The 142661-nt window shown below is 33.1% G+C and overlaps 5 protein-coding genes across 10 annotated transcripts; 2 read left to right on the forward strand and 3 right to left on the reverse strand.

Annotated features, from left to right (window-relative positions):
- Positions 1–735: 735 nt before the first annotated feature.
- On the reverse strand, positions 736–23157 carry LOC115876972 (transmembrane and ubiquitin-like domain-containing protein 1). The gene is made up of 7 exons (XM_030893020.1): positions 22987–23157; positions 22773–22932; positions 13820–13978; positions 13437–13763; positions 8366–8594; positions 4316–4642; positions 736–1008 (listed from the first exon to the last, which is right to left on the reverse strand). Exons 2-7 carry the CDS (start codon positions 22867–22869, stop codon positions 861–863), a joined length of 1287 nt encoding a protein of 428 aa, XP_030748880.1. The 5' UTR covers positions 22870–22932; positions 22987–23157; the 3' UTR covers positions 736–860.
- Positions 23158–23531: 374 nt separating this feature from the next.
- Positions 23532–92940, forward strand: LOC115876973 (cytosolic purine 5'-nucleotidase). Of its 5 annotated transcripts, none has more exons than XM_030893023.1 (13): positions 23532–23654; positions 23712–24075; positions 30921–31078; positions 62798–62871; positions 68126–68243; positions 77577–77672; positions 77983–78187; positions 83193–83411; positions 85877–86090; positions 86157–86340; positions 86652–86799; positions 86857–87042; positions 92759–92940. In XM_030893023.1, exons 3-13 carry the CDS (start codon positions 30933–30935, stop codon positions 92888–92890), a joined length of 1722 nt encoding a protein of 573 aa, XP_030748883.1. In that variant the 5' UTR covers positions 23532–23654; positions 23712–24075; positions 30921–30932; the 3' UTR covers positions 92891–92940. The 5 variants fall into 5 exon arrangements, with proteins under 5 accessions (XP_030748883.1, XP_030748885.1, XP_030748882.1 ...); XM_030893025.1 differs by lacking the exon at positions 30921–31078 and having other exon boundaries at positions 23534–23654; positions 23712–23772; positions 23825–24075; XM_030893022.1 differs by having other exon boundaries at positions 23632–23772; positions 23825–24075.
- A 10751-nt stretch (positions 92941–103691) lies between these two features.
- LOC115876974 (ribonuclease 3) lies at positions 103692–130404 on the reverse strand. The gene is made up of 10 exons (XM_030893027.1): positions 130044–130404; positions 129879–129984; positions 127639–129817; positions 127399–127576; positions 111439–111670; positions 106816–107112; positions 106600–106761; positions 106356–106516; positions 106150–106295; positions 103692–105015 (listed from the first exon to the last, which is right to left on the reverse strand). Exons 1-10 carry the CDS (start codon positions 130292–130294, stop codon positions 104507–104509), a joined length of 4221 nt encoding a protein of 1406 aa, XP_030748887.1. The 5' UTR covers positions 130295–130404; the 3' UTR covers positions 103692–104506.
- A 4882-nt stretch (positions 130405–135286) lies between these two features.
- Positions 135287–137468, forward strand: LOC115876975 (methionine aminopeptidase 1). Of its 2 annotated transcripts, none has more exons than XM_030893028.1 (4): positions 135287–135543; positions 135928–136146; positions 136445–136963; positions 137051–137468. In XM_030893028.1, exons 1-4 carry the CDS (start codon positions 135384–135386, stop codon positions 137281–137283), a joined length of 1131 nt encoding a protein of 376 aa, XP_030748888.1. In that variant the 5' UTR covers positions 135287–135383; the 3' UTR covers positions 137284–137468. The 2 variants fall into 2 exon arrangements, with proteins under 2 accessions (XP_030748888.1, XP_030748889.1); XM_030893029.1 differs by lacking the exon at positions 135287–135543 and adding an exon at positions 135556–135638.
- Positions 137469–137491: 23 nt separating this feature from the next.
- LOC115876976 (peptidyl-prolyl cis-trans isomerase E) lies at positions 137492–138675 on the reverse strand. The gene has a single exon (XM_030893030.1). It carries the CDS (start codon positions 138662–138664, stop codon positions 137639–137641), a length of 1026 nt encoding a protein of 341 aa, XP_030748890.1. The 5' UTR covers positions 138665–138675; the 3' UTR covers positions 137492–137638.
- Between the last annotated feature and the right edge of the window lie 3986 nt (positions 138676–142661).

The raw sequence follows: 142661 nt of genomic DNA on the forward strand, positions 1-142661 counted from the left end.
AAGTGAATTTCATAAATGATCGGTTTACTACACGTATGTATATCATATAGTCACTTACTAGCGAAAAGTTGTTCCATTATTTCACTCGATTTTTGCCGAGATCTACCGCACGCTACACAACCAACTATTTTAGAGTCTTTTTCGATAAATCGCGATAGTGTCACTGTTAATTTAAGTTCTGCCACAATTTCCATCTAGATTTACTACCTTTATCCAACTATCAGTAGTAGAATAAATAATAAATAACATAAAATAAGCTCGGTAAAGACTGACAAATCCACAAAATTTCAAATCAAATTCAAATGTGTCAAATGAATCGTCAAAAAGAACTGTCAAGGATCCCCACCCTAGAGTGCTTTTTCCGCCCACCATGCATGAATATATGGATAGCATTATGCTCCTTCCTTAGTCTTCTTATTCAAAGGATTGCTCCGATTTTATTTACCGAACGGCTCAGATTTACTTCCCCTACATCTGGATGTCATAAACGATCGATCCGAGCAGTCGGACGTGAAATACCGAACGCTAAATGCTAATGCTATAAAAATCAATTCCTTCCCGCAATTTTTGTTTTTGTGATATCATGTGGTTTGCAGTTAGCAGTTCAATTACTAGTGTTTCATAATGGCATATTTTTACTAGTGTTGATGCGTTTTTGGAGATATTGTGGATATATCTGTCAACAATTAAATTTTTGAAATAAAATAATGGATAATTGGAAATAAAATTCTGACAGACGGCTTATAATTTATACTTAATTTTTATTTATTCTCTAAAGCGTACATCACGTTAAATATAAATAAAATTGGTATGTAATTAACAATGTTAGTGCAGTTATGTAGTCTCAAATTATTCACGCTTTACACTATTCGTATCCTTGTATGAGTAGGATTAACTATTTGGTCATTATCAGGAAAATAAGTTCCAATTAAGACAATGGAAAAGATACCTGTGATTATTAGTAAACCTACTGATGCTGTAACTGTATAAAGATGAGCGTAAACATACCTAAAAAATAAATATTAATAGAGATTATAACTTAAAAATTAGTCAATTCTGTTTTGACCATATCAAAAATATACCCAACGCTAAACAATTTACGATACACGTCATAGCTTTCAAAGGTATCGTTGCTAGGTTTTAAGCTTGATTTTCATGCATCCGTTGTCCGACGATACGTTGATACGATACTAATTTTATTGGTAGAATTTAAAGCCTTTGATTGGTTAGAAAATAACGCAGTTTTTAAATTTATGGCATTTTCATGCCTCCTTTTATCGGATATACGTTGGTAATATTTTATATTTTCGTTTCCATAACGATTTTGCTATTTTACTTATATTTTTATTAAGGTTACATTAAATTTGTCAAAAGTGTCAAAACGTCCGTTATCGTATGAACGGGTCCGTTGACGGGCTGAAGTAAAATATTTGGATGAAAAGTAGCGAGAAAACGCTATGACCAATCAGAGCACCGTCGGACCATAGTATCAACGTATAACGGATGCATGAAAATCAAGCTTTACACGTCCAACCATTTGGAACGAATATTTAAATGTGTGTGCACTGAGACAACATTCTAATTTAAGTAATAAAATAATAATACCATGGACAGCTAAGTCAATCATCAAATAAAAAGCCTAACATTAACATTAAAAAAAATTATTTGTTTTAATATGAAAAAAAAAAATTTATTTGTTCTAAATTTTCAATAATAATCAGAATGAAGTAAGTTTAAAATACAGTATTATCATATCAAGATTTTGTAAAAATGTAATGTTATCCTGGCAACTGTCAATTATATCCACTGCTTGATGACGTATACGAAAATTGATATGAATTGAATTTACATATTTTACTTTAAAAAAAAATCGTTATGTTTGAAGCTTTGTAGTTAACTTCCATATCAAGTAAATATAATTAGGCAGACTGATAGTAAAATCGAACATTTATCTTGCTCTAGTTTAGTTGCTTTTAAATTTGACAAATAATGATAATTGGATATCACTGTCTGGCGGATTTTTGTAAAATAAAATCTTGAATTTTGCAAAATGAAAAAACAGTAGTCAAAGGATATGTGACAGTGGCATTTGTTTTCTGTAATTTTAATTCAAAAGCGGATTGATTTTTTCTGTCATTATTTGAATGTTGTCTGTTATACATACTCTTGCTAGATATATTTTACACAGTATATTATACAGGGTGGAGCCTCTCATACGACGCGGAAGATCCGAGGAAATATGCTCACAAAATGAAATTTTCAAATAATAAAGATCTACTGACGTGAACTCATAAAAATTAAAATATCTCGGCAAATCTTTGTCTAAGGGGTAGGCAACCTTGATAATATTTTGAAGATATATGAATTCCTCATTGAACACTGAAATAATATACTGGGCGTTCCATTTAAAATAAAGGAGTAACTTGCTTTTAAAAGTGACTAATTTTGTCTCATCCTGTATAACTTTTCTGGTCAAATTTTAATTTATTTTAACATACAATGATTATTGTAATTGAAGATCAGGCTTTACAGGGTATATTAAAAAATAGGCAGCTATTATTGAAATTTAAAATTTACTCTTTATTTTCACATAATGTGAACTATGTCAAAATCATTACATTTCAGGCATATATTTTTATAAAAAAAATGCTTTCAATTAACCTACATATGCTCGAAAAATGTCATTTCGATATGAGAGGCGCCACCCTGAAGATATAGGAAGCAAACAACGACTGAAATGATTGGCAATACTATGTAAAGAATTTGCGTTTTAAGGTTAGTGATTGATACACATAATAAAACAAGTTATTATTTGAAAAATTTTAGGGTGCCCTCTTACTGGTAAATATATGTTAATCTGTGTTGAAATATATTTTATTATTTAATGGATACCTCCTAACAAGTATGTATGTGTTTTGTAATAAAACTAGTTTATGAATGAAACTAGTACACCTAACTAAACGTAATACAGGTAACCTAACCTATATTTTATAACAGACTTATTCGATAATTAAATTAGAAAACCTTCAGACTAAATCTATGTATTTCTCATCTCGTTTTGATTAGTTTCATATTATTATGGAAAAAGATTTTAAACATCATCAAAAAATTAATCATATTATTTAATTTTTTTTTGGAACACTAGTAATACGAGCCGATAAATATTCGAATTTCTTAAAGTTAATGCTAACCTAACGAGTAAAATCATAATATCCAACTATTTCCACATTGTTGATATCCCTATATATTTTCTTGCTGGAGAGATTTTATACCGTATGATATACATATGGTAATCGCAAAACAATTTCCGATGCACGTGATCAAGTTTGAGTGACAAGCGATGGCGACAGCGCTGCCAGATTGTGATGGATTTATGAGATGAATCTTAATTTAAAATTGACAAACAACATATTTATTATATCATTTTTTTTAAAGTTTAAAGAGCTCTACGTTTTATTCCTAATTTAATAACTAATATTTTAGTGATTAAGTGATTTATTTGTTTTATAGCTTATTTTACTTATTACATATTGGCAAAAACTAGTTCATTATGAAGATTATTATAAGCGTTATTATGGGTTATTTATTTATTGTTGTACATCTTACAACTCCATAAGTGGTAATAACAAGAGGGTGCTATTAATGCACAAACTAATAATCACAGAATTTAATAAAAACTAACTTTGAAAGTGGCATAATGGGCTTATCAATCAAACTTACTTCTCTGACTGCAGTCAAGGGTAATAAAGGAGCTTTATTGTCACGTTCTCATTCAAAATAGTTTATCAGGGAAGCTAGAAGCTCTTTGCTTCGACTGTTTAAATGCTTCGGCATATTTTCAACACAATTTCAAAAAATTCAATACAAAAACTCGAAAATTTAGTTCTTAAAAGAACTGTTTGTGTTTAAAAGTGCAATTTAAAAAAACTACGAAAACGGCAAAAAACGAGAATTCCTCACAACACAGATTCAACAACAACACGATATTATACAACAACGATCGACACTAGGATAATTGTCAAATAATAAAGAACAACATTGCTGAACACGGCGCAATCTGACTAACATAGCGATAATAAAATTCAGTTTAAACAAATTTTTGTAGCTTTAATTTAATTAAAATATCTGTTACAATCAATTGCTCTATAAAGTAAAATGAAGAGCTGCTCGCTATCTTAAATTATACTACAAATTTAAAAATTTTTGCCAAAAATTCATTTACTCAGGTTTATAGACTTTAGTGTCAATGTCGATATGATTGATGACGTGCATCGGAAAATGTTTTGCGATTACAATACATAAACAATTTAAATACCTGAAATACCATGCAGCTAATAGCATAAAACTAATCAAGGCAAACAAAAAGTTTCCCAGATCCCAATCAATTCCTTGATTATTATTGTTGTTGATATTTGTAACTATAGTAAATGAATGGCCTCTAAGAAGTTCCGGATTCTGGCCAATGTTCCCTTGGATTAGTTCATCGCTTATCGACGGCCTCTTCTGATGTATTAGGCAATGAACGACACAATTATTGAAAAGACCGCAGTTTTGTAAACTTTGACGATCTTCCTTTAAAACTTGGCCATTAAATATTAAACGTACAATCTTATTTGAATTTAGCTCAGTTTCAAAATGCCTCCTGCAATAAAAAAATAAGGTTATTTTTATTAGCAAAGGGAGTAAACGGACCTGTTTTTGAGTTGGTTTATACTTGGATAAGGGCAAAAACCGTCAATGTGACAAAAGTGATTTTTACAGAGAAAACTGATTTAATGATGCCGAATACCAAGAGAGTCTAGAGAATGCCGTAACGTCATCTGATCCTGTCTGTTTTGACAGTATTTGTCTTTGATGGAACAGAAGAACTAAGTAATGCCTAGCCTAGTTACAAAAGCAGCTGTGGCTCCATTGGTAAGGCGGTCGCTTCCGGGTCGAGATTCGAGATGTACCAGGTTTGAATCCATCAAATATAGATTTTTTATTATATTTTGACAGGCTGTTTTGATTGGCGTTGGTTAATATCTGGGGTTCATTTTTTTGTTTATTAGATTATTGCCTATCCCTGCAATGTGTTGGAGTTGAAGCCGAGTTAGAGGCAACTAGATAACCGGTCCATATATACTTCACATATATTCGTCTGATAGGCAGACACTGGCGCAACAGCGCAACTCCAAATATCGATTAGCCGTTACTCTGAGGATTAGATAATAATTGTCGAACGGGAGCGCAAACGAAAGCCGTACGAAGTTGGACGGAGCCGTGCGAATGAACAGCTGGTGCTAGCGTCTAGTCTCACAGGCTAGCGTCTAGTCTTTTATTGGTCTAGTTATCCGATCGATAATTCAAAATCCAGGCTTGCGCACTACGCTTGAGCAGAGCTAGCTGAGCGATTATGCCTTCAGAAGCGAATTCCTTCAGAAGATTTATATACCCATTTCACCGGCTTGGCTTCACAGAATGCAGGTTGGAGTCATGCGAAGGCTGGAGCTGACTCCTGAAAAGACCTGTATTTGCAGACTGACCGGCACAGCAAAACTGGTAGGGGCTTTGGAGGTCAACATTCTGGGAGTGCAAGTGCCAATTAAGGATTAATATTAAATACCTGGGCGTCTGGCTAGACAAAAATGGCACCTTTGTCTACCGCACTCAGACAAAGGCAAAGAACGTAGCGGAGAGTGCAAGTGCTCTAACAAGGCTCACGCCGCGCGATGGTGGCGCCGGCGATTGGGATGCAGGATGCTCGCAACTGCACAGGTGTCTACCGTGCTGTATGCTGCACCAGCATGGGCCGAAACCGCTCTAAAGTTGGCAAAGAATGTTGACACTCTAAACCGGGCACAGAGGACAGTGCTCCTGTATGTAAGCAGGGCAAACAGGACAGTGTCCACAGAAGCACTACAAGTGCTCGCTGGGATAATGCCTCTGGACCTGCAAGCTAGATACAGGAGCGAATCTTACGGGCTAGAGAAAGGTGCTATCAAGGCAAATAAAGAAAAATTCCTGGAGCTGTGGAACAGAAGATGGCAAAGCAGCGATCGGGGCGGCTGGGCTCGGCGCTGGATACCAGACCTGAGACCATGGCTACGAAGAGACCATGGGAGACTGACCTACTGCTTGGTGCAGTTTCTGAGTGGACATGGTACGTTTGCTGCCTACAGGCATCGCATCGGAAAAGCTGCCTCTCCCCACTGCGGAGCTAGTGGCGATGTAGAGGATGCCGGGCACGTACTACTGGAATGCGACCGACATGCGGCACTGAGAACTGACACGGAAGCCATCACAGGACCTCTGACTGAGGAAAGCCTCATCACGGTTATGCTGCGTGACGAGCATTGCTGAAAGGCTGTTGACCAGCTGTGTCTCGATATTCTTATTGAAGTGGACGACGTAGTGGCCGCAAGACGTGTTAGATCTGTGTAAATTGTCCTGCACGGGCTCCTGTTAGTGATAATCAATTCTGTGATAATCAAGATTAAGATTAAGAACTAGAGCGATTCAGTGTCGACGGAGTGACGATTAAAGGTAGGAGTGGATGCTTCCGTATGCCTCACGGCGATCGACATCCACACCTCGCATTTTCGCATCGAACCCCACACTTCGGCGGTAAATCGCTTCCCCTCTTCTCTAACAAAAAAAAAAGGTTGGAGTCATGCAGGTCAAATTTAGCTGGGATCAGATAAAGTTACGGTAATTTATAAACGCTTGTCTGAATACCATGTTAAAGATACAAAAAAATATTGCTGTATGCGTTATTATTTGGATATCGTTTGTTATATTCAATTACATTTTAGCATGTGTTTAGGACTTGGTATTCTCAACAGATTAAGTTGATTACTTAAAAAATTCCTATAAAATGGAAATCATCAATTTCTCCCCTTACCCTTCACTTAATCTTTACTAATTATAAAGTTCGACACAAAGTGACTTTTGGTATAGATTTTGATACAGAACAGATATATGTTAGTATACGAGGTGCATCTCAAAAGTAGCTCACCCCTATAACTTTTATATTTTTTTCGGATGAAAAAACGAGATTTGGTATGTTAGTATATGACATAAATTAGGATTGATTGGTGTATTCAATTGTTTTTGGTCACTTCCTTTTTCACCGGAAATGACTACAACTTTTGATTTTTAAATAGCAGCTTCGGTGTTTTTTTACTTTATTCGATAGAAAATGACATTCTGAATAGAATGTCATATCATATGTCAACTTTTGACATTCTCGCTTAATAAAAAATTGTATTTTATAATTCAATCTAGAGTACCATGGCTATGTTAAAAACAATAATTCTTCATCAAGGAGCCTTGGAAAAATATATTTGATGGTCTAATGTTTTTAGTGTCTTATCCTGGCCAGTTAGAAAATGCTCAAATCGTATTTTTATCATATCTCAATTTATTCAAATAGAACCAGGGTGGCTCATTAGCATATTTGGAAAAAGCATTTTTTTACGAATAATTTGGTACCATACACTTGGTATTTCAAGTCAAATTTTCGTTACGAACCGCAAGTTATAATTTCAAATAAACCATATGCGAAAATGTCAAAAGTTGACATATGATATGTCATTCTATCCAGAGTGACATTTTCTATCGAATAAAGTAAAAAAATTCCGGGGTGCCATTTAAAAATCAAAAGTTGTAGTCATTTCCGGTGAAACCGGAAGTGACCGAAAACAATTGAATACGTCAATCAATCCTAATTTATGTCATACCAAATTATAGTATCATACCAAATTTCTTTTCTTTAACTAAAAAAATAAAAAAGTTATAGGGGTGAGCCACTTTTGAGTCGCACTCGGTATATGTAGTCTAGAGAATATGATACATAAATAAGTTTAAAATTGTGTGTGCACTATGTGCGCATACTTGAAGTGAAACTTCTTACCAACAGCCATTAATTGAAAGATTTGAAGGACATGTTTGAAAAAGTGTAATTTGAAATGTTGAAAAAGTAATAAATAAACTGCTTCACTTTCACAATATTTGTATTAAAATGATAAAATTAGTACTGTATAATAATTACAATGTATAGTCTATAGTACCTATAATTAATAAAAAAAATTGATTCACTTTTTTTTCACAAAAATTTGTACTAATATAAATATTTTTGTTAAACACACGTGGAGTCGTAGACTCTCCTTACCACGTTTTGTCTCGCGCTAGCTTGTGTGTCACGGCCTTGAATTTCTACTCCCAGCGCGTGTAACGAAGTTTCACACAAAAATGGTGCGCGTGACTGATTAATGAATGAATGTTAGGATAATCAACACTACTGTATTCCGAAGTGTTTAGCTGCACAAAATGATAAAAGGTATATGCATTTAAAAAAAAAAACAATGTTAAACCTAAAACTTACACTTTGAAATCGCCGAGCGGTTCGTGCAATCTTCCATCCACGATTCTTATATCATCGTTTATGTACTTCAGCTTAATTGTTATGTTTGACGGATCTGCATCTTTATTACATCCAGACTGAGAATTACTATTTAAAACGGTTTTTACTTCCTTATCGTCTTTACATTCTCCTTCTTTTATATCAGAATGAGTAACTGTTTTTCTACCTTCCAACTGGATATTGCTTGTTGCTACTCGTACATGAAAAATAAATAAATATAGTACAATTTTAAGCAACATGGTGATAGATGTGTAAGATTTCATATTACAGCAGTGAATTTATTGTACAAATATTGGTACATGGAAAAATCCAATAAAATATTGCTGTATGCTAGAGCTGTATGCTATTGTAGTATGTAAGAGCCACAGGTCCTGTGGCTCTTAAAAAACACAAAAAATTATTTTATATTTTAGAAAGTTTGGCGCAGAATTTTGAATACCCTGTATGATTTAAGATTACGATATTTATACCAAAGTTAAATCTAGACCGTCTAAAGTAAATACCTCATATACTTTTGATTTCAGGACAGTTCTTGTATTTGTAATAATTTTTTAAGAAAGGCTGAAAATATATAATATTTTTCTTTATTTATTAATATCTCTGAAACTAACGAAATATATTTACTCATATCTTAGGATTATGTAAAGTGACCTGAAAGGAAGCCAAAAATATAATAATATACTGGATGCTACATTTAAAAAAATCATCCCAATCTACTGATAATTTTTTGGGCCACCCTGTAGAAGTTAAAATTTTTCCTGAAATACATTCTATTATAGTACATACGAGTACTTTAGGTTTGCACTTAAACAAAATTCCCAAGTTTTTTATTCTAGGGGCTTATGCCCGACGCACTATTGCCGGACCCTGTACAGGGTGGCTCGAATTCGACCTTCATCATTGGGATTTCGGAAACCGTAAGAGATACAGGATCGGTTAAATGGAGGCAAAGTTGCGCAATTTGATGCTAAATAAAATGCCGTATTGCATTTTTATTTTTTATTTTTTTTTGCATAAAATATTCTGATGATGGAATTTTCTGTACGAAACGCCGGCAAATATCAAAGTGACTATATATAGTGTTTAAGGAGTGATGACATGATTTAATAAAATTGAAAAAAAAGTCAGGTCCGTATTTAAAAAAATTAAGTTGATGATGGTCGCCAGAAGCCGAAACGTCAGTCAATATTTAATCACACAGAGTTATAGAGCAGAAAAAGTGGCAATGAAAATGTGTTTTTCATTTTAAGTTATCTTAACAAATAAAGCCAGGAAACAATAGAAAACAAAATTAAAAATTCCGTTTTTTTTCGAATATATTCGGAAGTATTCGGAATTTTTCAAAATACAATACGACATTTTATTGAGCATCAAATTGGGCACCTTTGCCTCCATTTAACCGATCCTGTATCTCTTACGGTTTCCGAAATCCCAATGATGAGCGTTGAATTCGAGCCACCCTGTACAACAGATTAATATAAATGTTATATTTAGAATTAATTAAAAAAAGCATTTCAGCTACTTTATTTACTTAAATTTTAACATAGGTGTGTTAAAGATTATTCTTCAATTACATAATTACAAATTTACAAATAAATTATCTGGAATCATTAGACCAGTTAATGTTGCTTTTAAAATTGAAATAAATGGAGAGTTACAACAAAACTGTTATAATAATAATTTAGCTTTCTGGTCATAAAAGTTAAAAATAAGAAAAAAAAACGGATAAAACGTTAAATGGTAATTATCCAAAAATAATTTATTGCGCATCAAAAATAATTTATTGCATATCAGGTATTAAAATAATACATGACATTACTTTATAGTACCAGTAAGTTTTTGCTTTTCTTTCCTTCTAAACTTGTTTTTCGAATTTAGGCTGGAAAACTGGGGAGGACTTGACATTATTCTTCAACATTGACGTACTCTTTTGACATAGTGACTCTGTCGTTATTTACAACATGCGCACAACCCTTCCATAGGTGTAAGTTCATTTCAAGTACCTAGCTTAGGACTAGATGTTATTAAATGTTCCCGAGCTAGGCATGTTCGGTCTTCCGGTATACTGGTATCAGGACCGGTACTTTTGAAATATTCCGGTACCTATCGGTATTGTCTTTTTCAAAACCGGTATATACCGGTTTCGGTACGGGTACCGGAAGATAGATTTTGGTACCGGTACCGGCAGACGGGTTTCAATCGGTACAGAAAAATAGATTCATGATAATATGAAAATTAAAAAACCTGTATAAAACGATTTCGGTACCGGTTTTTGTACAAAGCTGATTGTGTTCTTCTACTCTAGGTCCGTATGATTGAAAAAAAACTGCGTCAGCGATGGCTATGAAATGAAGATAGCTGTCATTTTATATGTAAAATTATGTGGGAAATGTAATCGATATTTATTATGCTGGTGATGCCAACTGGACGCCGTTTTTTTCGATCATTCGGTATAATACGGTCAGGAACATGCAATGTAATTGATTTTGATGTATATTTAAGGTATTGCTAGTCTAGTTTGGTCCAGTAAACTAGTCTTCTTTTTTAGTACATCTAAAATTCAAGTAAAGCATCTTACTCATGGATCACTCATCATCTATATTATATAAATTAAAATGTCCGTAAAACTCAGGCCGACATTCAATAGCGTCTACACTGTTATTTAAAATATGTAAAATAGCATCTTATTTCCGCTCCATTTATATCTCCAAGAACAGCAGTTTCCAGTACTTATTTTTTGCATTTTTCATAAGTAAAGAGAACGTTGGACAAGAAATCAAGAATATGCCGGAAATTTGAACATAAACAATGAGAATCTTAAGTTTGAACTAACTTAAGATACTATATAGTTGCAACGGTAACGGATAGATTTACGGTATATTACGAGAAATCTAATTTATCCCTCAAAATACCGTATTTATTTAACGTTCTCTCTAAAGTTCTCGTGCCTGTAACTTTCTTTTTTCCTTTTTTAATGCGATATCATGAGGTATATGCTCAATGACACAACAAACAGAACAATTATTTCGGTCTTTCCGATATTCCGGTTCATCCGGTTCAACCGGGCTTTCGGTCTTCCGGTCCAACCGATATACTGGTTTAGTATCGGTCCTACCGATCTAATTGTTGGAACCGGTATACCGGTTGTAGGACCGGTACTTCGTGATTCCGGATACCGGTACTGAAATTTTAGGACCGAACATCGCTATTCCGAGCTACATCTGACATTCTCCATTATTGGACGATCCCGTACGGAGCGTAGACGATCTCTATTTAAATATAAATGTTTATATATATATTTGGTTTTGATAGTAAACTAATTTTAAAGCATCTACAACATTAAACATGTATGACAACTCACCATTTGTACCATACATCACATATTATCTTTATTTCAGTAGTAGAGAATTTTTAAAACACTTCATTTTTTCTAATTTATTTAAGACCAAGATAATAATATTACTTATACTGGGTTGACAAGAGAAAGATCTTGGGTCGGCGTTGTATATATTTTCTTCAAACTTAAGTTGACCAATAAATATATTTGTAAAACATATCTGTTTGCAAATTTGAATCAGTATTGTGTATGAGAAATACAGGGGCGCTGTTATAGGTATATGGAAACGGTCGATTATTAGGTAAAATATAGGAGGTACCGCAAAAAGTTAAATACAAAAGTTATAGGATTTTTAAATATCTATTAGCGAGTAATAAATTTAAGTATACAGGGTCGGTCATAAAGTCGTGTCACATAAAAGTTTCATTTTTTAAATAAAACCCCCTGTATATTATTGCATATTTCAATTCTTCCTTCAATTCTAAGCAAAAATCGAAATACACATAATGTACCTCAAACCAACCGTTTCCGAGTTATTGACTTTATTGAAAATATTACATAAACAATTTGATTTAATTAATTTCGATATGTTCAATTTCATTTAACGATGCCATTCTGCCGAAACTGTGATACTGTTGTAATGAGTTTTTAAATGCCTATTAGCTACTAGTAAATTTAAGTATACAGAGTCGGTCATAAAGTTGTGGCATATGAAAATTTATTTTTTTAAATGAAACCCCCTGTATATTATTGCATATTTCAATTCTTCCTTCAATTTTAAGCAATAATCGTAATACACAATGTACATAAATTGAAGAATTGAAATGTTAAATGAAAATTTTGTAATTTCCAGACTTGATATAATCTCATTTTATACATCTATAAATGCTAACTTGAGAACTAATGTCAAATATTATTAAGTATCACAGTTTTGGCAGAATGGCATCGTCAAATGAAACTGAACATATCGAAATTAATTAAATCAAATTATTTAAGTGATATTTTCAAAAGTCAATAACTCGGAAACGATTGGTTTCAGGTACATTGTGTGTATTACAATTTTTGCTTAGAATTGAAGGAAGCATTGAAATATGTAATAATATACAGGGGGGTTCTATTTAAAAAAAATAAAACTTTTATGTGTCATGACTTTATGACCGCTAATAGATATTTAAAAATCCTATAACTTTTGTAAAATAAAGATTTAAGTCAACGTCTCCTTTTTCCTGCCAGGACTAATCCGGACGGGACCTACTTTGTTTACGCGGAATCCGAACCGCGGTTCTCGGCCATATCATGGCAATGGCTAACCGACTTGGCAAGTGTCTAAATCAACTCTTACTCACGAGATATCCGATCTCTTCCGGCCTCGAACCGGCGTGAATGAGCAGTGTGTGTCAATAGATTTTACACTTTTGCCTTTATTGGACAACAGCACGATACAGAGTTTCGAATCGGTCACCCGTCCATCCACTAGTATCGCCTTGCGTCGCTTAACTTCGGTGTTCTAATGGGAACCGGTGTTTCGACGTAGCTGGGCAGTTGCCCTATAACTTTTGTATTTAACTTTTTGCGAGACCTCCTATATTTTACCTAATAATCGACCGTTTTCATACATAACAGCGATCCTGTATATGAAATGTATTGGCAAATATTAAGTACTTAATTAGTAATTAAGGTAATAATATGACCTACCTGAATCCTCATTACTAGTTGTTGCAGTATTTTCAAAATGAGCAAGTCTTCTTTGTCTTACAGTGTTTTGTGTATCAGCATCCATTGTTTCAATTATATTTCTCTCTTCAAATTCCTGTATATTCTCCAAGTTGTTGTTTTCGGTGGTTGACTCTTCAAAATTTTCTATGTCTGTACTTTCTTCTGTCGTTTGTGAGTTATTAGAATTATTTGCCACTTCGTTAGGTTTTGGTTGAGTTTGTAACGGTTCTGACAAGTTACTGCTTGATTCAGATGATTCTGATTGCTCCTCAATTTGGCTTGATGTTGTGCTAGTTGAGGTTGATCCTATAGAAATATGCAAACATAAATAACAAATGTAATATCAACTTATAATCCATTACCTTCGGATATAGTTACTGTTTCCGTATGATTACTTAATCTTCTAGAAAATCTAATGCCTCTTAAAAAAGATCTAGCTGCACGACTTCTACGGTCTAATAAGAGAACTGTTCTATAAAGTCTTTGATCAGTAATACTTGTGGACCACCAAGCGATGTATACTAAAATAATTAAATATTCGCTATAAGCAATTTCATAATTATACGAGATGTCTCCAATATCCTTGAACACAGAAATACTACGTATTTTTTGAATTTGGACACCATTTATTTAAAAATATATTTTTTTCTTGTGCCCGTTAGAGGGCATCAATTAAAAATAAACTCAAAAGTTAATAAATTTAGAATTTATGAAACTTGTCAAAAATTATTTGTTACACTGACATAATATTCCACATTTTCGCCAACCGTATGATCGAAAAAAAACCGCGTCCAGTTGGCTTGGAAATGACGATCAATTACATTTCCCATATAATTTTACATATAAAATGACAGCTCTTCATTTCACAGCCATTGCTGACGCCGTTTTTATTTGATCATACGGTAGATGATTGGTAGATACCATATATTTTATGCCCCTACTTGATGCGATCAAAAGTATTTTTGTACGTTAGCTTCGGAAAAAGGACTCTCGACAACTAACCGAGGTGGCGTTTTTTACAAGCGACAAAATATATAATAACTAAAGGTTGGTCGCCCTCTATACCGCGGACGCGGCGCAGCGCCATATAGAAATTTCTTATGTCTGCTTGCTATGTAGTTAAACGGACCAACGCACACTAGAGCGCGCAGCGCCGAAGCGCGCCGCGGAATTTCCGTCTAGAAGTCGGAAGACTTCTCTAGCAACTTTTTTCCGTCTCCCGCATTTCGACGCGTTGCAGTGTGCGTACTCGCGACTCGGCAACGGAAATAATTTTGCATCTCGAGTCTCTTCAGTTGGCTATTTGACTGGGAACTAGTGATACGTATCAATGGTAGAATTGTATTTTTTAATTAAGCAAACAAATTTTCATAAAGGAATATTATATGTTTTTAGTCTTTCCTCACTAGAGGCGGATGGATGATATTTTTCTATCAAAGATTTTATATTACTGAGGGGTGTAGAAGCAAAACCGGCAATCTCCATTTTTTGACAAAAGTGACAATCTCCAATTTCTAATTACCTAAATATATAAAAAAGATTAGGGTTTTTTCTTCACATAACTAATATACACATCAGAATAAATAAGAATTATCAAAAGTCGTCAGTATAAGCGATTCATTATTGCATTAGTAGTATTCGATACAGTCTCTTCTGAAAAAATATGATTAGTAGACATAGCCGGTGTTTTGCTTTTAAAACACTCAATTGAGGAGTTCGTAAAGTGTTTCCTTTATATTTTGTAATACTGAAAAAAAATGCTCTTGTCTTTTATTAAATCTGCTTGTCGTTTATTAAATCAGGAAAAAGATAGAAAAATTCTCCAAACTTCTTTTTTTTTGTTAATTTTCAAATTTTGAGTCCAAACTTTCCTTTTCTTCTTCACCTGCTCTTCCTCTTCATCTGTTAGAAGAGCACAAAAAATACTGGCATTATACTTTTTATGAAAAAGTTTAATGCCAGTGGCGTAGCTAGACCCCTGCTAATACCAGTACTCGCGGGAGGAGGGTCCTCTAATAAAAAGAGCCCCGGTCGACCAGCTAAAAATTGAGGTACATATTGGGGCCAGGAACCCAATACCGAGAGTTGCGCTAGAGCTCAAAATTTCTAATCACGCCACTGTTTGATACTAGTGATTGGAAGAACCGATTAATTTCAATAATCGAATACTCGAGTATCAAGCGATTGCAATAACCGAGTGATCAGTCGAGCGATATATACGAGTGATCACTCGTATTTAAAAATACGGTTTTCATCCGTCGCATGTTGTAAGTACTCGTTAACGCCCAGCGCCAAGCAGTAAGTTGCGTGCGCAGGGCACATATTCTTTCGGTAACGAACGGCAAGTAGTAAGCAGCGAGCGATTCGCTTGATTTAATTTATTTCGAAGCATTGTCGATGTGGGTCGTAAAATTTTGTCCCTCAGATACGCAACGGATAAATATACCAAGTGCGTCTCAAAAGTGGCTCACCCCCTATAACTTTTTTATTTTTTCAGATGAAACAACGAGATTTGGTATGTTAGTATATGACATAAATTAGAATTGATTGACATATTCAATTGTTTTCGGTCACTTCCGGTTTTACCGGAAATGACTACAATTTATGATTTTTAAATGGCACCCTAGGTATTTTTTAACTTTATTCGGTAGAAAATAATATATCACATGTCAACTTTTGACATTTTCGCATATGGTTTATTTGAAATTGTAATATGCGGTTCATAACGACAATTTGACTCGAAGTACCAAGTGTGTGGTACCAAATTATTCGTAAAAAAAATATTTTTCGAATTATGCTAATGAGCCACCCTCGTTCCATTTGAAAAAAATTGAGATATGATCAAAAATACGATTTGGGCGTATTTTAAACGGCCAGGACAAGACACTAGAACATTAGACGATCAAATTAATTTTTCCAAAGCTCCTTGATTAAAAATTAGTGTTTTTAACACAGACATGGCACTCTAGATTGAGATTTAAAATACAATTTGTTTTTGAGCGAATATGTCAAAAGTTGACATATAATACGTCATTCTATTTAGAATGTCATTTTCTATCGAATAAAGTAAAAAAATTGAGGGTGCCATTTAAAAATCAAAAATTGTAGTAATTTCCGGTGAAACAGGATATGACTGAAAACAATTGAATACGTCAATCAATCCTAATTTATGTCATATACTAACATACCAAATCTCATTTTTTTATCTAAAAAAATAGAAAAGTTATAGTGGTGAGCCACTTTTAAGACGCACCCGGTATATACGTCGTGTAATTTTGCTACCTGCAATGTATGTAGAAATTCGCTCGGCTTTTTATCGAGTACGTCACATTAAAATCGGATTTCAATTTATTTCATTCTAGGATCACTTGCGTTCGTCGCGTGGTACTCGTCACTTGCATCGCTCGTTCATAATCGAGCGATGTCAGTTATTTCAATAATCGAGTATTCGAGCGAATTTTCGCTCGAGTTATCCCATCACTATTTGATACCCTCTAACGGACAAAGCACTTTCGTATAGAAGTAAATTGTGTTCAATTAACGTAATTTGATTCATGACACTTTTAATGATAAATGCCTACTATTCAAAGAGCGAAAGTCAGATCGTGTCTTAGACAAGGAAAGAGAGGGGACAGGTAACACGGCAGCTGAAAGTGAGGCAAGTTGTCACCACGCGAAATTCTCCAATGGCGTAGCATCAGAAATTAGCTTGTACCTAGACGGTACAAAATATTTATTAAAACGTAAACTAATATATCTAATATATAATCTATATAATCGTTCATTTTTTTCTCTATATAATCGTTCATTTTTGAGTAATGCATATACAATTTTGTATTTTATAGTCTCACCTTTATAATATTAGAATATCTAAGTCGATAATGCAAAATTTATTTAACAGTCACAGTGGACTGATTATCAAGACAATTATTTATTTATTAACGTGTGAATAATGTATAATTAAATAAAAAATAATGTAATAACATATGCTTTAAACGTGTATATACATATATACTGTATGATCGAAAAAAAAGGCGTCTTGTTTGTTTGGAAATGACAATTTCACAAATGAATATTAAAAATTACATTATTCATTGAATCCATAAGCAAGTGTGAAGGGAATTGACTAGATTCATTATTATACCGTATAATCGAAAGAAAAACGACGTCCAGTTCGCTTGTAAATTACGATCGATGATATTCCCCATATAATTCTACATATAAAATGATATAAAAACTATACAAAACGACATCGAAAAAAGACGGCGTCAGCGATAGCTATGAAATCGTCGGTCGTCATTTACAAGCCCACTGGACGTCGTTTTTTTTTTCGACAATACGGTATAATAATGAATCTAGCCATTCCCCTTCACACTTGCGTACGGATTCAATGAATAATGTAATTTTTAATATTTGTTACCTTCAATCATAAGAATATCCTAATTTTCCACAAAAAAAATAAACAAAGCTTTGTGTTATTTTATTTATTTTTAAATTTATATTAATTACTCACTGAGACTATTATTATACACCTAAATTAGCAAATTTTTTGAAAGAATATTTAAAAAAATATATGTAGTAACAAGTAGCCCACCACAAGTTTGTCCACCCCCAGCAAATCTTGGCAGGTAAATTTAAGTTTTATATAACAACTATACATATAGATTTTTTATCACTAGAATTTTTAATTTTTTTATAGTTTACAATTATTTTACATATTTGATAACAATACTTTATACATTTTTTTACATGTAAAATATATAAAAAAATGTTTATTGCAGAAATTGTATTTCTCTGATTACAATTTCCTACGCCACTGGAGAAATCCATGCTGAGTAGCATTATTTATAGTATCAAACATTAATTATAATAAAGGATATTGAGAATACTACTTGGAATTATTAAAAATAGTTTGGTTTGGATGTGGTACAAAACATATTAAAAGCATTTTACATATTTTTACTGCTATAATGAAAAAATGTACATTTTATGACCACATAACAAAAGTTGTGTATCGATTTTTACCTGTGAAATGTAATTCCAGCCACTTTTTTCTCGCTTCGGCCTTTGCAGCCATACGCTGAACATCTCACCATACTAAACAATACAGTTTATAAATTTAAAACAAAACAGTTGTCACAAAAAACATAAAAATTCGCTCGGTGTCACCTCGAAATCTTGTCACCAAAGTATGGCCGCCGATAGAACTTTGGCCTCACTAACCGATCACGGGAGAATATCATATAAGTATTACTTTTTACAAATATACTCAGCCTAATCTCCAAAAAGTGAAGCCCAAACAGTGAAAGAACAATATGGAATTCTACATAAGTCTATTTCACCCGGATATTCATTTAACTGAGCATGCCTCACCTGAAGAAGTTTTCATTGGTCGATGTTTTTAAAGGGAAGTGGTTGACTGACATTTCCCCTAACCTTCAATTTTATTTATATTTTTATTATTTATAACACATTATCATGGAGTTGGAAAAATATCAAAAATAGTTGGAAACAATAAACTAAACAAAATCACTCTTTTACGCGCACAAATAAAAAGTAATCCAAACAGAACTAAAACAACAATCAATCGGAGTTTGGCGCAATCGCAGTTCAATCCATATCCGGGTGAAATAGACTTATGCAGTTTTAATATGGAGCTGGGTTATGTTGTCTTTTTCTTACGGCACAGAAATTGCACACGGCGTTAAATAGGGAACCCTGAGTATATTTGTAAAAAGTAATACGTATATGGAGAATATGCGTGTTAGCCGTCCCCTCTCTTTCCTTGTCTAAGGATCGTGTCATATTTTCAAAAAAAAAACACAATCTTTTTATTAAATATCGACTTTAATTATAGGAAGTGTTTAATAAAATAAAAAGATTAAAGAAAACCTTGTTCGATTGTAATACAAAATACAGGGTGTTAGGTTAGGTTAGGTTACCATTTAAAATAGTGGAGAAAAATAATACAACATTCAGTTTTGACTAGCCCTGTATACCGGGTGCGTCTCAAAAGTGGCTCACTTCTATAACTTTTTAATTTTTTCAGATAAAAAATTGAGCTTTGGTATGTTAGTACATGACATAAATTAGGATTGATTGACGTATTCAATGGGCTCTTTCACTATATTTTGGAACTCGCCTCTACATATATAAAATGCTAATGTTTATCTGTGTCGTCTCTACTGAAGTAACGACTTGCTCTAGAAAGTTACTTTTTTTACTAAAAGATAGCTAATTGGCTCTTCTAAAAACTGTCGTCGCCGGATTTTTTGTTTTTCATTTAATTAAAAAAAAATAAAAAGTATCTCACTTTCTCACTCTCACTTTCGAACAACTTGAAGTCGTTCTTAAGAAAATAAATAAACCTTGGCTAAAAAAAAATATTTGCCGGTCATTTCAGCCTCGTCTCAGTGTTGTTTTAATTGTAAAATGTGAACGTGTATTTGGATTAATTTTAATTGTATTTGTAAGTTATGACGACCTTTTTATTATTTGTTATTTATTTAGGTACTTTCTTGTTAGGTCTGATGATGCTCGTATATGAGCGAAACACGTGTAACAGTTTAACATTGTATAAACGTTGAGACCGAGACTTTGAGTCTTTTTTCTACTTTTTTAATATGTAGATGTAGATTACACTAATTTATAATTATTATCACTTATTATAATTTAATTGTAATTGTACGCTGGTAATAAGTTATATTGTATTATTATTATTATTTGGGTAATGGTAGCTGACAATATAAAATTATTTATAGAAATATACAGGGTGATTCAAACTCATATCACTAATGAAGGGTTCACGGGAAAAACACGATAAGCTCCATTTTACTAATTTTACAGGAGAGCACTGGACGGCTGGCGGTTATCAGGTTCTACACAACAACACTACTATAAAATATTTTTAATTAGAGTGGCCACAACTAAAAAAAAAGCCAGCAGTGCGATTCTGTAAACATATTTCCTGTCTAGTGACTCATCAATCATATGTATAAAAACAACATAGGCTAGGCAAGAAATTTCTTGCTAAGGAGCTTACAAAATCCCACTGCAGGAGTCGACTCGTAGACAGCAATATCTATAGGCAGACAGTGCCACACAAAATAATTGGAAATATTATTTTATAGCGTTTTAATAAAAATATCTAAGCTCGCTCATGGGTCACTGAATCTTCCAATCGCAAGCAAGGGCGGTAGCTAAAAATCCTTGTATTTCAAAAACTACTTTACAAATCCACTAAGCGAATTTACAATACACAACTTTAGTTTAAAAACAAACAGAAAAAGTATAAATTAAAAAAAACTTTGATATGGTTATTATGGCTGCAGAACAGTTGGTTAAGAACGAGACAACTCGTGGTTGGCGTCTGGGATTAGAGTTAACTCTAGGAAGTTAACTCGTGCTTGGCACTCAACATATTAATAAGTAATAAAATTTAAATGTTGCAAAACCTACCTATAAAAATGCTAAATAAGGAATTAAGAATTACATCAATCATAATTAAGGCAGATCCCAAACAAGTAGTGATATGTCGGTATTTGAGTAACGCGATTTTGGAGCGGTATTTTTTTGCAACGTCGTGTCGCGCTCCACAACCAATCAGGAACCTATTACTGAAGAACGACGATCATAATGACGACAAAATTATAAATTATTTATAATTTACAAATAAATGATTTATAATCGCTCTTGAAGTTAGCTTGAACCGTAGTAACCGCATAGCGACGTGTTTAGCTCCAGCCGTCGCGATTTCGTCAACAGTAGTATCTGGCACTGGTATGTACGTAGCGTCGCGCGTGTTCGCTCCAGCCGTCGCGCTCCTAGAGCCGTAGTTCCGCCTGACCGCAGAAGTAACTGGTAGCTGCTGTAACTGATTATCGACGCTCGACCTCGGCGGCGACGTAACTTTGCTCCGGCCGTCGCGCTCCTAGAGCCGTAGTTCCTCTGTCGCGAACAGAAGTAACTGGTCCCTGCTGTAACTGGCTATCGACGCTCGACCTCGGAGGCGACGTACTTCGTTCCAGCAGTCGCTGGAGCGCTTCTAGTGTTTCGGTTTTGCCTGTCGCGATTTGGTCGGTTACTATTGGCGTTGGTGCTACCGTTGCTACGTTACTTTCGAAATAGTGATTTTTGGTATGTACTAGGCATTGTATAAAATAGCGTTGTTTGAGAGATGAAATGCAAAAGCAAATAAAATAAAATAAACATATTTTATTTGCTTTTATACATTTATATAAGTTTTATTGTTTATATCTATTTTTAAGGTTAGGTTAGGCCAATAAACAATTTTTTTGACAGTGTTGGACTTTGTTCTTGATTTTAACATTAAATGTATTATAATGCATTACACATAAATATGAGCCGTTGATTTTATTTAAACGAAGATTGATGGAAAATAACAAGAAATGTCATCGTTTTTCTAAAAATGAGATAAATTGGCTATACACAATTATAAACTCGATATTTGGAAAATGAGTGGCGGATAAAAGTTACATTAATCTACAAATATAGATAAGTTAGATATATTTTTAGCGAGGACCGCGACACTTTGGAAGTGGAACGTCGTTACAAAATCGCGGTATTTTGTCGCGGTATTTTTCTGAAACGGTCGCTATTGTAACGCGACTCATGTGGAACCAGTATTCCAATCACAACAAACAAGGAATAAATTTTGCAACATTTTGAAATCCACAAATAAGTGTACTAGAATAGTTTTATAGGGCATAAACCAAGGCAATTATTTATATAATATATATATTCCAATCAGCTGCTAAAACTAAATAAATAGATAGCAATAGCCGAGTTCGGAATGGTTAAAAGTGTACACTTCTTGCACTATGGACTGTTACATTTGATTCAAAATAAGTTTGGTGTACACTTTTTATTGTATTTGATAATGCTATGGAGTTTGTACTGTGTAAACACCATATGCTCCATAAGAAACTATGGTGGACTTTGTACGACACTGGTGGTTGAACCATACTTACACTGACTAAAACATACACAACACTATAATGTACCATATCGCTATTCCGAATTACCCTAATTAATATTTGTTTCCCATTTGTAGAACTTTCTTTAGTGTGAATTACAAAATCACAAAAAAATGCCTTTAGATAATACTGGAACAATAATAACTTACCATTAATACATTACACTAACTTCAATGATACACTGAACAAAATAACATAGGTTTGTAGATAAATGCTTACATATGTTTGAAAAGTCCCAACTTTTTGGGTCTTATAATTTATACATATAAAAATGATATTTAAATTATCTATTTTATTTATAAAATAAAATAATAATTACCTATGATTATACTGAAAACTGCTATACAAATGTGGGTTATTACGTCTTCAACACCTTCAATTAATGACCATAGGCGAGAGATACTGATTAATGTCATTGTTTCATAAAAACACAAGTTTTGTTTATAATTACGCACTTCTTAAATTTTGACTTTTGAATTCTAAAAAAACAATAATACTGACAGCTAAATTATTTTTCCATTTGAAGCTCTCACCTTCTAATACTACGGACTATTAAAATCTCTATAAATACAAATATTTTAGAGCTACTTATTTAGTCACATTTATTTATATGTTATTCTGGTTACACATTAGAGAAAACTCGATGAACTACTTAAAAAATCATAAAAAATTTTGACATTTGAGCATTTGACATCAGCTGGTCCACTGAATTTGACATTTGACGTATACACAAAATGTCAATCATACATGTCAATTTGGGTCATATATAAAAGTGCCATTTTCAGAGATATGGACCGACATGAACCTACTGACCCAACTGCTGACCTACATCCATAAAATAATTAACTAGAGCCTACATCCTTCCATCAGACCACAGATAACACATAATCGTTATCTGTGATCAGATCTACAAACAGCTACAAAGGATCTACATCTCTGGTTATTTTATATGATCAAAAATGTCAATACTGTCATAGATAAATTGATGAAAAGTCAAAAAATATCGATATATCAGATTTCGATATTTGTATTTAGTCCCTATTTCAGGTAAAATTTATAGCCTATTCCAGATTCCAGAGATCTCAGGCCTATTCTCTGGATTTTTATATTCGATATGTCTTTGGATATGTACATATGTGTCAAATATAATTGGCAACTGTAGCTCTGTGGTCTCATTTGTTAACAAACAATTTTATAAACTGTAATTGAAAATTTGATGATTTGCTGGAATTTATTTTATTGTTATATTATATTCTAGATTACGTGCGCTAATAATTAAGCAAATAGGAAAATTCCATTCTTCAAGGTGTTTTTCATAAGTATAAGTGGTTTATATTTTTAAAAATCTGAGTCATAAATTGAACATTCTAGTCTTGCTTCGAACTCCAGCCTCGTCTAGCCTGGAATGCGATTGAGAAAAGTTATTCTTGGAACTTGAACTTATTTTTAAAATTCGTGCTGAGTGTATGGTTTAACGTTACCTTAATAAATTGTCTTTATAGATAAATATAAAATCAAATATCTACAGACAGGAGCATAACCTATTACCAGATTACTATGGATAATTGTACGGAAAACAAAGAAATTACAGGCAAAAAATGGTATAGGAAAGCAACTCAAAGGTAAGAAGTGATTGCCGCATGTTTTGTCACACCTATATACTTTTGACAATTATATCTGTATATTAAACCTATCCTATTCCGATCTATAAAGCTGCGCCTTTAAATAAGTAAAAATAGTTCAATACAAACTAACACTATTCCCAAATGTTTCTTTTCATACTTAATTCAAAGTGATATTTGTGGATATAATCAACTAAAAAATTTCGTTTTTATTCAATGTTTGGAAAAATACATTTTTCCAAACTAACAACTTATTTTGAATATACCTAGAGTACCTACCTATTATTTTTAGATTATAGATTTTGTGTAATACAGAAAATTATAATAAAAGAAATTTAAACTAAACAAAGATAACAGATAACATCTTATTTATGTGTTAAAAAAGATCTAACAACCATCTAGGTAATTATTTTGACTGGTTCTTTCATATATTTTGTTTATGTATACCTACATATTAGTACAGTCCAGTTTTTATTACTCTATGATTTCGATTTAGATACACTACATAAAAGTCTTTTGCATAAAATTTAATTCTAGAAGATGAAGACAAATATCTTTTGCCACTTAAAAGTTTCCTTTTGACTCAGTTTATGGTCTTTTGTATACGAATCATTATAAATTGCAAAGCTAAAATGATGAATACTTATTTAACAAGAGTTCAGCTAAAACAGCAATTATTGTGCTGTTATAGATTTGGTTAACCACCCAATTAGAATGGTAAACCTTTATTAGTAAAAAGCTTATTAAAGCACAAAACTGCTGTAGATGTATACATCCTCAGATGCCTATAACTACAGCTTTCCTATAAACTAGGTGGGGATTTTGTTGAGCAACTATACCTAAATACATATATATATATATATATATATATATATATATATATATATATATATATATATATATATATATATATATATATATATATATATATATGGAAGCTTCAAGCATTTTACATTTCAACTGTGAGTATTTATTACACCTCACATTTTGTGATCATAAGGATTGATATATATATATATATATATATATATATATATAAAGATTTTCCCCACGAAAAAAAAAAAAAAAAAAAATATATATATATATATATATATATATATATATATATATATTTATATGGAAGCTTCAAGCATTTTACATTTCAACTGTGAGTATTTATTACACCTCACATTTTGTGGTCATAAGGATTGTTAAACTTCAGAAATTGTAAATTTTATAACTTAAAATACAAATTAAATCTCAAGCGCCTATAGACTTTAAAACATAGTTGTGTGTTGTGTACCTTTTGGGGAGTAGTGTAAGGGGAAAAATTGTAACACTACAATTGTAGCACCTAACACCGTGCTTTGACCGAAAAAATGGCCCCAAATGTCCCAAATATCAGTTTTTCGCAAATATCTGCCAAAATAGGCAATTTACAAAATTTTTCTTGGAATAAAAAATGAAGCTTAGGTAAAACCTACAAAAATGGTCCTTAGCAGTTTCGAGATATTCCGGCTCGAAGATCCCAATCTTCCAATTTACAAAAAGGACCCAGTATTCCATTTGGCGATCATGAATGATCATCTATATGCCATATTTCGGCCAATACCTAATGCATCCAGAGAAAACCCGTTCCTTGACCCTTTAGGGCCGTTTTTAACCGTTTTCCTGGAACTTTACAAAAAAAAGTGTCAGGACCTTTTTTGTAACGGAAGATTCATTTTTTATTCCAAGAAAAAAATAGTAAATTGCATATTTTGGCAAATATTTGCAAAATAATGATTTTTGGGCCATTTGGGGCCACTTTTTCGACGATCGTACACAAACCGTCTAAAAAATCAAGGTGTCCTTATTTATTTACCCTTAATTTGCTATAAACATTGTATTACACAATGTATTAAAGTAAGCATAATGACAATTATAAAATTAATTGAGAAGAATAAAATATCAAGAAATATATTATTTATTAAAATTGAAAAAAAAACATTCTTAAATATCTAAATACGGACAGATCTGGATTTGATCTGACTTATTGATTTTAATCAGTAGATAATCAGTACTCATACACTGCTATAGCATCTACCACACTTACTCTTACACTCTTACATTATTTTTGAATGGAAAATTTGGTTGTAGACGAGGTTGTAGATTACCTAAAGGAGCCACCGCGTTATCAGTGACACAGTTGCATTGCGATCACCTCTTGCCTGCGATTGGAGATTTTTCGGTGATTCATGAGCGTTGAGCATGTACGTACTTTTATTCTAAAGCCGGGTCTAGACCAAGCAAAGAAAACAGCGACAAGACAGAAACATGCATGTTTTACGACAAATCCAATACATTTATGCGACATTTTTGTCTCATTTTTGTTTTATTTCCAAATTCGGAGACTTTTGAATGTCCCGTCTCGAGTCGGTAACGTTCAAAGAGTCTCTGTTTTGTCGTGTATTTTACGACAAGTTGTCAGCGCAGTGTGGATGTCGTGCATTGCCAAAAGTAGGAAACCTATAAAATCACACAAATTTAGTACTGTGGAGTGCTCTTACCTCGTACTGGTAATATATGATCATTAGTATATGGCGGAGTGCTCCATCTTTATAAAAAAAATGTCGGAAGAGAGAAAGTGGAACACGGAAAATGCCTGCAAACTAATAGGGCTTTATAGAGCGCATTTATTATTATGGGAGGGTAAAAACAAGGACTACAAAAATTGTTACCTACAAGAGAGCTGGTGCATTAGAGGATATTTATTTAGCATTAAATATAAACTCGGTTGATGATGTTAAGAAGAAAATAAAAAATATTAATAGCTATATAGTGTACGAGAGAAATAAAAACAAAAACATTTGGTGTTTCTTTTTGCAACATGGGATGACGAGTCAAACACAACACTACTGAGTAAAAACAAGGACTACAAAAATTGTTACCTACAAGAGAGCTGGTGCATTAGAGGATATTTATTTAGCATTAAATATAAACTCGGTTGATGATGTTAAGAAGAAAATAAAAAATATTAATAGCTATATAGTGTACGAGAGAAATAAAAACAAAAACATTTGGTGTTTCTTTTTGCAACATGGGATGACGAGTCAAACACAACACTACTGACCAGGGCCATGTAAGTGAAATATTAAAAATGGTTCCAGCAAAAGTTTCCCAATTACGACGGGTGATGGCGCTGATCATCAAAATTTTTGTACAGGGATTTTGCTTACCGACAATACAACGTGAGCTATAGTGATGGGATCACTCGAGCGAAAATTCGCTCAGAAAAGTGGCTCACCCCTATTACATTTTATTTTTTTAGATAAAAAAATGAGATTTGGTATGTTAGTATATGACATAAATTAGGATTGATTGACGTATTCAATTGTTTTCTGTCACTTCCTGTTTCACCGGAAATGATTACAATTTTTTATTTTTAAATGGTACCCTCGGTATTTTTTTACTTTATTCAATAGAAAATGACATTCTAAATAGAATAACGTATCATATGTCAACTTTTGACATATTCGCTTAAAAACAAATTGTATTTTAAATTTCAATCTAGAGTGCCATGGCTGTGTTAAAAACACTAATTTTTAATCAAGGAGCCTTGGAAAAATAGATTTGATCGTCTAATGTCTTTAGTGTCTTGCCCTGGCCGGTTAAAAGATGCCCAAATCGTATTTTTGATCATATCACAATTTTTTTCAAATGGAACGAGGGTGGATCATTAGCATATTTCGAAAAAGAATTTTTTTACGATTAATTTGATACCACACACTTGGTACTTCGAGTCAAATTGTCGTTATGAACCGCATGTTACAATTTCAAATAAACCATATGCGAAAATGTCAAAAGTTGACATGTGATATGTCATTCTATTCAGAGTGTCATTTTCTACCGAATAAAGTAAAAAAATACCGAGGGTGCGATTAAAAAATCAAAAGTTGCAGTCATTTCCGATGAAACCGGAAGTGATCGAAAACAACTGAATATGTCAATCAATCCTAATTTATGTCATATACTAACTTACCAAATCTCGTTGTTTTATCTGAAAAAATTAAAAAGTTATAGGGGTGGTCCACTTTTGAGACGCACCCGGTATATTTATCCGTTGCGTATCTGAGAGACAAAATTTTACGACCTACATCGACAATGCGAAATAAACTAAATCAGGCGATCAAGCGAATCGCTCGCCGCTTACTACTTGCCGTTCATTACCGAAAGAATATGTGCCCTGCGCACGCAGCTAACTGCTTGGCGCTTGGCGTTAACGAGTACTTACAACATGCGACGGACAAAAACCCGTATTTTTAAATATGAGCGATATTTCGCTCGAGTGATCACTCGGTTATTGCAATCGCTTGATACTCGAGTACTCGATTATTGAAATTAGTCGGTTTTTCTCATCACTAGTGAGCTACGACGGGACCAGGACCAATCAGAACGATCAGTCTTTCTTGGACATTTGCCGTGGAAGTGTGTGTTAATTTCTGTTGTGATAAGTGTGGTTGTGTTTACAGTTTGATTTTTCGGTTTTGAAGGATATTATGTTAAAAAAAAATAAGGATATTATGTTAAAATTAATTTTGAAGTATTGTATCACCTGTTTTTATGTAATAGTACTTTTTTAGTTCTATGATCTGATATGTTATGATTTGTTAATGTTTGTTTAACAATGTTATACCAAAGAGGTTATACTTAATATATCAATTTGCATAGCATAACTTTTTAATCAATAAACTTTATAGATTTTCAGATTATTTAATTCCTTTTGTTTCCGTTTGTAATTTTATTTTTAAGACATATTATGTGATTGTTTCACATAATATGTTTTAAAAATAAAATTGCAAATAGCGAATAAAAATAATTAAAATAAAAAAGTGTATTTTACAATTCCCGCCTGTTTCGCCCGGCCCCGCACCCCTTTAGCTATCCTGTAAATGTCAGCTACAACGAGAGATGGCGCTACGAAAATGGAACCGATTTATTTCAAGGAACTTGGGCTTCTTTTTCGTTAGTATATTCTGTGCTACTGACTGCTAGTAATATAATAATATCTTCTTCCTGGTGGAAAGGCCACATGATTAATAAAACTGATTACTGAAATAAAACGCATATACTGAACTTTGTTACACTTTTGTCCTAGCGGTATAGACACTTTGTCTTAAATTTGTCTTGTCGGAATTTCTCTTTTTTGTCGCAGATTTGTTTTGTTTTTGTCTCAAAATCGTGTTCACTTTCTGTCGCCTTGGTCTGGACCCGGCATAAGATAATAAAATATTTCTAAATTATATCGTGCGATACTGTCTAACGCGGACGAGGTGTTTACTGGCATAAAATGGCCTAAGGAAATATATATTATATTTCAGAAATCTGCCTAAGGCTGAGCTCGATCCTTTCGTGTTAAACCACACCTAAAATTCCAAACACACATGCTTTAATTAAGGCTTGATTAAGGTTTGCAGAAATTGTGCATTTGCCCTAAAATAGCGATCAATTTGTTACAAAACCATATAAATTATATATCACTGTAATCTAGGGTTGCCAACCGTCCTCTATTCCAGAGGACAGTCCTCTTTTTGATCGTATTGTCCTCTTTTCTTTCACGTATTGAAAAAATTCTCTTTTTTGCATACCAAACTCAAACAAAAAATATTCGTCTATTGCCAAAATGTTTCATAAAATTGTTAATTTGGCAACAGTATGTCTCTCGCTACTCCCACTCGTTTTTACAGAAAAAAAATATTTATGTACAAGAAGTATTTGTGAAAGCGATGCATCAATAGCTTTTTTATGTTTACTTACTGTTAGCTTATATTTAATAAATTTTGAGTATAAATATTTTTGGGAAAGTAAGAAAGAGCATCAACCGCATAACGTTAACATAATTTTTGGGTAAATTCTTGACAACATTTGGAAGAGGTTTCAAAAAATGTTTCGCCTGCGGCGCTTTTCTGCCCTCTCATCCTCTATTTTTTTTTTATTTTAAAAATTGGTAACCCTACTGTAATCAAAAAACTTCAATCTATTTCCGTATTGTAACGGAATTTTAAATTATGTCTTTATTTTCGAGAAAATTTAGTCCAAACAAGGAATATTTTGTTGATGTTTGACCATCAAAATCTTAAAAATAAAGAAGTTGTCTAAAAATGTGCTACAATACGGATATAGTATAATCCTTTATCTTTAATTTTCTTCTTCATTTGTGTAAAAATACCTAGCCAGTTTTACATAAAACGTTAAATGCCGAACGCTTATTTTGCTACTTTTTCGGACTAGTGAAATCGACTCTTAAAAGAAAAACATAATCCTCGGAAGAATATATTCTTATATCAGTCTCGCACGAAGTTTGCTACCATTTAGTTAACTAAATGATTAGTTTAAACTAATGTTTAAATTTTGGATTATTCTTAAGTTTTACTGGAAAGTCTAGAATTGGACCTCAGTTATAGTTTTCACGTTTTAACAAGAATTTAAAATAGAAAAAAGGTTATTCTTTTGCCTTAAAAACAAGAACGCACAATACAGTTTGTACTACATTTTGTCTTACTTTGTTCGTTTGCATATCGAACGTAAAAAGAAACAAAAAATACTTTTTTGGCATTTTGTGACTATATTTCTGGAAAAATAATCAATATGTTAAGATTGTGGGCACAGATATCGTTTACTATCTAGATAAGTAATGACGTTAGTTCTTTACATTTCTACTTTCTGTTTATATACTTATCGGTCCACAATTATTTTTCTATCTCTTTCGACAGAGCTAATCTTCTTCGTTGGTGGCATCATAAAGGTCATTTAAGTCTGACGTATTGTTGTTTTAGTTCAATAACTATAAGCACACAGCGATTATTTTAACATTAGTATTTTATTAGCTGTTCGAAGAAATGAAGGAACCTAAGAATTGTTTATGTCAAAAATTAGACTTATTAAACGTTGCCACTACGAAGGTGACGAGAGACAGGGCAAATAGCACTGCCGAAATGGAGTACTTTACTAGAGGCCGTTCTTCGGACAGAATTGTAGCTCACAGGTAAATTTAAATCATATTGCTATAATAATTTCTTTAATAGAAAATTGTATCATAATAATACCATACGATCGAAAAAAAAACAGTGTCGAAGACGGCTGGAGAATGACAATCGATGATATATTTTTTTGGAAATAGATTTGTGTGTCTGGAAACGTTCTATCCTTTTTTAATAATTCTAATATTAGTAGAGATGAGCAAAACTGCGATTCTCCAATCACTTGAGATATGATTAAAAATACGATTTGGACATCTTTTAACTAACTGGCCAGGACAAGACGCGAAAAACAATAGACGATCAAATCTATTTTTCCAAGACATCTTGATTAAAATTAGTGTTTTTAACACAGCCATGACATTCTAGATTAAAATTTAAAATACGATTTTTTAAGGGAAAATGTCAAAAGATGCCATTCTATTCAAAGTGTCATTTTATATCGAATAAAGTAAAAAAATACCGAGGGTGTGATTTAAAAATCAAAAGTTGTAGTCATTTCCGGTGAAACAGGAAGTGACTAAAACAATTGAATACGTCAGTTAATCCTAATTTATGTCTTATGGCGCATTCTCACGACTCGTGTACTTGACAAATATTTGTAATTGGTATACACGGTGCGTCGGGCATCGACACAGAATTTCTAAGTTATTTATTATAGGAGCTACGCCGCATTCCCACCAGACCCTGTCTACCAAAAAAAAAAATACTTGCCAATAAAAAGTACACGAGTCGTCAGAACGCACCATTATACTAACATACCAAATCTCGTTTTTTTTTATCAGAACAAATAAAAAAGTGGGTCTGTTTCACTTTAGGGCTGTCAAAATTAACAAATTTTCTATAAAATAAAGTGGATATTCTGCTTTTGTAGACTAAAATAATCAGCTTGAGGTAAAGAAAAATATACGATTTTTTTTGTAAAATAAACGAGAAAAATTTTCTAACCTCAAAAATATTTTTGCGCTTCTTCATAGCTTTTCGTGCAATATTTTACGCCCAATTTCGGCAGTATTAGTTTCGTTTGCTGTTGTTATGTAGTTTCATTGCTCTATTTAACCCAAACTCTACATTTACCATAATATACATTTATTACAAACAAATAAAGAAAATCAATGAATATCAAAAAAACAAATATAAATAAGTAAAAACCAACCAACTCCACCAAATAACCAGCCTAATAACTAAATCAATCCAACCAAAAAGAGTGAAACCAATGCAATTAAATCACGCTATAAGCGTGTTTTAATAGCTATGGCAATATTGCAAAGGTAATTTGTAATAAAATGAAAAACTACATTATAAAAAAAAACAAACAATTTATTTAAATTAATTTATTCAAAAAGTATATCTTTCAGTTATATGTGTAATTATTTTATTAAAACAATCTTCTAGTTCTTCTCATACCACATAAAATGATCGATATGCTCCTGTAGCATACCAGACTGCAGTACATGTAACCTTGGGCGAAAGCCTTTCAATCTCAACCAGTAGCCTTCTACGTAATTTGTATTAGCGCCTGTTTCTAGATAGACACAATTTCTTGTGTGGTTTACCGTTTTATCTGTTACGGTGAAACTCCACGTAATGTATTTAGACTTCTGTAAGCCACATACGCATCGGTCCAAATTTCACTTCCTGGTAATATGTATTTTTCAATTTGTATCAGGATTGACTGTCTTGTACGGTCTTGTAAAAAAACTACAACGCCTCTCTTCGCTGTCACATATGCCTAACACCCACTTTTATGGCACAATTCTGCCAACTTCGTAGTATGGGTACTCTTGTCTATTTGTATAATACGCCCAACACCACCAAATTTGTATTCTTCGGGATCATTTAACAGTTTCCATGATGCGATGTCGCGAAAACACCTGTACTGCTGTAGTACCGTTCCTGGCCGTTTATTCAATAAGGATGCTGTCACTTTTAGTGGTGTTGTTAAACAGCTCCAGTGGTACATCATTTGTGAGAAAAATGATTTTAACTGTAACTCACTTTGCACCTATTGCATCTGAATACATGTCCCAATGGATCGCCTTCTTTTCTCTGTAGAGCACAATAATTTCTGCAGTTTCTTTTCGGACATCTATAGTTGAACCTATTCAGCCCAGCTCATTGTAGATCAGCCAATATAACATCATCTGGTCGTTGGAAGAAAATTACCAAGTCCTCTATACTTCTAATATCCATTATCGACTTAATAAATTTACTTTTAGAGCACTATACAACCGAATACTCCAAACGTTCAAACAGAAATAAAACTGCAGGCGTAGCGTCAATTTTAATTCGTCCATATTCCCGGTATGGGCGTGCGCGTTAGAGCAACAAGACTCCATCGGTCGAGGTCAGTCAATTACTTCCATTCGCGCAGATGTGCAGCTCTGAACTGTTCAAAAACGCGATACTCTCAGGGTGCATCTACATGAACCTAGAAAAAACGGATCGGCGTATTGACGTAACGACCTTGAAACGATTTCCAGTAGTTCTATTGGCTGAAATTTTTGACAGATGAATTTTTCAGCCAATAGAATTACTGGAAATCGTTTCAAGGTTATTACGCCGATCCGCTTTTTCTAGGATAATGTGGATGCACCTTCAGAACTATTCCGCGCCATATGGAGGCACCAGGCTGTCGCGCACAGCTCCTTTCAGAACCGTTCTCGAGTAACCCAGGGCGTAAAGCTTTGGAAACTTGAAATTCGCGAATGGAAGACAGCAAATCGGAACGTAAATATCGAACACCCGACATTACTCCGCCGCCTCCACGTCGAAAATAGTACCCATTTGTGTTATTTGTTTTATAAAACTGTTTTAAGAAATCGAATATTCCTCACCTAGTTCTTTCACAAATATCTTTTACTTTGTTTTGGTAACAAAATTTTTATTTTAAATGCAATCCTCGCGACAGCCCTAAAGTGAATCGTCCATATATATATTAACTAACGTATATTGACTCCAAACTGCATTCTGTGAAGCCGAGCCGGTGAAATGGGTATATAAATCTTCGCTCAGTTAGTGAAGCACAAGCGTTGTGCGCAAGCGTGAATTTTTAATTATCGATCGGATAACTAAACCAATCAGAGCATAAGCTGTTCATTCGTACATCTTCGTACGGCTTACGTTCGCGCTTCGTTCGCGATGCGAACACAAAGACAGTCGAATAATAAATGAGGCACTGTGATGAGGCACAGAAATGAGGATCGTGTTTGCGCTCCCGTTCGACCACGCGTTCCACAAGGCCAAGCTAAAACTAATCGATATTCGGAATTTTGGAGTTGCGCTATTGCGCCAGCGTTTTTCTAACAGACGAACTTAGGTTCCTGTAACTAGCGATGGGAACTATCGATTGAATTAGACTATCGAATGGTTACTGAATGAATGATTTCAACTATCGAATGGTTTTATTCGAATAAAATCATTCATTCATTTGTATACTAAAGCATATGTGACAACCTCGCCGTGCGACTAAATGGTTATCGTTGAGCCACGACTATCGAATGTTTTTGATAAATGAAATTTAGTATTCGTTTGATTTTTGTGTGCGTCAGTGCATTATTAGTTCTTCCAAATTTTTATAACTTCGCCTTATAAATACTGTGCTATTTTTGCGTTTATTAAAATATTTAAAATACTAAAATAGTAGTTTTTTTAATTGACGATTGTGTGCGTGTGCAGGTGGTCAAAATTTTTCCGAAAGTTTGTGTGATTTTCCGTAGCCCGATCTTTCAATTATTTAATTTTATATGGTATATGGTCTATTTTTTAATGGGAAATTTTGAGAAGTAGCAATTTTTAAGAGAGATGAGATGAACTTACAATTAATTTTAAAAATACATATTTGTATTTTAGATGTTTTAATAATATGAATTAGTTGAACTTAATAATTATATTAATTAATGTGGTTAAGTAAATGGTTATCGAACTCAGACTATGGGGTGAGAAAATTAAATTAAAAGTTTTACACGTGCCAATTTAAAAAAAAGTTAACGATGTTTGTATTTTGTTTATGCTAATTCTCTTACATGTAGTTTTTTGCGAAGAAATATTTCATTTATTTTTTAGTAAGTAAATACCAGTAAAAGTAAATATTATTATTATTAAATAGTAATATAAAGTACCGAATATAAATAATTTTGATTTCTAATTTTTATTTATATTTTCCTTGCATTACACTGCACGCTTAGAAAATTAATAAATGTTTATATTTCATGATTTTAAAATTTGTTGTTAATATAACAAATTAGTTCTGTAATTATTATTATTTAATAAACCAACGTTGCCACAAAAAATTGAGAGACTATATTATTTTTAAATAGGATCTAATATAAATAATTTTGACATCAAATTTGTTGTTTATATTTTGCTACTACTTAAAAAAAATGTTTATATTAAATGATTTCAAATTTTGTTGTTAATAGGTATAACAAATTATTACTGTTATTATTATTTATTAAACCAGTCTTTGCTTAAACACATTAAAAATAATTTTCCTACATCCAAAATAACAAGTATTATTGCAGTGTAACAACAGAATATTAATAAAAAAATATAAAATATATAGACATACTATCCCTAACTAACTAAAGCCAAACAATAATATTCTTTGCTAATATCAATTAATACCGAGACTAATACCAATATATGGCAACAGCGCCCTTCATAATGTATTTTCTCTGTAAATACTAGCACCTCAATAAAAAAAATAATGTGTCCTTATCTTTATCTGACTCCACAAAAAATCAAAGATGCCGGCTTCTTTCATAGCATTGCCACCGACCGGGTTTTTCGGAAAGAAACCTACGTCGCCGGGCGACAACTAAAATCCAGTTAATATTTTATTATAATCGATCCTGACGAATAAATGAATTTTCTAAATGAATGAATTTTATAAATGAATGGTTTTTGCTGCCGAATTACTAGAATACAATATTTCAAGGCAGATGACGCATTTATTCGATAATTTTTATTCGAATAGTTTTCAACGAATGTTTTTTTACTAGCTATCGAGTTATTCGAATGAATTGCAACTATCGAATGTTTCGATAGTATTCATTCGATAGTTCCCACTACTACCTGTAACATGGACCGGTTATCTAGTTGTCTCTAACTCGGCTTCAACTCCAACACATTGCAGGGATAGGCGATGATCCGTATAGATTTGATATGTATATGGAATCGTCACTAAAACTTATACGGGTGAACCACTCTTGAGAGACACCCTGTATGTTATTGATTGTGGCCCTAGGAAATAATACCTTCTCTATAAATAAATACTATCAGAGACAAAATACAATCGCAATTTACTATAAAATGTTACTATTGTAACATTGTTGCGAATGTAATTTTGTGGTCTATTGACCACAAAATTACATTCGCAACAATCTAGCAAATCGCAACTCCTAAAAATTCAAACTCGCAGATAGAAATCACTATCTCAGTTTACAAAATCACAATCGCAGTAAAATTGCAACAAAATCGCAACAAAGTATCAAATCGCAGCTATAGTAATACTGGTTGCCTAAATTGTAACTCGAAAATAGAAGAAATAGCAATCGCAGTTTCCTATGAAAGCCAATCGCAGGTTGCCATTGCGATTTTAAAATCGCTGCGATTGAATCGCCATTTGCGATTTCTTGCTCATCTCTAATAATTAATAATAGTTAATTTTGACAAATTTTATGCCACTTTTTAATAAATAACGTCTACAGATTGACCTCCCCAAAATTATCATCCATTTTTATTCCCCAGCCGTCTTTGACGCCGTTTTTGTTCGATCATTACAGTATAACTAATCTTTATTTCAAAATTTTGTTGGTTATCGAATAACTTTATTATTTGTATACAGTATAGATCGCGATCGCATCAAAACTGATATTTTTTTTATTAAGAATCCATTAAGTGGCCGGCCAGGGCCAGCAGTGGCAAGCAGTCGTGTGTAGATCTGCTGTGCGAGTGGTACTGGGTTCGATCTCCATGCCAGTATTTTTTATTTAGTTGCTTGATTTATTTCAATAAAAATATTTATGTATATAAGTTGAGCGACCAGTGAGCCGCTACTTTAAGGAAGGCAATGGCAATCGCGCGACCTTTATTATATTTGCTTAGGAAGCTAAAATAGTGCTGTTGGGATTCGCCGATAGTAGGTCTCGTCATAGGGTCCCGTGTACTTGTGTAACACTAATGACACACATCACAAGTACATGTCAGAGGTCGCCAACGCTCGGTATAGAGCATGGCGGAGCTCTAGTCGCAAAAGGGGGACGCTTAACACGCTAACACGCGTTACTCGCTTTCTGTGTGGTTGTTTCTGTTTTACCAGCGTCTCTTGTAAAATAATTAATATATTTCGCGATGAACAATGAGAGCTTGTTCATTCGCCTCTTATTCGCCCTAATTTGAATTTTGTGTGACAGCCCAGTCTATTTTTAATTTTGACACTATCCGATCTTGTCCATATCCTTCGATAAAATTATAACCGAAAATCAAAGGAAACAAATATTTAAGTTAATGTCTCCTTTTTGCCGACTAACGGACTCAATCACATTAGTAATAATAGGTACTACCAAATACGTTTAAATAAAATATACGGAGGGCACCGCTTAAATTCCTGTCCCGATATTGAAGGATGGCTATAGAATTTCAATGCATTTCCTACATAAGTCTATCCTTGTGTTGTAGGAGGTTTGACTAAACAAGGATGAACTTATGTCCTGAAACCATTCAGACTCGATTTTCTGTCCTTCAATACTGGGACGTAAATCCTCTCATTGCTCTTATGGGGAGGCCGTCGTATATTTTATTTAAACGTTTTTGGTACTACTTTTGTAGTAATATTTAATGACTCGCAACTAAATACAATCCTGTATTTATTTACTACTTTTTATCAAAAATAATTTTGAAAGTATGTAAAGTTTATCTAATGTTATGTTTAATTTACAAAAAAGAAAAAAATATATTTCACAATATTCTATTGTATTATGTAGACTGTGATAAGTACGGGATCTTTTATTTTTAATTTGAAAATTTTAACTACAAACTTTTGCCAGCAGATTATAAGTAGTTTGCGCAATTTTTATTGTGACAAAAATGGAAAACACGAAAAGCGTTCTGCTCCAAAAATAAACCACCGTTTTTTCTGAAGCGATGGACAATAATTGATTTGAACTGACACAAAGCGAAAATCGGCAGTATTTTAACATACCGTATTTGTCAAAGCGGCCGTACTAATCGTTGGCAAAAACGGCCGTCACATTATGGCTGCTCTTTTGTGGTACCGCTTTGTATGAAACCGAGGATTATCTCATTGAACACGAGATTATCTCATTGAACACGCATTTCCAAATTTCGAATATTAGCAACACCAGCAGATGATCAATACTATTTTTTTTGTAAAATAATTATATTGACTTTCTCTTGAATTTATTAAAATCGACCGTAATAGTCTATGGTAACAGTCCCAACAATCAATTGTCAAATTAAAACTAGATTACTAGAAACAAAAGGAATATTATCGGTATATGGCGTTGATATTGTGTTTGAACTTATTCGTTTTAATGATTTTTTATTGTTTAATAATTACCCCAGTCAAATTGGTTATAAAAAGGTCCATCGGTGGAAAAAAATCCCATAGTCAATTTTTTACTTTTTTGCTTATCTCGGAAACTATGAAATCTACCGAAAAACTCTTTATATATAAAAATAAAGCTGACAAAATTCTCTATAAAAATGACTCTATACATTTTTGTTCCCGGACTTATGGTTTCCGAACTAACCCTTCATAAATTTGGATACTAAATCAAATGGCATATTCCAAATCCGTACAAACACATTTCTTTTCATTGCCCGTTTTTCATTCAAATAGCGTTGTAGAAGTACGATATCATGATTTTTTAAGTATTAAGTATAACTTAGTATACTATACTGTGATTTTATAAATTTTATACGTGATGCGTTCATATAAATCACTCCTTGACTACGCAAGTTATTTGTTAAAATGGATAATGTTTTCTGTTCATTTATTTTGCTTTATATTTTTGTGTAATTAAAAGAATCAAAACCGACATTATGTACATAAATATATTATATATATATTAAAGAAACAAAATAAATAATAATACATTTATTAAATAATAGTGAATTATTATGTTTCTGAATTAATTTTTGTGTCGGAAATAAGAAACACCTTCATAAAATTCCTCAATTCAAAAGTCTTATAATGAAAATTAAAGCACCTTATCTTTAATAACATAGATTTTTTGTAATTTAAAATTCATGATATATTATACGATATTGTACAAAATTAAAAAATAATTTGAAAGACCTACTAAATTAAAAAAGGAAGCGATACATGCATTATTACAAATAGTAAATTAAAATCACTTTTTTTATTTAATAGAAATTACTTGTCTAAAACGGATAATGTAGAATAATATAGATAATTTTAAAGTATGGGGACTCTTACTATATGTATGTGGATATCATTATTGCATTCAATTATTGTAGGTTGAGAAGATTCAGAAATCACACTTTCATATGCGCTTTTAAGACTCTTTGAAGAAAGGAAGAAATCATCTTCAACTCTGGGCAATCATGGACCATAAACCATGATTCTGGGTTTTCGTATACTTTCTACAATATTTGCAGCTGCTCTAAATGCTGTGGTATGCTTTTTTTACCGTAAAGCAGGCATGCATTAATCTTTAACTTTCAGTTATTAAGTCCTGTGTGCACTAGTGCTCTCCAATGGAAGGCAAAAAGTCACGATGCACTGAAGACTTGAAGGATTACATCAGGACCCCTTAATATTACCATTGTTAAATGAAAGATTAAATTTAGACTTTAAATGCGAAAACATGATATGAAAAATAGTGTTAATTTTGTCAATCTTGTAACTCTTAAAAGGTTAGACCTATGAAAAAAATGCATTCAACTAATTTTGTAAAGAATTTTCTGAGCTTCATTTTTCTTTATAAGGTATTTTTTTGTAGGTGGCATATTTTCCGAGATATAAGCTAAAAAGTCATAAAAGTAACATTTAACCCCTCCCCTCTCCTCGAGCTCATCGTCTATCTTCGGGAGCTTTTGACACATGACACATATCAGCCCAAGTCTAGAAAAATCATTTAAAACCATTTTCAAAACTGTGTGATATTTTTCCACCGATTTCTCTAATTTGACTGGGCTAAATCTGCAATTTATTACGTGTTCGCTTAATTTAAAATTACTAAAACCGTATGGTCGATTAAAAACGGCGTCAGCCATGGCTATGAAATGAAGATCGCTGTCATTTTTTATATGTAAAATTATATGGGAAATGTCATCGATCGTCATTTCCAAGCCAACTGGACGCCGTTTTTTTTCCGATCATACGGTACATACATATCTATACGACGCGGACATAGGATTTATTCGCATTACCATATCTTTTTATTCTTAATCTAAGACCATATCTCAGTAAAGATAAGATATGATTTTTTTTTTCATCTAAGGGTATAGGCAAGTATAGGGATGGTAACAAAACAAAAAATATATTGACATTTTTAATTCATGATTTTTATTACATATACGATGTGAAGTCTAAAATAGGAAAATAAATATGCTTTGAAATAATTCATATTATTTTGATAATTAAATTTTGGAGATTAATAGCTTGATTTAAAAAGCCATTTCAAGTGAATAGACATTGATTGATAGATATAGATTTACTTGAATATTTGTGAATCCTTTGTTTCATTCCGGGAAAATACTAAGAGTATTGATTATTTTTATTGCATATTAGAGATTAAAAATCTATAAAATAAAGTAATTAATAATAGTACATAATCGTATTGATAAAAAGTCGATATCCCTAAGCAACAAGGTTATACTGTTTTAATTTAATACTATAAATTATTAATCAGCCTAGAAATGAAGGATTATAAAAAATATCTTTTTGTCTTTTGAGATAGATTATGGTGTTGGAGATTTAAATATATTGTCTCATATCAATTTTTAGTCTCTTAAAAATACCTTAAATATAATGATATTATTTTTATCGAACAGAGTTACAGTTACCAGCTTGTTGTTTGGGGTATTGAAAGGGGTTTGGTAAAAATACAAACTTTCTTTAGAGATTTAGTCATCTAAAACTATTATTTAAAATCTATTAATTAAAAAGTATTGGTATTTTTTTTAATTATCTTATTTTACTGGGGGTTTACATAAAACAAAGTAGGTACGTACCGGGTGCCTCTCAAAAGTGGCTTATCCCCTATAACTTTTTTATTTTTTCAGTTAAAAAAAACGAGATTTGTTATAAAAACGTATTCAATTGTTTTCGGTCACTTCCTGTTTCACCGGAAACGACTACAACTTTTGATTTTTAAATGGCACCCTCGATATTTTTTTACTTTATTCGATAGAAAATAATACTCTGAATAGAATGACATATCATATGTCAACTTTTGACATTTTCGCATATGGTTTATTTGAAATTATAACTTGTGGTTCGTAATGAAAAGTTGACTCGAAATACCAACTGTGTGGTATCATATTATTCGTAAAAAATGCTTTTTTCAAATAATATGCTAATGAGCCACCCTCGTTCCATTTGAAAAAATTGAGATATTATTAAAAATACGATTTGAGCATTTTCTAATTTCCCAGGACAAGACACTAAAATCATTAGACAATCAAATCTATTTTTCCAAGGCTCCTTGATTAAGAATTAGTGTTTTTAACATAGCCGTGGCACTCTAGAGCGAGAATGTCAAGTTGACATATGATATGTAATTCTACTCAGAATGTCATTTTCTGACATGGCAATGACATCTGTCGGAAGAGCGAAAAACCACTAAGCGTGTTTATATTGTTAAGAAGCGTGGCGACATCTTTCGGGAATTCGGGCGTTATCTCTTAGCCATTGGTTGAAAATCCCGAACCAGACAGAAATTTTGAGGAATAAAAGGAATACGACAGTTTTAAGAATGGAAATTTCGCGAACCATCTGTTACCGTATATAGAGCTCTCCCTGAGCTCGGCAGTTATTTTAGTTTTAAAATAGCGTTCTGTAATAGAAAAATGTGACAAATTGGCGAAGGTGTTAGATAATTGTGGTATTGGTGTGTTTCTAGTTAGAAAATAATTTCGTTAAGTGTTTTATTGTATGATTTAAATTCTGTTTTACTACGATTTAAATTCTCGTACGGTATATAAAATCTAAAATAAATAAGGATTAAATCATAACTCTCTGAAAATATGTGAATGTATTGTATTAAGTTAATACGAAAAAATTGAAAATCACACTTGCACCACGGATTAGGTATACTATATGTATACAGATAAAAATCTTATCCCTAATTCGTGGTACGAAAATTGTTTTTTATGACGATGTGCAAACGAGTGAAATTTCCTGTGCGCAAAAATAAACTCGCGTAAATAACAATAAATAGCATAATAGAGAGATATCGCTAAACCGAATAGCGTGCATAGACGTTAATAAGGCCAGGTGTTATTTCCTTTACGTGAGGTGGTATTAACTACAATTAACTCTCTTCATTTACAGTTATCGGATCGGAAAGAATTCTGTTCGCGTCGCCGCATCCGCTATTTAAACTTAACCTAACTTTGAATTTAAAACTTTGAAATTGTTTTGTTTACTAGGTTGTGTACTAAAGTGCTTGTTTCCAGTGCTTTATTGTTCAATGTGTGCCAGTGGGTTTAGGGCAACAAGCAACAAATTCTCTTAGAAGGGCTAAGTCGTCATCTGCTGTAAACTTAAGCCTATTTATAGGTTCTTTAATATTGGAAGAGGTGGAATCCATATTTTGGGCCATATTTATTTAATTAAAACTAATCCCAGCTACTTAAATATCAAATTACCTAATAAAACTAAAGTAATAATTCAAAACAATTCAAACATAATCTAAAATAAAAGATCTCGCCGGCCGGCCCCGGTTGTCAAATGCCCGCACATGCCCATTTAAGCAATTTTTAAACGTTATTTAGAAATAGCCCTTGGTGTAGTTGATCCGCAAATTACGTCAGGCGGTAACGTTATTAGCGGGTGTTGCGTTAAAAATTGACTCGCGCATATCGTAACTTGATCGTAACCATGATAAGGTATGCGTAAATACTGCATGACGCTATTCGGTTTTCCGATATCTCTCTAATAACTGTACCGGTCAGGCGCCGTGCACAATTTTAGAGGCCATAAGTGGGCGTGCTATGTGCGCAAACTAGTAACCTAACTAGTGCCCGATTCCGAAAATTGGAACCACGAAAAACAATAAACAAAAAACAAAGGTTATAATCTGTATGATCTGTGCTTGCACTGAAACGTGCGTATTATTGAAATCTGTTGAGATAAATTAGAAAGTCTTTTACGGTTTAATTAGGAATAATATTTAATTAGGAGCAAACACACACAAGATCTCTTATAGTTATATATCTTGTCTATTATTTATGCAGTGGTTAACTTACACTTATGTACTTAATTTACATACATATATTATCCCACACGGTATGTAGGAACTGACTGATAGCTTCACTAAAATATGGGTTCCTATACAGTGTGTATCGGCCAAATAAAATAAATTCTATAACAAATAAAGGAAAGGATATCCGATAAAACGATTTAGCTAATCCATTGACAAATTAGATATATTAGTCATTATGTAATATTTCAATACTTCACATAATTCTAGACAAATTACGTCTAGAATATACAATGTCATATACTGATCTTCAACTGTTTCGGAAATATTAAGTGGCTTTAGCAAACTGTCATCTCACAGCAGAAGAATCGTCAGTGTAAGGGAGAGCGCCCACCAAAGTGACGTAGCATATGACATTGCACATTGCCTATATATGGCAATGACATGGCAATAGCGTTGCATGATTTTTCAGGAAGCGCACATATAAGTGATGTGGCAGTTAATTTAATTAACCTGAACCAAAATTATCCAAAGCGTCGCTATTGGATACACCCCCTTTTGCAAAAAGAGACAAAGGAACAGTGGATTTAGTGTTTTTAAGGAATTGCATATTTATTCTGAAAGATTTCAAGCATTTTATAGAATGAAAAAAGAAACCTTTGATGTGCTAGTTAGAAAAGCCACAATCAGTGATACTAAACGTATATTGAAGTCCAAATCGTCCTTCATTTTTACCAAATTTGAGTAACGTGTTATTAGCACGTGGCGAAAAGCAGAACCAGTTCTAAGTGAGAGCGCCCATCAAAGTGACGTAGCATCTGACGTGGCACGTAATCTGGCAAGTAACACACATCTAGCAAGTTACGTCGAATTGAACAAACGCCAATAAGTGTATCAGCGCGCATTGAAGTAGCGCTGTCAGAAACGTGTCATTTGTCGTTGTAGCATGCCATGTCACTGCTTCAAAAATAGAACTGGTTCTACTTTTCCCATGTGCTATTAACACGTTACTCGAATTTGGCAAAAATGAAGGACGATCCGGACTTCAATATACGTTTTGTATCATTGATTAAGACTAAACCATGCATTTATGACCACACTCGTGCCGATTATTTCAACAGGACTAAACAAGACTTGGCATGGAAACGACTTTTCTAACTACCACATCAAAGGTTTCTTTTTTCATTCTATAAAATGCTTGAAATCTTTCAAGATAAATATTCAATTCCTTAAAAACGCTAAATCCACTGTTCCTTTGTGTCTTTTTGCAAAAGGGGTGTATCCAATAGCGACGCTATGGATAATTTTGGTTCATATTAATTAGGTTTACAACTGCCAACAAATCTTCATCCTCTGAGGACGACATGTTTACGCCACTGCCACATCACTTATATGTGCGCTTCCTGAAAAATCGTGCAACGTTATAGCCATATCATTGCCATGTATGTGCAACGTCATATGCTACGTCACTTTGGTCGGTGCTCTCCCTAATTTTGACGACAAATGACACGTTTCTGACAGCGCTACTTCAGTGTGCGCTGATACACTTATTGTCATTTGTTCAATTCGACGTAACTTTTTTTTGCTAGATGCATGCTGCTTGCCAGATTGCGTGCCACGTCTGATGCGGCGTCACTTTGGTGGGCGCTCTCACTAACAGGTACTATGTGTGTAATGCAAACCCTGTATAATATTTAATTTTTGGATACTTTACAAAATTCTGGATACTTTACAATGTATCTACAATGTCCTATATTTATCTTCAGCTATAACGGGTGTTTCTCGAAAGTGGCTCACCCCTATAAGTTTTTTTATATATTTTCGGATAAAAAACGAGATTTGATATATTAGTATATGACATAAATGAGGATTGATTGACGTATTCAATTATTTTCGGTCACTTCCTGTTTCACCGGAAATGACTACAAGTTTTGATTTTTAATTGGCAACCTCGGTATTTTTTTACTTTATTCGTGACACTCTGAATAGAATGACATATCACATGTCATCTTTTGACATTTTCGCATATGGTTTATTTGAAATTCTAACATGAGGTTCATAACGACAATTTGCCTCAAAATACAGTGTTTCGAGTCTCGAAAAAAAGTGTGTAGTACCAAATTATTCGTAAAAAATGCTTTTTCCAAATATGCTAATGATCCACCCTCGTTCCATTTTAAAAAGTTGATATAGCCGGCCATGACAAGACAGGAAGAACATTAGACGATCAAATCTATTTTTCCAAGGTTCCTTGATTAAAAGTTAGTGTTTTTAACACAGCCATGGCACTCTAGAATGAAATTTAAAATACAATTTTTTAAAGCGAAAATGTCAAAAGTTGACATATACATATGTCATTCTATTCAGAGTGTCATTTTCTATTGAATAAAATATTTCCGGTGCAACAGAAACTGACTGCTTCCAAAACCAATACGGGAACAGGGATCGGAGTGTTTGGGCCGAGAGCTAATTACTCCGAACCAATGGGCACTTACCCTAGTATCCTACAGGCAGAAATCTACGCTATCGAGAGATGCGTACAACTTATCTTAGATAGGAACTATCGGAAACAAGAAATAGCCATCTTATGATAGTCAAGCAGCGTTAAAGGCGATCAACTCAGTATCAATCAATTCGAAATTGGTCAAAGAATGCATAGAGAAGCTGAATAAATTAGGCAAAGAAAACAAAGTCCTCCTACACTGGGTGCCTGCTCACCAAGGGATAGAAGGCAATGAAAAAGCAAATAATCTAGCTAGGAAAGGAGCGAACACTCCACTAACTGGACCAGAACCGTTCTGCTTTCCAAGTGGTAACCAACTCAAGGCGGAACTCAAGAACTTGGAAGATTCCATCCGCAACCTGGAATGGAAATCTTGCAATGGTCTAGGACACTCGAAGAAGTTTCTGAGGGCTTATGATCAAGTAAAATCACAGATCTTCTGGGTCGAGTAAGAACAATCTTCGGATTGTCACGGGGTTTTTAACAGGACACTGTCTCATCAATGAACACCTCAGTAGATTGAAACTAAGAAGAAACGGCGAATGCAGATTCTGTGGGGAAGATGGTGAAACACCAGTACACCTCATCACTGAGTGCGCCGAGACGACAACCATTCGTGCCATGAATTTTGGTACGACTGATATTGGAGATGGAGAACTACCCTCTATAAAACCGTCCCAGATACTGGCTTTTGTCAAAGCCCTAGGACTGTATGATGAGTTATGATTCAAGAAAGGGGGACACAATGGATCTGTAAGGTCGAAGTGATTAACCCCCCTCCCACTCATTCTAAAATTCTAAAAAAATTCTAACAGAAACTGACTGAAAACAATTGAATACGTCAATCAATCCTAATTTATGTTATATACGAACATACCAAATCTCGTTTTTTTTATCTGAAAAAATTAAAAAGTTGTATGGGTGAGACACTTTTGAGAAACACCTGGTATGTACTACCTTTAGCTGTTTTGGAAATATTAAGTGGCTTTTGCTAATTGTTGTCATCTCACAGCAGAAGAGTCGTCGCGTCGCGTCGGTGTAATAGTTCTTTGAATTTCGTTACTTCTCTAGATGTTATTCTCTTTCGTTTTCTAGACGGCCTTCAGTCTTAATTTAGTTGAAGTAAAATAAACCGTTTTTTCATCTACACACAAGGCTTAACTTGATACGTTTTGACTGAACTGGTAAGACTGACAGGTATAAAGTTATGTGTAGGCGTTGCTTTACAAATTACTTTTAATAAGGGGGTATATTAAATCATTTGTGCTGTAGCATAATCTGTTATTGTTTAAAGGACGCCTTGTATATATTATACCCCACGCATCATTCGGTGTGCATTCATTGATAGACTTCGTAAAGCTTGTCGCCCACTTGGCCGTCACGTCCCGTCCCGTTCCGGCCCGTCAAAATACGGATAGGATTAAAACCATGCAAATGAATAGACTATCGCACATTAGCCCGTCACGGCACGGAACGGCGAGTCCGTCGACGGAACAGATTCCAGCTCTCCGACTCTCCCCGTCAAATGACGGCCCGTGCCGGGACGGGCCGGGACGGGCCAGCCAAGTGTGCGTGAAGCCGGCCGTCGCCGGCCGGCGCTGGCCTGCACCAACTTGTGGAAGCCTGTCGATCGCATATACATATGTTTTGCAATTATTTCGGCAGTTGTTGTTGTTGAGTCCGAGAAAGCAGTCCTAAGAAAAAAAAAAATAAAAAATGGACGATGAAAAATTAATTTGTTTAGTACAAAAATATAGGGAAATTTATGATATAACTGATAGTGCTTATCATAACCAGCAACAAAAGGACAACATATGGGAGGAAATCGCTGGAGAAATAAACAGACCCGGTATGTATTTATTTTATTATTTATAAATATATCATATATTTTTTATATATATTCAGCCAAAATCACATTTCAAGGTTTTTTCTTTTGCCTTTTCTTACTATTGCTGTTTGCCATGACACCCAGTCACTGCTACATGTAAACTAAAATAAAAAGATCTTCGCAACACACGACCGCGACGTGACGGTTTGCCGGTTTCCACCGGAAAAGTGGGCGACCAAGCTCTCCGTCGCCTGCAGGCGACGGGCAGCTACGGTCCGTGCTGTGCCGGACAAGTGGGCGACAAGCTTAAGACGTGACATCGGAATCGCCTCGCTTTTCCGTAGTAGTCAGTGGCGTGTGTAAGTGTGCGGACGTTCTACTTAGCAACAGTGCGTAATTATTTCGCATAATTTTACGATTATCGTCGTTCCGAACGTGGGGATCTGTTCACTGTGTCACATTTTGCCGATAGAGTCAAATAAACAACGCGTTATCTAGGGGTAGGAAACTTCTGGTGCGGATTATTGTTGTTTTCGCGCAAAATTAATTATTGTGAAATTTAAAGTTTATTGTGAAAATGCGTGTTACTAACGGTTTCACTCACGATGCTAGGCAATTACCCCGGAACGAGTAAGTTGTTTCTCTTTGTTTTGAAAACAAAATCTATTTTAATCGTCTTTGTTTTTGTTTATGCTGCGCTGGTTACTATTTAAAAAAAATTGTGTGTGCACTATGTGTGCGCGCATATTTGAATTGTGAATTTTTTTATAACAACTATTATTTTATAATAACTATTAAATCCAAGGATTTGAAGAACTTTAAAAAGGTGTAGTTTGAAATGTTGAAAAAGTAATGAATTAAAAAAATATTTTTTTATGCGTAAAATTAGTTTTTTACGCGTAAAAAATAGTTTTATACGTGTAAAAAATATTTTTTTTGCGTGTAACAAATAGTTTTATACGCGTAAAATAAAAAATTAATAAATATTTTTATTAACTTTCACAAAATTTGTTTTAAAATATCAATATTTTTGATAAACGACTGCTCAAAAATACACGTCGCGTCATAACGTATTTCTAAGCCGTAGGGTGTAGTAGTCCTTAACACTTTTCGTCTCGCGCTTGTGTGTCACGGCCGTCTCGCTAGCTTGTGTGTCACGGCCTTGAATGCTTATTCCCAGCGCGCCTAAAGAAGTTTCACTTCAAATCGAATACAAAGTGCAAAAATTTAGCACCAAATTTTCAATTAATATAGAATATCTAATTTTCAAGTTTTGTCAAAATTATATGAATTACAGATTGATTTTGTTCTAATATACAGAGTGGTCCGAACTGTATTCCGGAAACTTCGACAGCATATTCTGCAGATGAAAATAAGTAAAAAAGTTCGTATAAATGTATGTCCTAAAATATTTAGTTTCGGAGATACAGGGTGTATAGATAAGTTTCATTTTTATTTCGATTTTTTCCAAATAATTTCTGAAGTAACGTCAATATTTGAATGAAAATTGGTATCTGATAGTTTCGTGACACGAGAAATTTGATTTTGATGTCAAAATGACACCTATTTGTAGGGGGCGCCACCTACATGTGTTTTAACTGTTTTGAAGAGTAATAACTTTTCGTCCTTACCTGTATAAAACTAATGACTGAAAAAATATACATGTTCATGACTTTTTACGTAAAAAATGTCTCTTGGTAAAAATCGCTACGAGCAACCGTTCTCAAGATATTTAGAATGGAAATAGTCAATACATATCATTATTGACAAAAAATAAGCACACGTTGAGTATAGTTATTTGACTGAAATAATACATTTTTATTTTTTTAAATTAACCATAAATTTTTCTGCGAAAAAATGACGATTTAACAGTTTCTGTTGAACTTTTGGCACAAAAAAAATTCAAATTTATGATTTCAGTCTAATAACTATTAAGTCAGCATGTTTAATGTATGTCAATGGTGATAGGTATTAATAATTTAGATTCCAAATATCTCGAGAACTATTACTCGTAGCGATTTTTACCAAGAGACTTTTTTTGACGTGAAAAACGTCGCAAATGTATATTTTTTTACTTAGTTGTTTTATACAGGTACGGATGAAAAGTTATCACTTGCCAAACCAGTTAAAAATAGGTAGGTGGCGCCCTCTACAAGTAAGAGTCATATTGACATCAAAATCAACTTTCTCATGTCAAAAAACTCCCAGGCACCAATTTTCATCCAAATATTGACGTATTTTAGAAATTATTTGGAAAAAATTGAAATAAAAATGAAACTCTACACCCTGTATCTCCTAAACTAAGCATTGTAAGCTGCCGAAGTTTCCGGAATACAGTTCGGACCACCCTGTATATTTTGACTGTTTTAGAATTGGGTACAATGTTATTTAATATACAAAGAAAAACGTTTCGAAAGATTTCGCTAATTTTACACCAAAGTTTATTATTAATAAATGTAATTCTTAGAACTAAATAAAATGTACGTAATTTCTTTGAATTTTTGTGTTGATGTATTTTAGCTCTGAAGTACGAATATCTGTTTTAAAAATATATACGTTGAAATAAATTAATATCAACTTAATATTACTATATCACAACTTGATAAACAGACCTAAATAAAATTCTTAACACCTGTTTATAATTAATATTGATCAGCTTTAGGACTAGTAAACGAAATGCTACGCAGTACGGAATTTTAGTGAATTTTAGAACTAGTTTCAAGTAACATATATTTTTGGGAACTAGAATACTTTATGCAGAAACTTGGACGTTAGAACAAAAATTACACACTACAATATTACATTTCATCAGATGATTTGAACTTAAGCTTGTAACTAGATTCTAAAAGGATCATACTGGCGTATAGGGTTGGACAGAAATTAAAACAAGAATAAAAAAAGGCTTCTATCTTTGTTCATAGCTGAGCTGACTTTCTTAGTTGCCTTTACTCATTATCTATTATGAATGAGGAATGTGTCATTTTCTTAGTCAAAGAATGACATATTCCGATAGAGTACTGTTTATAAAGTCATTTATTTATTATTATAAGTAATCTTTTTTCTTTCGTAAATTTGCTGATTAGCATTAAAAGCAAATATAAATTACGATCTCGAGATTTATTTGTTATTAGAAATAAAAATAATTACTGGTAGTTTAATATACGTAGGAAAAATACTAAACTTAGATATAATCTTGTTACATGAAGATGGCTAATATTAATAAGTATTTAGTACATAGTACATACAGGGCGACTGTTCTGAAAATACTCGAGGTTTATTTTAGAATTTTAAATTAATGGATTTGCGTAATTTGCTGATTGTAAAAATACATTAATGTTAGAAAAATAGTTATGAAAATATAGCGAATAGTTACATATGATCCCTTTTAGGCTGAATTGTCTGCACACTTATAGCATTATTTGATTTATAGATTCACACTTAAACAAATATTTGAAGGTTTTGAACGGGGAATAATTAACAATAGATTTTTTTAACTATTTACACTAAAATGCTTATATTGCATTATATAGGTACATACAGAGAGTGGGTTAAAACTAGATGTTGTATTTTTCTTTGTTATACAGGGTGGTCCGAACTGTATTCCGGAAATTTCGGTAGCCTATTCTGCAAATAAAAATAAGCAAAAAAGTTCGTATAAATGTATGTCCTAACACAGTTTCGGAGATACAGGGTGTAGAAGTTTCATTTTTATTTCGATTTTTTCTAAATAATTTCTGAAGTAACTATTAACGTTATGGATAAAAATTGGTGTCTGAGAGTTTTTTGACATGAGCAATTTGGATTTTCATGTCAATATGACTCCTACTTGTAGAGGGTGCCACCTACATATGTTTTAACTGGTTTGAAAAGTAATAACTTTTCGTCTGTACCTGTATAAAACTATTGAGTAAAAAAATATACATTTACGAAGTTTTTTACGTAAAAAAGGTCTTTTGGTAAAAATCGTTGCGAGTAATGGTTCTGAAGATATTTGGAAACGAAATTATCAATACCTGTCATCTTTGACATAAATTAAGCATGTTGACTAAATAGTTGTTAGACTGAAATCATAAATATGAAATGTTTTTGTGCCAAAAGTTCAACAGAAACTGTTTTATCATCAAAAAAAAATAAAAAGTTCCCAAATTTATCATTTCTGTTAAATAATTATCTATCCAACGTGTTTATTTTTTTTTGTGAATAATGACATGTATTGACTATTTCCATTCCAAATATCTTGAGAACTGTTACTCGCCGCGATCGTTATCAAAAGACATTTTTTACGTAAAAAATCACGGAAATGTATATTTTTTCACTCAGTAGTTTTATACATGTACGGACGAAAAGTTATTACTAATCAAAATAGTTAAAACACATGTAGGTTGCGCCCCCGAAAAATATGAGTCATATTGACATCAAAATCGAATTTCTCATACCAAAATACTTCCAGACACCAATTTTCATTCAAATATTCACGTTACTTCTGAAATTACTTGGAAAAAATCGAAAAAAAAGAAACTTTCACATCCTGTATATCCGGAACTAAGCATTGGAAATACATTTATTTCAAACTTATTTTTATCTGCGGAATATGCTGTCGAAGTTTCCGGAATACAGTTCGAACCACCCTGTATACACACATAAATAACCACGCGATTACACACTTAACGAATTTATTTTTGCAACTATACAGGGTGAGTCTTAAATAAGTGCAAATATTTTTAGGGGTAGTATATTTCGACCCTAGAAACACGATTATGAGGTTTTTTTTCTCAAAATTTTTTTTCTTCTAAATTTGGAGTTTTTTGAAAAAAATTTGGAAATCCTTTAAGTTTTTAGTTAAAAAATATAATTTCTTCATAATATGGCAACATAGGGAGTAGTACTAATAAATAGTACTAGTAAATTTACAAAAAAGACAACCCAGAAAAGATCCAGTGGTTCTCAAAATTTAAGCAAAAAATCTTGTTTTTTTTTTGGAATTTTTCAAAGTAAAATAACTCGGTTATTTTGGACTTATTTCAAAAACGGTAAAGAGAAAATATGTTTCTTATATCGTGGTCTGCCGGCCCTGAAAATATTTGCACTTATTTAAGACGCACCCTGTATACACAATTTACAACACAATTAACTATTTGAAAACCCTTCGCCAATTTATCACAGTTTGTTCACTATTCACAAAACTTTATTCAAAACTTAACCGTGGAGCGCGGGCAACGCCTTAAATACCTCAGCGGGCGTTTCGCGTACTTTCGAGAATTATCTGTCGTATTCTTTTTAGTTGTAGATACTTCACTTTTCAGAAAAATTTTCAATTTTTTAGTGTAAATTGTTTCTGATGAAAATCAATATTTTTTCTATAGTTTTCGTTTAATGTGCAGTTTTTGATTGATTTTCTCGTTAACTGCTCTACGTATAAAAAGGCGTATAGACAAAAATGTTTCTAGAAATATTAGTGGTAGTATAAAAAATTATATATAGTCAATATTGCATGTGACAGGGTGACATCCTGTTTATGACATACCCGAACATGAGTTCTATCGAAAATTTAAAAAATAAATAGATCTTTGTAATTTTGGGATACCCTGTATAATCAAATAACGTTGTTGGGAATCGTCACATCAAAAATATTAATATGACCTCCCTCCTCCCCTATATTCAAAGACTCATTCACCTCAATTATTACTTCCCACTCAATCAATTCACCTCCCACTCATCAATTATTCGTACTTATTCATTTACACTCTGTATATTAGTCACTTTGAGTAGTTTTTTGAAATGAAAATAAACTAGATACATTAGAAATGTGACTAAATGCAATCTGCTCCCTCTTATTGATAAGATAATTAGGAAACGTCGATATGTTGTTACGATTTGTGAAAATCTGACCTTTGGAGTGGGAAGAGACTGTGACCCTGAATTATTAAGATATGACAGGGTCGACAAATCTTGCCTTACTAAACATATTTTTGATGATGCTTATTGTATAGATATTTCTAATTTAAAACTAATCAATCATGAAATAATACATAATTATTTACTTTGAATAAACAGATTAAAAAAGGACTATACTGATATCCATGTATTCGTGATGCATTGTAAATGGAATCGACATCATAGGTTTCCTTTCTTGACAGTTCTGTTTGACGTTTCACTTAAAACTTTTGAATTTAATTTGAAAGTTTATTTATTTGTTTGTTTTTAGTTAGCTTATTTTATGTTATTTATTATTTATTCGAGAATAGGTGTTGTTTAGAGGTAGTAAATCTAGAAGGAAAAGAACTTAAATTAACAATGACACTATTGCGATTTACCAAAAAAGACTGTAAAATTAGTTAGTTGTACAGCGTGCGCTAGTTCTGTGCGGTATTTCATGATCTGAAGAGTTATTCCTAGAGAATAATGGAATGACTCTTCACTGGTAAATGTCCGGGGGGGGGGGGCATAAGAAGAAGGTATGTTCAAAAAGATATAAATAAAATTGAACGAATAATAAAGTTGTGCAATAGGAAGGGTGGTAATCCTTTCAAACATTAGAAACTAGAGCATTAGAAACTAGTTTGTAAAAGTTGATATATTTATAATAACTACGATTAATATTATGCATATTATTAGATCGTACACTGATTTCAAATTCAGAATAAAAAAAAAGTTAAAAATAATATCTTTAAATATCTGACCTGGATATTACTTATTTGAATCTTTCAATTGGCTAAATTTTCCTTATTCAATGTTAATTAGCGCTGATCAATATTGTCGCGATGAATATAATAAGATTAAATAATTTAAAAAGTCGGACTTTAAATTATTTTAAATAATAATTAAATAGTTTTGTTGTTCTGAAAGTACCCAAAACAACAAAAAAGTAGAAAGTGTGACATATCATTGTACTCCGGAGACCGAGTTCTTTCAAAAACTGTAATAAAAAATGCAGGTCCGTATTTAAAAAAAAATAAGTTGGTCTTCTGAGTTGAGATCTCACAAATTATTAACTAATTTGAAAATACGAAAATACTGTCAGGTAGCCCTAATAAAGTGGCTATGAGAATGTGCAATTCATTTTGTGTTTTTCTGAAAAGTAACGACAGGAAAAAATAAAATTGATTTTCAAAAAAATCCGTTTTTTTTTTCAAAAAACTCAGCAATCCTTGAAATTTTTAAAACTTTTTTGATGGCATCTTAGTGAACATGCCAAGACGGCAACTTTAACATTTAACCATCTTCGTATCTATTACGGTTTCCGAAATACCAATGCTTGTACCTCGAATTTATAGCACCCTGTATATACTACAGTACTATAATAACACACTATAACTATAATAACACACTAGTTTGTTATAACTTCAAAAACTCAGGCGTGTGTTATTATTTATTTTATATGCATTTATACATGTGAGTAATGTCTGTATAAGTAAGCCGCCTGTTGGATAAAAAAATACTCAATATGTTGTATAATAATTTTGATTTGAAATACTGTTAAATAATATGGTAAAATTGCTAGACTTAATGAACAGTTTTGTAGTAATTTTTAGTTATTATAAAAAAGACAATGATGTAACGATCTAATTATCAAGAAGATAAAATAATTGATAACGCTGGTTGTATTAAAATAATTTGTTTTCCAAGAAAAAAATCTTATTAAAAGATTTATGACATTTTCATATTTTGGAATTTTTTTGTCATGATTTTGCTGATGTTATCTCAAACTTATCTGTATACTAAAATGGGAGTTTTTGGTTAATATTTAAATTCTATATTATCTAAATGTACCAGGTAAGGGGTAAAAGAAATCGTGTTTTTTAACAGTGGCGGGAGATTTGGTATGGACATAGGCACATGCCCGACCAACCGCAAAGATAAAAATAAAGAAATAAGTATACCATTGATGCATATTGATATTTTTATGTTACACTTTATACAATTAAGTCAATATAGAATCAATCAATTATCAAATAATAATGTCTATTGACTGTTGTACACAAAATGTATGTATATGTATATTTCTATAATGTAGTAATGTATAATATTTCTAGCATGAAAACTAGAAGAATAGACTATATGGACTAAAAATAGTAGATAAGTTGTTTCTTGTGGAGGTTGTGCCCACTCTTCTTCAGAACCTACGAGCCGCCACTGTTTTGTAATAATCATGAAAGAGAAAAGCGAACATCCCAATAAAATTAAAATGGACAATATTTATTTCCTTCTTATATCACATTAACGTGCAAGTTTTTCCTATTTCATACTTTCTTCTCAGAAAATCTATGTAAATTATATACAGGGTGGTCCGAACTGTATTCCGGAAACTTCGGCAGCATATTGTGCAGATAAAAATAAGTAAAAAAGTTCGTATAAATGTATGTCCTAAAATGCTTAGTTTCGGAGATACAGGGTGTAGAAGTTTCATTTTTATTTCGATTTTTTCCCAATAATTTCTGAAGTAAGGTCAATATTTGGATGAAAATTGGTGTCTGGGAGTTTTTTGACATGAGAAGTTTGAATTTGATGTCAATATGACTCCTATTTGCAGGGGGCGCCAACTACATGTGTTTTAACTGTTTTGAAGCCTAATAACTTTTTGTCCGTACCTGTATAAAACTACTGAGGATAAAAATATACATCTCTGTAACTTTTTACGTAAAAAATATCTCTTTGTAAAAATCGCTACGCACAACCGTTCTCAAGATATTTAGAATGGAAATAGTCAATACATGTCATTATTGACGAAAAATAAACACGTTGAGTAGATAGTTATTTCACTGAAATAATAAATTTGGGAAATTTTATTTTTTTTAAGTTAATCATACATTTTTCTGCAAAAAAATGATGATAAAACAGTTTCTGTTAAACTTTTGGCACAAAAACATTTCAAATTTATGATTTCAGTCTAATAACTATCTACTCAACGTGTTTATTTTTCGTCAATAATGACATGTATTGATAATTTCGATTCCAAATATCTCGAGAACCATTACTCCTAGCGATATTTATCAAGAGATCTTTTTTACGTAAAAACTGTCGAAAATGTATATTTTTTTACTCGGTAGTTTTATATAGGCACGGACAAAAATTTATTACTTTTCAAACAGTTAAATAATATGTAGGTGGCGCCCTCTACTAGTAAGAGTCATATTGACATCAAAATCAAATTTCTCATGTCAAAAAACTTCCAGACACCAATTTTCATCCAAATATTGGCGTTACTTCAGAAATTATTTGGAAAAAATCGAAATAAAAATGAAACTTCTACAAACTGTATCTCCGAAACTAGGACTTTTCGGAAATACATTTATATGAACTTTTTTGCTTATTTTTTTCTGCAGAATTTGCCACCGAAATTTCCGGAATACAGTTCGGACCACCCTGTATATGTAAATACTTGCATATTTGAATTTGTAATTAAATTTAATTTTGCCCATTAAATTAATAGGTTGGTAGTAGGTAGGTGGTTTATATCCACCGGCATTTTTACAATATATTACGTAGGTAATGACAACGATAAAGTCAATATTTTATTTCTTTTGAGAATTGAGGCGGGTTGACACGGTCCAAGTGTACTTGGGCCAAGTTCACTTCGATGCTGCCATATAAGTATACGTGCACGTGCGTATCACTTGTACCCTGCTTCTATCGTGTCAACCAATTATTTTATGGTGTCAACTGTTTTATACAAGTCGAGTTGGAAGGTTTAGTAAAATCCAAGTAAGTTGGCACATTCTGGATGTCTTGTTGACACGATCAAAGTGTACTTCAATCAAATACACTTGGAAGTTGCGCGCGGCTTACTTGGATGATTTAATAACGATACACTGATTTAAAATCGGTTGACATGAACCAAGTGACGTCCAAGTGAGACGCGCGCGGCCTCCAAATGTATTTGATCCAAGTGCATTTTGACCGTGTCAACTAGGCTTTACGAAGCCTTCCAACTTGACTTGAATAAAACAGTTAATACGCTACAAGCAGCGTACAAGACGCGCGCAGCTTTATCATAAGTACAGTTATATGGCATAATCCAAGTGTACTTGGATCATGTCAACCCGGCTTATAGTTTGCTTATATGGATGCTGCGCTAGTCTCACTTATACCTTGCTTGTATCGTATTCAAAACAGTGAATACGATACAAGCCGTGAATACGATATCAAGGTCGAGTCGGAAGGCTTCGTAACATCCAAGTCAGTTGGCAGCAAGCAACATCCATATATAAGTAAGTGTATTTATATGGCAGCATCCAAGTGTATTTGATCCAAGTACCAAGAAGCGTGTCAATTGTGCTTTTCTTAATATAACATTATCACAGTTTATTATTCTGATAAAACAGTAAAAACTGAAAAATTCAGAGTATATCGCAAACCATTGAAAATATATGACATAGTCAATAAAAGTTGAAATTTTTTATAACATCTATCAGAAAAAATGTAACTTACAGAGTGCGCCATGTAAAAAAACATTTTTTTTATTTTAATCAAAATATAAATTTATTTTGAACACCCTGAATCATTTAACTCAAATATCTTTACATATAGTTTTTTCTTCATCACTATAAAACTCTTCTACCAATTTTGAGAAATTCAATTTCAGAAACATTAGCGCCTCTAGTATTTTTTACCACCTTGAAATGAGTGAAACTGATATTTAAAAAAATTAAATAAGGATAAAAAAATATAGAACACTATGTTTATTATTACGAAAATAAGTTATGTCTTTTTTTACAGAAGCACAGCATTCAGAATTTAATAATTAAACAGACAAGCGGATGTTAGCTTATTTTAGTTTTTAGTAAAGATTACCCAATTACATAGATTAAACTTTAACCTTAATTTTGATACCTCAAAATAAGGCCAATTTTTTCATATAAATTAAAATTTTCCACATTTGTTAAATCATCTATGGTCTTATTAAGTATTTTGAAGATTTAAATATTTTTTCTTATTTGGTTGTTTGTAATATTTAAATTACAATATACTATAGATATATGTATATTTTAAAATACAGTATTACAAAGTTTATAGTGCCTGTAAACTTTGATATTAGAAAGACACAAATCATTTTGTTTTGTTTGGAATGGTAGAAAATATACAGGGTGTCCTATTCGTATACATATCTTTGGGTAATATTTTAAGTAATGTGATTCTAAGTAAAAAACTCTTTAAGAACCAGTTTTTAGCTATTTCATAAGTTGTAAGTTAATCAGATCTCATCCGAACCCTAACCTCCAAATTAAAATCTTAAAACACCGTCCGGCAATAGTACGTCGCTGGTATAATGCAACTGCTACAACGTGGCTCAAAAAAGTGCGAGTGGATCGTGATGATTTGTTTTAAATGGAACACCCTGTATATTATTGCATTTTTGGCTTCTTTTCTGATCAATTTACATAATCCTAACATATTATCATATTATCAAATATGTTTTAGAGATATTAATAAATAAATAAAAAAAAATTTTCAGCCCTTTTTAAACAAATTAAAAATACAAGAAATGTCCTAAAATCAAAACTATACTAGGTATTTACTATAGTTGGTCTGTACTTACTTTCCTATAAATATCGTAGTCTTAAACCATACAGGGTGTTCAAAATTATGTGCCAGACTTTCTAAAATATCAAATAGTTTTTCTTCGTTTTTTTAATGGAACACCCTGTATATTATTCCTTTTTTGTATTTAAAGTATTTCTAAATTTTTAATTGTTTTCCGCAGTAATTTTTTAACAAAGCCACCTAATGATTTTTGTCTGGTATTTTAGCGTTGAAAGAGCCATATTTAGGTAATAAAAACGCGAATATTTGCGAAACCGATAATTTTTTTTTACATGTATACAGTTTGGTCCATTAAAAGCAACGAAGAAAATCTATTTTATATTTTAGAAAGTTTGGCATATAGAATTTTGGACACCCTGTATGGCTTAAGATTACGATGTTTATAGTAAGGTAAGTACAGACCAACTATAGTAAATACCCAGTATAGTTTTGATTTGGCGATATTTCTTGTATTTTTAGTATTTTTTTAAGGCTGAAAATATCTCTGAAACTATCAAAACATATTTAGTAATTTTAGTAATATGTTAGCATTATGTAAAGTGATCAGAAAGGATGCCAAAAATGCAATAATATAAAGGGTATTCCGTTTAAAAAAATCATCCTAATCGACTGTCACTTTTTTGAGCTATCCTGTAAAAGTTAAAATATTTTCCAAAAATACATCTTAGTACGTACTTTAGGTTTGCACTTATACCAAATTCCCAAGTTTTTTATTATAGGAGCTACAGATGCCCGACACACTATTGCCGGACCCTGTATAATCTAAGTCTGTACTATCCTTTCGTTCACCCGTGTACATACTCACATCGTGTAAAGTCGCTTAACTTCAGTAGTCACGTTTTTTGACGGACAAAAGCTGAACCATTTTCAAAAACCAATATTGAATATAGAAATTATCACCACCCTATATCATCAAAACGAATATCTTTTCTTACCATCTCTTAAACAGTTGTAACGATTTTATATTTAATATTAATAATAGGTACATGACAATCTGTGCCAAACTAATAATTTTTAAACGATCCGTCACTGGTATAGAATATAATAACAGGAAGAAATGTATTTATTAATTTATTCCCCAACTTCTCCCATAATTATTTAATCTGCGAAAGTCAATTTAAAACAAACGGCTATAGTTTGGAACTTGGAACATAATCAAAAAAAGTGTTTTCTTGTGTATTATTGTCTATTTTTATTATTATTTAATAAAATATATAGTTTATAGTTTATTAAACCACTAAAGAGTTATTCCCTTTTTCTTTTTAAAATTTAATGATAAACATTTAAATATACTTTCTTCTCTTTGGCGGTACATTCTTAATCAGTTAAAATAAACTTGTGTAATCTCAGGCTATAAATAAGTCATTTAAATTAAAACTCTATGATTGCGAAATTCTTTTAAAAAGAAATATTTTCTTTGTACATATTCCGGAAGATACTATGTAGAATGTTAAACTCTAACATTGAACAAATCTTCCTACTTAATAATATTGCAAAAATATCTTCTATAATTAATAATCTTTTAAAAGTTAATCAGTAGCTGTATTTTATTTATTGAATTAATTATACAGTACGTGTTTAAAATAAGTTTTCATTGTTAAAAGAAAGCACATTGCAAAGATAACTGAATATGGTGAAATATGCGGCCTTAAGTTGCTAATTACATATCGTCGTTGTTAATTAGACCTTGAAGTTAATTATCTAAATTCTTCAGGTTTTTTAATAATAAATATGTAGTGTGTTTGTAGGTATACTGAATAATTTAAGCTTAGAACGATTGTTGCATTAAAAAATACTATTCTGGCCGATTCATTACTACAATCATCTGTTAGTGTGGGTTTATATGCATCCGTCATCCGTCAATGATTTTAAACAATTTTATTGGCTTATTTCAAAAATGACAGCTCGTATTTAAATATGATTGGCGTGATAGAACGACGGACGACGCGTGTCGTATGCGTATAAATAAATGCACCTTTAATATTATATATAGTCTGTTCAACGACAAAATTCTTGACAGTCATAGATGTGTCTGTCATTATAATTTCAAAGAAGTTTATTTTATTTTACAAAGAAATAAGTTGGTACAATTGGAACGCATAATTCATATATTTAAATTTTGAGTGACAAGTGATTACTTCAAAATATTGTAAAAAAAATATATAAAATTGAAAAAATCTATTCTTGGTTAATTAACTTTAATCTTAATTTTTTTTCTGCAGTACTAAAATGTATTAAAGTACTTGCAGTACTAAATGTACCTATCGTGTGATGTTATTTTAGAAATACTCCAATTTTATTTGTGGCTAATACAATTCTCTGGTCATGGTCTCTGGAAAACTGTGTCTCTGGCGGTCTCTGTGCACCGAATATTAACTGTAAACTATGGTCTGGGTCAACACTTAATTTTCCCTCGAGTTTTCCTCCACTTAATTTTAAAAAACACGAAACACAAGCAACAATACAGTCCAAAATGCAAAATGCAAAATATTTAGCATTTCTATTTGACATATTTTGACACTAAATTATAACCTATAATTTGGCAAGAGTTTCACAATTCTCAAAAATCTTAAGTCGAGTTCATACGCATAGGCGTTTGTCGTTCATCGTTGCGTCAAACCAATAATATTGAAATATGATCTGACATTTTTTAAATAAACCAATAAAACTGGTTAAAAACAACAAGAGACGACGCATGACGTATTTATTTATAAACGCATCCATAGTTAACTTAAAAAATATTAGAACCTTTTTTTAGTGAAATAAATGGATTGGTATGGAAGTCATCTGCTTTTTTTCTGTCATCGCCTGTCGAAATCTTACCTGAGAAAAAAAAAACAGAGTATAGATCACAGATACAGTTGTTATCTGTGATTTTCGTTCAAAGGTAAATTGTTATTTCTGTCAATTTTTGGCTGCCGTTTGTCGAAACGTTCTCTGATTCGTTTGACAGACTTTACCTCAAAATAATATCCGTATTCATTGAAAAAAAATCTGGTTTTTATTCTTACGTGCACATATGTTATCTAAATAAGTATACAGTTTTATAAAATCCTCTTCCTACAGCATTTTTGTAAGTAATTTAATCAATATAGGTAAATGAAAATTTACTAGTTAGTTTGTGCTTTGAGTTGGATTAACATATGATTTTGCAAAAGTCGGTCTAAAAGATAAAACGCTCTAATTAACCTACTGCAGTGGCGAAGCCACGGGGTGGGCTTCGGGAGTACAAGCCCCCCCCCCCCTAGGTTTAGTCAAGTAATAGGATATTATTAATTTATTTGGTCACAAACGACTTGGGTGTATGTACTTTGAGTAAAATTTTGATTCTAGCCCTCACCCACCTTTCCCGAATCCTAGATCCGCCCCTGACCTACTGTATGTTTTTCGATCAAACTTTTTTATCACACAAAAAATTAATATTTTTTATTTGTTATAGAATCTTCGTCAACAGGAGTCTTCACTTGGAAAATATAAAGTTCTATGGCTTCGATATGGATTACACCCTGGCGGGTAAGTCTTTATTAATTAAATAATGCATTTTTATATCGTATGATCGAAAAAAAACGGCTTCAGCGATGACTATGAAATGAGGATTGTCATTTTATTTTATATGTAAATTTATATGGGATATGTCATCATTGTCATCGATCGTCATTTCCCAGCCAACTGGACGCCGTTTTTTTTCGATCATACGGTAGTTGTTTTTGTCGGATTTTGGTCAAATAAAACTCAGAATTGTCTAGTAAAAAGACGACGTTTCGACAAGTGGATTGTCTTCCTCAGGAAATTAAATCAAATTTAGAAATATACCGGGTGCGGCTTAAAGTGGCTCACACCTATAACTTTTTTATTTTTATTTTCAGAGAAAAAAAACTAGAATTGGTATATTAGTATATGACATAAATTAGGATTGATTGACGTATTCAATTGTTGTTGGTCACTTCCTGTTTCACCGGAAATGACTACAACTTTTGATATTTTAATAACACCCTTGATATTTTTTTTACTTTATTTGATAGAATGTGGCACTCTAAATAGAATGACATATCATATGTCAATTTTTGACCTTTTCGCATATGGTTTATTTGAAACTGTAACCAAGTGTGTTACCAGTTGTGGTACCAAATTATTCGTAAAAACTGCTTTTTTTAAATATGCTAATGAGCCACCCTTGTTCTATTTGAAAAAATTGAGATATGATTTAAGATACGATTTGGGCATCTTTTAACCGGCCAAGACAAGACATGAAAAACATTAGGCGATCAAATATATTTTTCAAAGGCTAGCTAGATTTGAGCATCTTTTAGCCGGTCAGGAGAAGACACTAAAACATTCAATGATCAAATCTATTTTTCCAAGGTTCCTTGATGAAAAATTAGTGTTTTTAACATAGCACTCTAGATTGAAACTTAAAATACGATTTCTTTAAGCGAAAATGTCAAAAGTTGACACTTGATATGTCATTTTATTGAGAGTGTCATTTTTTGTCGAATAAAGTAAAAATATACCGAGGGTGCCATTTAAAAATCAAAAGTTGTAGTCACTTCCGGTGAAACAGGATGTGACCAAAAACAATTGAATACTCCAATCAATCCTCATTTATGTCATATCTAACAGACTAAATCTCGGTTTTTTTATCTGAAAAAATAAAAAAAAATTATAGGTGCGCGCCACTTTTAAGACGCACCCGTTATATAGGAGTTAAGACTTCGCATTACCAATATAGAATACAGCCTGAAAAATTGCCACCAACGTGCTAAATTTTTATTTTCTAGTAGGAACCATTTCTGAAAAAAAAAACAATATTGTGATTTAATGTGCTGTTCTAATTCAATTACTAATATTTATTTTTTTCTTGTTAATTGCTCCGCGTCAAAAAAAAATGTGTAGGGACAAAAAGTATTTACATTGACTACTATACACTTTTTTATTTTAAAATATAAAAAAAATATAATATAAGTGGAGTAACGGTTTGAACATCCTGTATATCACATGCCTAATGAAGAATTCTCCTAAAAACTGCATTTAATTAGTGTTTAAGTGTCATCCACACACTAAATTTTTTGTGCGAGTTGTTATTAATAATAGTAGATAGTGATAATATTTACTGATAATATACTGACTTTGGGTCACACTAACTAAATAAATTTGTAACGAAAGTCACACTGACAAATTTTATATTAAAATCTCAAAATTGCCCAAATAATTTTTGTCGCACTTAATCATGCACATCCTGTATATATCCTATATTTCTGATATAAAACGACTGTGAGGTTAAACTTTGACAAAAAACTATTTCATTGAACATCTCAGTTTGCGAAAGAATGTTTATTGTATATGGAAGATAAAAATCTATAGCATGTTTTAAATCCATGAAAGATTTTAGGGATTTATTAAAAATAGACAGGCAGCTTTAATCAGTTTCTAATGTCTAAAAAATTCGTTATTAGGAATAGGAAAATATTTTTAGCATTCCGAATAATGCACTATTCAAACAAAAAATAAATAAAACATTTCTTTAATTAAATGTTAAAATGGGGTTTACCAGAATCTTCTACCATATTAATATAAAAAATTAAAGAGAAAAAATATCAATTGCAATTTGCAATACAGTTGGAATTTGTCGAAATGCTATGAACTGATTCATCACACTTTTCTTGACCGTCGAAAAAATGTATAAATAGGTTCCTGAATAATATTTCCTACGTTACAATTCCACTTGAGTACGAGTTAAAATTGGAGATTTTTAGCGTGCACGAAACCCTTATGAAGTTCAAGGTGAAAACGGAAATTTTTAAGATCGTATCTGAGTTGTATTAAACCCTGATTGACATCTGACATGGAAATACCGCAATATAGAAATTTCATTAAAAATCGGTGGAGCAAACATACCTATTGTCCTATTGTGTATCACGTGATTCAAATGGGTTAACAAATCTCAAGTATTATGCAAGTAACTGATGCAAGTATTATATACATATACAGTATGTCCCGGATTGTCTTTAGAAGAAGAAAAACTTTTTTATTATTGACATTTTGAGAAAAATACATTCTTCATAAAAAATGTTGCTTGTTCTAAAATGGTTTAATCCCGTTTATACTTTTCCAAATTTCCATACCGTTTTACAAAAAATTAAAAAAAAACATGAAAATGTAGTTGCATTTAGTCTTAAAGAAAAAATTAAGTCTTAAAAATCAAAACGAGTTTCTATGTTAATGTCGGTTTCATTCTTTGATAGATTCTTATTGACAGAATTTTAATTTACGTCATATATTTTGCTGTTTTAAAATGTTAAAGAAGTACAAAATATATTTAGTTCAATGCTAGGGTAAGGGTGATTATAATAGTCATCGGGAAATGTGATACTTTAACAAACATCAAAAATATGATATCATTTAAAATTAATTATAACCATAGATAAAACAAAATAACCATGATTTGTGCCTTTTAACTTTTAGGAATAAAAATTCAACGACATTTTTATGTTTTTTTTAGTTTTCTCGAAAACGGTATGGACATTTGAAAAAGTATAAACGGGATTAACCATTTTAGAAGAAGAAAATTTTTTTATGAAGAATGCATTTTTCTCATAATATCAATATTAAAAAAGTTTTTCTACTTATATACTTCCGAAATAGATAAAGAGATAGTACTTCCGAAAATACCGGAAGTTGTAAGCAAATCTGTTGTTTTAAGTTAATACATCTATTTTCTTTTAGATTAATATACAGAGTGTAGGTGAATAAGTACGAAAAAATCAGGTAGTGATTGCCTGATGTATATTATCTGGATGTGCTATTACCCTACAAAGATATTTATACAGTGTCACAGAAAAAATCCGTATAGGCTTGGTGCATTCTCCGCCGTGCTGCCACCATCGGAGAATACAATAAACAGGGGACTAAACAAATACACGGGTTTAAATAGCGAATACACGAAAATTTTGTTATATAATTATTCTAAAAATGTTAGGAAGTATAATTTGTGGAAATTCTAAAAAACCTTTCTTCTTTCTTATTTGGGTATGCCCATATACAAAGCGTTTATACAGAAACTTCACTCGAAATATTGTATCATCATTTTTTTGTTATCCCTATTTTTGAAATAAATAGTATTTTAGTGTTTAACAGCCAATTTAGAAACTTTTTGTCCCTGCATGTTTTTTCAACATAAAACAGTTAATATAGGAAAATGATATTCATTATTAAGTTTAATAAGGTGTTTCCTATTATGTGCACATATAAACATACTACTATTAAAGTATACACTTATATTTAACGTTCTTTAGTTTTCAATAGTACAAATCATAGTACATCAATTCAAAATCATTGTTATTTAAAATATTTAAGTACGTACTTAAACATCGACGACTCCGTTATCGCTTATTTCTTTTTAAAATTATATCTTCGCACATCACTCAGTTGGTAATTTAGACTTAAAATGTCTAAGTGGTTGTCAAGTCCTGTCACCAATATATTTTTAACTTTCTATTTTTATTGTTTTTTTAATGTGATTTTTAATAGTTATAATACATAACAACTATTAAAAATCACGTATTATGCTAAATTTTAACAAACGCATCTTTAAGAATGGAGAAATAATGTGTTTATTGTCCAGCGAGAAAGTAATAAATTAAAAATTAATAAATACTTATTTGATTCACTTTCACAAAATTTGTATTAAAATAACCGTCTGTCACTCTGAGGACTTCAATCGGGTACCTCTATCCACGTGCCCACTTTGGTTCCAATTGGCCGATAATTAAGAAAAATCCTGATGATTTCGTCCATTTAGAGACATCAATTCGAAACGTCGAGGGCATCATCCTGTAGCCTGCCCCAAATATGCTGAAAGCGATCCACATTTTTCTGCAATATCAAATCTTTAGTCCCACTCTGATGAAGATGTAAACGAAACGTCGTTTCCAACTTTGCAGAGTGGGACCGTGTGCATTGTCGCTCACATAGCCTACCCACCAAATTTGGTCGCGTTCGGACAACATCAACTTTTGACGTTTCTTACGTCAAAACTAACTGTTAGTGACACGTGTCGTACAACACGGTCAAGTTGGTATTGGACCATACCATATCGTATCTTGGACTTGCCAAATTTCATAATGGACGATTTTTCCGCCATTGAAATGGGGTTTTGCTACATTCCGAGTTTCAGCCCTCTAGCTCACATAGGGCTCGAGTTACGACGCTCCAGAGACCCATCTTAACTTCCTCATTGGTTTACCAACCACTTTTTCGATCGTTACCACTTTTCGTGAAGCTAGCTCGTGTGTCACGGCCTTCAATTTTTACTACCAGCGCGCGTAAAGAAGTTTTACTTCAAAAATGTTATGTACATTTTGTTTTATGTTAATTGGTTATTCGAAAAAAATATGCGATTAAAGTATTTTTTCTACAAACGTCAGTAAAAATGTAATTTTTAACGCATGCTGTCAGTGCCTAAAATGTGACATTATGTCACTGATGGTAAAAGTCATTTACTTTTAGCACTGAAGCGAATCAATTACCCTAGCAACCATAAACTTCATGATTGATATATACGAGCATAAACTTGTTTGTAGAAAAAATAGTGTATGATATGTGTGCTAAAAACTAAAAGTGATTTTATCTTGTTCGAAGGGATGGGACACTCGCGTCGTGTCCCAAGCTTCCCTTCTCACAAAATAAAATACCACTTTTAGCACTTATATCATAAATAACTATTATTATTGTTAAAACTGTTCTAATACGATTTTATTTATATTTTTAGAATACAAGTCACCGCACTACGAGAAATTGGGATTTGATTTGGTCAAAACACATATGGTTTCCCTAGGCTATCCTCAAGAAATTTTGGAATTTGAATATGATCCGTCTTTTGCAATAAGGTAACTAACTATTGAAATTAGGCCATTTTACAAGTTATACTATTGATACATCAAGTACCTATTTCACTGACAGAAAATTCATTTTACCTGCAAACTAAAATGACAGCCAACAGTTGTTACTGTCAGGTATCTTTTTGTTGTACAGATTTGATTCTTATTATGTAAACTTTTGAATAAAAAGATTAAGAAAGGAGCATATCAACAAAATTATCTTTGAATGTGGTAGACAAAGATTCATTATTGAAGGTAAAATCATTTCGGACGATGCTAACATAAAAATTAATGTCAAATATTATTAAGTATCACAGTTTCCGCAGAATGACATCGTTAAATGAAACAGCCAACAGTTGTTACTGTCAGGTATCTTTTTGTTGGACAGATTTGATTCTTATTATGTAAGCCTTTAAATAAAAATATTAAGAACGGAGCATATGAACAAACTTATCTTTGAATGTGGTAGAGAAAGATGCATTATTGATGGTAAAAGCATTTCGGACGATGCTAACATAAAAATTAATGTCAAATATTATTAAGTATCACAGTTTCCGCAGAATGACATCGTTAAATGAAACAGCCAACAGTTGTTACTGTCAGGTATCTTTTTGTTGGACAGATTTGATTCTTATTATGTAAACCTTTAAATAAAAATATTAAGAACGGAGCATATCAACAAACTTATCTTTGAATGTGGTAGAGAAAGATTCATTATTGATGGTAAAAGCATTTCGGACGATGCTAACATAAAAATTAATGTCAAATATTATTAAGTATCACAGTTTCCGCAGAATGACATCGTTAAATGAAACAGCCAACAGTTGTTACTGTCAGGTATCTTTTTGTTGGACAGATTTGATTCTTATTATGTAAACCTTTAAATAAAAATATTAAGAACGGAGCATATCAACAAACTTATCTTTGAATGTGGTAGAGAAAGATTTATTATTGATGGTAAAAGCATTTCGGACGATGCTAACATAAAAATTAATGTCAAATATTATTAAGTACCTATCACAGTTTCCGCAGAATGACATCGTTAAATGAAACAGCCAACAGTTGTTACTGTCAAGTATCTTTTTGTTGGACCGATTTGATTCTTATTATGTAAACCTTTAAATAAAAATATTAAGAACGGAACATATCAACAAACTTATCTTTGAATGTGGTAGAGAAAGATTTATTATTGATGGTAAAAGCATTTCGGACGATGCTAACATAAAAATTAATGTCAAATATTATTAAGTACCTATCACAGTTTCCGCAGAATGACATCGTTAAATGAAACAGCCAACAGTTGTTACTGTCAGGTATCTTTTTGTTGGACAGATTTGATTCTTATTATGTAAACCTTTAAATAAAAATATTAAGAACGGAGCATATCAACAAACTTATCTTTGAATGTGGTAGAGAAAGATTCATTATTGATGGTAAAAGCATTTCGGAAGATGCTAACATAAAAATTAATGTCAAATATTATTAAGCATCACAGTTTCCGCAGAATGACATCGTTAAATGAAACCGAAATTAATAAAAATATACTCCACGGGTAGTGGAGTATATTTTTATTAATTAGGGTTTAAATGAGGTCCAAATAGGGATAAATGAGGTCCAAATTATAAGAAAATGCATTTTCTACGAAAACTTGAAGAGATAGATAAATGGTATAATACAATTTGATAGACAATTAAATTATGGATCTGGACGATGGTCCACTTTAGGTACGTCGTCAATCTTGAAGTTATTGATGTAAATTTGATATTAATATATTCTACAAAAAACATTCTCAATTAATGTTTTAACGTTTTAAGTACGGATCGTACGGATACTCGGCTAAATGTTTGAGATTTCTGCAATAAAATTATTTATTTTTTGAGGTTAGAAATGTTAGAATATAGCTTTCTTTATTAAGTTTAATAAGAGTGACAAGGAAGACGCAGATTTAGGTTTATTTGTCTTTTGCTCGCGTATATCGCTGGCGGTAACAATGAAATATTGAAAATCGGAATTTTATTTTATTTATACTTTCCTATTAATTTTGATATTATATTTTGATCTGTGTTAAAGGTAGAGAAGAGGATCACAATGGTAAAAACGTCCGCCGTAACTGAATTTTGATTGCATTGATTACAACATTCTTTTTGGGGGGTTTGTTTTTGGTGTTATTTATGGACGATCCGCACTTTTTTTGTTAGAAAATGTCATTATAAGTGTTCTTCTTCTCAATTCTGTATAGAAAATTTTAAAATTTTGACGTACCTAAAGTGGACCAGACCCTGGATCTGATTCCCATAAAATATACAGGGTGTTCCATTAAAGTAAACAAGTTATTGCCGTTTAAAACTAGTAATTATTTAATATAAATTTTTAGGCAGTCTGTATAAGGTAGTATTTTGTTTAGGTTACACAATATCTGGTCAATAAATAAACTTCAGTAAATATTTAGTATTAAAAATTTTGATACCCTTGGAGAAATGAAGCCTTAAAATTTTTACTCCAATTTCATAAAATTGAAAATATTTCAAAAACGGCAAGGTTTAAGTGTGATAAACCTTAATCAAAGTTACCTTTATTTCACTCGTAGAATCTAAAAATAGAATAATATACAGGGTGTTCTGACGTCGTTATGGCTTCTGTAGTCGCAAAGCAAGAATTTCTTTGAAAATTCTAACTTACTAGCAGACCCGTCTACACGTTGCTGTGGCTATATACATTAACTACCAAACTACGAATTACCTAAGTACCGAACTACCCAACTACCGAACTACACGTAATATATAGCCGGTGTTATTCTGATGTATAAACTATATTATTGTAAAGTTCCATTAAAATCCATTCAGTAGTTTTTGCGTGAAAGAGTAACAAAGATTCATACATCCATACATACAAACTTGCCGCTTATAATATTAGTAAGGATTTAGAAATCTCATGAGATTTAAATGTTAATTTTATTATCTAAAAAAAAAGAGAAAAATTGCTTCATTTATATTTAGACAATATAGATAACTCGTATTTTTTAACATACTGTGATAGCGGTAGAATTTTGCAAAGAGAGAATTACACTAAGTTTTTGTTTATTACTATAAATATACAAGAATCTAATTCGTCAAATCATATCAAAAATATTCCAATATTTGATAAGACACTATTCGGCATGTCAAAATGAAAATTTAAATAATTAAATGCTTCTAAAATATAAAATAAACACTTTAGATTCATGCTTTTTTATTGAATTTGTGATTCATTAAATATCTTTTAAAAAATAGCACGTTTTATGTTTATCACTAATATTATATTATTTTATTTTGCTATTTGTTAAAAAATGGATAGCCCACTTAAATTCCTTATAATAATTATAATTGGGATTCCTTTTTTAACTATACAAGGTGTCCCAATATTTTATACACATAGGACTAGGACGTATTTTTGGAATCAAAATAAGAACATTGGACACAATTTTTTACAAAGAATAATAGTAATTGTAATTAACTAATACAAAAGTACTTCGTTTAGTTTGGTTTAGTTATATAAACACATTTTTTAAGATATTTTAAGAAATGTTATTCCGATTTGAATGAGATTTGGGGCACCTATGTTTTGCTAAGCGCTGTAACATTTGACTTTGACAAAAGTCAAGAAAAAGTACGGGAAAGGTGAAAGCTGTCCCCACCCTTACATATATTTTACTAGAAATATTTTCCAACTCCACCAACCGCTGATTTCTTTTTCATAAAATGGTACTTCTAATATTTACTACATTTTTTGTCTGGAATATAGGGACACCCTGTATATCGAATAATAATCAGCCGTCAGTCATATTTTGTTCTACAAAATTCTGAATTTCTATAAGCATTCTTGATTCGTTCTTTTTGTCCTAAATTTTTTGGAACAAAATACCACATTGGGAGTTATTTAATTCTAGACCTTATGTCAACTATGTTTTGGGTTATAATTAATTAAACTAGCAAAGGAAAGGAAATCTTTAGGAGACTCTGTAATGCTGCTGCTTATCTTCGTCAAATGCAAAATATACAGGCAGTTATTTTCAGATAGCATTTCTTTAGTACTAGCTAGAATTAGGTTTCTTTAATATTGAATATTTATGCTATTTATAGGTTATAGCATATTCAGTTAATAAGGTCAGTAAGTTATTCTTACCGGTTGAGATGTAATTGGAGGTCAAGACCTCCAAAATATCCGAAATCAGAACCTTACTGACCGTAATACTTATGCTATTTTTTCCACTCTGAAATATATAGCAATAGTCAGTATTTTTCAGTGGATAAAAGTATTGTAAAAGTTTGAAATACCTTATAGACGGCGGTGGTAGCTTGTTGGTAGGTTGTAATACAAAATTATTTTTTAATTACAAAAGTGTTACATTTTAAATATGTTTAAAACACTTTGTAATATTCTTTTCGTAATAGAAAATGTCCTTGAAAATAATTAACTATATTTCATTACTATGTTTATCAGTTATTAAATATTATTTACACAATTTGTACATACATTCGGTGTCCCACTACACATTCTAATATTAAAAAAATAAGTTGGCGAAATATACACAAATATAATATCGTCATATTTTTATCAATTGTTTCATAATATGGATGAATTATTTATATTAATTTTGACTAATTAAACTAAACATTTACCATTGTTGGTTGAAATGACTAAAATGAGACAACTCTCTAATATTATAATACATATTAATTTTTGTCTTATTAGGAAAGTTATATCAAATTTATTTTATTACAGCAATTTGCTAAATAAAATATTCGTTCTTTTAATATTTTTTATATTGTTAATTTATTATAAAACCTTGGAATCAAGATTAAGAAGGCTTTACGTCCATTGTATTCTTAAGATAATAATCCTAACATATTTTTAACTAGCCATAAATGCGATAATAAAATTAATGAATCTTAAAGACTAATTTTAAACGATATTTATATCCAAACAACCTACATTAAAACATCATTAAAAAGCCGGGTCTACGTGATGTTTGAACTGTAACGATAACATGTCGTGATACCTACTTAACCATTTTTGTGGTTAAATCGATAGGATTTATGTTTTAAGGGGTTTTGGGTAGTTTTCAACTTTATAATGATCAAAAAAAATTAGACATATTCCATACATATTCAAACTCCATCCGAATAATAGTTGACGTCTTTGCCAGACTATCTCTTCATTCGACGAAAATCTTTGTTCATCGAACGCAACGATGGGAATTTTGGCGAGTACGAAAGATATTGTTACGGATTCCGTGTGTCCACTAATTCAAACTCACGATAAAATACTTAACGAATTTATTTTTCTCAGTATTTACAAACAATGTGTACTAATTACAACACACAATTAACTATTTATAAAATTCGCCAAATTGTCACGATTCACAATTTAAAACGCGGTGTTTTTAATTCAAACTCAAATTCAAAAAAACTGTCCCAACTGCCGATCGCGCTCCTTTAATATACCCTACCAACTGTTTCTGGAACCTTCTATTTCTAGAATTCTGTAGTATTTCTTTTACTTGCTAGTAAAAATATGTAGGCAACCAGCAATACACGTTGCGGTTTAGTTTCTCGCTTCTCCGACAGATGGCCCGCTACCTTAACATTGCCCCCCTCATTAGATCTGATCGTCCCGATCAAGGTTCCCAGGCTGGTATTTGTTCAGTCGATCCAGATGTACTACTTTCATCTTACTTTTAGGGCTACACAACATCATTTATCCTCTTGATGACTGTATAAGGTCCTTCCCATGCTGGAGTTAACATTGGAGACCCTTCCTTTCTTGCGCTGCCGGTTATATAACCATACCATATCGTCCTGTTGAAATCCCGCAGAAATTAGCTCTGAGGTCGTAACGAGCTTTCATCCGGTCACTGGCTAGCGCAATCTTGCTTCTAGCGGCCTTATGAATTTCCAATAACCTTTCCTTCCTAGCTATTCTTTCGAACGACAGTCCAACGTTATCTTGTAAATGTAAATGTTCGCAATAATCCACCCAGTAAAAACGATCTTTCAGCTTGATCAGGGTCTTGTTTACTCTAAGATGGGCTCCAGTTCTACCACCGTGAGTTTCTTCCAATACCTGTGCAATCTTCTTCCTTGGTACCCGTAACTGAGTTGTTACTGTTCTGCCATCCGCACTTTCCCACGCGCGCTTTAGCAATCCTTTCTCAATCACCAGTGAATCCCACTGAGCCCAGAGAGCTTTGAAAATCAGCCCTCTGACCGCAATATTCTGCCACGATGGTCTCTCGCCGTTTCCCTCCTTGAGCCGTAGTATCGCTCCGATGTCTGGATCTTCCATTTGATCTTTCCTCAATTGTGTCGTCGTCCACTGTTCGTCAGTTCTCAATTTAAAATTCCTTACTCTGATAGTGCTTTCGCGATGTTTCATTTTCTTGTCCAAGTTAGCTCGTTGTCAATCTGGCTCGTTGTCGATATTTTGTACCCGTCCTACACGGCACCCAAAGGTTTTCTCCATTTTCCCGGACACAGTCTTCTTGGTATCACCAGGTATCATCACAATTTCTGGTGATCTTGCTACCATATTTTCCGGACTTTTCTCTTTAAATACAGCAAATTTCTCATTTCCGTTTTTCAGGATGTTTCTATGGTGATCGAACGAAAATCCATGTTGACTGATCACATCCATACCCATGATAAAATCATCTTCAATATCTGCCACTAAAACGCTATGCCGAAACTTCAAATTCCCTAACTCCAGTTCAATATGGAAGCCTCTTCCCGTACAACGGCCATTTCCCCCGTAACTGTACGAAAGCACACTCTTCTTCTAAGAGGCATCAGCTTCAAGCCTTGCACTGAGTTAGTCCGCACCAACGATACCATAGCGCCTGTGTTCATTCGAATTCTTCTACCATTGACCTTCCCGTTGATCACCAAACTGTCAGCGGTTCTTTCTAGACTCCTAATGGAAAACATCCGGGGGGCTCTGTTTTCCTCAGCCAATACTCGCCCATTAGTATTGATTTCCTGGTGCCTATGTTCTCTGAATGGTAAACGGAATCGCATTTGGACGCGGCAATCCCGTTTAATGTGGCCATTCCTGCCACATCTATAGCAACTTATGTCCTGGTATCTTCCGATGTGCCGATGTTCTCTGGATGATGAACGGAATCGCATTTGGATGCGGCAATCCCGTTGGATGTGGCCATTCCTGCCACATCTATAGCACCTAATATCCTGGGATCTTCGGGTGTTGCTGACTACCTTGTTCATTAGTAGCTCACATAGTTTACTAAACATGTCCTCCAAACGTATGTGAGAACTCTTTGGCTGTTCCTCAACCGTTACCAATCTTATCTTCGATCTAGGGATGGCGCTAAAAGCAGCTTCAATTTCCAGCGCCCTGACGAGTACTTCGCTGCTGGTCGAAAATCGCGATATTTGCAGCGCCCTCTGTAACTTGTTGTCTTTCAATCCACTGATAAAGCACTGGGCAGCGAGTTCCTCCCTAAACCCTTCCGGTGCTTCTGGATATGCTAGGTGTACCCGCCGACGTAAGTCTGCTTCAAATTACTTCAGACTCTCACCGGACCTCTCATATGGGCCTGGTAAAGTTGGCGTCGATGTTGGTCGCCATATCTTCAGTCCAGTGCAGCCACCAAAGTCTCATACTCCTGCTGTTGGGCTGCAGGAATAGTTTGTAGCAGTTCCAGGGGCGCTATTCTGTACAATCGTCGGTATCGGCAAGTTACCGACAGCTATCGGTACGTACGGCTAATGAGCGTCGTGTTGATTGTTCTTGTCATAGTTACCGATCGGCCCTATGACAGATATCGCAAATTTGTACCGACGACTCTCGGTATCTTTACCGTGAGGTTGACAAGGGCACGGTAGAGATACCGATTTTCGTCGGTACAAATTTGCGATATCTGCCATAGGACCGATAGGTAACTATGACAACAACAATTAACACATTTTTACTATATACAAATACGTATCGAGAGCTGTCGTAACTTACCGAGACCGACGATTTTACAGAATAGCGCCCCAGGGCAGGGCCACGCAGCGCGATGAAAAGTACCGCTGCTTTCTCCTGGTCGGTCCATCCGTTGGCAGCGGCGGCTGTTTCAAACTGGGGGTGATACATCGGGGGTCGGGGCCTTAAGGTTTGCAGTTCCCGGAACGCCAGGTGTCCGTACTTGTACCTTAGTCTTCTGTAGGTCCATTTTCAACCTTTCTATCTTCTGCTGAAGGCGCTCCTCCAGCTCTTCTACGACTTCTTGGAAGAGGGTCTCCTGTCTTCGTTCCGAATTTTCGATACTGTTTTGAATACGGTCCTGCTCTTCAATTTTGTCTTTCTGGCGACGCATTACTAAATCTTCAACAATTTTCTCCAACCGATCTTGTCTAATTTCTTGATTTTTTAAAATTTTCTGAAGCCGCTCCTGTTCTTCTTGTTTTTCTCTATGACATCGCTCCCCCCCTCCAAACGAATTTCCAGATTACCCAACATTTTCTCATGCCGGTCCTGTTCTTCTTGCTTTTCTTGTTGTCGTTATAATTTTTCCTCTGCCTTATCTTTCCGTAGTCTTTCTTGTTCTTCTGCCTTTTCCCTTCTCATATTCTCCATAAAATCGCCCAATAATTTGCTTACTTCCTCCATTTTCTTCGCTTCCTCCCTTGTACCAACCATTCCGACACCAATTGTTAGGATTCCGTGTGTCCACTAATTTAAACTCACGATAAAATACTTAACGAATTTATTTTTCTCACTATTTACACATAATTTGTACTAATTACAACACACATTTAACTATTTATAAAATTCCTTCGCCAAATTGTCACGATTCACAATTTAAAACTTTTTCGAATTCAAACTCAAACTTCAAAAAAACTGATTAGAATAAATATGACAGACGCAACTGTCATTGCCATATTTATCTCCTCGTTGTACTGGCTATAGTACAACAATATATGTTCTCATCTTTATGAAATATCATCACATAAAATGGACGAAGGCAAAAAGAAACAAAAAACAAAAAAAAACAAACAAACAAAGCAACAAAAAAATAAGTACTAAGGACACTACTAAGGAAACATTACACTCAAAAATTGCATTCGTTTATGTATTTAGTTTGTCTTCATTCAGTTTGCCGTAATTTTATATTGGTGGTTTTTGGTATATTATTTTTTCCCTTTGAGAATTTATTCTAAACTATGCGAAATTCATGCAAGCAAACGGACAAATCAATATATAGCTGTTTAGATTATCAAATTAATATTGACCAGTATATTAATGTATTTATTATAGGAAGTAGTTGGTATTTCAGAATAATAAAAGGACTTCTTTTTTCAGAGGATTATGGTTTGATACCTTATATGGAAACTTACTGAAAGTTGATGCATATGGAAACATTTTGGTAGCAGTTCATGGATTTGAATTTTTAAAACAGTAAGTAATAATAATCATAATATATGTATGGTAGATACACGGTAGATTTTCGGGAATTTTTTGAATCAATAATAACTAAGAAGAAATACATTTACAAGTAGTAATAGCAAATACAAGACCAATACTCCCTTGTTCCTAGTCTTGGTCTTGCAGAGTCCAATCTTGGTTTTGGTTTGGCTGAAAGATTTTTGCACAACTATTTTTTAAGTCTGTCAGCAAATATTGACACATTAAAAATTCGTGAATAGGACAGTATTAAATTTAAATTAAATATTTTTTGTCAACTTAAAATTATGTTTTCATTTTTTAGCTCAAGAATATATGAATTGTATCCCAACAAGTTTCTTAATTTAGACGAATCAAGAGTATATGTCTTAAACACCCTTTTCAACTTACCTGAAACCTACCTATTGGCTTGCCTAATAGACTTCTTTACTAATTCACCGGAATATTCAAAGACTGACACTGGTGTAAAGTGTGGAGAACTTCTGATGTCATACCAATCAATATTTCAGGTAAGAAAGTTTAATATAAAATTTAACTACGTTTTAATATGTGAGGGTTACTATTAAAACTCTAATGAGGTAGACACTAATTTAAAAAAATACACGGGGCATCAACTTATACTAGTCTTAGTATTTCTAGTTTAACATAATTAAGTTACATAGTTATAACTGCATAATATGTATTTATTAATGGAAATATTAAAAAAAACATAGATTGAATAATCTGTCTAATGCCCTGTTCTCGGAACTATGTTGTGTCGCTACCTACACTGGTTGACACTTCAAAGAGTTGAGAGTTGTATTAAACTTAAAATTGACAGCTGTTTGAATTTATGTACAAATCTCATTGGTTCGATAGTGTCGCTGACGATAGTACGATGTTCTGAGAACGGGGCTTAACGTGTCAGAGGAGATTTCGACATACGACAGCCAAAAAATAACAGAAAATACAATTTTTATGTGAATTAAAATTGCAGAAACTGTCACTGTCAAGGATCCTCTCGTTGGACAGAGTATATTTTTTATAGCGCAAAATGCCTGGGATAATTATTTTTTATCATTCTTAATTCACTATTTAACATTGTAAATAAACATTATACACTACATGCTTACTTACACCTTCAAAACAGAATAGCGATCCTCATAAATATTGCACTAAGACATGTGTAAAATCGACTTCAGAAAGCATATATGATCTTAAACATAATATAAGTATGATATTATTTCAATCAAGAAGTTTTATGATCAAGTAGACATTGACTTTTAAACGAACGCTAATGTAATTTTTTATAATATTTTTTTATCTGTCATCATATACAAAGAACGTTTGATCATGTTCAATCGTGTACATTCTCTATGATCAAAAAGTTGTGTATCAAGCGGGCTTTAACTATGAGAGGTAAAAAAATTCTAATGTAACTTTCAATAATAATTGAGTTTCTGTCATAAAAATTACACTTTGGAATAAAATATATCTTTTGGTAAGTGTATTACAGGTGTTCAGTATTTTAGTTGTTCGCTATTTTAGAAATATTACCACTAAAATAAACACCTAAAATCTTCTATTTTTATAAAAATACCGAGATAAATGCCTAATATTTATTTATTGTCCTTAACTAGAACTATAAAAATTTAAATCTAGAGTTTTTATATGCTTGTATTTAGTCGTTTAGAAAAAAAATAAGGTTATGGATTATTATTGTTTGTATTCAAATATTTGTATATTATTTTAATAAAAAAACAGTAAGTGTAATTTTTTCTTTGCTTTTCATCATTTAATCTTTTATAATATTACAAAGGCAACATGGCGAACTACGCTGGTTAATATGACACTTATTAAGAAAGATTATTTCAAAAAACTAGTCCAAGTAAGATTATGTCTGAATTTTCAAATTTTGGCTATAACAGGATGGCATCACGAAATTCCTTAAAAAAAAGAATATCTTTTGAATATCGGACGTTAAAGGTGGATTTTCATGCATCGGTCGTCCGTTGATACGGTTTATTATTGTATTGTGGTGAATTTCTGTTTTTAATTTACAATAACATTAATGTCGTATCGTATCGTCGAATATCGGAAGCTTGAAAATTAGTGATGTTGATTTTCATTACTTTTGATTACTCGTTACTAATAGTTACTCGACTACTAAGTCAAAAAAAATCATTTCAAATATTCGTTATTTTGATTACTTTGTACTGATTTTGGTACTGCTGTCAACCTTTGTGTCTAATCTCACCTGCTTAAGGGATATATTTTCAAAAATAGATGCTTAGTACCCACGTTTTTCATTTAATGGACCTCTGTTTGTAGATTTAATACTTCTAGAACTGTTACAATTTTATTTACAAATATTCAAAAGTTCACTTGTGCAAAATTTCAGCCTCTTAGGGCGATGAATTTGAAAACATCGTTTCTGGGTACTTAGGTTAGGTTAGTTTGCTGGGGTTTGGGATCATATTTGATCCCTCACTCGGCCTCGCCTTGGGCCGATTGCGACACCCCTGTATTGTTTTACCAAACCTTCCTCTCATTCTTTCTTTGCATTTAAGCACGTCCAGCTCTTTGCAAAGTTCCCGATGCCGCTGAGTACTTACTTTCATCACTTAGTAAATAACTTAGTAGAATATTGTGCCCTATATTCTGTGCAAATTTTCATTCTCCTAAAAAATGTTTTTTTTTCTGAACACTCATCCTCATCTCATACCCTTAAAAGGCGAATTTCTAAAAATCGCCCCTTAGTGCTCAATTACGTTACCTACGGAACTTCTACGCAATTTTATACTTCTAAAACCGATTTAACAAATTTTTGAGACAACTTTCACTCCTGGTGGTGAGGTGACTTTCACTCCTGAGGGGGTGAATTTCCAAAAAAATCGTAATGCTGATATTTTTCGCCTTTCCTAAGGAATCTCTAACTAGGACTAATTTTAAAAAATATATACAACATTTTACCACTAGTTTCACCCCCTTAGAAGATGAATTTTCGAAACTCGCTTCTGTTTAATTAAGCCTCTGCAAAATTTCATACTGCTAGGAGAGATTTTATTTTTTCTGCATACAGCATTCAAATTCAAAATTCATCCTCTGATGAAATGAGGGGTCATCATGGGATGGATTTTCAAAAAGCCGCTTCTAAGTACTCACTTTCGTCACTTAAGGAACCTCTACAAAATTTCAAACACCTAGGACTAATTTTAAAGAAAATTATACAAAATTTCACTCCCATTTTTATCCCCTTAGGAGATAAATTTCCAAAAATAGATTTTAACTGTTGTATTGACATGACCCAAAAAACAAAATGCTCAGGAGTCCTGGTTCTGATCGTAAAATTATATTTTAGGAAAATTTACACACGAAATTATTGCACAGGGTGTTTAAATGTTAGGGTAAAAACAACCCCTCGCTTATCCCTGTATAATATGCCAAATACTAAAGTTTATAAGAAACTGAGTTTACGAATTAAAGTTGATATAATTATATACAGCTTGCTAAAAAATGCATGAAAATAGGGCTAAAAATAACAAAAATATAATACTTTAAATTTGACCAAAAAATTCCCCACGACAATACTATACAGGGTGATTCCTGTAAGTCGGTCGTGCTTTCGGGGAATGATAGGGGACGTCGAGAAATATTAATTTTGGTATAGCACACTATGGGTCGGAAATGCCTCTGACGCAAGATACAGGGTGTTAAAGTTTTTAAAAAATTAAAGATATTCTTTAATAGTTTTTTAACAGTTGAAGGGATCGTTATAAAATTTTATTATAGGAGTCTACCTAACAGAGACGCTTTAAATGTATAAAGAAGAGGTTTTAGGTTTTTCTTTAAACCAGTGGCGTAGATGTGATAAGCATCGGGTAATCGAGTTTTTTTATTTACTCTAAATACAAAATATTTTCATGGTGTCGGTCTGTTTGTCCGTCTGTCACACGATAACTCAAAAACCGCTACTATACTAACTAATAAATAATATAAAGTATGGGCGGCTATACGTGCCTCCCGGCGCCAATTTTTTACTATTAGCTCCTTATTTTTTTTTAATTATAAATTTAAACTACAATTTTTGTTATTGTTTATAATAAAATTCTTAGTTTTAAGGTAGTCATAATAATTCTCATATTTAAGGTTCTCATTAAAAAATGTATTTATTTTTACATTATTATGACAAGGAGTTAGATAGAAGGAAGTTGCAAGAGACATTTTTTCTTGGAAATAAACCAAGTAAATAAAAAAAAACTCTGAAATTTTTATTTTTTACCAGTGGCGTACTTTTTTTTTGAAAATTTGCGTATCACATCTACGCCACTGGTTGAAACTAAAACCTCTTCTTTTTACATTTGAAGCGTCTCTGTTAGGTAGACTCCTATAATAAAATTTTATAACGATACTGTAACGTTTTTAGTTCGTTACATGTCTTTTTTATATATGATATATATGATGTCTGGCGTATCGTCATCGGATTCCGTATCGTTCAGGCCTGATAATTTATTTGGCACGCTTGGCGTAATTTTTACGTTCCCTAGTCGCCAACCGTGTTATCGTTTGACACAACCCTGTTATCGCTCTGAGGAGGCGCTTTATTGTTATTGATTAGTTTTCTCTGTAGTGAAATACCTTATCCACGACTGCTCTCCGATGAAAAGCTGCCGTTCGCAGAGGTAGTTGTTTAAAAAAACGCTACAATACCTTCAACTGTTTAAAAAAACTATTAAAGAATATCTTTAATTTTTCAAAAACTTTAACACCCTGTATCTTGTGTAAGAGGCATTTCCGACCCATAATGTACTATACCAAAATTAATATTTCGAAGTCCCCTATCACTCCCCGAAAGCATGACCGACTTACAGGAATCACCCTGTATATTAGGTATACGTCCAAGTACGATACGATGAGCTAAATGATAAATACTGTAAGTAGTTTTAGTAATCAAAGTAATCGTATGGTTTTAAATTCGTTACTCGTTACGGGTAGTTAAGTAACGGGTACTCGAATAGCGAATAGTTACTTTTTCAACACTTCTATGGAAAATCCCCCTTTATCTGGCAGATTTCTACAGTAAAATTACCAAGTAATTTATTGGAGAATTTAAAATCACGAAAACTTTAAATTAGAACTTTCATTTTTTTACATGCATTCGTGAATGCTTTTGGATTAACTGAAAGTTTAGGTGTAACACCCTTATTAAAATTTTCTATTTTTAAACACTCAAGTAAAATATACGTACATTGTAATAATGGCGCATTATCTGTTTACCATTCCTTCACTTAACTTCATTGGTTTAAGGTCACATATGTCTTTCAGAAGTCATATCTACGGTAATAAAATATACCCATGTCATTCTGTAATATAACGGAAAAAGCATTGTTATGTTGGTATTTTTTTCTATTAGAAATTTTTCTAGGCATTACGGGACTGTTTTCACAAAATAGTCGTCCTGTTAATGGGGTAAAGTAATGTAATAAATTTACAATTACCTAATATTAACAAATATTTATTCTGTTATGGTTTTAGGACGTTAGAAATGCCGTCGACTTCGTTCATCTCAAAGGAGAACTGAAACAGAGAACCATCGAAAATTTAGAAAAGTACGTCAAGAAAGACGAAAGGCTTCCGACGTTTTTGGCCAGGTTAAGGGAGAGCGGTGCTAAAACGTTTTTACTTACTAACAGTGATTACAATTTTTCGGATAAAATTATGACACATTTATTTGATTTTCCACATGGAGCAAAGGTAAGCGCGTATAAACTTTTGTATTTATACATCACGTTTGCGTTACAAAATGTTTCCAAAGATAAAATTAAATATTCTTCAGAATGTGTTGTAGATTTTTGTACGTCATAAAAAGGTCTGCAAATATGTGGCTCTAATATTTAATATACAGGGTGGTCCGAATTATATTCGGGAAATTTCAGCAGAATATTCTGCAGATAAACATAAGTATAAAAGTTCGACTAAATTTATGTCCTAAATTTTTTTTTTCGGAGATACAAGGCGTAGAATTTTCATTTTTATTTCGATTTTTTCCAAATAATTTCTTAACTAACGTCGATATTTGGATGAAAATTGGTTTCTGCCTGTTTTTTTGGCATAAGAAATTTGATTTCCATGTCAATATGACTCCTACCTGTATTAAACTACTGAGTGAAAAAATCTACATTTCCACCGTTTTTTGCGTAAAAAAGTTCTCTTGGTAAAAAGCGAGAGCTACGAGTAATTGTTCTCCATATATTTGGTTGTGATATATTTGGAATCGAAATAATCAATAAATGTCATTATTGATAAAAATTAAACATGTTTACTGGATAGTTATTAGTATGTAATAAATCTGATCCCTTTTTGTGCCAAAGGTTCAACAAAAACTGTTTTATCATAATATTTTCTACAGTATGTACCCGGATTGTCTTTACAAGAGGAAAAACTCTTTATTATTGACATTTTGAGAAAAATGCATTCTTCAAAAAAATGTTTGCATAATTTAAAAAAAAATAAAAAGTTCCCAAATTTATCATTTCAGTCAAATAGCTATTTAGTCAAGATGTTTATTTTTTGTCAGTGATGAGATGTATTGATAATTGATAATTTCCATTCCAAATATCTTCAGAACGGTTGCTCATAGCTATTTTTACCAAATTCCAATTTCCCCAAAGTATTTGAAGTTTATACAATATTTTCAAAATTAAGGTTTCTTTTAAATCTCTTCTACACTTAAAAGTTTTGCCTGTCATTTAAATCTGACGTTTAGAGGTCTGACAGCAGTTCTGTAGATAGTCTTCCATCTTAGCCACGTCTAAACATAGTGTTTTATCTGTCAGAGGTTAGACGTATTAAAGACTAGTGTACACACTGGAAGTTTTACGTGCGGATTTATCAGTTATACATAGCAGTGTGTTTAGTGAAATTGAAACGAAAAGGCATAATTTTACTACAAAATTGTATTTATGGTTTAATCTTCGTTTGTAAACGCGCAAAGCTAATTGTGTAAATAACATGGTTTGATAATAATCATTAAATATATGCCTAATTTTGAAGAAGAAACAAAGACACAACAGCTCATGGACACTGTACTAAAGTGTGCGAAAGAAATAGGGGGTTCACAGCAGCGCAGCGTAACAAAAATAACAAACTGACTGATGAGACGAAAGCACTTCTCAAGAAAAGAAGGGAAATGAAAACCGAGAGCAGCATAAACAGAATAGAATATGCAGAATTATGTAAGACAATAAGATATGATCAGAGAAGACGTCAAAACTACAACGAAAAAGAAAGCAGCTAATCGCATTAACACACAATAACATCAGAATAACAGACAAAAGCGAAATAATAAGCCCAGTAATAAAATTCTACAATGGCCTATATAAAGCCCCAGAAAACATACATCAAGATGAAAGACTATCCCTGCCACAAGACGACGCCCCAGAAGTTCTCGTGGGAGAAGTAGGAAAGACTCTTGAAAAAAAATATATGAAAAATGGAAAAGCAGCAGCGAATGACCGAATAGCTGAAATACTTAAGTAGGCCGGTAGGAGAACTTGGAAGATTCTTATGAAGAAAGACTGTAAAAGAATAGAGTGGATACGACAAAAGACAGTATCAAATCACTCAAGTGGCAATGGGCAGGACACCTAGCAAGAAGGACGGACAACAGATGGACCACAAAAATTACAGCATGGTACCCACGAAGAATGAAGAGACCTAAAAGAAGACTAAACCTGAGATAGGACATTGGTATTAGAAAATTAGCAAGGATAACGTGGGCTCGCATAGCCAACAATCGACAAGAATGGGCCCAACTACAAAGAGAGTATGTGAGGGAGGCTACAGGGACAGGAGACTACAGGGAGGCTACACCATAATTGGAAATGGTTGAATAAGCTGAGAATGATGATGAAGATGATATTAAACCATTATTTTAAAATAACGTTATTTTGTGAAACTATGCAAAAATATTAGATTTTTAAAAGTAACTTATTAAAGATGCTGAAATATACCCTTATTATTTTTTTGTAAATTTACTTATATATTTTTTCATATATACGCGAAACAGTTTTGTTGTAAACTGAATGACCTCTACACACAAGGTTTTACTCAGTACGTTTTGAATAAACAGGCAAAACTGACAGGTATAACATTATATGTAGAAGGGGCTTTACGTTGGACCTTTTAGTTGGCTTTAAGTTAATAACATATTATTCTAGCCCGACGAACCCCACAGAAATTGGAAAACATATTTCGATGTCGTAGTAGTCGATGCGCGCAAACCATTATTTTTCGGCGAAGGTACAATTTTGAGGCAAGTTGATACCTCCACCGGTGCTTTGAGGGTTGGCATTCATACGGGTCCTCTCCAGAAAGATCACGTGTATTCTGGTGGATCGTGTGACGTATTTACTAACTTCATTGGTGCTAAAGGTAAATAGAAGATAACATTTTTAAAATTCGTTGGTAATAAAATTTACATATCAAATATATTTATAGGAAAAGACGTATTATATGTTGGAGATCATATATTTGGCGATATATTAAAAAGTAAGAAGATTAGAGGGTGGAGAACATTTTTAATAGTTCCAGAATTGGTTCGCGAACTTCATGTGTGGACCGATAAATGCCAATTATTTAATGAATTACAAAATTTAGATGTCAAATTAGGAGAAATGTATAAGTAAGTTATATTTTGTTAGTATCCATCAAACATTTTTTTCTTTTCTAAATTTCTCGACTTTTATTAAACAATAAAGAAATTGGAAGTAAATATTGCTATCAAATTTACTTAAAAATATATCAGACACGTTATTTTTTGTCTGTATATGTTTAGTTAAATTATATATTAGTATAGTAACCGTTATCTCTTTTTTTTCTGTAGTATCAAAATAATATTCTCCCCCAGGATATATATTTATAATGGTTTTAGTATTTATTTTAAATATGCTGGTGATATTTACCTATTTATTTTATATTTCTGTTTCTGTTTAGAAATTTAGACAGTAGCACTAAAGAAAAACCGGACATTTCAAAACTCCGAAATTGTATTAGAGACGTTACACATAAAATGGACATGTCATATGGAATGATGGGTAGCTTATTTAGATCAGGCTCTAGACAGACCTTTTTTTCTTCACAAGTAATCTAAATATAATTATTAAATATTTTAAATGTTGATTGCATTTTTTTTTTCAAGGTTGTTAGGTACGCAGATCTCTATGCTGCCACGCATCTTAATCTACTGTATTATCCATTTTCCTATATGTTCCGCGCTCCCGCTATGCTGTTGCCACACGAATCAACTGTGGCACACGAACAACATTTTGCTGCTGAGCTGCTTCCTGATCCTAATAACGATACTGATGAAGATAAACACGAACGAGTAAGTATCAGAATAAAGTGCATACAAATCAAATACTAGCTTCACATTCTTTCTATGGTCTGTACTTTAATGCATACGGCGGAGATAAATATAAAAAGCGGCAAACAATATTACCGGTTCGTAGTGATGGGAATACCGGTTCCACACACATGAGTCGCGTTACAATAGACCGTTCCAGAAAAATACCGCAACAAAATATCGCGAGTTTGTAACCGAGGTTCCGACTTCCAAAGTGTCGCGGTCCTCGCTAAAAATATATTTAACTTATCTATATTTGTAAATTAATGTAACTTTTATCCGCCACTCATTTTCCAAATATCGAGTTCGTTACGTTACTCAAATACCGACACATTACTACCGGTTCGTACGAGAAAGGAAATAATAAACGAAGATAATAAATTTAAGCTATTCAATAATGCTCATTTATGTTACAGTTGTTTAAGAATCTATTACAGCTGTAGTAAAATGAGTAACTAATTGTGAAAAATAAAGTTCCAACCCAAAATACAATTTTTAATGCATTCTTAAACACCTACTTGAGCGGTTTGAAATTTTGATGCAAAATCGCAACCTAATTTTTATCTCTTTTTAATACATTTTATTTTTCATTTAAGCTGTCTACAACACATTTGACAAGGACACGCTTAAATTTGTTCTCTCTTAGCGAGTCGTAGTAGACAGTTAAAGCATGGCCGAAGACGTAGACGTAAACGTATCGTTTGACATGTGCTTGCGCAGTGAGAAATTTACTTACGTTTACGGATACGTAGCTTTGCGTGCCTACGTACGTACAAAACGCAAACGTATTGAGCCAAAGGAGTTTCGATTTCACCCGATTGATGCCGAACGTACAAATTCACAAACGACTCGTTTCAATAACTGGCTAGTTAATTAAGTTATTTCATAAATTTGTGGGCCTGTGTAACAGAAAATACAATAAATTTATACACAATAATACAATTTAATACAATAAATTAATAACATGAAGATATTAAGCATCATGACAAACTTTAAGGACTACTTTCTGTAATATCATAATTCCCATTAATAATTTTCTTCATCTTTCGATATTATTATAAATTGAATGGGTAATCAGTGGAAGAATAGGTATCAATTTGTTACGTATTGTGCTATGCTTTAACTGTCTAGTATTGCTTGACAGTTGCGATCGAATATCCTTATAAGGACCTTTTTTTCTACATATCTCTTTTGCCTATCATTCATAGAATTGAGGCGGCAACAATGTGAGCGTAACGTACCGTCGAATAACGTTCAACTGTTGTAGAAGTACATACAGTTGAACAAATATAGGAAGAGACTTGGGGATAGCACCGGTCGCGTGTTATTTTATATTTCTCACGTCTCTAGCTATACTTGTTAAGTTGTACATAAATTCGACAAGGTCTATATTATATACATTCCGGTTTTTATAATTCCGGGCACTGTATTATATACAAGGATTTTCACATAAAATCTTTAATCTGCACAAGTAAGTTAAATATTCAAGAACAACGCCAACTATGGAATGGAATTGCTAGAATAAAAATTTAAATCCAGTACCATAGATGAAAGTGAAAGAAAAATCCAGTACTTAGAATTTAATGGAAGGGTATACATCATGCGTCCAGCGTCACAATTATAATAATAATAATAATAATAAATAATGTTTATTGTGCAAATGTAAAAAAGTACAAACATATAACAAATTGAAGGCAATAATTAATCTACATTCCACAAAAAGGTTGGAGATTTGGTGTTACCCATTCTTCCACTCCACCTTATGAAAATTAATAAAAAAACATGTTTTCTAGACCTAAATATTACATTAAAAAAAAATTAAACTAAAACTAAGATTCTAAACCTAAGGTATTAATTGAAATATGGTGACATCCCAATTTTAGATAGTACATTACTTTTAAACTGTGCCAAAGGCAAACTCAAGTCATCTATAAATGTATTTAATAAGGTAGGAGCCATATAGGAAAAACAATTCTTATATTTTGATGTAGTGTGCTGAGAGACTGTAAAAGAATTAACTCTGATGTTGACACTATGAATTTGAGATCTGTTAATAATTAATTTTATTAAGTAAATGGGGATTTTATTTTTAAATATTTTATATAATAACATCACATACAAATATTCCAATCTTTCGCGCATTTCTGGTTCCTTTAAACGTTTTAGGTGAGGACTAATATGATCTCGATAAGATAAATTGCACACAAATCTCATACCGGCGTTCTGGATTCTTTGTATTTTTAGCTTATTATATTTGGGTAAGAATGCATAATATACTTGGCTGCAATAATCGATATGAGGATAAATCAGACTTTTGGCTAGATGTAGCTTACTAAATTCGTCAAGTTGTTTCTTAAGAGAATATATTGACTTGAGCTTAAACATGGACATTTGATAGACTTTATTACACTGATTCGAAAAGCTCAAGTCATTATCCAAATCGACACCCAGGCTCCTTGCACTGGTAGTCCATTGAAGTATAACATTATCAATATTTAAATTTAAATTGGACGTAACATATGTGTTAGTTTTTTTATTACCAATATAAAGAGCCATAGTTTTGGCTGGATTTATTCTCAATCCATGCTCACTACACCAGTCTGAGAACAGGCGAATGTCGTTGATAACATCTATAGTGTCCCGAGCCCCCTCAATGGAACAGTCTAGATACAGTTGAACATCAACAACATATGTATATGACACTGCTCAACTGCTTTAGGCAAGTCAAAAGTATAAATCAAGAACAATATAGGCCCCAAAATGCTGCCTTGCGGTACGCCACTAGAAGTTTCTCCCAATTCAGAACACGCATTATTAATTTTAACTCTCTGAGTGCATCCATAAATATAGTCTCTAAACCAAGCCTCAGCAACAGAGTCAAAACCAATGTATTTTAGTTTTGCCAAAATTATTTCAAAATTTACCAAATCAAAAGCTTTACTTTGGTCCAACAAAACCAAAATTGTACTTCCTGACTTATCCGCCGCATAAGCAATGTCATCAACTACCTTAAGAAGTGCAGTAGCCGTATAATCCAGACTGTTCCATTGGTAGGATTTTATTTGCATTCAAAAACTGCGTAATCTGTTTTGAGATGATTCGCTCCAGCAGCTTCGACATGGCAGGCAAGATGTTAAGGTCTTAAATCACTGAAAGTTGAGGGACAAGATTTCTTTGGAATTGGAACAATATTTGCAGTTTTCCATATACTGGGAGAAATACCGCTGCTGATAGAAGAACTGAAAATATTTTTTACAACATTAATGCAGTACGGTATCACAATGTTAATCATGTTTATATTAATATTGTCAAAACCATATGATGCAGATTTAATGGACCTCAAGCTACTATAAATATCACTTTCCGTTACAGGGCTAATGCTAAATACATTGTTTGTTTAAGTTTGTTATTTCTGTAATAATTTAGTATATCAGCACTAATATTAGAGTGATTTGTAATATTTAGGAAATAGTTATTTATTGCGTCTGGATCACTCAAATCATCAGGAAGCTTATTGTTAGAACACTGTTTGGAAGCCAAACCACATTTGCGTAAATTATTCCACAACATCTTATTATTGTTTTTACTTGCATTTAGAACATACTTAATGTACGCATCTTTCTCCTTTTTAATTGCAGTTTTTAAATAGTTTCTCAAATCAACATAATATTTCCTTGAGGTTATCGATCTTTCTCTAAGATATTTATTATAAGCTTTTTTCTTTAGTTTTATTATTTCTTTAATATTGTACGTAATATGAGGTTGGTAAGGGCGTTTAAAATTGACCACTTTTAGCGGTGCGTGACTATCGAATAATGATAATATTATATTATTTAAGCACTCCGTTTTTAAATTTACATCTGCTAATTCATTAACACTGTTCCAATCCACTGAAGTTGCGTCACAAGCAAATGCATCCATGTCAAAGTTGCGGAAGTCTCGATAATAAACACATTTAGGAATCATCATATAACATTCAAACTTAAAGAACAAGAAACGAGCATATGATCAGTATTGCAGAGCACATCTCGGGTGTCCGATTTATACATTTTTAAATCTTTGCTTACACAAATTATATCAATCAGTGATTCACTTGTCTCCGTTGTTCTAGTGGGTTTATTTACGATTTGAACTAAATTAAATCCATTTATGACCGAATTAAACCTACTTGCTGAATGTGAATTTGAATCTAAAAGATTAATATTTATATCCCCCATTAAAATAATAGATTGAGTTTCTAAATAAGTAATCTCAAGCGGTTCAAATATTTCATCTATACAATTTATGCTTACGCTAGGCGGCCTATAAACCACTCCTACACCAATTTTTTTACTTTTCATACTGATAAGAACCCACAATTGCTCAACTCCATCATCACTAATATTTGAATAAAGAGTCTTAATTCTGAAGGATCACCTTGAATATACAGCAACACCGCCATCTCTAGTTGGTCGATCCAGTCTACTCAAGTTGTAGCCGTCAAGAGCAACAAGATTTTCCGGATAATCTTCATTTAACCAGGTTTCCGTAACAGCCAATATATGAAAGTTTGAGTCCATAGCAAAATTACGAAACTCGTTGAAATTTGAAAGTAGAGATCTATTATTTATATGACCAAGCTCAATCTCAAGTTTTTTGACTTCTCAATCTTTGGTACACCATTAATATATTTAATAAAAATATTCTGCTCGCCATTTTGTTTCCTTGCTAACAATTCTGTACGAATTTTTTGATAATATTCTCTCTGCATTTTCGTCTGATCTGTAGTAATAACAACGCTTTTATTCCTTAAATCCTTTTTACATCTCAGCAAGGTTAGAACGTCATCCGTTGGGGATAGTCCCACACGAAGAGGTGCCGGTTTTCCATTTTGACCATTTCCTAGTCGGGCTGTAGTTAATTCTTCAACTCTTACATCTGGTGTAATGGATTTGATTATACTTATTACGTTTTGGCGGTCTGAAACATCGGGATTCACAGTGAGTCCATAGAATATCACATTTTTTTATCTTTTTTGACGTTCGGATATTTCTGACATTAAATTTTCGTTTTGTTCTTCAGTATTATTAACTCGATCATTTTGGAGCTGAGTTATCTGTTGTAGCAGTTTAACTCTTTCCTGTAGTGTTTCAATGGCTTTTATTAAATGACTATTATCATTTTTCTGTTCGGCGCACCCGGTACATCTCCAGTTGCATCCATCAACACTTGATAAGACATCAAACTGGTTTTTAGATATATTCACGCACCTAATGTGATAAAAATGTTCACAAAAACAACATTCCAGTCCGGGCGAACGCTGACTGAGTGCCGAATTGCAGGTATGACAAATATTTTGCGGCATTATTAATATTTTATACAAATAAATAAACTTTTATCGGAGCAGGACAAATACACGTCGAACGCGTTTGACTCTCAATTGAAGACGTCGTAGCAATAAACGTGATACTCTACTAGACTAGGGAAAGGCGCACCTGTATCTCCGATAAATGTGGCAACGCCGCAACAGCATATCGTACAAACACCGTCCCTTTTTCTTCTCTCCGAGATCAACGACGCTTTCCGACCCGGTATAGATTTCAGCTGTTATTTTTGCTGCTTGAAATAAAAGTTTTGTTTATCCCCGCTTTTACAACGTTTTGGTGTTCACGTAGGGTACATACATAAGTAGGTTTATTGACAGATATTTCTTTTTCAGATTTTGGAAAGAACACAAAGCATTATTCCCCATATTCGACCGGAAACACCACAAACTGTTACACATACGCACGACGAGGATTGTAGCGATGAAGATAGCGATGAAAGAAATGCCGCCTCGAAAAAAGTCTAATATTTAAAAATTACAAATCTTTTAAAAGCTCAACGTTAAAAACGCTTAAAGAAGAGAACGATGTAATAAGAATAAAAAACTTGAATAGTTTGTTAAAACATGTATTCTAAAACTCTTTAGAGAGTAAGTTGTTATTTTTTAGTATTTATTATATCTAAATCTCTATAATATTACCTGCCCTTTAACACTAAAAGCAATTTTTTGTCATAAACAAAGAGTAAGATATGGCCTTAATATATAAAGAAAAGGTAAAAGTAAAAGATAATAGTTTATCTTTCTAAAATCCTGTTAGACAAATATATAGTTAATATTTTAGTATCTTTTTATGTGGAATGATTCTGAAACATTTTGATATTTATTGTGATTTTAATATGTATTTTATTAACAGGAGATCTATGTGTCTAGACCTTTTGAAATTCAGAATAATAATAATAATAAGTTTTTATTGCTCAGTTATAGGAAGTAATAAATGTAGATAAATGTATTTATATATATGATAATGTGTTAATTGTTAAATTTTCTATATTTTACGTGAATCCTGTGTTTATGTTGTTGACAATATACATTTAATTTGGCGGATTTAAAACAATGCGAGTTGTCAATACTATTAGTTTAGGTTCTACATACATATATAATATATTCCCATTTTAAATATTTTATGCATTTAATTGTTTTTTATAATATAAAATTTAAATGTGTATGGATTTTATTTTTAATACCTATTCCCGAATTCACTACCTACTTTCAAGCTATAAAAACAGCAAGACTAAGTAATGCGAGCCCTAACAACTAAATATTCGGACAAACAAAAATTTATTGAAAACTCTAATTTACATAAACTGTATTATCAAATTTGAGTACTAAATTAATAATATATTAAAAAGTATCATTTCTAATGAGTATTTACATAATTTGGTTTCTATAAACGTTAAAATAAACTCTAGGCAAATAAATAAACAAAAACATTACATAATATCGTGACAACTAAATGTTCGGACACTTTAAGAAATAATTGTTTATATATGTCGTTACATCAGCATGCTATTTTACAACCACTCCAAGCCTACCTGGAATTGTTTTTATTAAAGTTTGACACACATCAGAGTAAAAATTTTGCCATAATTCACCTAATATCGTCAAATGGGCAACGGTTCTTTGGGGGTCATCACGCAATTTCTGTTTCATTTTATGCCACAAAGTTTCGATAACATTAAGATCCAGACTGTTTAAAGGTCATGAGAGTACTTTGGTATTATTTTCCCTAAACCACTTTTTAATTTTTAATAGTTTTAACCGTATGGCATGTACTACCATCCTGTTTAAATAAAAAATTCATGTTCTGGTAAATGTCTACCACACTTGGCACAAAAGTGTTTTTCAAAATTCCTTGATATCTTGACGCATTAATGGTGCCTTCTAACACCTCATACACTCTTAGACCCATTGCGGACATACGCCCTAAAAACATAATGCTTTTAGGAAATTCACTATCCTTTTGAGGCAATCTTTATAAACTGATAATTTCAATCGTAAATTGCAATTGCCAGTGCACATGAGCCAGTTTGATATCAATAAAATAAAAATAATCAAACACCGCTAGAGTGCGTATTTGATAAAGAGCGCCTCAAAAGTACAGTGAAATTTCCTAGAGGCATTATGGTTTGAGTTTGTCCACAATGGGTCTAGGAAGGTATGAGGTGGTAGAAGGTACAATTACTGAGTAAAAAAATCAAGAAATTTTGAAAAATTTTGTGCCAAGTACGAGAGACCTTTACCAGGACATGAATTTTATATTTCAACCGGACGCTGCTCTATGTTATATGGCTAAAACTACTAAAAAATGGTTTAGGGACAATAACATTAAGGTCTCTTCATGGCCTTCGAATAGTCCGAGCCTTAATGTTAACCAGACGTTGTTGCATATAACGAAACAAAAATGCGTGATAATTCACAACAAACCGTTGCGCATTGGACGATGATATTAGATGAATTATTGCAAAATTCTGAAATTGGCTTATGTCACTCATTAATAAAAATAATGCCAGACAGGATTGCAGCGTTCTAAAAACATATATCGATGTAACGCCATATTAAAATAGTTTTTTCTTAAAATGTCCGAACATTTACTTGTCACGATATTGTGCAACATTTTTGTGTTTATTTATTCGCCTACAGTTTATTTTAATGTTTATAGAAACCAAACTATTTAAATACTCATTAGAAATGATACATTTTAATGTAAGTATTGTTAATGTTGTTCTTAAATTTAATAATTCAGTTTATGTAAATCAAAGTTTTCAATAAATTTTTGTTTGTCCGAACATTTAGATGTTAGGGCTCGTAGTTTACATATGAGGCGTCAAGCTGCAAAACCCGCCTTATCCATTTAAAAAAAAATGGCCTAATGACATATATTAATAGTGGGACTCTGAAATCTACATAAACATAATCCCAAACTGTAGTAAAAGTCGCCTATTCCTATATAAAATTCACTACAAATTACGTTACTGCAGCAAAATCCGTATTATCCACTTATATTTGCTTTTTTATTATCATTATTGTTACAAATCCAGCATTTTTCATAAGCTTTTTACTGTGACTACTGACGTCTTTTCAAATCCTTACTTAATTTTAATAAAATAGTATATTTAATAAATCAAGTTAGGATGCAAATACCGTATGATCGAAAAAAAAGGCGTCCAGTTGGCTAGGAAATGACGATCGATGACATTTCCTATATAAAGTTAGATATAAAATGACAGCGTTCTTCATTTCATAGCCAATATGTATCATACTGCAACAAAATCCACCTTATCCGAATTATTTTTGTTTCTTCTGTTTAAAAATTAAATATTAATTTTTATTTCTAGTTCAACGAGATACAAACAATGGACACTCAATGGAGACGTTTTTTGTAAATTAACGCTTCAAACATTTGTTAAAACAGTTTTTGCTTATTATCGAAACGTTTCACACTGGCCGAATTTAATCAAATCATGGCATAAATAGAGTTACGCGTTTTATTTTATTGAAACTATAAAAAATCAACATAATTTACCTAAATATATAAATTGATTTTGTTTTAGTTTCATATTTAACAGAAATTGTATTATACAGGGTAACCTAGGCTAATCAGAATACCGTTTATATGAACTAAATAGGCAACATTTTAATTATAGATTCTTCCACTGAGGAAGAAATAGTAGCATATGCTAGGGTGGAATGTGGAGATACGATCCCCACTTTTTTAGATGTTTAAATTTTTATGATATTACTAATTCTAGTTTTAACAATTTACATTTAACACAAAATGGTAATACCGAAAAATAAATTTATAAAATGATGTTCCTAATATTTTGAATTTTAACAGTTTTACGTTTAACAGGAAAAATTAATACCCTTTTGTCTAAAGAAAAAAAAATAAATGTATGTAAATATCCTCTGTATTGTTTACATTTACCATACTCCACTATATTAATAGTCCAAAGCTAATAAAGCAATGTTAAAGAGGTTTAGAAAAATGTTTATCTGATGATTAAGATTTACAACTAGATTTTTTTGCACGTTTTATTAGCTCTTTTGGCCTTTTTACAATATGTCTACAGTAAAAAAATTCTTAAAATAATTTGAATGCAGATAAATCTAACAAATATTGCATAACTTAGTCGAAACTAAGACTTTTAGATTACACTGTATAATTTTATTGCGGGCAACTTCGGGCAACCTTTGTTGGTGGATACTATATAGAAAGGCATTGAATAATATAGAAAAAAATATGGGACATTGGAAATATGGTGAAAACACAAACAAAATGCTTTTTGTATTTTGTTTTTTTAATAATTCACTTAAGAACATAATATTACCTAGCTTATTATCTCATATGATTTTTAAAATACAGACTTATACTATCATTTTTTGGTACTAAATAAGTCTATAGCTCAGTAGCCCCATTCCATAACTGTAGTTTTAATTTTTTTAAAAAATAAAGCTTTTTAATACATTTGAACATATCAAATGTATATCTATTTAACTACACGCTTAAAACTTGCCAACGATTTTAATCAAGTTTGACCTAAATTAAAACAATAAATCAATCATTTATCGTGTCAAAATCATGTGTAACTAGTCTTCTCGAATAGTAGAGTATCAACACTGACATTTTTGTGACCAATTATTAAAAGTAAATATTTCTATTTATGCCATGATTTGACCAAATTCGGCCAGTGTGGCGTTTGTGGGATAAGGCGGGTTTTGCAACTTGACGCCTCATATAGTGTTGTAATAAAAGGAACGTGTCCTTATAAGTGCATGTATGAGCACAAATTAAAACGTTCCACGTAAAAATGTGTGACGTAAATGGTGGTCATGCTAAACTTTGAATTCAATAATCAATATCTCGAAATCCATGAGAAATAATTATTTGTAGTTTTTTTTATAAAACTTTCTTAACGTTACTACTATATTTTTTTTGTAGACGGTATGTGAAAATCTTTACAAATAAAAAAGTTATACGATTGTTGAAAAGTGCTACGCACTAAAAGTAAAAGGACGCGTTTTTTAAATTTCTTGAACTGAAAAGAAACAAACCTGTGGAATTTTTCCCATTTAAGCATCTTGTAACCGAAATTCAAAATAAAAAAAGAAGGTTTAATATCTAAAGTAGTTTTGAGTTATCGCGTGTTGTGTTAAAAAATTGAGTTTTCAAATTACCATGATTACTGACGATTTTTCATTATAAAAAAGTGGTTACCCTAACGATATTCTTATAACTCAATTTCAGATACCCAGAAGCATATCTAATTATTTTATGTAGTTATCTTTACGAAAAAAAGCTTTCGACCGTGATTTTACTCCACTAGACAGGGAAAGACTGTATCTCTGAAAAATGTGGGAACAATGCGACAGCACACCGTCGCATTTGTGTCACTCCGACCTAATAAGATCCGTAGGCGAAGAGTTGCCAACGGTGTATAGACAGAGTATAGTTATTATATATGTATATGTTAACTATTATATGTTGTGTAGTATTAATATTGCGTATACTACGTGATACAGTACAGCAAAAATATATCGTCGAGTTCTCCGACTCCTCAGTTAGCGGTTACATACCGGAAGTAAACATCTTATTTCCGATGCTTTTCTCAAGTTGGTAGTTATTACGAGCAGGTTCTGAGTCGTTTGCTCTCTAATGACACAAGACTTAAAGAGTGGGCCTAAAATCTTCCAAATTAAAATGGCGGTATTACATTTAGCGAAAATGTTACGAGTTAGAGATACATTTGAAGTTGAAGAGGTCAATGGAGAATATTCTGAATCAGCCCAAATTCTTCAAAAAATTGGCACAAAATTTGATTACAGATCTTCCGTTTCTGGACGAAGATCGATAACGGAACTTCAAGCTCACTAGAATTACGTATAAGAATCGAAAAAACATATATGGTACTAATCAATGGTCACTGGTACTAATGAATATGATACATCGGACGATAACGACGTAGACAATTGTCTGAAAATACGAACAAACTGCTATAAATATCCACCAAGGTTATGATGAAAGGCTCATTATTGAAGTAATACAACATACTTCAAAACGAAAAGGGCAGAATGCATCCACAGTATAATGCACATATCGTCGGTTTACAAGCAAAACACACTAAGTCCAATTATTTTAATTTTGATTTATTTATATCATTTGACTAGATTTCTTCCAGAATATAGATCTATATCCAGGAAAAATCTACTATATCTTCTAAAAATTATTAGTTTAATTTTTAAATTACTTTCATATTCATAATGGCGCTATATTAGTTTATTAAAAATGCATTAAAATGTATTCGTTTTTGGACTTAGTGTGTTTTGCTTGTAAACCGACAATATTATCATATATGCATAGCTGTCGGCCCGTCTAAGGACTCCACTCGGGTAACTCTCTCTACGTGCCGAGTTTGGTTCCAATCAACCCATAATTAAGAGAGAGAAAAATCCTCATGATTTCGTCCATTTAGAGGCATCGGTTCGAAACGTCCAGGGCGTCATCCTGTAGCCCGTCCCCAATTATGCCAAAATCGACCCACATTTTTCTTCAATATAAAATCGTTTGTCCCCCCCCTGATGAAGATATAAACGAAACGTCGTATCCAACTTTGTAGGGTGGGATCGTGTGCACCGTCGCTCACATAGCCTACCCACCAAATATGGTCGCGATCGGACATCAACTTTGTTGTCAACTTAATGTTTCTTACGTCACAACTGTCACAGTGACACGTGTCGTACACGGTCAAGTTAGCCTCGCTCCAATCTGTCGACATACCAAATTTCATTTAAATTGTAGTGCACGAAACGTAGTCAAAATATCATGAAAAGATGGGGCTCTTATCTACATTCGGAGTTTCAACCCCCTAGCTCACATAGGGCCCGAGTTAAGGATGATTCACGGTACACCGGACCGTACCCGAGCCGGGCACGTTCCGTAAAGTAGACACCGAGCCACGTCCGGGCCTTCAATATATGCAACACCGAGTGGACAACGGTGATCATGTCCGTGCCGATTATATTCTAGAAAACAGTGTTGCCGCAGTGGTACATTTGTACCAAATTTGATACTTTTAATTCTATTTGGTACAGTGGTACATTTTCAAATCCAGGATGATTCGATACAATAATTATTTCCCACGCGCACCGAAAATGAATAGATATTTAATAATTATCGTCGTTGATATTGCATTAAACGCGCTTACCGATACCATTCGGAGACAATCCGCATTAATTAACGACGTATTATAAACGTTGTAATGTCTATAGGGTTGCCTATATTAAATAACCCGAAGAAAAAACTTAAAAATTTACTGTTTCTAACATGCTTCTATATTTGCGTTTTTTTTAATAAAATTTAAGTTTTCCAAGTATCGTGTGTAGTATTAGAATTACTTACATTTCTTCAACCTATACTTACTTATAATTGGGGTTTCTGAATTTCTATTTCACGTTTTTCGTCTCGATTTGTGTCTTTCTCCAGGAAGTTTTTTTAGGTAGAAATTTATGAAGAAATTCACAACGACCAAACCGGTTAAAGTCATTTGCAGATGTATTTTGTTGTGCTTTAACAAATTGTACCAAAGTGGTACATTTTTAGTTTATAATGCTGTACGCGCTAAAAGTTGGGTGCGGCAACACTGCTAGAAAACAGTCGCTATAGGCCCGTAGACGAACGAAGTATTTAGCCGCGGCGGCTCATTTAGGATGATTCACGGTACACCGGACCGTACCCGAGCCGGGCACGTTTCGTGAAGTAGACACCGAGCCACGTCCGGGCCTTCTGTTTATGCTACACCGAGTTGCTAACGGGGCTCGTATTAGTTCTGAGTATATTATAAAACACAGCCCCATAGACACACGATGATTTAATACGAACAATGCCAAAGTTCTCGCAAGTGGAATTGGTACCAATTACAGTTGATGAAGAAAGAACAACATCTGCTCAAAGGGCAAGATGAAGGACCTATCTTTTTCATTACATCCTTTCATTGCGTTTTATGCATTCCCTGTCATTAAATACTGCTGTAAGATTCACTACCTACTACAGACATGATAAAAAGTGTACTTTGTTTATACCATAACTGCAGATTGCAGTGGGGGCACCAGGAAAAGTATATTCATGCTTTCCGCAACGTGGCGGGAACGGACCGTATCCGAGAAAAAATGTACGCCGACATTTCTGGGACGGGGCACGGACGAGTTCCGGCGAAGCTCGGATCGTGCTCGGCCTGGCATAAATGTATATGTGTAAAGAACACTTGACAATGTTTGGCCGTGTCTTCACCGACTCACGGCTCGGACCCGTTACGATGTACCGTGAATCATCCTTTTATGTTTGCCGCAACGGGGCCGGAACGTAGCGGATCCGAGGAAAAATGTACACCGACATTTTTTGGACGGGGCACGGACGCGTTCCGGCGAAGCTCGGACCGTGCTCGGCTTAGCATGAATGTATAAGTATAAACAAAGGTATAAATAACATTTGACAATGTTTGGCCGTGCCTTCACCGTCGCACGGCTCCGGCCCGTCACGTTGTACCGTGAATCATCCTTTACGACGCTCCCATTAAATAGGACGATTGATGATGGGGTTTCATAATACACAAAACGTCAGCAAAATATCAAAAAATCCTACATTTCGAGTTTCAACTCCTTAACTCATATAGGGCCCGAGTTACGACGCTCCAAGATCGTTACCACTTTTCCTCTCGCGTCTCCTGTGTCACGGTCTTGTCGGCTCGTGTGTCACGGCTTTAAATTTTTATTCCCATCGCGCGTAAATAAGTTTCACTTCAAAAATCTGCATTGATTGTGCAGATAGGCGATCAGATAGGCGATATCAACTATTATACATCAGAATCAATGTTTATGAAAATATCATTTTTATAAATTGTCCATAATTAATAAAAATGGCCTGGTTTAAGGTCTGCTAGACGAGAGACATGGCAGTACAGTTATTTTTTGTCGTTTTAATTAACAGATAAATTATATTTTATATCATTTTTTGATGTCGGCTGTTGAAAACTTCTGACTCGCTAGAGACACGTCGGAAGTGGTTAAATTATTTCAATTATTTGTTTATAGTATAGAGAAGCAAATCTATAGCTATTTGAATTCTTTGTAAAAACTCTAAATGCATTTACTAAATAATGCTGTTGGTTTGTAATGATTTAACCTTTGCTTTGTAAAATTACATTTGCAAAAAAAGTAAATATACAATACATTTTTTGGCATAGATGCATTTTTCTATAAAGGGTATGGGGAAAAAACAGATGATGTCGATTTTATGGAATTTTTAAGTAATCAATTTTATTTGTTGAGAATACCAAATTTTTTATACCGTTAATTTTTATTAAATAAAACTTTAAGGCGCGTTTACACGAGTCAAGTGAATTGATTCACTTGTATTGAATTCGCATGAATGCAATATGAACGTCTAAACTCGATAAATCATGTCAATTGATCAAGTGAGTTGATTCAAGTCTCAGTTAACTATTGTTTAAGTTTTGACGTTCAAGTGGTGTTTTTAAAATGGCGGCGGCAAGTAGGTTGTCAGAAGAAAATTCTGTAAATTTTTTTCTGTAAAATTCTGTTATAACCCCTATAATTTTTTTTTGTCAGATAAAAAATGAGATTTAATTGGTACATAAATAATTCCTACCATACCAAAAATGAGATTTGGTACATACCATCCTAATTTATGTCATATACTAACATTAGTATATGACATAAATTAGTTCTTGTTTCACCGGAAATGACTACAACTTTTGATTTTTAAATGTCACCCTCAGTATATTTTGACTTTATGCGATAGAAAATGACACTCCGAATAGAATGACATAATATCATATGTCAACTTTTGAGATTTTCGCTTTAAAACCGTATTTAAAATTTCAAAATAGGGTGCCATAGATGTTTTAAAAACACTGATTTTTAATCAAGGAGCCTTGGAAAAATAGATTTGATCGTCTAATGTTTTTCGTGTCTTGTTCTGGCCAGTTAAAATATGCCCAAATCGTATTTTTAATCACATCTCAATTTTTTCAAATGGAACTAGGGTGGCTCATTAACATATTTGGAAAAAGCATTTTTTGCGTATAATTTGGTACCTTGGTATTTCGAGTCAAATTGCCGTTATGAACCGCATGTTACAATTTCAAATAAACCATGTGAGAAAATGTCAAAAGTTGACATATGATATGTCATTCTATTCAGAGTGTCATTTTCTATCGAATAAAATAAAAAAAAACGAGGGTGCTATTTAAAATAGAGATGGGCAAAGATTGAACGAGTCGTTTACTTGAACGAGAGTATTAAAAATGAATCGTGAGATTCGATTCGATGCTTGCAATCCGGTTCGTTCAATTATATCATGGCCAGCACAGATCCATAACATTTGAACGATGATCCGTAAAAAAGAATTGTGAGAATTGAATCACAATGCGATCGTTCGTTTCTAGGGCGCGGTGCCGGGCGGCGGGCGGTGATATAGACATAAATGCAATAACAATTGAATACGTCAATCAATCCTAATTTATGTCGTATACTAACATACCAAATCTCGTTTTTTTATCTGAAAAAATAAAAGTTATAGGGGTGAGCCACTATTGAGACGTACCCGGTATATATAAAAAAATATGAGTGTTTAGAGAACACACAGACTCCAAAATACAAAATTAGTTAAAGAAGAGTAATTTCAAGTTTAAGTCGAGGAGAAATAGCAATAGGCATTAATGTGTCTTTGTTTTTTAACTACCGGTGCAACTTTTCCCAAGAAAAAAATAAATTGGTTTGCATCCACTCTTAATTTTCTTTATAATCTCCAGGATTTCCTAACCGTATCTCAGGTAATAAAGCACTATAAGTAGTTTTGCGGCTAATCCATTTTCTGACCATATATTTTTCTTTTACATCTTGATTTTTTACGTAATAAACTTTCTGTTAATTCTAAAGCTATAATTTGGCAGTTTGTAGTACAGCCTTAAGCTTCATTCAGAACCTCGCAATTAGTGGATTAAATTAGTGGTCTCAATTACACTTTATACTTTTTAGTTTACGATCATTCACAATGTTTAAAAAACACAATTAAAATTAATAGAATATCCTAGCAACAGCTTACGCTAGTCAGTTGTATCCATAGAGAAAGCCTAATATTTAGCTTATAAAACAATCAACTTTTGATTTCTAAACACAATTTCTCTTGAAGGAAGATAATCAAAGACGAAAATGACATTTCTCCCAAATTTTGAAGTATAATTAGTGGAAAAGTTAAAAGTTTGATAACTTTTTCTACTAATTGAAAATGCCTACCACTAATTTTGACGTTCTGTAAAATTAAAGGAACAAACTTCTACGCTAATTGAAACCACTAATTGTTACCAATAATTGCGAGATTCTGAACGAAGCTTTACGCACTCTCACTATTCTGAATGAACTAACAGAAGCTTTTTGACATGATATGTGTAAACTCGGAATATGCTTTGTCAGTTGAATTCAAGTAACTTGATCAATTCACTAGACCCGTGTAAACGCGCCTTCATTCAAATAAAATTCTTAATTGTTATTACTTATATTTTAGATCTTGTGATATATACTTTTCAGGATCCGTCGCGAAGTACAGATATACACAAAGTCTATATCATAAATTCTTAAATATTTTATACTAGAATTACAATAAATTAAATCAGCTGCATTATTTAAACAATTTGAAAATTTCGTGTGTTATATGACACAAAATATCACAGCTAGTTACACAAAAAAATCATAAAAATATAGAAGTTTTAAACAAATTATCGCAAAAATTACAACTTACAGCTAAATAATAGTAAATTTGATTTAAATTAAATTGAATTCGCATTTTTCACGCTTTTGGACTAACTAAAATTAGCTGCTCATTTTTGTATAACTTAAACTTTTTGTAAAATTAATATAGAGGCAAACCTACAGCTAAATAATTCAATTGACGATTTAAATTAAACTAAATTTGCAATTTGTTTACAATTGGACTTGATATGAAAATAAATAATTCATAATTTTCGTCTAAGTAAAATAAATATCTTATTCCTAAAAAAACTATTTTAACTAGTTAGAATCTTCATCACTACCAGACTCTCTTCTTGACGAAGATGGCGTATCCTTTTCTTCATTACTACCAGTGTATTTTCTTGATGCAGATGGCCTACGCATTTCTTCATCACTACCAGAGTCTTTTCTTGAGGAAGATTGCTTATATTTTTCTTCGTCGCTATCAGTATCTTCTCTTTTTGTAGATGGCTTACGTATTTCTTCATCACTACTATAATATTTTCTTGACGAATATGGCTTATATCTTTCCTCATCACTACCAGTATATTTTCTTGATGAAGATGGTCTATATTTTTCTTCGTCACTTCCAGAATCTTTTCTTGAAGAAGACTGTTTATACTTTGAGTCGCTTGGACTGCGAGATCTGAATCTCTTTCTTGAATAACTTTCAGGCGATTTATTATCTAAACGGCGGAAATTACTAAACGCCTTAGTTTTATTCCTTTTTTGTCTCTTCATACTTTTAGCGATGACTCGTTTTTGATGATCTAGTTGGGGAAACAGGTCTAAAAAAGAAATATAACTTTAACTTCGCTAAAAGTACGCATGTCCTTTAACTACTACTAAAATACTTCATTTTAAGACATGCATTTGCGGATTATTACCCCGTAGTTACAACAAAACAATCAATAAGAAAAATTAATAAATCGATCATTATGATATGGCACGATTAGGGTTTCCATAAAGGGCTTTTGGAAATTCCGGACAAGTGAACCCCGAAATCCGGACAAAACCCGGACGTCGCAAAAATGAAACTATAAATGTATTTATGAACCTTTACGACGCAAATAATAGCCCCGGAATCAACAAAATTTAAACCAAAAAAAATATTCACTTTCCAGGAGTGCACCAAAAGCGAAAAATTTGAGCGCCAAAGTATAGAAATGGGTACTTTCAAACATACGTCGGTTTAGCATCATAGGTACTAAAATATTCAACAAAGTAACTGAGAAATTAATTCAACTCTATAAAGCTTCATTCACAACCTCGAAATCAGTGGAATAAATTAGTAGTTTCAATTAGTCGTAGAAGTTTGTTCACCTAGTTTTAATGTAAGAACGTCATAATTAGTGGTAGTAACTTTCAATTAGTGGAAAAAGTTAACAAATTTTTGACTTTTCCAGTAATTATACTTCAAAATTTGCGAGGAATGTCATTTTGGCCTTTAATTATCACCCGTCATGAAAAATTTTGGTTAGAAATCAAAAGTTTATTGTTTTACGAGCTTAATATTATCTTAATATTATGCTTTCTCTATGGATACAACAGACTGCCGCAAGCTGTTGCTAGGATATTTTATTAATTTTAATTGTGTTTTTCAGATATTGTGAATGATGGTAAACTATAAAGTATAAAGTGTAATTGAAACCACTAATTTATTCTACTAATTGGGAGGTTCTGAATGAAGCTTAACTGTCAACTGTTTTACTGAATTAAATTGTTTTTGAGGTCAGGTTTCTCTAACGCTTTTAGCTTATATTGATATAAAATGGGTAATAGACAACCAATAAGTATTTTTATTGGATATTAAAGTAATGTGTGTTATGTGAGAAGAAAGTAATCTGTACATTATGTGAGAAATATAGTTGTATAAAATAAATATATAAAATATGGCTTATCTGTAATAAACATTTAATTACCTTGTGAAATTTCCAATGCTTTTTTTGCCGCATTCATTTCAGCTTGCTGTATACTATGTCCCATAGCACTGGCCAGTCTTTTACCTCTAAAATATACAGCTACAGTATACACTCTAGTATTTGTAGGTCCTTTGCATTCAATAACCCTGAAATTTACAAATATGCTGTAGATCACCACACATATTATAATTTTAGCTGTATTATACTTATAAACTGGAATATCTGGTTCGCCACCTTCCATTGTTCTTAAAGTTAAACAACACTGCTGTAGTTTCGATTTAGGATCATTCCAGTCTTGATTCATAATGAAGTCTTGTAATCTGGGAAATAGAGTTACTTGACAAAACACCTCGCAATATTCCATTCCCTATAATAACAAATTTATTCATTCCGTTCGGTAAATAATAGCTGAACATCATCACTAATTGTTAGAAATACAATTAAACTTGCCTGATCTACATACAAAGCTCCTATAAATGCTTCTAACAAATCAGCCCTATCTTTAGTTTTTAGTTCTGGTTTTGGATTGTTGTATAATGCATATTGTGCCATTCCTAAATCGTCACAAACCACAGCTTGAGTTCTATTGTTAACTAACGAACTTCTCAATAACTTAAAAAAAATAGCGGTAAAAAATGATAATTGTTTTAATTGTTGTATTCTTACAGATAAATGTCCCTCATGATGTTCAGGAAAATACTTATATAAATATTCTGAAGCAATCAACTGTAAAACTGTGTCCCCTAAAAATTCCAGCCTTTGATTAGAACCCATAGTTAGATTTGTGTAGCCGACACTCCTATCAGTAAAAGCTCTAGCGAGTAATCGAATGTGGTTAAATTCTATATTTATGCTTTTTTCAAAACCAGTTAGTTTCTTCAAAATATCAAATTTTTCTATCCAGTGTCGATCGCCCAGTGGTTCTTGCTCTTGTAAAGGGTGAGGCGGTAAATTTACCCAAACCTAAATATACAGGGTGGAAAATTAAAAAAAAATCGTGAGATGTGTTTTTACATAAGAGGGGGGTGTTTTTGATTTGGCGTTTCGCTCTACAATGTTATTAGATTATATAAGGTGAACAATTTTCAGTATACTGAAATCATTATACAACAAACTAAAAAATAGTAAAATACTGCAAGTACAATAACTCTTGTAGATGAGAAATACAAATTATCATTCTGCTTAAAAATCGATTTGATTGAAATTTAACTTTTTGGTGTAAAACGTTTTTGAAAAGTCGATAACATTGTGATATTGGTTCACCCTATACAAGGTTTGTTACACATAAATTCAATAAAAGTTTTTTATGATATAGTTTAGATGCAAAACAGAGTGTTTTTTGGTTAACATTATTTCGATATGTACTTTCTTTTTAAAATATTTTCCATTTTCTGTCACTTTTGGCTGAAAGTATGTCAAACGAGAATACATGACAGTGACTGTTATTGTCTGCAATTTTAATTCACAGATAAATTGTATTTTATGTCATTTTTGGATGTCGTCTATCGAAATCTTCGATGACTCGATCGCCATAGAGACTTAAGCAAAAAGTGGCTAAATTATTTGTTTATATTAAATAGAAACACTATATTTTAAGATGTTTAGATTCTATAAAAAATTCTAAATACGTTTAGTGTATAATGTTGTTTACTTATAAGTTTAGCCGTTTTTAAGCATTTTCTGTCAAAAATTACATTGGCAGAACAAAAGTGAATAATAGATTTTAGGCAGCAATGTATTTTTTTATAAATATATGTTGCCTGTCTTAAGTTTTACTCCACAAATTTTTTTATAGTAATTAAATATAATACATGGTACCCGTAAAAGATACATTCGAAAATATTGAAAATATTTGGAAAACGATTGGTCTTAAGTAGAGACATCATTATAGGCTTGGTGCATTCTCCGCCGGTGCTGCCACCATCGGAGAATACTGTAAACAGTGGACTAAACAAATATACGGGTTTAAATTGCGAAAGCACGAAAAATTTGTTATAGAATTATTCTAAAAGTGTATGGAAGTATTATTTGTGAAAATAATTCTAAAAACAAAATAAGTAATAATAGCAATTTTGATATCCCCAGAAGGTCTAACTTGTATTACAATTTATTATTCAAGCTAATAACTTTTTTTTAGATGAGTTCAACTACGGTAGCGAGGATAGTTTTACGCACCGGTTTTGCCAGTGGGGCAATAAATGGGGCTATTTAGGCTATAACGAAATTTTTTAAAGGTACATAATTATAATTCATTCATCAAGATGTTCATAAAAAATTTAAGTACTAGTGGATTAGAATGAGTGAGGGGGGGGGGTTAAACTGCGACCTTAAAGATCTATTGTACCCTTAAAAATCTATTGTGCCCACTAGTTGACTAAAAAAAGTATACCATTAATATTGCAAATCATAGTTTATCCTCTCATAGTATACACTATTTAGTTTTTTGATTATGTAACAGGTATTTTGTTTACTCACTTGTTTTGTCGAACTGCTCGAATCCATTTTTAGTTTTGATCAAATCAGTGTGAGAAGATATAAAATTTTGTTTAGGGAGAGTTGAATATCCAGGAGAGTTGAGTTATTGAATGTTATTGCACCCAACAACCACGTAATTACGCTCTCCTTTATGTGTCAGCATTTTTTCGGCAAATTTTTTAACATTTGGAATTATCACTACAGTACGTCTGTCCGTTCTGTGGCTACGGGGTATCCATGAGAGGGGAAACGATATTCTCTCGATGTTTTTCGTAAAAAATTAGACGACGCGTCCCATCAATAAAAAATCGACAAATTTGCAAGTAGCCAATAAAATGAGTGGGCGGAGCGATTTGCGGTGACGTACTCGTCAAGTCGACGTATAAAATATATTGCTGTTTATTTAAATGTTTTTTGTCCGCATTCCTTTCATAGACACAGGTCGAACTGTATACAACGCGACGCCTAGTTTAGGTTCTTTTTCACTTAATTTTTACTACCCGAAACAGCGTTATCTCTATCGTCACATAAATCTCGTACCTGAGTGTTTTATAGTTTCAATAACTGCACTAGTTAAAACTAAAATACTTAAATATTATGACAAAGCTACAAGTTTAATATTGTTTCAATACGATCGACATGAACGGTAACGGGACTGCGTGAAATACTTTAACCGAGCACTTCTAATTTCTGCCGTATCCGAGCGCTGCGGTCGGAATTTTTAAAATCAACTGAAATGCACCAAGCCTATATAATAATGCCTCTATCTTCAATGCTTAATAAAATTAAAAAAAAACACAAATACGTGTTTTTTATTCTATTATTTGAAATACAGGGTGGCGCACCTCATTCGCCTCGGTTGATTATACGAAAACGGAAAGATGTAGAAAGGAAATATTCTATGGGTTTAAGTGGGGAGACAATGTGCACAATTTAAAATTATTTTGAAATATACAGGGTGTTTCAGAACTAAGAGCCATACCAAAGTTATATTTTTTCTTATGTTACACCCGAAATTTTATTTAATTTTTGGATTCCTGTGCCCCAAAAAAAACCTTTTTTATGAGGGTTAAATATGTTTAAAATCTTTGGTTTTTGAGATATTTAAAGATATTTAAATTTGCATGCTACAATAGAATAGATACCCTGTCCATTGCTATTCCGAATTAATTCTTAATTATTCATGAGTTTTAAGGTAGAGAAATAAATTTTACTGAAAAATGGTATTGCTTCCTTAAATTTATACAGGGCTATCAAAAGTTGCTGATCTGTTTTAAGGATATATTTTATATAAAACTCCGTTATTTCAAATGCATTTTTTTTTGTATTTTATATGTATTTTTTTAAATAAATCTAAGCAGATTCAAATGCTCTTTCAAACTATATTAGGGTTTCCTATACCTATCTAGCTCAGATTTTGCATAAAAAGCGATTTTTAAATAAAATTGCAATCAAGATGGCTGGTATCGCTATGTCAATTTTATAGTGACAATTAGTAACTATTTCCAAAGTCGACATTAGTTTAAAGACATTATCATTTATAATTTATAACAGTTTACTTAAATTTACCTACAATAATTTAATAAGTATTCATTATTTTATCAAGAAAAATACAGCAGTATCTGCTGGTGGGCGAATAGATATGTTACTAGTGATTTTATTTTGTGAAGAAAATTGCTTCTTGGCCTCAAGGGCTTATGCTTAAAGATATCCAAATACGAATCCTGCGTGTGGTTACTAAAAAAACTATTAGGCAGAAACCTGTCGTTGGAAGTGAAGAAAATGAATTTGCCATAATTGGCTCTTTTATAGAAAATCCATATATCTGCAAGTCAGCGTAAAATAAATTAAAGAACTACTTCTTCGTTTTTCTTGATAGAATAATAAATACATATTTAATAAATATTATTTATTAAACTATTGTAGGTAAATTAAATAAAAGTAAACTGGTATAAATTTAAATAAGTCCATAAACTAATTTCGATTTTGAAAATAGCTACTAACTGTCACTAGAAACTTGCCATGACGACACTAGCCCTCTTGGTTGCCATTTTATTGAAAAATTAATCTTTATTCAAAATCTGAGTTAGTTAGGTATAGGAAACCCTAATATAGTTTCAAAGAGCATTTGAATCTGCTTCGAATTATTTTAAAAAATACACAGGGTATCCTATTTGAAATAACGAAGTTTTTATGTAAAATATATTCTTAAAATAGATCAGCAATTTTTGATACCCCTGTATAAATTTAAGGAAATAATAACATTTTTCTGTAAAGTTTATTTCTCTACCTTTAAACTCAGCATAAGAATTAATTCTGAAAGTAATGTACAGGGTATTAATAATCTATTTTATTGCAGCATGCAAATTTAAATATCTTTAAATATCTCAAAAACCAAAGATTTTAAAGATATTTAACCCTTAAAATAAATGCCTTTTTTTGGACCTAAGAATCCAAAAATGAAATAAAATACAGGGTGTTCCATAAGAAAAAATATAACTTTGGTATGGATCTTAGTTCTGAAACACCCTGATATTTCAAAATAATTTTAAATTGTGCACATTGCCTTCCCGCATATACCCACTAAATATTTTGTTTCTACATCTTTCCGTTTTCGTATAATCAACCGAGGCGAATGAGGTGCGCCACCCTGTATATTAGACGACATTTGTAGTCTTTTTTTCATTTAATTTTGTCATATTTTTATGGGCATATTTTGTGTAATAATTAATCGATTACTATAAAAATTAAAGTATAGTAAAACATTTTCGAAAAAAAACAAGCAGATATTTCAACAAATGTTTCTATTCATACCTGAAGTAGTTCCGGGTCGTTTTTATATAACGTGTTTGAAAAAACTCGGTCTGCCACATCAATACCTCCATCAAGGAACAGCGCTCCCATTAATGCTTCAAAACAATTTGCCATCGCATGTTCTAACTCCAAATCATGACATAGATCGGAGCCATGAGCATACAACATAAATTGATCCAATTTCAGCACTTTTGCTAATAAAGCTAGATGTTGATTCTGCACAATTGCTGCTCTACAATGTTAGAGATACATTTCATATTAACATCACTCTAATAAAAATATATGATATGGATAATAAGTTGCAAGTTTCGAATTTATTTAAATTAAACATACTTTAAGCTTCATTCAGAACCTCGCAATTAGTAGAATAAATTAGTGGTTTCAATCCTCTAATTTGAGTGTAAACATTCAGAACGTTAAAATTAGTGGTAGGAATTTTCAATTAAGCTTCATTCAGAACCTCGAAATCAGTGGAATAAATTAATAGTTTCAATTAGTCGTAGAAGTTTGTTCACCTAATTTTAATGTAAGCGTTCAGAACGTCATAATTAGTGGTAGTAATTTTCAAATAGTGGAAAAAGTTAACAAACTTTTGACTTTTCCACTAATTATACTTCAAAATTTGCGAGGAATGTCATTTTGGCCTTTCATTATCACCCGCCAAGAAAAATTTTGGTGCAAAATGCAACAAGTTTAGATTGGAAAGCCCGTAAAAATTTTAGGTCGCGAAATTATTTTGGGTCGCGACCGTTATACGCGATCTGGCGCTGCTATAGCGGTTACTAAGAACAACGGCAAACAAAAACAGAAATAATTTTCTCTTGTCAAAGTCAGAATCTTCAAAAATCATAATAATCTTTCAAAATCCAAACCGCTCTCATTAAAGAAAGTCCAAAAAGTGTTCATAGCGTCCATTTTCAAAGTAATAATTGCTATCTTGTGAGTTTAATTCAAGTTTTATTTACTCCAACCGGTGATAATTGTGAAAAAGTGGCATTAAAAACTTAAAAAGCTGTGCTGTGAACTGCAAAAACCATCGTGGATCGTGGCATAACGTCGGTTTCCAATGTTTCATAGGTATTTCATAAATGCGTCCTTATATAAAATAAAGTTTCTTGTATGCAACACACTGTCTTTTATTTATAAAATTAAACGAAAATAATAATAAATTTGAATAAACAATATTTGGCGATATAATTCCTGAAAAAGCCGAACCGCTCCGAAATCTTCAAAAGTTTTGGGTCGCGACCGTTGCAAGCATAGCGCCAAATAGTGTTCACATTGTCCTTATGGGCACTTTCCAATCTAAACTTGTTTCATTTATCTATGATTTTAATTGTGTTTTTAGACATTGTGAATATGTTGTGAATGATCGTAAAATAAAAAGAATAAAGTGTAATTGAAACTACTAATTTATTCCACTAATTGGGAGGTTCTGAATAGGGAATGCAATCCCGCAAATGCTGGATCCCGCAAATGCGGGATCACTCTAAGATTCCGCGGGATTTACCGTGCGGGATCCGCGGGATTGACACTTTACTACTGGGTAACCGAATCGATCGCGATCAAGGTCAAACCGCTTCGTTCCGGGCCGATGCGTCGACGCTCGGAACCCGGGGGATTCCCCTTACGGCTTGACCATTAAAAATAAGTGAAACAAACAGGTTAGTTGTTAGATTTCTTTCTGGCATGTTTCTGGCGTATGTGTGTAAGTGAAGAAAAGCGTTTAACTAGTACTTGTGGACAATTTCGTCAAATAAACTGCCGGACATTTAATTATCTAATATCGGATAAGCAAATAAAAAATAAAGTTAATAAACTTTTGACTTTTCCACTAATTATACTTCAAAATTTGCGAGGAATGTCATTTTGGCCTTTGATCATCATCCGTCAAAAGAAAATGTGATTAGAAACCAAACGTTAATTCTTTTACAAGCTAAATATTAGGTTTTTTTCTATGGATACAACTGACGAAAAATAACTGTAAAAGTTATAAAAATGTGTCCTAGAAAACTATAAAAAATATTTCTATAACATAAATACCCTATATCCATTCGTTAAATAAAATGTTACACTTGCTATTGTAACGTTTAAATACGTTTAATAAATCGAAAAAAAAATTGTAAATGTTATAAAACTATATAAAAAATGATTTGTATAACACATATACCTACCACATTCATCAATTAAAATGTTGGACCGATTTTTGAAGTAATTTCGTGTGAATCCATTAGATTTCTAACTTCTAAAGGGCAGAGATTTATTTTGAAATTTATGTACAAGTGACAAAAAAATGCTGTTCGAAAAGGGAATCTTTTGATGTTAGACTATATCTTCAAATCGTTGTCAGAAAATATGCTGTTTTATATCTTTTAATTTTACACTTTGACAATAGATAATACTAATTTCATTCTCGACTTAAAACTATTTCCGAACAATAGTGTATTGTGTAAGGAGTAAAAATTATACTGTTTTTGACGAGATTGTACGTTTGACGAACTAGCGTAAACAGGGAGGCACAAAAATACATTTTTACTCCGAGTAGAATCTATACTAATATATAAAATCCTTAAGTGACTGACATACTGATTAATCACGATCCTGCTCAAACCACTCAACGTAAGAAGCTCAATTTTGGCATACAGGTTGATTCTAGGGTGTAGAGGTTCGATAAGAAGGGATTTTTCGAAATTCCAGTTCCAAGAGGGTGAAACCACCCCTCAAATATTACAATATTTTTTATTTAAAAAACAGTCAAGTTTCCGAAAAAACGCTTAAACACGTATATTTTATTTGGTTTTTTACATATTTTAAGATTTTTTAAAAATGTATACAGGGTGTTTCGAAAAATCTGGTCACTGATTAATCACGATCCTGCTTAAAGAGCTTGACGTAAAAAGCTGATTTTTGGAAAACAGATTGACTTTAGGGTGTAGAGGTTCGATAAGAAGAGATTTTTCGAAACTCGAATTCTAAGGGGGTAAAACTATCCCTCAAATATTAAAATATTTTTTATTTAAAAACCGATGAGTTTTTCGGAAAAACTCTTAAACACGTATATTTTATTTTGTTGTTTTACATATTTTAAGATTTTTTATAAAGTTATACAGGGTGTTTCATAAAATATGACCACTGAGTAATCACGATTCTGCTTAAACTGCTTGACGTTTAAAGCTGATTTTTGGCAAACCGATTGACTGTGGGGTGTAGAGGTTCGATAAGGAGGGGTTTCTCGAATCTCAAATTCCAAGAGGGTGAAAACGCCCCTCAAATATTATAATATTTGTTATTTAAAAAACGGTTAGTCTTTCGGGAAAAAGCTTGGCCAAGCATAATTTATTTGGTTTTTTTACATATTTTCAAATTTTTTAAAAAATCATACAGGGTGTTCCAAAAAGTTGGGTAATTTCTTAACCACGATTCTGCTTGACGTAAAAAGCTTATTTTGGGCAAACGGATTTTTCGAAAACCAAATTCCAACGAGATGAAACTACCCCTCAAATATTACCAAGTTATATAATAATATCGCCATATTGTTTTTCCTCATGCTGACATAAATGCGAGAAAATTTTATCCAGTTTGTATGTTAATGGAAATTCATGCTTTGCTTTATCATCACCAAATGATTAATTCGACGCGAACGAAGTCGCTGGTTGGTACACGCTAGTATACTATATTTTTACAAATTAAACATTACAAATAATTTTTTGATCAATTTCAAACGTTGCGAATAATATAATGTCAAGGTGTATTACTGGTTGCATAACTGCATACTGCTAAATAATCGCAACGTGCATTGAGGAACCTGGCGCATTCGCCAGAAAGTAAAAGAAAATTATAGAATTCTTTAGAAAATTCCAGAAACCATCGCCAGGGGGTATATAAGGCCCGCGCTTTGACAGTTGGACAAGTCTAAAGTCTGAAGATAGTCTGAAGTCTGAAGTTTGAAAATACCGCGAAATACCGTTAGGGTAATAGTAGTTGCATAAGTTGTGTTGTAAATAGTATAAGTTGTGTGTACAGAGTGAAACAAATAAATTCGGTAAGTATTTTATCGTGAGTTTAAATAGTGGACCCACGGAATCCGTAACAATTGGTGTCAGAAGTGGGATTCAAGAGAATTTTAAGAAGAAATTAAGTGGATTGGAAGATTTTTAGACCGAATTTAAGTATTTTTATTGTTGGTACAAGGGAGCAAGCGAAGAAAATGGAGGAAGTAAGCAAATTATTGGGCGATTTTATGGAGAGTATGAGAAGAGAGAAAGAAGAGGAACAAGACCGTCTACAGAAAATACTTATGGAAAATCAAGAAAAAAATGTTAGAAAGTTTAGAAGCGCGTCAAAAGAAAGAAAAACAAGAACAGGACCGGCTTGAGAAAATTCTCGAATATTTCAAAGTTCAACGAGAGCACGACAAACAAGAAGAACAGGACCGGCTTCAGAAAATTCTTGAAAATCAAGAAATTAGACAAGAACGGTTGGAGAAAATTGTTGAAGATTTAGAAGTGCGTCGCCAGAAAGAAAAATTAGAAGATCAAAACCGATTTAAGAAGAACTTTGAAGAACTGGAAAAAAGGCAAGACATCCACCTTCAAGAAGCCGTAGAAGATCTTGAGGAACGCCTTCAGCAGAAAATGGAAAAATTAGAGATGGACCTACAGAAGACCAAGGTACAAGTAAAGACACCTGGCGTTCATGGAACTGCGAACCTCAAGGCCCCGACCTACGATGGACAAACCACCTGGACGATGTACCACCGCCAGTTTGAAGCAGCGGCTGCTGCGAATGGATGGACTGACCAGGAGAATGCAGCGGCACTTGTCATCGCGCTGCGTGGCCCTGCCCTGGAACTCTTGCAAACTATTCCTGCAACCCAACAGCAGGCATACCAAACTTTGGTCGCTGCACTGGACAGAAGATATGGCGACCAACATCGACGTCAACTTTACCAGGCCCAGATCAAGACACGCATGCAGAGGTCCGGAGAGAGTCTGCAGGAATTGAAGCAGACTTACGTCGGCTGGTACACCTAGCGTATCCTGAAGCACCGGAAGGATTTAGGGAGGAACTCGCTGCTCAGTGCTTTATCAGCGGACTGAGGGACAACGAATTACAGAGGGCGCTGCAAATATCCCGATTTTCTACCAGCAGCGAAGCACTGGTCAGGGCGCTGGAAATCGAAGCTGCATTTAGCGCCATCCCTAGACCGAAGATAAGATCGGTAACGGTTGAGGAACAGCCCGGAAGTTCTCACATACGTTTGGAGGAGATGTTTAGTAAACTATGTGAGTTACTAGTGAACAAGAGTAGCAACAACACCCAGACAGAGAGCTATAGAAGATCCCAGGACATAAGGTGCTATAGATGTGGCAGGAATGGCCACATCAAACGGGATTGCCGCGTTCAAATGCGATCCCGTTCACCATCCAGAGAACGTAGGCACCAGGAAAACTAAAATCAGTCAATACTAAGGGGCGAGTATTGACTGGGGAGAACAGAGCCCCCAGGATTTTTTCCATTAGGAGTCTAGGAACAACCGCTGACAGCTTGGTGATCGACGGGAAAGTCAATGGAAAGGGAATTCGAATGACTGTGGATACTGGCGCTATGGTATCGTTGGTGCGGGCTAACTCAGTGCAAGGATTGAAGCTGATGTCTCTGGGAAGAAGAGTGTGTTTACGTACAGTTACGGGGGAAATGGCCGTTGCACGGGGAAAGGCTATCGTCGAACTGAAGTTAGGAAATTTGAAGTTTCAGCATAGCGTCTTAGTGGCAGATATTGAAGATGACTTCATCTTGGGCATGGATATGATTCGTCAACATGGATTTTCGTTCGATCACCAGAGAAATATCTTAAATATTGGATATGAAGAGTTCATGTTATCTCCAGACGAGGGACCAGGCAGAATGGATGTAAGATCAGCGGAAACTGTGGTGATACCTGGTAATACCGAGAAGATCGTATTCGGTAAAGTGGAGAAAATCGCTGGGTGCTGTGTTGGACTGGTAAAAAGTGGCGACAAGAAACAAGATAGGTACTTAGTAGGAAAGTCATTGGTGAACACCGACAAGAATATACCGATCAGAATTGCGAATGTTTTCCCGAATTGTGTCAAGATTCAAAAAGGTGACAAGATAGCCATCTGCGAACCTGTAAGAAGTGTCACCCGATGTGATGAAGTGTCGTCAGCTGTTACACAAATGGCATCCAAAGAAACACTAAAACATCTAGAACAGCCATGGGATCACCTAACACCTGAGGAGAAACAGAAGGCCAAGCAGTTCCTGCTAAAGCATGGCAGTATTTTTGAGAAGAACAACAGTGGAAGAACGGATTTGTGAAGCACCGGATTAATACTGGTCATGCTCAGCCGATTCGACAACGTCTAGAAGGGTGCCCCTTTCCAAACAACAAGAAATGGAGACAATGGTAGATAAGATGTTAGAAGATGGAGTAATCGAAGAATCATCAAGTCCATGGTCATCTCCTGTTGTTTTGGTGACGAAGAAAGATGGTAGTACACGATTCTGCGTGGATTATAGGAAGCTCAATGACGTCACTAAGAAAGATAGCTACCCACTGCCACGTATAGATGACACATTAACAACTCTGGCAGGTTCGTGCTGGTTCTCCACTCTCGACTTAAAGAGTGGATACTGGCAAGTGGGTCTAGACGAGGAAGACAAAGAAAAGACGGCTTTTTCTACAGGAAACGGACTATATCAATTCAAGGTCATGCCGTTTGGATTATGCAATGCTCCAGCCACTTTCGAACGTCTCATGGAGGTGGTGTTAAGAGGATTAACTTGGAAAACGTGCTTGGTTTACCTCGACGATGTATTGGTTATGGGAAGAACTTTTTGAGGAGCATTTGCGAAATTTAGAAGAAGTCTTCGGCCGCATAAGGAATGCGCACCTGTACTTGAACCCGAAGAAGTGTAGCTTATTCCAGCGACAAGTGGAATTCTTGGGTCATGTAGTTTCGGCAGACGGAATTTACACCGATCAGAAGAAAATCGCTGCAATCAAGGATTGGCCTAAACTCGCGACAAACATGAACTTAGAAGTTTTCTGGGTTTATGCACCTATTACAGAAGATTTGTCAAGGGATTTGCCAATATAGCTGCACCCTTACATAGACTTACAGGTGATGAAGTCGGCTACGAATGGAACACCGATTGTGATGTAGCCTTTGGAAGACTTAAGGCGGCTTTATGTTCAAGTCCTATTCTAGCCTACCCGCAACAACAAGGGAGGTATATCCTGGATACCGACGCCAGCAATATCGGCATAGGTGCAGTGCTATCACAAGTGCAAGATGGCGAAGAACGAGTGATAGAATATTACAGTCGAGTTCTATCCAAACCAGAAAGGAATTACTGCGTTACCCGGAAGGAGCTGCTAGCAATTGTGAAGGCAGTTGATCATTTTCATAAATATCTGTACGGCCAAGAATTTTTAATTAGGACAGATCATGCGGCTCTCAAGTGGCTTATGGAGATGAAACAACCTGAAGGTCAAATAGCACGATGGCTCGAGAAGCTCCAACAGTATCACTTTACCATCCAACATCGTGCTGGAAAAATGCATGGTAACGCAGACGGTTTATCCAGAAGACCCTGTCAAACCGATTGTAAGCACTGCTGTAAAACGGAACAACGTGAAGGCACTGTCATGATAAGGAGTTTAAACTTGGAACCGATGAACAGTGGACGACGACACAATTGAGGAAAGATCAAATGGAAGATCCAGACATCGGAGCAATACTACGGCTCAAGGAAGGTAACGGCGAGAGACCACCGTGGCAGGATATTGCGGACAGAGGGCTCGTTTTCAAAGCTCTCTGGGCTCAGTGGAATTCACTGGTTATTGAGAATGGATTGTTAAAGCGCACATGGGAAAGTGCGGATGGCAGCACAGTAACAACTCAGTTACTGGTACCAAGGAAGAAAGTTACCCAGGTATTGGAAGAAATTCACGGTGGTAAAACTGGAGCCCATCTTGGGGTAAACAAGACCTTGAGCAAGCTGAGAGATCGCTTTTACTGGGTGGATTATTGCGAAGATGTCAAGAAATGGTGTCGACAATGTAAAATTTGTGCAGCCAGCCAAGGACCAAGCACTCGATCTAGGGGAAAAATGAAACAATATAACGTTGGACTGCCATTCGAAAGAATCGCTGTTGACATTGCAGGCCCATTCCCTGAAACGCACAAGGGCAACAAGTACGTTTTAGTGGCGATGGATTATTTCAGTAAATGGCCAGAAGTTTTTGCCATTCCAAACCAAGAAGCATCGACTGTAGCTGAAGTATTAGTCAATAATGTCTTCAGTAGATTTGGAATTCCTTTAGAGCTTCACACTGACCAAGGAAGGAACTTCGAGTCAAGACTGTTCCAGAAGATGTGTGATCTGCTTGGTATTCACAAGACTAGGACAACAGCTTTACATCCGCAGTCTGATGGGATGGTCGAGAGATTCAATAAGACCATTGAAGAACATCTCTCGAAAATGGTGGATGAACATCAAAGAGATTGGGATCAGCATATACCACTATTCCTAATGGCATATAGAAGTGCAGTTCACAACACCACCGGACTTTCACCATCGAAGATTTTATTTGGTCGAGAATTACGGTTGCCTTGTGACTTGGTGTTCGGATCACCAGACGACAGCACCACGAACGTAGAGGACTACGCGGATGAACTGAAGGAAAGGTTATTGGGAATTCATAAGGCCGTGAGAAGTAAGATTACGCTAGCCAGTGACCGGATGAAAGCTCGTTACGACCTCAGAGCTAATTCTACGGGATTTCAACAGGACGATATGGTATGGTTATATAACCCACAGCGCAAGAAAGGAAGGTCCCCAAAGTTAACTCCAGCATGGGAAGGTCCTTATACAGTCTTCAAGAGGATAAATGATGTTGTGTACCGGATTCAACGCAGCTCTAGAAGTAAGATGAAAGTAGTTCATCTGGATCGATTGAAGAGATACCAGACAGGAAACCTTGATAGGGACGATCAAATTTGAGAAGGGGGCAATGTCAAGGTGTATTACTGGTTGCATAACTGCATACTGCTAAATAATCGCAACGTGCATTGAGGAACCTGGCGCATTCGCCAGAAAGTAAAAGAAAATTATAGAATTCTTTAGAAAATTCCAGAAACCATCGCCAGGGGGTATATAAGGCCCGCGCTTTGACAGTTGGACAAGTCTAAAGTCTGAAGATAGTCTGAAGTCTGAAGTTTGAAAATACCGCGAAATACCGTTAGGGTAATAGTAGTTGCATAAGTTGTGTTGTAAATAGTATAAGTTGTGTGTACAGAGTGAAACAAATAAATTCGTTAAGTATTTTATCGTGAGTTTAAATAGTGGACCCACGGAATCCGTAACAATAATATAAAAAGTAATGCCTTGTAAGTAATCGAGTAACAATTTGTACACTCGTTAAAATCGACGCTTAATATCAGTTTAATAATATATTTTTGTACTTTTGTGCTTAGGCGTAAAAGTGCTTTACTTTTATGCCTAGACGTTGAAATGACAAAAATTAATACTCTTGTGGAATTTCAAAAAAAAATCCTTTTCATCTGATGCGAGCGACTTTTTTTGCCGAACATATTAGTGACCGATGAGGGAAAATGACACGCGCCGTAGAATTGTTAATGTTGTCAGTATTGGGCAGAGTTATGAAGATTTAGCCATTTAGGATATGACTTTAATTGGAATTAAGTCCTAATTATTTGGAAATCCGATTTAAATAATGTTTTCTATTAAAATCAAAAAAATCTGATTTAAATAAAAAAAAATCTGATTTAAATAAAAAAAATCTGATTTTTTTAAAAAAATCATGATTTTTTCCAACCCTGCTCCTACCCCTTTCACTATACAATAAGGGTAATAGTTTCCACAAAACATTTAAACAATTTTTCACAACAAAAAAAATTAAATTTTTCTAACAATTATTATAAATCTTTTCAGTAATAACTAACTGTAATTATTGTATTTGTTCTTGTAAAATCAAATGTTTTTATGAGTTATAATAACTGTATTAAGTGAATAATGAAAATCTGGCATAATTTTATTGTATGGCATAACAGTATTATGCGTGTAACAGCGCACAAACGAAATAATGGTATATTAGAATACTGTCAAAGTGGTACGCGAATATTTCTATCATGTTCTACACAGGTACTACATTTCTAAAGACTAATTTTTCCATAAGATATTCTGAAGTTTTATTTTTAAAAAGTCGACACATAAATATGTATTATGTATTAAAATTGAAACAAATATGGTATTTTAAGTCATTTTCGTGGATATATTATATCTTAATATTGCGGCATATTCGTAAATTTAATTTAGGATAACTAGAAAAATATTAGCAATAGAAGATTGTATGAAGTTTTAAAAACTTTTTCAATATTTAGCTGGTAGGCTATTAAGATCGGCAAGAAAAAAGTTTTTTTAATTTCACTCAAAATGAGTTATTTGGGTCATAAATAACCTAAATACAAAATATTTTCTTGGTGTCTGTCTGTCTGTCTGTCCGTCTGTAACACGATAACTCAAAAACCGCTAAACCGATTTTAACCAAATTTGGCACAAAAATACTGTGGCACCCGAGAATCTGGCCATTAGTTTTTGGTGGGGGTGGGGGATTGGTAAGGGGGTATGGGAGGGGGTTAAAAATTTAAAATAATCGTAACTCCAAAATTACAGTAGCTAGCGAAGCGCGGTTTTCATTTTAAGATTAGGAATAATATTTGCAACAAAATTTGTAATAACATCAAAATCACTCAAAGTCGCAGTTTTTGAGATAAAAAAAATTGAAAAAATTCCTGAATACTTTGAAACTAAAAGAACTGCCTACCAACTTTTTATTAACATATTTAGTATGGGCGGCTATACGTGCCTCCCTGTGCCAATTTTTTTACTTTATTTCATACGCAGATACTATGAAAAATTCCTTCAAATAAAAAAGTTCCTCGCTTACCGAAAATCATGATACAATAAAGTTAATGTTTGAAGTTTAATCCATTTTCCAAAAAAAATACACTCACTATGGAACTTTAATTGCTTCAGCTATCACCGCCTATGTGTTCTCAATCGATTAAAAAAAAAGAGTATGTGAATAAGTTGATTAGTTTAGGAGTTATCGCGTAGAAAAAGAAAAAAAACATGGTTATAAATTATTGACTGATTTTTGACATTTTCCTGGATAAAAAATTTCTTACCCCCCCAAAAAGGTCGTAATTAGTGATTTCAACATGCACAAAGATAATAAGATAAGATAATAAAAAACTGATAATCCTGTATAGATATCATGTAGTTATACCTCCAAAAAAAATTTCACACATTTTCATATCGTTTTTACTCCACTAAACAGCAATCTTCATCTCCACATCACGGTTTTTTATTGTATGGTATTTACACCTTCAGTAATTTTATTTGTACCATACCATCGAAAAAAAAATGTGTAAAAGGTGACTTGGTCGAACTGCCAGTTCTTGTTATTTTAAGTTGTTATATTTAGGTGTATAGGTAAAATTATTTATAAACTATTATTTTTTAGAAATTTAATGTTTAATATACTGTATTGTCAAATAATATATTGTTACGGATTCCGTGGGTCCACTATTTAAACTCAAGATAAAATACTTAACGAATTTATTTGTTTCACTCTGTACACACAACTTATACTATTTACAACACAACTTATGCAACTACTATTACCCTAACGGTATTTCGCGGTATTTTCAAACTTTAGACTTCAAACTTTAAACTTCAAACTTAAACTTCAAACTTAAACTTCAAACTTAAACTTCAAACTTAAACTTCAAACTTAAACTTGTCCAACTGTCAAAGCGCGGGCCTTATATACCCCCTGGCGGTTGTTTCTAGATTTTTCTAAAGAATTCTATAATTTTCTTTACTTTCTGGCGAATGCGCCAGGTTCCTCAAGGCACATTGCGATTTTTTAGCAGTATGCAGTTATGCAACCAGTAATACACCTTGACATTGCCCCCTTTTCAAATTTGATCGTCCCGATCAAGGTTTCCTGTCTGGTATCTCTTCAATCGATCCAGATGAACTACTTTCATCTTACTTCCAGGGCTGCGTTGAATCCGGTACACAACATCATTTATCCTCTTGATGACAGTATAAGGACCTTCCCATGCTGGAGTTAACTTTGGTGACCTTCCTTTCTTGCGCTGTGGGTTATACAACCATACCCTATCGTCCTGTTGAAATCCCGTAGAATTAACTCTGAGGTCGTAACGAGCTTTCATCCGATCACTGGCTAGCGCAATCTTACATTTAACGGTCTTATGAATTTTCATTAACCTTTCCTTCAGTTCATCCGCGTAGTCCTCTACGTTTGTGGTGCCGTCGTCTGGTGATCCGAACACCAAGTCACAAGGCAACCGTAATTCTCGACCAAATAAAATCTTCGATGGTGAAAGTCCGGTGGTGTTGTGAATTGCACTTCTATATGCCATTAGGAATAGTGGTATATGCTGATCCCAATCTCTTTGATGTTCATCCACCATTTTCGAGAGATGTTCTTCAATGGTCTTATTGAATCTCTCGACATCCCATCAGACTGCGGATGTAAAGCTGTTGTCCTAGTCTTGTGAATACCAAGCAGATCACACATCTTCTGGAACAGTCTTGACTCGAAGTTCCTTCCTTGGTCAGTGTGAAGCTCTAAAGGAATTCCAAATCTACTGAAGACATTATTGACTAATACTTCAGCTACAGTCGATGCTTCTTGGTTTGGAATGGCAAAAACTTCTGGCCATTTACTGAAATAATCCATCGCCACTAAAACGTATTTGTTGCCCTTGTGCGTTTCAGGGAACGGGCCTGCAATGTCAACAGCGATTCTTTCGAATGGCAGTCCAACGTTATATTGTTTCATTTTTCCCCTAGATCGAGTGCTTGGTCCTTGGCTGGCTGCACAAATTTTACATTGTCGACACCATTTCTTGACATCTTCGCAATAATCCACCCAGTAACGTAGCACTTTCCACGTGCGCTTTAACAATCCATTCTCAATAACCAGTGAATTCCACTGAGCCCAGAGAGCTTCACGGTGGTCTCTCACCGTTACCTTCCTTGAGCCGTAGTATTGCTCCGATGTCTGGATCTGCCATTTGATCTTTCCTCAATTGTGTCGTCGTCCACTGTTCATCGGTTCCAAGTTTAAAACTCCTTATCATGACAGTGCCTTCACGTTGTTCCGTTTTACAGCAGTGCTTACAATCGGTTTGACAGTATATTTTACGTGAATGAGATACGCAATTTAATTGTCTATCAAATTGTATTATACCATTTCTACCTATCTCTTCAAGTTTTCGTAGAAAATACATTTTCTTATAATTTAGACCTCATTTGTCACTATTCCCATGGAATATTGACATTTTAGATTTTTTAAAAGCGACATATGTACAAAATGTACAGGTAGTAAAACTAATAATATTGTAAGCCCATTTGTTTACAAAAAGAAAACTATTTAAATCTTTGTAAAAGGGTGTATCAATTAAATATACCACCATTATTTCCGCTCAAAAATTAGATAATTACATAACAAGTGGTGAACAACCCTGTAGAAGCCACATGCACAAATAACATTGTTGCAGAATATTACTTACATGGATATGAAAAATATGAAACCTTATGAAAAAAAAAGGATGTTCAGTTTCCAAACCTAGCACCTGTTATTATTGTGTTTTTTTAGTAAGTCTTGTTGGGGCATCAGGGGGCATCCCATTGTATTTACCCCTTACTTCTGCATGCGGGGCTCTGTAGAAGTGGACCGACTATCCCTAGCGACTTCTGGGAACACTATGAGATCTAGTATTAAAACACCACCGGTGAAGCTGTGGGGAATCCCCCTAGTGACACTGGGAACATTACAAATGAAAGTGCCAAGGGACCAAATCCAAAGGAAACTACAGGAGGGGCGGCTGACACTTGCTTGGAATCATCCTCCACAAGTGGCACACAAGCTACCACCTTCTCCAGCAAGGGTCGGGAGCCTACCTCTAGACCCAATAAGCGACATAAGCTACCGTTTCGTCTACACAGCCTAGGTCGACCAGGCGGGCTAGACGATCCTCTGAGAGTAGGTCTTAGCGGAGCAGAAGCACGGAGATACCTCCGACTTCTCCACGAAGGACTTGCTCCAGAGGAAGCAAAAGTGAAAACACTCCTCCGAAAAGGGGAGAGTAAAGAAACCAAGAAACCTGACTCATCTCCATCAAAGGGCAAGCTCTCACCTCTTCTCCGGCAGAGGAGAAAAAAGCCAGGATGGAAAGCCGTCCAACACCGGGAGGCAAGCAGGGACGTATCACCAGCTTTGCCGCTATTGCTGGACAAGTGAAAATGGCGGTGCTGCCAAAGGATTTCCCAGAGGTTGCTCTGACCACCGACCAGCAAACGTCTCTAGAAGAGACTATACTTGACGAAGTAGTGGCGATCAGATCGCAATACAACGATCTACAAAATGTGGGTCAGCTGCGTTTTGCGGGGATACACTTTCGGGTGGGCATGATCCTCATAGATTGTGTCTCAAGATCTCAAGAATCGGCGAATTGGTTGGTGAAAATCGCACCTAAGCGTAAAAATTGGCAAGGGCCGGAAGCGTAAAAACTGGCAAGGCCCAGTGAAGGGAGAAAACATCCCTAAAGGGGCGGCCATAACGGTCTTTCTGCCGAGGAGCAAGGGCAAAGACGCCACCTAGCTGCTAAGCCTTATCCAAGGTCAGAACTTCAATGTAAGGACATCGAGTTGGCGAGTCATCAACTCGAGGAAGGAGGGTCATGGTCAGGTCCTCAAAATAGGAATTGACCTCAAATCCAAGGAGGCAATAGAGAAAGAGGGACATCTCCTCTATTATAGATATGGGATAACACCGGTATCAGGTCTAAGGGGAGACCAAGTTAAAGAGGTGAAGAAAAGGGAGACAGATCCTCCAGCCTCCACCTCACGGGTTCCTCAGCCGGAGGCAAGCTCCTCGACTGTAAAGAGCTGAACGGAGGGCCAAACTCCAACCGTGGAAGGGTGTGTACCCTCGGAGAAAGAACTGTTGTCAGAGGAAGATGGGAAATACCCTGTTCCTTCTACAACAGGGATATGATGGGTTATAGATTGTGTGATGACTCAAGGAAGGGGGGCACAATAGATCTTTAAGGTGGCAGTGATTAACTCCCCCTCTTACTCATTCTACATTCTAGTAAGTCTTGAGGAGTGAATTGTACTTTTTAGTTGTTATTAAACTAGTTAAATACGCTATCATGTTGAGTATAAAAATTAACCAATTTCATAAAGAATATAATTTTTTTTAAAAATTGGCGCCGGGAGGCACGTATAGCCGCCCATACTAAAATATGTTAATATCTCAAAAACTGCAACTTTGACTGATTTTGATGTTATTACAAATTTTGTTGCAAATATTATTCCTAATCTTAATTTGAAAACCGCGTTTCGCTAGCTACTGTAATTTTGGAGTTACGATTTTTTAAAATTTTTAACCCCCTCCCATACCCCCTTACCAACCCCCCACCCTCACCAAAAACTAATGGCCACATTTTCGGGTGCCACAATATTTTTGTGCCAAATTTGGTTAAAATCGGTTAAGCGGTTTTTGAGTTATCGTGTTACAGACGGACAGACAGACAGACAGACACCATGAAAATATTTTGTATTTAGGTCATTTATGACCCAAATAATTCATTTTGGGTGAAATTAAAAAAAAACGTTTTTTTTCCGATCCTATTGGTATGGTCGGCTAAAAATATATATCGTGTATATGGTTTGGTTAACTATTATAAAAATTTACTGGATAAAGTTATCAAATGAAGATTCTGATTTATGCCTTGCATATGTACTGACTTAAATACCATTCTTGTTATTAAATGATAAAAAGTTTGTCCACAATGCATCTATTACCTGTAAGTTGCTAGACCTCCCTCTTCTAGATGAGGAAAGGAAAAAAATAAATGAATTGATGACAAAAACTCCACAACAGCATCACCCAGAAATTCCAAACGTTCATTATGTCTAATATTAGATTCAGTCACTCGTTGTTTACCAAATCGCGACATAATGTTTATTAAAGTATTTATCCCTAAAAAACAAACAATATAGGTATGTATATTCATAAATTTGTATATGAATTTAAAAAAATACCCCTTTTTCTAGTATTCATGTAATGTATCCTTCTATCTCCATATTCTGGCTGTCTAATACCACAGTTGGTTAAACTATTTCTAGCATGGTCTGGATTAGTACCAAAATTTTCTCTATATGACGGATGAGTCAGCGCTAGTTGCAATAATCCACGATTCTTAAATTTATAGTCAACTGACTGTTCCAGTATATTTAAAGCATAATGAAATCTTAGATGACAAACTAAGACAGGTATCAGCATTGCATGCTGAACTATGTCACACATAATGCCTGTTCTATAAAAGCCTTCTGCAGACACTGCAACTGTAACATCTCTCTTCATTTTTCCTTGAGTTCTCATCTCTTGAAGTTTATTCTCTTTTGCTTCGAGTTTTCTTTTATCTTCAAAAGTTGGTTTTGACATGTTTGCAATTAAATGTCTAAACTTAACATACTCTCGCCATGCTTTTTGGTAATCTGGATTTCCAGCATAACTTAGTTGCGGCGGTCGAATTCCAAAATGAACAATTTCGGGAAATTTGTAATCACCTTCTTTTTGTAGTTCAATATTACGATCTAATTGATCCACTCTAACCGAGGATGGTTTTTTTCCAGGATATGTAACTACCATGCCCTTTAATTCATCAGCAAAATTCTGCCACTCATATTGAGACATGTTAACCATACTTCCTAATTCTGACTGGTCTATTAATGGTACTGAACTTTTCAATAAATACTGTAAAACTTCCTGCATACATAAAATTTCTTTACCATTATCTGGTATCTCTCTAACAAATCGTGGCATGAAATGATATTGGGAACAATATTTATTGTCTAAAGGTGTAGTTAAATCTAAATCGACTAATTCTAAAATTTCTTTAAAAAGAAAATCTGTAAAGAGATCAAGTTCACACACTGTAAAATTATCAGGAATTTTCTCTTCATAATATAGAATTGTATATTCGATATTAAACCTGATAACTTTGCATGGAGGTAATTTTACTAAAGGAGAGTGAGAAAATATTGAAAATCCCTCAAATATAAATTCATGTTCATCATACTGGATAATAGTAGGAGCCTTTATTAAAAAGTTTGTCGGAGGTGAAATAATAATTCTATAGTGATACAACTTCTCTGAATTATTACTATTAATATCACATTTCATTATTGGAGTCTCTCCAGGGTAAATACCATGTCTGATGCCAGACTTTTTTGATTTATGGGAACATCTGCATAATGGGCCATCATTCATTTCTCCAGAGTCATTATACCACATTTCTTGATGTAAACGATCTGGATGTCGCTGCTTTATTTGTAGTTCTTCAATGGAATAATCTTCTTCATCTGTCAGATCAATCTCTGAACTATCAGAATCCGAACTACTTACTTCTGTTTTATGTTTACAAAGTCTGGCACGATTTTTTCTGGGTGGCGGGGTATATTTTGGCTTTAAAGAATTAACTTTCAAAGCCCTGTTAACTAAAGTGTCTTTAAATGTATCACAGAGGTTAATAAGTTTAGATGTAGCTCTAATGTTTTTGTAATCATTTATATCCCTTTCATAATATAATTCTGAAGGTGTAGATCGGATCCAAATATTTTTTTCTGTATTTAAAATATCTTCAGTTTTTTTATTATACATTTCCAATTTTTCACTAATCTGTTGCTCAGTATTACAATAATTTCTTTTCCACTGATCCAATATTTCATCTCTTTCCGTAAGTATTTTTTTATCTTGAGGCCTTGATGTATTGTATCTATCACTATAATGTTTTGTAGATCTATCCTCTTTATATACTGTTCTGTATCTTCTATAATTATTCCTTTCTCTACTGTCATCTCTATATTTACTACTACTCCTATGTCTACTTCTACTCCTATATCTACTTCTACTTCTACTCCTACTCCTTATTCTGCTTTCTCTATCCCTAGTGCTTTCTCGATCTTTTGTTCTACTTTCTCTATATCTTCTATCCTGATCTCTAGTTTTAGTCTCTTGAGCTCTAGTCTGACTATCTTGAACTCTAATTCTAACAGCTGGATCTTGACTTTTATATATATTTTCTTGACTTGTAATATTATTGAGATTTGCATTGGTAGGACGGTTTTCATTAAAAATTGTTATATCTTCAATTCTAGCATTTGGTCTTTCAGAATATGAATTGTTGACACTTCTGGTAGTAATGGATCTCGAGTAAGACTAGAAATAAAAACGAAAATAAAAAAAATACTTGATAAAATATCACAAATGCAATATTTACCAAGGAATTACAATTTTCATAACTATATGTTTCTCTTTTAACTCTGTATTCTTCTACATCTTTATTAGAATTAACATGGCATATCGAAGGGTTATTGATGCAAGGACTTGAAAAAAATAATTTATCAATAGACATAGAAACTGTGCAAACGCCAAAAAAACTTACAAGTAGGAAGTAGTTGGAGGTGGTATATTAGGCGGTGGAATGCTATAAGGATTTACACCAACTGGGGAATAAGGTGGTGGAATAGATGTATAATTAGGAATAGCCCCAGTTCCCCAATTTTGATTCCAATGATTTGTATAAAAATATTCAGTCTGCATGCCTTGTACAGGCATTTGATTAAATTGATTTGGTTGCGATTCTTGTACAGGGACTTGTGAATATTGTTGATTATAATTCCAATGATTATCCATGTTTATCTTATTAATTTATTAAATTAATTAATTTTAATATTAGCTCTGTTATCTATTTCTCAATAATTTTTCTGAAGAAAATCTGAACCATAAAATATCTGAACCACTAAAGTAAGGTTATTTTGGGCCACAGATCTATGGATCTGATGACCACAGGACATGGTCGTCATATAATAGGTATTATATATGATGATCAGAATTTTAAGAAACTAAGGAGAGTAGACGGGTAGACCCAACCAGACCCAACTTGGGCAAAGGGTAATGGTGTGGATCCGGTGGCTGACCTTGAAACGAGTTTTTGCTGCATATAGTCACAGACACTACGCATGCGCACATCTTCGATGTTGCCAGATTGTGAATTATTTTGGAATTATTTTCAGTAGAAAACAAATATGTGCTTTTCAGTGTTTTTTTTGTCAATATATACCGTATGGTCGAAAAAACGGCGTCCAGTTGTCTGGGAAATGACGATTGAGGACATTTCCATAAAATGACAGCGATCTTCATTTCATAGTCATTGCTGACGCTATTTTTTTTTCAATCATAGTACGCGGTATATTATTTTAATATTTCGCACAACACGTGAACGCTTATTATGTATTTTCAGTCAATAAAATTATATAGAAATAAAACTCTAGATTCCTATCTAGATTATTATGCTACGTTTAAAAAGTGCTTTATTAAAAATTCGGGAAATTAAAAGGGATGTGTCCAAATTTTTTCTTTTTTTTTAATTTTTAAATGCTGTAGCTCCATGTCATGTTCATAATAGATTTTTTTTAACATTCCATCAAAACTACGGAGGCCTTAAAAGGCCTTTTAGCCTCCGTAATTAAAATTGTCGAATCAGCTTCAGCAACATTAACAGTTACCTTGTTTAATTCTGCTTATACATATATTGCATTAATTTTTCTGTTGCATTAAGATTTCTCTATTCTTACACCTAATTTATGTGATTTTCTTAGCATATATGATTTATAAACTATATTTTTCCTAATGGAAGGATGAATAGGATATGCAAAATTAAGATATTTTAACATTATTTAAACAACTTAAATTCCAGACCAAGCATAATATAGTATTAAGATGAAGACATAACAAATATTATAAGAAAGATCTTAATATAAATCACAAACTAAGTCTTAATTTAGTCTTGTATTTCTATTATTATTATATTATTCTTATAAAACTAATAAGATCAAAACTCAACCTTCACCATATTGTCAAGATTTGGCATTATAGGAAACAAGAAATTACAGTAAATTAAGAAAAGAATAACAAAGTATACGATATTAAATACTGTAATGTATTTTACGATACAAGCCATCTCCCTTCTAAAGAGAAAAAGATAAAACATAAAGCTTATTTTAGTCTTATCAACACACTCTTCGATAAAATCCACTAACTTGATATCTATGCTTGATATTTTTAAGAAATTATGATACAAACATTAATTATAATCAAAGTATATTATATTACATAGTAACATTATATAATAGGTAAAATGTTACCTCTATCTCCGATTGACGTTTATTGTTCTATAATAAGACCCGTCATGGTAGTACTTCAAAACATCAATACATGCATATAATCAAAAATATTGTTGCCTGTAAATAACTAGAAATTAAATAACTTGAAAGAAATAAAATAATTCTAATAAGTTTAAAACCATTAAGAAAAAATCCGTAAATGATAAATTTTAATTCTAATGTAAACATATAAATAAATGTTATTATTATTACAATTTTATATATTATAATACTTTCATTTCCGATTTGAGATCGTTCAAATCAAAACTAGTTTGATACAGACGAACTGCTGTCCGCATATTGTTCCCGAAATTTCGTTCTGAAATTAGAATTTAGTTATTATTGATTAACACGCAAAAATTACCTGCGTCCTACACATACTGGGTTTGGCCGGAACATGTGCTAACGAACTTTTCGTGATCAGCAGCAAATATTTCGGGCCCACACCTTCAGCCGGGCAGGAGTTAAGACTAAGACGGTAAAGGTGTGGATCCGGTGGCTGACCTTGAAGGCCATATTTGCAGCATTTGATCATCGATACTACGCAAGCGCACATCGTCGATGTTGCCAAATTGCAGTTTATTTTCGAATTATTTGCAGTTGAATTTTTTTTTTGAGTGTTAATCAATAATAATACAAATTCTATAATTAATTTTATAATTTCAGATTTATCTTGATATCCAAAATTAAGGTAAGAAGGATAATGAAGATTGTGAAATGAAAGTATTATGAATATATAAAATTGTACGTAATAATAACAGAGATATGGAAGTGGTTGAATAATAATAACATTTATTTATATATTTACATTAGAATTAAAAATTATCATTTACGGATTTTTTCTAATGGTTTTAAACTTATTAGAATTATTTTATTTCTTTCAAGTTATTTAATTTCTAGTTATTTACAGGCAACAATAGTTTTCATTATATTATGTATATTGATGTTTTGAAATATTACCATGACGAGTCTTATAGAACAATACACGTCAATGGGAGATAGAGGTAACATATTTTACCTATAATGTTACTAATATAATATACTTTGATTGTAATGTTTGTATCATATAATTTCTTAAAAATATCAAGTTAGTGGATTAATAGCAATTTTAGACATATATTTTATCGAAGAGTGTTGATAAGACTAAAATAAGCTTTATGTTTTATCTTTTTCTCTTTAGAAGGGAGATGGTTTGTATCGTAGAATACATTACAGTATTTAATATCGTGTACTTTGATATTCTTTTCTTAATTTACTGCAATTTCTTGTTTCCTATAATGCCAAATCTTGACAATATGGTGAAGGTTGAGTTTTGATCTTATTAGTTTTATACCTGTGTTTATACAAGACCAAATTAAGACTTAGTTTGTGATTTATATTAAGATCTTTCTTATAATATTTATTATGTCTTAATCTTATGCTTTGTCTGGAAAATAAATGTTAAAATATCTTAATTTTGCATATCCTATTCCATCCTTCCATTAGGAAAAATATGGTTTATAAATCATATTATAGCTAAGAAAATCACATAAATTAGGTGTAAGAATAGAGAAATCTTAAAGTAGCAGAAAACCTATTATGAACATGACATGGAGCTACAGCATTTAAAAATTAAAAAAAAGGAAGAACTTGGACATATAATTTCCCGAATTTTTAATAAAGCCCTTTTTAAACGTAGCATAATAATCTAGAGTAATTAGATTAATTATAGGAATCTAGAGTTTTATTTCTATTTAATTTTATTGACTATGAAAATACATAATAAGCGTTCACGTGTTGTGCGAAATATTAAAATAATATATAAATTCTTGATATAAATAATATACCGCGTACTATGATTGAAAAAAAAATAGCGTCAGCGATGACTATGAAATGAAGATCGCTGTCATTTTATATGGGAAATGTCCTCAATCGTCATTTCCCAGCCAACTGGACGCCGTTTTTTCGATCATACGGTATATATTGACAAAAAACACTGAAAAGCACATATTTGTTTTCTACTGAAAATAATTCCAAAATAATCTTGAATAAGTGTCTGTGGCTATATGCAGCAGAAACTCGTTTCAAGGTCAGCCACGAGATCCACACCATTACCGGTAAGACTAATCTAGATAGATAGTCTTATCTACTCTTTGACTTGGGGTAGACTTCCATTCTTAAAATGTAGAGTAACCAGTAATATACCCTGTAAACTAAGCCTAAACATGGCGGCTACCAGGGATGTTCCTCTGATGTTCCTGGATTACGGAGGGCCAAATACGTTTAAAATAAAGAAAAATTTATTTAAACGTATTTGCGGAGGGCTTATTGCTTGTTCTTGTTAGCGCCACCTGTGGCGCCACTGTGGTCAGGTATTTAGTGAATAGCAAATATAATATAGTCTGTCCAACGAAGTCAGATTTCTTCTGCTTTTTAAATATTACTCAGTTTTAAAGCTCAACTTATTATGACTTCACCAACCTTGATATTTGAAAGTTACATACATAAAGTCACATAAACTACACCTTACATAAACTACATTAACTACATGTAATGTAGTTTATGTAGTTTTTAAAAGTAGCATGCAGTTTTCCGAACCCTGATTACCGGTAAGACTAATCTAGATAGATAGTCTTATCTACTCTTGGACTTGGGGTGACTTCCATTCTTAAAATGTAGAGTAACCAGTAATATACCCTTCTGTAAACTAAGCTTCAAACATGGCGGCTACCAGGGACTGGTTAAAAACAACAAGACACGACGCATGACGGATTTATATTTAAACCCATCCATAGATAACTTAAAAATAATTAGAAACTTTTTTTAGTAAAATAAATAGATTGGTATGGGACGTCATCTGCTTTTCTTCTGTCATCGTCTGTCGAAATCTTACCTGAGAAAAAAAACAGAGTATAGCAAACTCTTATTCTTTCTATTCTCAAAGAGCTATTGTGGTGACCGGGTGACCATAGGTGGTGAGTGGTGACCACTTTTTCAAATAGAGTCCCTTAAGGAAATATTTTCCCTTACCTCTACCCTCCATCAGGGTTCGGAAAACTACATGTTACTTTTAAAAACTACATAAACTACATTACATGTGGTTAATGTTGAGTTAATGTAGTTTATGTAGAGGGTGTAGTTTATGTAACCTATGTATGTAACTTTCAAATATCAGAGGTTTGAGGTGAGGTTATAATAAGTTGAAGCTATAAAAACACATAATGTATTTTAGAAAACAGAAGAAATATGGCTTTATCAATACATAGTTTGTTCACGTAGATGTCATGTAGTTAATGAACGGGAATAGACGTAGTTTTTGAAGAAAAACTACACGTAGTTAATCAGGTAAATTACGTCTTAAAGTTACTTCCGAACCCTGCCCTCCATAGTCGAAGCTCATTACGCTTATACCACCGTGCTACCACAGTGATTTTTTACCCTACCCACCTATATCTATGATTTATCTTTGCAACATTTGTCTGTGGCATTTATATGTCAATATTTTTGCACACTTTTTATGGTAAATTCTTTTTAAAATTTACTTGAAAAAAAACACAAGTAGGTATCTGCAAGTATTAGGTATGAATTCTGGAAGTAAGTGTGATTCTCCTGATTGTGAGAATACGGCAAAGCTGCAGTGCCCAACATGTATAAAACTGGGGATTCCTGGATCATTTTTTTGTTCCCAAGAATGTTTCAAAACAAATTGGAAGTCTCATAAAGTTATTCATTCTTTAGCTAGTAAGTAAGGTTAGGTATGTATGAAATATAAAACGAGAAAAGTCATTTTAACATGTTCAAATATTATTTTCATAAAGTTTTCGTATATCTTTTTGGTAATTTGTTAAACAATATTATTATTATAAAAAGTTTTCAAGTATTTTTTTTTATAAAATCCATGGAAACTAGACTTTTCCTTACTCATACTGAAAGCTCGGACACCCTATCTCTGACCCTATTAGTTCCTAAGCTTTGAATATGAAGCGCAGTTAAGACGTTGCATTCATTTAGAAATGATAATACTAAGCTATTATATTTATGTATATACTTAATTCTATTCGCTCATCAATATTATATTTAATCAGCAGTGAATTATTTGTTATTGTCATTAATTTTTTTTATCAGAGGGTGAATGTAATGAGCAGAAGGACAAATCATACAATCCATGGCCTTATTATAGTTATACTGGCAAGCTTAGACCTTACCCTCAGAGTTCAAAACGTACAGTACCTTTGACCATTGGTCGACCTGATTATGCTGATCATCCACAGGGATATCCGTTAAGTGAACAGGCTGTGAAAGGCTCTGGCTTAATTAAAGTGTTAGACGATGAGGAAATAGAAGGTATATAAATTACATTGTTTATTTCTTCAGACAAATTCTCTTGGTATTTCCCCACTGGAAAAATTATCAAAACATAAATTTATAATATTATGAAAAAGCCTTAATTAGATAATCATATTGATGTAACATGCATATATAATAATTGTGTGAAACTAGTAGTATTTTTTCAATATACCCTACTAGTCCAGTGATTAGCATTAACGTAATGTAACATTTTTGAGATATTTTCTTATCCAAAACATTTTAGTATAAAAATGGGTGAGTCATCCAGAAGTTTATGTTGAAATGTGGTTTTTAGGTATGAAAGTAGCATGTAAACTAGGAAGGGAGGTGTTGGATGAAGCTGCTAGAGCTTGTGATGTTGGAGTAACAACAGATGAAATAGACAGAATTGTTCATGAAGCTTGTATTGATAAAGAATGTTATCCATCACCATTGAATTATTATGAATTTCCAGCATCTTGTTGTACTTCAGTAAATGAAGTTATTTGCCATGGTATACCAGATACAAGACCTTTGGAAGATGGTGATATTTGTAATGTAGATATTACTGTTTACCATAGAGGCTTTCATGGTGATTTAAATGAAACATTTTTTGTGGGTAATGTGAATGAAAAAGTAAAAAATCTTGTAAAAGTGACACACGAATGTTTAATGAAAGCCATTGAAATTGTAAAACCAGGTGAAAAATATAGGGAAATTGGCAACATTATTCAGAAACATGCACAAAGTCATGGGTTTTCAGTGGTTAGAAGTTATTGTGGTCATGGAATACATAGATTATTTCATACAACACCTAACGTCCCTCATTATGCAAGTGAGTGCAATCAGTATTCAGAATATAGCTTTAATTGATTATTGTTTCAATTTGACTATATTTAAAAACATTTTTTACGGGTTTCAGAAAACAGGGCTGTTGGTGTCATTAAACCTGGACATTGTTTTACTATAGAGCCAATGATTTCGATGGGAACTTGGAGAGATGAAATGTGGCCAGATAAATGGACTGCTGTGACTGCAGATGGTCAATGGTCAGCTCAATTTGAACATACTCTCTTAGTAAATGATAATGGATGTGACATTTTAACCAAAAGAAGAGATAAAAATGGACAACCCCATTTTATGGACAAACTGTAATAAAAATATAGTGTTTTTGAAAACAGAACAATTATGTTTTTAATGATTTATCAAAAAAAGTGTAAACTGCAAACATATTTATGATCTAGAAAGTATATTAATGAACAATACAATTTCTTGCAAGAGTGACATTTTTATTTAAAAACATTTTTAGCAGCATTTTTTAAATAAATATTTAACCAGAATCATGTCAATTTAATGAAATACATTTTGTCTTGAAATAAAAATATATTGTTACTGAAATATAGTAAAGGTACATGTCAAATGCATATTAATTTTTACTTATTAAATATTTATACAACTTTCTCTTAATGAATGTTATTCTCCTCATGCTGTACATTATTACTTTTGTTTTTTATTGAATTTCACCACATGCTGATATGGTTACTTTATCGGTAGGTTTACCAGTCTTTGTACCACATTTTTCAATTCTTTTCACTACGTCCATTCCACTTATTACATGCCCAAAAACTACATGTTTTCCATCTAACCAATCAGTTTTAGCTGTACAAATAAAAAACTGTGAGCCATTTGAATTAGGGCCTGAATTAGCCATAGATAATGTACCAGGGCCAGTATGTTTTAGTTGAAAATTTTCATCGGAAAATTTTTGCCCATATATTGATTTTCCTCCAGTTCCATTATTATTTGTAAAATCGCCACCCTGACACATAAAATCTGGAATTATTCTATGAAATGTACTACCTTGAAAACCATATCCTTTTTCATGTGTACACAAACAACGAAAATTTTCTGCAGTTTTTGGAACAATATCTTCCCTGAGCATTATAGTTATTCGGCCAATTTCTGTTTTCCCAATTTTAATGTCTAAATACACTTGAGGGTTTTTTACTTTTTTTGAAGTGGTATTTTCTACAGTAGTTTCAGCAATCTCTTCATTCATTTGGTCATTTTCTATCATCCTATCTTTAATTGTTTCCCCTGCATGTTTTTGCAGCCATGAATCTTCAGACCAGACAGGTCTAGTTGACCCTTCTTTAATTTTTTGTGGCTTTGCCAAGTTGACACGTATGGTTCTACCAAAAAGTTCTGAGTCGTTCATGTTATCGATAGAAGCAGCTGCATCTTCAGCAGCTTCAAATTCAATGAAGGCGAATCCACGGTGTTTCTCCGATTCGTAATCTAATGGAATTTGTACGTCTACAATATCTCCAAAAGGAATAAAAGCTGCCTTCAATATCTTTTCGTCCACTTCATCTGCTAAACCACCTACATATATAGTCCTTTTATGTGTTTGAGACATCTTTACGATGTATTTAATACTCTTTAAGTAATTCAGAGAAGTAATTGTTTTTGTACAAATTGTTATTATAGGATGTGTGGTTATGATCACTCGATCACTGTCACACAACACTGTCATCCATAGCTGTCATCTGTTGTCCACTGTGCAGCCACGCAGCCACACTATCCTGAAAACGGCGTAACGACCTTGAATTGATTTCCAGTAATTCTATTGGCTGAAAAATTCATCTGTCAGAAATTTTATCTGTCAAATTCATCTGTCAAAAATTTCAGCCAATAGAATTACTGGAAATCGATTCAAGGTCGTTACGCCAATACGCCGTTTTTAGGATAGTGTGGCTGCACCTTTGAATAAGAAGACTAAGGAAGGAGCATATTAAAAATCTTAGGTACACCGCGATGGGCCTCAAATATGGCCGACTTAAATTCCGGTTTATCAGTGTCGTTCTAGTTTTATTTAAAAAATGTAAAACTATGATGTAGGGTAGACGTGGGGTAGACTCAATAATTTGTTGTTTTATTTTACGTTGTGAATAAATGTTGGTAGTTATTAAAATTGTTATAAAAATATATATTTCTAATAAAAATAGATAAGTTATAATAAGTATTTATTAACACAAACATCTGATACGCTACTGAAGCAGGTAAGTCAAATTAACGTATCTAAATTCTTTGACATCTAATCTTTGACAAGTAATAAATAAAAGCTCAAATGCAAGAAAAATATATAATTTAATTAATTTAAGTGAATTTCATAAATGATCGGTTTACTACACGTATGTATATTATATAGTCACTTACTAGCGAAAAGTTGTTCATTATTTCACTCGATTTTTGCCGAGATCTACCGCACGCTACACAACCAACTATTTTAGAGTCTTTTTCGATAAATCGCGATAGTGTCACTGTTAATTTAAGTTCTGCCACAATTTCCATCTAGATTTACTACCTTTATACAACTATCAGTAGTAGAATAAATAATAAATAACATAAAATAAGCTCCGTAAAGACTGACAAATCCACAAAATTTCAAATCAAATTCAAATGTGTCAAATGAATCGTCAAACAGAACTGTCAAGGATCCCCACCCTAGAGAGCTTTTATGGTGGCTTTTCCGCCCACCATGCATGAATACATGGATAGCATTATGCTCCTTCCTTAGTCTTCTTATTCAAAGGGCTGCACCCAGGGGCGGGGAAGTGAAATAGCAAAAGCGGTTCCACCGTTTCCACGGAAATTTCAAATAAAATAGTTCCAGCCTCAGGCGCTAGGTGGTAGTGCAATTAATTTTTAGGTTAAGAAGTTGCTACTAGTTATTGCCAGATGGCGTTAAATGAGATTTTTTTGTAGTTTCCATTGTTTCGAACGGCCATTGTCATACTATTATCAAATTCTCAAAAAATATTGTCGTTGTCATAGCGCCAATCACAATATTATCAAATGATTATCAAAACGTTTTTCAAACTATAATTTGTTATATGTGTTTTAAGTAGACAATTCCTTTTGTTTGTGGCCCTAAAAATATAATGTAAGTCTTTTGTTTTTGCCATCTTTTAAGTGCCTATTTATATTTACTCCATTTACAAAACTTTGAGCGTATTACGTTGGTCTTGTTTTATTATAATAAACGATGTTTAAATATTTGACATGATATTTGACTTGTAAATAAAAACTTTGGCACATGTTTGGCTTTAATTTCATTTAATAATTGTATAAATTATACTGTTAAATCTTATTTTTTACACATCACAACGATACTTGTTATTAGTATTGTTGAATTTGTGTAAAAAATAAGATTTAATAATCAAATTTAATTATTTTAGAGTAAAATTCAATAAATACGCTCATTTAAAAAGCCCGCGCTTCGATCCGTTTAAAACGAGCCCTACTCAATAGATGGCGCCACTTCTGTAGGATCATTTTTCAGTATGGCAGAGTCCATTCTTTTTCTAGCTAGGTATATTCTTTGGCTGCACCCTCAAGGAGGAATAAGACAGGGGAGACGCTACTATACGTATTTTTGTAGGATAAAAACAGTATCAAGACTATCAGGGGGCGGGGCAAAAAAGTACTTATTGCACAGGACCGGATCTGTGACCGGATTATGATAAAATTTCAAATAATAAAAGTAAACAATGGGCGCGTTCAGGGACAGTCAGCGGCTGAGTGGAGTGGCTGAGTCTCTGGGCTGAGTAAGCGACTTCCCTAAACGGTCTCTTTTTACACACAAAAACAGTCAGCCGCTAGCAAAAAGCAAAAGTCTCAGCGGTCGGTCAGCCGCTGTGTTCCCCGAACGCGCACAATGATTAAAATTTGCCTTGAGCTAATATAAGGTCCTTCTGTTCTCAGAAGAATCCCTGACTAGTCAGCATGTTTCTCATTGGTTAAAATGCGTAGAAACCTCATTGTTAGTCTCATAGGCTTAAAATAAAATATAGACTGAGCATCTCATTCATAAATAGCTGGAACATGCGGTCAGACGATGTCTTGTTATTGTTGTGTTATTGTTTTAGGTTATAACGAGTGCGACACGAGCGATAGATAGGTTGTTTCTGTCGTAACGGTCGTTCCCTCAGTCACTTTCGAGACCGGTGTAGAAAAAAGAACAATCGCAGACTAAGATTGAACGAAGAGAAGAATTTTGAAGTATCTTTAAGGGAAAATGTATTGTTAAAGTAGCATAAATATGCTTAGTTTGTAGTTAAAATATAGGACTGAAGGAAAAAGAGAGTTATAATAACTGTTAAGGAGGGGGGCGCCAGATAGGGTACTCGCCCGGTCTCAATATTTTTATTCCGCCGGCCCTGCCTATAGCGGCTCCTGGCGGCTCCCCTCTCTTATTGCTCCGTGATTTAAAGGATTTTTATTTTGTTCTATAGCATTCTCTTAGCATTCTATAGGTCCCGTTCAAACAAGGACCGTTCAAAAAGTTTAAACCAGTTTAAAAGTCTTTGGTCGATTTGGTTTGGTACCGTTGGCTGTGCCGTGTGCAGGGTTCGGAAGTAGTTAATTAAGACGTAATTTACCTAACTACGTGTAGTTTTTCTTCAAAAACTACGTCTTTTCCCGTTCATTAACTACATGAAAACTACGTTAATAAACTATGTATTGATATTAGGAATAATTTTCCTTTGTATGAGGTGTAATAGAGATAATATGATGTAAATATTATATTTAAAGCCATATTTCTTCTGTTTTCTTAAATTTTTAAAACTTCAACTTATTATAACCTCACCTCAAACCTTTGATATTTGAAAGTTACATACATAGGTTACATCAGGGGGGTGACAGTGAAATAGGAAAATTGGAAACAGTCATTAGTGTCATTCCTGTCATTCTCCTCACGACAAGTATTCTCCAGTGAACAAAGATAGAGGCCAAAATCTGATCGGCGGTCTAACTTTGGTGACAGATTTAGGTGACATTGACAGATTTCAGTTTCAGAGACAACTTCAGATTTGTTCTAGAAAGATGAATTTAATAGATAAAATTTCTGACAGATGAATGTTTCAGCCAATAGAATTACTGGAAATCTATTCAAGGTCATTACGCCGTTACGCCGATACGCCGTTTTTAGGATAGTGTGGCTGCACCTCAGGGTTCGGAAGTAGTTAATTTATACGTAATTTACCTGATTAACTACGTGTAGTTTTTCTTCAAAAACTACGTCTTTTCCCGTTCATTAACTACATGAAAACTACGTTAATAAACTATGTATTAATATTATGAATAATTTTGCTTTGTATGAGAGGTCAAAATAATATGATGTGTGAATTGTAATCGAAATTATTATATATTTTATAGAAATTGTGATATTTTTAATGTATTTAACAGAAATTATTATATTTTAAATCTAATCTAACTGATTTTTACAACAACTGATTCCGACGCTCGAAAACCAACAAGTTCCGACATTCAATTCTTTTTTCCCCAGCCTACTCTTCACTCCGCTACTCCAAAACATTCGCCGGCACGGGGTGCCAGGCACGGAGACGGCGTGACGTTGACTGCCTCCTCGCAAGGATCATAGGCGTCGATAACAGAATATTATATTCAAAGCCATATTTCTTCTATTTTCTTAAATACATTGTGTTTTTTAAAGCTTCAACTTACTA

Source organism: Sitophilus oryzae, unplaced genomic scaffold (assembly GCF_002938485.1).
Source record: "Sitophilus oryzae breed Bouriz unplaced genomic scaffold, Soryzae_2.0 scaffold_1441_pilon_pilon, whole genome shotgun sequence".
Lineage (NCBI taxonomy): Eukaryota > Metazoa > Arthropoda > Insecta > Coleoptera > Curculionidae > Sitophilus > Sitophilus oryzae.

Excerpts from the sequence above, each read along its gene's own strand:
- LOC115876972 (XM_030893020.1), bottom strand. The coding sequence starts at position 22,869 with ATGACATTAATCAGTATCTCTCGCCTATGGTCATTAATTGAAGGTGTT. Across the intron at positions 13,764-13,819 it reads AACAGTAACTATATCCGAAG|GATCAACCTCAACTAGCACA; the intron begins GTAATGGATTAT and ends ATATTTCTATAG. Across the intron at positions 4,643-8,365 it reads CCGCTCGGCGATTTCAAAGT|GAGGCATTTTGAAACTGAGC; the intron begins GTAAGTTTTAGG and ends TTTTTATTGCAG.
- LOC115876973 (XM_030893023.1), top strand. The coding sequence starts at position 30,933 with ATGAAGGAACCTAAGAATTGTTTATGTCAAAAATTAGACTTATTAAAC. Across the intron at positions 78,188-83,192 it reads CATACCAATCAATATTTCAG|GACGTTAGAAATGCCGTCGA; the intron begins GTAAGAAAGTTT and ends TTATGGTTTTAG. Across the intron at positions 86,341-86,651 it reads AAATTAGGAGAAATGTATAA|AAATTTAGACAGTAGCACTA; the intron begins GTAAGTTATATT and ends GTTTCTGTTTAG.
- LOC115876974 (XM_030893027.1), bottom strand. The coding sequence starts at position 130,294 with ATGGATAATCATTGGAATTATAATCAACAATATTCACAAGTCCCTGTA. Across the intron at positions 127,577-127,638 it reads CATGAATACTAGAAAAAGGG|GGATAAATACTTTAATAAAC; the intron begins GTATTTTTTTAA and ends TTTGTTTTTTAG. Across the intron at positions 107,113-111,438 it reads ACGACCCGGAACTACTTCAG|GTTTGGGTAAATTTACCGCC; the intron begins GTATGAATAGAA and ends CTGTATATTTAG.
- LOC115876975 (XM_030893028.1), top strand. The coding sequence starts at position 135,384 with ATGAATTCTGGAAGTAAGTGTGATTCTCCTGATTGTGAGAATACGGCA. Across the intron at positions 135,544-135,927 it reads AGTTATTCATTCTTTAGCTA|AGGGTGAATGTAATGAGCAG; the intron begins GTAAGTAAGGTT and ends TTTTTTTATCAG. Across the intron at positions 136,147-136,444 it reads AGACGATGAGGAAATAGAAG|GTATGAAAGTAGCATGTAAA; the intron begins GTATATAAATTA and ends TGTGGTTTTTAG.
- LOC115876976 (XM_030893030.1), bottom strand. The coding sequence starts at position 138,664 with ATGACAGTGTTGTGTGACAGTGATCGAGTGATCATAACCACACATCCT.